Source organism: Lygodium microphyllum, chromosome 23 (assembly GCF_053477565.2).
Source record: "Lygodium microphyllum isolate KBCC chromosome 23, Lygodium_microphyllum_v1.1.10, whole genome shotgun sequence".
Classification (NCBI taxonomy): Eukaryota; Viridiplantae; Streptophyta; class Polypodiopsida; order Schizaeales; family Lygodiaceae; genus Lygodium; species Lygodium microphyllum.
The window spans coordinates 65,763,914-65,908,092 of record NC_141157.1 but is presented as its reverse complement, the minus strand read 5'-3'; the positions used below and the strand labels follow the sequence as shown (position 1 = coordinate 65,908,092).

Below are 144,179 nucleotides of genomic sequence, written 5' to 3'. Positions count from 1 at the left end.
CTAGGGTCTTGGAAGAATTTGTCCACATGTTTGAATTCCTACTCTAGGTTGCTCAATGCCCAATCTGTAATACTTCCACGCAATTAAAAGTTAGTTGGTTAGTTCAAAAGCTAATTAGTCAATTAGTAAGTTAGTAAGTCTAGTAAATAAATACTAACTAAAGTAAAAAAAAATTAACTAACGTTAATAACTAACTAACAATTTATTTTTTAAACGAGGACTGTAACTCGATATTTTTTCTCAGATTGACAAGGACTGTAGCCTTCTTTATCTCTCGAATCCACTTGCAGACGATGGCTCCAAAGCAATGAGGTGGAAGGACCATAGGAACCACCACAAATGGGTATTACCAGAGATACAGGAGTGCCCAAGGTTGCCAAAGTTGCCACTACCAAATGAAACATCGGGTGTGGCAAATGCAAGTGCGAGCAAAGAATAAATTTCCAATGTTGTCATGCCAAACCAGGTTATTCATTACTAGGGTATTATTTCACCACATAAAATAATTACAAAAATAATTAGCTTCTATACTTACATGAATTGACATTTTCATCTAGAGAGCATACTAGTACACACAAATAAGTAATCACTATGATTTGTAGTTAGATTAAGTGAGATTCTAAATCATGGAATCATGATGGAAATAGTTACAAGAGGTTATTGCACATATGAATTTATGCGCACTCAAGATTAGTAAAATAACTCGATATAATTATTGTCAAATGTGACAAGGTTAAGTGTTGACTAATGCTCAAAAAGTGAAACTCTATTTAAAGGGAGCTGTAAGTCATCTCGTTAAGTTATTGGCACAATATATTTCTTTAAGGAATTTCTCTTGTGTTGGGTAAGATAGCCCAAGTGGAAAATTCATGCCTTGCTTAACATGTTGTAAGAGATGTACTCAACACTTCTTTATGGGGAGGAGAATCCTTATTAGAATGTAAGCTTGACTCTAGTGGAAGCAGTGGTGCCAAGATCAAGGTGTCACTGAAAATACCATTACTTGGGATTTGTTGAAAGAAGCTGTAAGAGGAAGATATTTACCTCCAGCTTATCGCACCCAGAAGATGAATGAGTTCTTTAATTTGAAGTAAATGGGACTGACCCTGGAAGCATATTACTTTGTTCACTTCTTAAATATGCACCCTCCATGGATATTGCTCAACAAGTGTCTAAGTTCTGTAATGGGCTAAATTCTCCTCTAAACACTCATTTGGAATCAATGTGCCCAATAGACCTCCAAGATGCTTTAATTCGAGCTGCTCCTATTGTGCAGGAAGTACAATCAAAGCCTAAAAATAATAAGTTCTAGAGATACAATAATCAGAACAAAGGAGGATTCAAAGCCTAAAAATAATAAGTTCTAGAGCTACAATAATCAGAACAAAGGAGGATTCAAAGGTCAAGCAAAAAGAACCCAAGGCCAATTTTACCAAGGATAGAATAAAAAACAAAAATCCAATGGAGTTGAAAATTTTGTTCCTACCTAGGGAAACAGGGATGGTCTTAGGTGCTTTCACTGTAATGAGCCAAGACATTTTAGGAGAGATTGTCCAAAGCCTGGTGGAAACCATCGCCAAGGCCAATTTTGACGTCAAGGGAGAGCTGCCCAAGGCCATGGTCAAGTAGCTATGGCAAGAGGAAGAATGTCAAATGTTAGCCTAAAAGAGATTAATAGGGAGGAAGACCCTACTATGGAAGAAGATATTGAAAGAGCAACTGTTTATGCTGCATTCCCCACAAAAAGGTCCAAATTGTCAATATTCGGTAATACAAACACCAGCTAGTCATCAAGGTAAATCATTTAAAGTTTTGATTGACTGTGGAAGTACATGCTCATTTATTTTACCCAAGTGTGCTAAGAAGTTAAGAATAGATACAATAAATGCATCAAAACTACTTATGGAATCAGCAAATGGAAAGGAAGTACTTTCTACACAGCAAACTACCAAGGTAGAGTTTAACATAGGAGAAAACCTTTCAAGTATGAGGTTCAGAGTAATGAACTTAGGAGCTTATGAATGTTTACTGGGAGCAGATTGGCAGATTCCCAATTATGCTCATATCCATTGTGGAAAAGGTCAAGTCACATTTCAGGATTTGAATGGTGAAATAGCAACTACACAAGGTAAAACAAGGAAACCTAAAGTTCAATTAGCAAAAGCTTCTCGAATTGTGAAAGGCTTGAAGAAAGGATTACCTATTTATTTGATCAAGCTTAACAAGGTAAATCAAGATGGTCAGCCAAAAGAAGAACCATCCTAGTTAAAAAAGTACACCGACATATTTCTTGAAGAGCTAATTAAGTCACCTTTAGGAAGAGAAGTCGATCATGAGATCAAACTTGTTCCAGGACCCACTCCGGTGGCAAAGAGACCTTACAAAATTTCTATTCCTGAAGCCATCAAACTAAAAGAGCAAATCAAACAACTACTAAAACAAGGATATATTCGGCCAACTAGTTCACCATGGGGAGCCTCAGTATTATTCCAAAAGAAAAAAGATGGAACTGTCCACGTCTTTGTATTGACTACCGAGGACTAAACCAAGTAACAATAAAGAATTTGTACTTGATCCTGAGGATAGACGAGCTTCTTGATCATTTACAAGGAGCAAGGATCTTTTCTAAGATCGATCTTCGGTCAGGATATTACCGGATCAAAGTCAAGAATGAAGATATTTCAAAGGCCACCTTCAACACAAGTTACAGTCATTTTGAATTCATCATGATGTCATTTGGGCTGACAAATGCTCCAACTACCTTCAACAAGTTAATGCAAGACATTTTCAGGCCTCATCTCGATGATTTTGTTATTGTATTCTTTGATAACGTCCTAACTTATTCTAAGGAAGAAGAAGATCATGAACCACATCTTTGCATTGTCTTGGAGACAATAAGAACACACAAATTGTATGTCAAGAAGAAGAAGTGTGCCTTCTTCAAAAGGAAGATTGAGTACTTGGGATTCATAGTGTCTACTGAAAGTATATTAGTGGATCCTGCCAAGGTCAAAGATGTTCAAGATTGGCCACCCCCAACCACTATCAAGGAAGCGAGAAGTTTTCTAGGTCTAATAGGATAGTATAGGATATTCATCAGCAAACTATGCTTAAATTGCAGCACCTCTTACAGACCTACTAAAAAAGCAAGTTGCCATTATTTGGACACTAAATTAAGCAATCTAGATTTGAGCAACTAAAGCACAATTTGGTAAGTGCTCCTATTTTAAGGCTACATGACTTAAGCAAAGAATTTGAAGTTGTCACTGATGCCAACTCTCTTGCATTGGGATGCGTACTAATGTAGGAAGGTCATCCTGTAGCTTCCTCCTCGAGAAATTTGAAAGCCCATGAAAAGATACATGCTACTCACGACCTAGAGTTGTTAGCAGGGATTCATGCTCTCAAATTATGGAGACATTACTTGCTTAGAAATAAGTTTTCCTTAGTTACGAATCATAAAATTCTTAAGTGGATTTTTACTCAGCCGGAGCAACGATAGTGGATTGAAATTCGGCAAGAGTATAACTTTGAAATTAAGTTCAAACCTGGTAAAGAAAATGTAGTAGCAGATATCCTTAGCTGTAAAGCCTTCCTTAAATCTCTTATCGCCCCATTGAAGAACCATCTAGGGTAGAAACTCTAGCTACAATGGTATCAATGCCAACTAATCCTATCATCGAGTTGACCAAGGATGAAACAAATAAGGACCCAAACTATCAACAATTGTTTTGGAAAGTTTAGAATAAAGAACAAGTTTTCAAAGTCAAGACTAAGTATCAAGAATTCTCCATAGATAAAGACGAAGGACTTGTTTATTTCAGAACGAGACTATGCATTTCTTGAAGCCAGACTCTCAAGAGAAGGATACTCTGGGAAGCACATGATTCTCCTTTTTTAGGACACCCGGGATATGTAAAAACTCTTAATGTTGTCATGAAAAGCTATTATTCACAAAGACTCAAGGGCAATGTACTTAAGTATGACACTGAGTGTCTAAATTGCCAAAGGGTAAAATTTGAATGTGTCAAGTTACCAAGAAAATTCCAACCACTTGACAGTCCCCAGATGAAATGGAAGTTTATTAGCATGGGCTTTTTAGTTGGGTTACCTTCTATGCAAGGAGGATATAACTCAATAATGGTAATAGTAGACATGCTAACAAAGGTCACTCATCTTATTCCAACAAAAACCAATTACAAAGCTTCAGATATTACAAGATTTTTTGTAAAAGAGGATTTTATGTTACATGGGTTACCTAAAAGGATCATCAGTATTCGTAATTATCTTTTCACATCACATTTTTGGAAGAGTTTATTTGAAGCCATTGGAACCCAACTTTTGTTTTAGTACTGCTTATCATCCACAAACTAATGGGCAGACAGAATGATTTAATCAAGTAATTGAGGATATTATGTGCGCATATTGCAGCAACGAACCTAAAAGGTGGATTTAGTATCTACCCTTAGCAGAATTTGCTTATGTCGTATGCCACTTAATTTTTCCAATCCTACTCTAAGGGTAGAAGCTTCGAGAAAAATAGTGAAGAAATGCATCAAATCAAGATTATCAGACAAGATATTCAACCTAGCAAGGACCGACAAAAGGCATATGCTTATCTGAAAAGGCAAGAACGAATCTTCAAAGGAGATTTGATCTTCATCCGTGTCCATCCAAAGAAGAGTTCTTTATCTTTAGGAGAATTTAAGAAGCTAAGTTTGATATATTGTGGACCCTATAAGGTTCTCAAGTGCTTAGGACCAAGTGCTTACAAGATACAACTCCCCGAGAATATGAAAATCCACATTGTATTTCATGTTAGCTTATTGAAAGCATACATAGCTAACCCTAACCATATCCTTAATGATTAACAAGTTGTAATACCTAGCCAAGGAGTCCTTGAGCTACAACCCTGACATAGTAATTGATTTAAGGGAGAGAAAATTCAGGAGTAGAACCCTTAGAGAATACTTTGTCCAGTGGAAGGATTATCCTGAAGAAGAAGCGACATGGATAGATGAGAATGTTCTTTATCAACAATACCCATGGTTTCTCTCGAGATGAGGACATCTTGATTTCTCTAAGAGGAGGATGATGTAATACTTCTACGCAATTAAAAGTTAGTTGGTTAGTTCAAAAGTTAGTCAATTAGTAACTTAGTAAGTTTACTAACTAAAGACTAACTAAAGTAAAAAAATAACTAATATTAATAACTAACTAAAATTTATTTTATTTTATTTTAACAAGGATCGTAACCCGATATTTTTTTTAGGATTGACAAGGACTGTAGCTACCCATCACGGAATTTACCACGTGAACGAGAGTTATGAGCCATATTAGTCACTAGCGTTAATGTGTATAGTATGGATGGTCCAAAAATACTAGATTTTTGGATAAAACTAGCATATTTTTTATATTTTTGGATATTATTTATTGTAAATATCTTAAAAATATATGGAAATTTCTAGAATAGGGTGTCATGTAAAAAAAATTAAGTGGTTTTTTAAACTAGTTTTGGAGATTTAAAGAAAAAAAGAAGGATTGGCAAAATCGTGCCCATTGCGATCATAGTTTACGGGCAACAAATAACACTTCAAATAAGGAGAAGAAGAATGAGTGATTTGGGAGATTTCTAATCAAGTGTCTTAGGGTTTTACCTCCCTTTCAAAGCCAACGAAACTATCAAATTTGTGATTTGAGCATCAAATTGTTGATTTTTCCAAGATCCCCTCCACCATAAAGAGCTCTTCTTCTCAGTCACAACCCTTCTTCTCTAATTTAGCTATAAATATGAGGCATGGGGAGCAGTTTAGAGAAGCACAAGGAGACTCCAAGAGGCTACGAGAGAGAGGTAGAGAGAGGGAGCTAGAAGGATACCCGTCCAAGAGGCTACGAGATAGAGCTATTGAGAGAGAGAGAGAGAGAGAGAGAGAGATAAGTTATCCCGAGAGGCTGCGAAAAAGAGAGAGTTAGCTCAATCCCCCTATCTCAGTCTTTCGACTAAGATATCTTCTCTTACGCTCTCCCATCTCAAATTCATTCCTCCTTCTTTAGCTCTCGAATCCACTTGCGGACGATGGCTTCAAAGCAATGAGGTGGAAGAATCCAGGGAACCACCACAACCGGTCAAGGAACAGGTATTACCAGAGATACAGGAGTGCCCGAGGTTGCTGGAGTTGCCACTACCAATGGAACATCGGGTGTGGCGAACATAAGTGTGAGCAAAGACAAAATTCCCAATGTCGTCGTGCCAAGCCAAGTTATTCATTACTAGGTTATTATTTCACCACATAAAATAATTATAAAAAATACATGCATATATAATTAATCACTATGATTTGTAGTTAGATTAAGTGAGATTCTAAATCACGGAATCATGATGGAAATAGTTACAAGAGGTTATTGCACATATGACTTTATGTGCACTCATGATCAGTAAAATAACTCCATATAATTATTGTCAAACGTGACAAGGTTAAGTATTGACTAACACTTAAAAATGAAATTCTATTTAAAGGGATCTATAAGTCATCTTGTTAAGTTATTGGCACAATATATTTCTTTAAGGAATTTCTCTTATGTTGGGTCAGATAGCCCAAATGCTAAATTCATGCCTTGCTTAACATGTTGTAAGAGATGTACTCAACACTTCTTTATGGAGAGGAGAATCTTTATTAGAATGTAAGGTTACCTTAGGATAAGGTCTACCTTGGCTATGAAAGTTGTGAGCTGCACGATGGTATGATTATCATTGCATCATTTGATATACGTTTGAAAGGAGTGTTTGTGTTTGCTAGAATCTAGATCTCTGATTGAAAACATTGACAAACAAGATAAAAGGAAAGGTCACACTAGGCTACCCCCAAGATAGTTTCTACGAGACCCTACTCCAAGGGGGTCATGGTTATCGCTTCGAGAGTCTTAAATCAGCTCCATAGTAGCGAAAGGTCTGTTTGTAGGGATAGTCTCAGGCAATAGGAAATGTGGATTCTAGAAGGGCTCTGGCCGTAAATTTCGCATTATTCCTAGAATCTGACGAGCTCCTTCATGACCCAGGATGGGATCCTAGAACCCTAAATACTAGTTATAAGGGTGGAATCTTGGTGGGTAGAATACCCTTGTGGAATTATATATATCTTCGTCGGAAAGATGAAAATTTCAATATAATTAAAAAAACAGCTTTACTCAAGGGTTATTTGAATTGTATGCGTGTTCGTGAGATAAATTACATTAAGGAACTTGTGATTTAACAGACTAATTAAGAAAGCTGGTTGTATATGTTCCAATAAATATGTTGTAGGTAATTAAAAAACTAAAGATGATTCCATCCTCAAAGGAAAGCAGGTGGACATAATCCCCGACAAGTCCGTCCAATGGTAGGGTGGTCTTGGTTAGTTAGGAGCCTTTCTAAATAAACAATAGCAATAGGAAGACAATAAATTGACCAACTAGTTGTTAGGTAGAACCCCCTTGCATTATTTTAGGGGACCAAAATGGGATTTTTCCTAATGGGAGATGGAGGGTTGACGTACAGCACTCCCCTCCATCTCCCATTCTTTTTGAGCCAAGTGCAATGGCAAGTCCGCTTTAGATTGAGTAATCCTGTAGAAGTGGGAACTCGAAATTACCAACGCTAGTAGTTGGCTATTAGGAGAATCTTGTCTGATTTTAGGAACCCAAAAATTCAGGTCGATCCTAATGGGTTGGCTGACCCATTGCGATGTAGACTCAGTGGGGTCTAAGTGGCAAACCCCATGATATTCCAAGGGAGCGCCGAGTAACGTCATTAATTGGAAAACCTACTGATGGACTACATAAAGGTGCGCCTTGGAATGAGCCTGGAATGAGCATGGCGGACATCTCACACAATCAAAAGATGCATCCATGTGACTTATTACACATTTTTGTTGGTAACCTGGCTTTTATGCACAAACATTCACATGTGAATACTTGGAATTCTATCCCTCCTCTGATTATCACTCCTAATGATGACATTATTGTAACTCAGATGGATGTATTGTACTATTTTTCCTAGGCATTTACCACTCCCTTCATTATCTTGATGGAGATTCTATCCCTCCTCTGATTATCACTCCTAATGATGACGTTATTGTAGCTCAGATGGATGTATTGTACTATTTTTCCTAGGCATTTACCACTGCCTTCATTATCTTGATGGAGAAGTTGTGTTGTCTATTATTTCTTAAAGATGATCCCAACTATTTTGTGAATGAGAGTAAAGCCATGGATAAATTCAAGCTTAGCCTAATGTTTAAGAAGAAACATTTACATCTTGGTAAGTCAGTGGACTAGCTTTTTTGTATCTTACATTTTAATGGCACTATCTTTTTGCTCTCCATTTTTAGGAGCTCTTGCCATTTAGACTACAGTATTGTCTTGTGTATATGTGAGTTTTAGTGTTTATGTGCATGTTTTGTATGGGTGTGAGTATGTGTATTATTGTTATCACGTGGATGAAGATGATGTATTGAGGACGATGCTATTGAATCTCATTTGACTGGCTAGTGGTTCAAACTAAAGCTGACTTTACTCTTTAAAAAATGGATGTATAGACATGAGAAAACTCTTATATAATTTTTAAGTTTTTAAATTTTATTTTATTAATTAATGAAATAGTTTATAGCTTTTTTGGTTTTCCTTCCATTTATGGTTTTAGATTCAAGTTATTGGATGGGGTCACAGTTGTGTCAAGAAGTTTATTAATTACAAAAAGATGATTAGCTCTTTGAGTTACTTAGTGACCCCATGCACATATGTTCTAATACTTTCATATTAGTTTTTCATCATATTGTAGAGACTAAGTACTTTTATGTGGAAGAAGAAGAAAGAATAAGAAGAAGATTTCAGCCTTACTTATGTGTGTTTCAAGTCTACATTGTGTTTTATTCTCTTTTTCCAAGGTCATGGGGTCACTTCCTAGTTTAAGTATGGAGATATGTTGAGGGTTGAAGAGACTATATTTTTGGCTATTTTTATTTGGTTTTTGGGTGTTGATTCATTGTTTAGTGCATGAATGATTGATTTTGAATGATTTTAGAAGTGTTTTGAAGAGTTTTGATTGTGATTGAATATGTTTGATTAGTTTTTTATTGATTTTGATGTGTTGGTAGGTTTTGTTGATGGTTTGATTGGTTTTGATGTTTTTTGTTTGAATATGTTTTATGTTCTATTGAATGGGTGAGGTTGTGAATGATTGAGTTTGAGTGTGATTGAATATGCTTTGAATGGTTTTTGATGAGCTGGGATGGTTTTAGTTGAAGCTAAGTGGCTTTGATGTGTTATATTGACCTTTTGTGGTATCACAGTTAAGCTTTTCTATGTCTCTATGACTATTTTGTATGCTTTTGTATGTGTTCTATTGTATGGGTGTGTAGCTTGGGAAAGTTTTCTTGCTTTGGAAAGAGAAGAATACAAGCTCAAAGTAGCCGGTTTGAAGAAAGAAGAAGCAGTTGAAGAGTAAAGTGAAAGACTTGGAGTGACAATGTCAATAATGAGATGTGAAAAGACATTATAGTGGCTCTAGTGACCTTTCAGATCTGACATACCCTTAGGAGGGTGTCTCCATGACCAAGAGAGGATATTGATAATTGATTCTATTGTATTCTATTTTATTCCCATGTATGAGTGATTGACAATATGTATGAGAGAGATATTGAGAAAGATATAGCCATTTTAGAGGCTGAAACAATAAATCTATGACTAAGATTGTGAGAGGTTGAGAGAATAAGACTATAGATTCAATTGTTAAAGAGATGAATGAAGACTGTGTGATCATTTCCATTCCATCTTGAGTATTCATTTGTGTTCATTGCATTGTTGGTTCATTGTTGCAATGAAAAATAGGTTGTGCTGAAATAAAGAAGTCCGTTTGGGAGAATATGTCTATGATGCTATGTGAAGTTCTTATTGTTCTTGTTGTTTCCTTTGTTTGGTGCTATCAAGAGATGAGAAAGATGCTTCTAATTGATGTATTTTATTTGGTTTTTTTATTTTTATTTTTATTTTTTTAATTTAAAATAGAGTATCATTTCAAAAAGATGTGTGAACTAAAGGACAAATGGTGGCTACCCAGACTCATGACTGTGCATGAACAATAGCATCGTGACAAGGTCAAGCCCCACACTCATCCCGCATGTGAACAATAGTCAAAAATCCATGCAAATGATCATAAAGGAAAATTAGCATGAGAACAATAGCTACCACGACTACCAATCCCACACACGAACTCATAAACAAGGCCTAGGAAGGATACACAGAAATGTATAGCAACCAATGTGTGAACATTCGTGAGTACTTGTGGCACTCCTACTAGGGAACAAGGATGAAGGTGCACTCTTCGGGTTTTTAGTTGGGTTCATCATTCCATGCTTTGTTGGTAGGAAAGGGGGCTTGTGGGACCTGTAGAGGGGGTGTTCCTACAAGGATTCAAGTTTTTTGTTCTTCTTCTTTTTTGTTTTGTCTTTTAGGGGGTGGGAAGGGGGGCTTGGATGGAGGGGGATGGTTTTATGGAAAGAGGGTTTTGGAAATGGGTAGTGGTTTTGGGTTTTTTTTGGGGGGGTGGGCAAGTGGCTGAGGAGACATGGTGAGGAGGGAAGGAGGAGGAGTTAGGGGTGGGGAGGAGGAGGACAAGGGTGATATAGGGGAGGAGAAGAGGAGGAGGTGGATGTGCTACAAAGGGAGCAATGAGGAGGGCAAAGCAAGAGGTAGGGGAGGAGAGGAATGGGGTGGGGGAGGAAAGGAGAGGAGGTGAGGAGGAAGGTGGAGGCACTAGAGTTGCAAGGCATTGACTACAAGGGGCAACGATGTTTATACAAAGTGGCTGAGGGACCGAGTGGCAATGTCATTCAAGGGCAATGACCAAGGCATCGACAGTGGCCAGTGGTGGCTCTAGAGCTAGAGGAGAAGGGGAAGAGAATTATTGGAGAGAAGGGGAGGGGTTGGAAGGAGAGAAGGAGAAGTGGAAGGAGGGAAAGGTGATAAATGAGGAGAAAGCAAAAGGAGAAGAAGAGACAGAAGAAGAGGAAAAAGAAGGAGAAAATGTGCATAGACATGTACCATTTTTTGGGTGAAATCACATTTTTTTCTATCTTTTTTATTTGTTTTGTGTTTATTTTCTTTTTGTTTTGTTCATTGTTGGGTTTTTTTTTGTTTGAGTTTATTGGTGTGTCTATGTGTTGTGGTTTTTCCCTTTGTGTGGTTTTGGAAAATAAAAAGGGAAAAAAAACATAGCTCCCCGCATGTAAGGTAGGGATAAAAAAATTTGTGGTGCCGAGAGCAAAAATGATGCTGAGGGCACAGGTCTGGACCTCGAAGGAGGCACGGCATGTCCAGATGTGAAAAAATAAGAAATAACAACATTCACATGGGAACACATTAGAATGAAAACTTGTAAAAATATTTAAAAATTAATGGCAAAAAAATCGCAAGTTAGATGAGAGTACCAAAATAAGGAAACTCAACCACAATGACAAGGCAAACAAGATGGGCACCTCAAATTCTACTTATAGCATCAAAAGGTACATTCACATGGAAAACAAACAAAAAACACACCAAAAAATACTCAAAAAGTAGTTAAAAATTAAAAATTGAAATTTTTAAAGGTAAAATAAAGTGTAGTTAAAAGAAAAAATATCAAAGGTGATAAACTGAATAGGATTAGCTAATCAAACGTAGTTTTGATGCCAAAAAGGGACATTCACATTGAAAACCATCAAAAAATAAGAATAAAAATATATGAGAACATTCAAAAATTAATAATGAACAATCTATATGTCAAAATGATGGGTAGTAAAAAGCACAAATTTCCAATTCGATGGAACAACATTATCCAAGTATATTTCAAGCAATTGTAATGATACTTGCCTCGTTGAACTCTTGGCTTTTTTAGCAAGTCATATATATGTAAGTAATTGGCATTCTGTTGATCCATGGTTGAAATGTAATATCAGACATGGCAAGGACCATCACACAACTTCTAACTAGATATGTTATTCACTACAAGATATAGGCCTTATACCGACATTAAAAGCGACGAAAATATAAATAAAGAAATTTGCCCTCGTCGTCGCAAAAAGCATCGTTATTGGCGATGCCATACAACAGTCATATTAGCATCGTTATCAGCATCGCTATTTGCATCAGTATCGGCGTCGCATTTACGATGCTGATACCGACACAAACAACGACGCTGATAACAGTGCTCTGTAATGCTAATAACGACGCCAATAACGACGCGTGCAGGTAATTTTGTGATGCTAATAGCGACGGTAACAAGGGAAAAAAAATTTGTGGCAAGGTACAAAATAGTTTCTGCATTGTGTACAATGCTTGTATAAATAAAGACAAAGTGTACTTAAATCATAACTCTGATACATGAAATAAATACATGATCACATAATGAAAGTGACTAATACAATCATGGCAAGATATCACTACTACATAGAAAATGTCTACACAGATTAGGTGACCAAAAAATAAGGGTGTGTGAGCTCCAAGGATCCAAGGGCGAGCTATATATCCTTGCCATCTAAAAGCTCGTCCCGTCGCAAAGGAGCATCGAACGGACTCTGCAAAAAAAGAAGCAACTACACATCAGTCCACCATACAATAATGCATTCTAATTAAACATGGTAACTACGGACAAGAAAGATGAGTGACTTACAAGGCCACCGCATCTCTGCAATCGGTCGATCAATGCAGTGAGGCCGTGCCTATCTGCATATCGAGTCTCAAGGCCGGTCGGATCACGATTTGTAATGGAGTGCTGCAAAGAAAACAAAATACTAACTGTTAGAAGCACGATTGTCAATACAAAGGATATTGCAAAAAAATAAGCAAGCAAAACAAAAGAAAAACTTACAAAGTCCTCCAGATATGTCCTGTGGTCGCCACTCCCAAGATGATTGACCACTCTGGCCTCTAGTCGTGCCCTCACCGACTCACGCTGCTGACTCCAACGTCCTGGAGAATCTGTAGCCTCCTCCCTCAATCGGCGCCAGTCATCCACGTCTAGCCACTCGGGCTTTGCAGCCCCGCTTTTGAGTGCCTTGCGTGCGTCCGATCGTCTGTGTGACATATATGCACGCATGCACTCCATCATCCAGCCCGTAGAAAATCTATATGTTGTGGCTGGAATCGGAAACTTCTCATGCAAGGATGCTACTGTGTAGTCCTTACTTCCCTCCGGTATGTTTTTCCAATGATCTAAGACGTTGTGTCGAAAAACTTATTGGCACAACTCTCTCACGTGAGCCATCGCCCTCCTCCCCTCATCATTCATGATGATGGCTCCTGACCTATCATCGACAAGATAGGCATATCCCTCTAGGGTATGCCTAAGATGGATCCTCTCCCACCTACGACCACGCTCCTAGGCATATCCAAGAGACCCCTATACATTTGGTGTACCAACCGGGGTAGTATCTATCAGTGTAGCACCCATAGAGGTGCCACCTGCAGACGGCTGAGCAAAAACCAGAGTAACTGGAGTAGAAGTCCCCATAGGTGTGACAAATCCTAGAGGTGACACAACTCAAGTAGAACGATGAGGACGGAGATACCGCGTCCGTGCCTCCATAGCAACAAGCTGAGCCACACTCCCTGGAACCGCCACGAGAGTGAGGGGTAGCACCTGTATCCCGTGGTGACTGCGAGCTCATTGCCTCCGTATCTCTGCAGCATCCCCGTGACCCTAAAGCACTCTCTCCCTCTGGCCCAAGTTTGGAGCGTCAACCTCATCTGCTCGAAGCTGAAGCATCTGATCGCGCCGAAATAGATCTAATAGAGCAGTCTGACAATGTCTGAGACAACTCCTGGTCCGCCATGTCTCTAAATCTCTCCATCTAATCTGGAGATATGCATGTGAAGATATCATGCAACTCCTCATCGCTCATCCCTCGACTCATCCTGATGATCTAAGTATCCAAAAATGTCACCTATACAGACAAAAAATGATGTTAGCATAATCAATTTAAATCATGCAAAGCACGGTAATATAAATCCTTAAAAAATTATCTCACTTAAAATGCATATCTTATATATCCTTATAAGCGATTACTCAACGAATTGAGTAAGTGGATGCTCCAAGTATGAAGTATCCTATGGTCCCATGTCAATCTCCTGACACAACTCTGCATACACGGGAAGGTCGACAGACATGTAAGCACAAAAGGATGAGTCCACCTCATTCTCAAAGAATTCTTGGACCCCTGTATTTCCATCATTGTTACCCAATGTTGGCTCCTCTACATGCTCCAAGCTTTCGGTGGCCTCCACCCCTTGCAATATTGACCCCACTATTTGCATATTGTCCTTATCTATGCTCGAAACATCGCTTTGATCATATACTCTCGCACTTCGGGAAGCTGAAGATATAACATATAACCATCGAGGTTGTTGGGGGTTTGGATAGAAGATCACATGTTCACAAACACATACAAGAGAGATTAAACTATTGTGACATGTACCATGTTGTTATACAATTAACAAACAAATGAGTTCATGCACCTGTTCACAATGGGCCGGCAACACAAAGGTGTTGCACAAATCCGTCCATTTTTTTCAGAATCTATTTCGAGAAATCCAAATGGACCTCGTCGAACTATTGCTCCAGCTCCTTCAAGTACCACTTTGAACCACTGCACATCGAATAGTATCATGGAGAAGTTATGGTAATCAACCGTAACAATACTTTGCAAGTTCCCAAAATACTCCATCTCATCTATAACTGTGTTTGGATCTGTTGCTCGTCGTCGACTCTCTTGCTCAAACCTTGCCATGATACCACAGTCTGTTGTGGAGCGCATTTTGTCAATACGTTCCATGCAAAAATACCATCCGCATGACCACGCTGCACTATATATTTTGTATTGTACATTGAAATACTCAAATTAGTTGTCACATATAAAATATAGATACGACAAATCCTAAACACGTCATCACCTTTGGACTACATCCCCTCGAGAATTCCCACTCCTCGATTGAAACCTCCGCCCCTTTGCGAGACGCTGCGGTCAAAGCTCCATGCAACCATCGCGTTGACATGAACCGCTACATCTCCTCCATGCCCTCGGGATATCGAATCGGTTGATGGCACATACTACGTCAAAATTCAAATCGTGCTTCCTCTCAATCTTGCCTAGCTTGTTGGTATCTGACGAGCCACGTCTCCATAGAGGCATGGTGCAACATACAAAAGCGATTCACCTTCTCCTCCATTGCAGCATCCATTATTTTTTCTATCCCATTTCCAACCACTACATCTCCGGTCAGTCTATCATCATCCTTGAACGACCATAGCATTTTGTTGACTGGATCCACCGTTGGTAGCCATTGTAAAATATGCACTAGCGCCCCAGACACCAACCAACCTTTAGCCATGCCACCTTCTGGTCGAGCTCCTTGTCACACAAAGCCTTTCAGGGTTTTCATGAAGTGCTCCAAGAAGAACATCCATCACATATGGACATGTTCAGCAATCTCCACTTCATCTACAAGATGCACAAGAATGTGGATTTGTATTGTGAGCATGCTGGTAGGTACGTATTTCTCAAAGAGACAAAACGTCTCCACTACTCCCCGCCTCACGGATTCAATAGAGGACATCTTAATCTCCTTCTATGAGATCCATTGCACTAAAGTCAACAACCTGTAAATGGCCCCATGTATTTCTGAAGTAAGGTATCCTGCGATCGCAATCGGTAGTACAAACTGCCATAAATGAGAAAGCATTATGAACAATGGCTACACTCCAAATAGAAAAATGCGCACACCAATTACAATCCATTCGTAGTACAAACCTGACATATCTTATGCTAGTCATGGGATTTTAGCCCTGATAATTGGTTTTCTTTATAAAATGCAGACCTGAGAGAACGCATCATACCCATCGGAGTGCAGATAGACTTGACTATTTGCTTCACATTGCGCTCTTCTTTAGTAGACAAAATCCAAGGAGCACGAGGTAGCTGCACGCGACCATCAGCAGTCAAATCCGGCGAAAGCATCTCCATCTTGCCTACCTCCTTCAAATCCATTCATGCCCCTATAGTGTCTCTCTTTCCTGTGATGTGGTCCTATAGCAAGCTGCCCACATTCTTGAAAATATGCATGGGATCCAATAAGTGGTTGATCTGTAAGTGGGTCCAATATGGCAACTCGTAGAAAACTGAGAACCGTCACATTCCGTTTGGATGTGACTCCGCATGGACCATTTTCAGCTCGTACCAGCTTGCGGCGTTCATACATGTTGGAGGTCGTCCAAGAAAACCTTCCCTGAGTTCATGACCCTCTAGCAAGAAAGCGGTGTGCCCTTGATATACCATCTTCTTCATGGTTTGTGACCTTCGGGAGTCTAACTGTGGTCCGCACAATGGACATGCATGATAACCTAAGGTAACCAGACCTGTTCCAACACCTCTATCTAGTGAATACAAACTTGAACGAGCTATGATAGATATTACCAACGAGAACGGAAGCCTATTTACCTGAGCACTCTCCGAATCTCGGAAAGTCATGCATCATCCACATGAGAATGGCTCGAATATTGGCGGACCGTCGACCATCACGCTTGCTCATATCTTGCACGGTGACCCCCTCCTCCCACAAAATCTTAAGCTCATCGACTAATGGATAAAGATACACGTCCATATTTTTGACTTTATAGCGGCCGAGGATGAGTAAGCTAAGGATGAGATGTCCTTTCTTTGTAGAAATCCATAGAGGGATATTGTAGTTGACAAGGACTATAGGCCACACATTGTAAGAAGTTGAGTGCAGACCAAATGGGTTCATGCCATCCATTGCAAGACTAAGCCGAAGATTTCTTGGCTCTTGGGCAAAGCCTGGGAAGGTAGATTCAATGTGGCTCCATGAGCGTGAATCCGCTGATATTCGTTGAAGTCCATCTGTGGACCTATTCTACGCATGTCATGTTTTCAAGCTCGCCATGCCGGACGTACAAAACATGTGGTTTATGTGGGGGATAAGTGGAAAGTGTCTAAGAACTTTTTGAGGGATGGTTTGCCCTTGCAAGTCATGTTGATACTTGTGAGTACCACACTTTGGACATGTCTCCATAGTCTCATATTCTCCTCAAAACAGTATGCAATTGTTGATACATGCATGTATGCTGTTGTAGTCCATGCCAAGCTTTCATAAAACATGTCGTGCATCATCACGAGACTCGGGCATGGTATTTGCAGGTGGTAATATATGATATTTCAGTAACCTAAAAAAAAAATCATAAAACACCTTGAAAAAGCACAAATATTTTTAATGATAGTGCCAAAAAGCAATCAACTCAGCGTACGTACAAGGTACCTGAACAACTCGGTCACACTCACATCGCTCCACCTGTATATTGCTTGCACACTTAGGAGTGCAAGCATCCATCATATAATGGTATGGATGCTTCCTCTCTAAATGGATCAGAAGTCTTGACATCCATGGGAATCAATGTATTGATCATTGCCTCCATCTCAAGCTCCAAGATTGTAGGTAGGTCTAGAAGGCTGCTTGTCTCCTCTGGTATTGACGGTATAGATTGGGTAGTACCTTCCAAGTGGTGGATTGGCTCAGCACTCCATCCATCACACCCCCATGAACTCTTCTAATTGGCCACAAAGGGTGCACTTCTCCTTGGAACGAGACGTCACCTCCCTGGATAGAAAATTTGCCAGCCACACCCAATCTTCTTGTATATGGTATTCAATTAGCTTGCGAGTACAATGCATGATTGATATTAACTTTTCTTACCATTTGCTAAAAATCCAAGATCACCTGATCAATTATCTCAGATTGAAACTCGCCGAAGCATCGTACGTGTCCTATAGACAATCAACGTTTTCGTCTAATTGCCAGCTTGCATTGAGAGCAAGGACATGGGACACGCCGATTAAGATACACCTCGCAATCTTGAACAACAAGACCTTCATCGTTTTCCATTTTGTCTATGTTACGACAAACAATTTGTTTTTGTTATCATTCTTTTTTTCTTTCTTAAATTGTTTGATAAGGGATTTCTTCTCTTGTAACTCAGCAAAAATTAACGTATGTAAAGTCTCCACCCACCAACCCACAAATTAACGTATATATGTCGAAGTGTTTCCCGTCTCATGGTGTTGCACTAAACCTCACCGGACCTCGCCATCACTCTCTATTTCCATTCATTATCTCCTCTCCTTCCATCTCTCTCTCTTTTTCTCTTTCTTTATTATGTTGTATGTTTATTCCCTCTCTCTTGTTCCTTCTTCTTTTTTCTCTTCCTCCCCCTCTCTCATTTTCTTTAACGATCACGACCACAACCATGACTACGACCATAACCACGACCATGACTACGACTACGACCATGACCATGACTACGACCACGACCACGACCATGACCATGACTATGATGACGATTACAACCACGACCATGACCACGACTATGACCATGACCACGACCACCACTACGACCATGATCATGACCACCACTACGACCACGATCACAACCACAACCACGACACGACTACCACTACCACTATCACTACCACTATGACCACGACCACGACCACTACTACCACTACCACTGCCACTGCCACTGCCACTACCACTACCACTACCACTACCACTATAATAAACAAGAAAAGAAGAAAAAACAATGACTACGACCACAACCACGACTACCACTATCACTACCACTATAATAAACAAGAAAAGAAGAAGAAAAAAAAAACAACAATAACAACTACTACTACTACTACTACTACAATAAACAAGAAAAGAAGAAAAAACTCTTACTACTACTACTACAATAACAAAAAACAAGAAAACTAAACAACAATAAACAAGAAAAGAAAAAAAACTACTACTACTACTACAACAACAATTTCCTTTTCTCTCTTCCTCTCCCTCTCTTATTTCCTCTCCTTTCCTCACCCTCACCCTCTCTTTCTCTCTTTTCCTATTAGGTTTAATGTTTTTTCTCTCTTTTTCTCTCTCCTCTTCCTCTCTCATTTTTTTTCTCTCTTTCTCTCCTTCTCTCATTTCCTCTCCCTCCCTCACCCTCACCCTCTCTTTCTCTCTTTCCCTATTAGGTTTAATGTTTTTTCTCTCTTTTTCTCTCTCCTCTCCCTCCCTTACCCTCTCCCTCTCTTTCTCTCTTTCCCTATTATGTTTAATGTTTTTTCTCTCTCCTCTCCCTCTCTCATTTCCTTTTCTCTCTTCCTCTCCCTCTTTCATTTCCTCTCCCTCCCTCACCCTCTCCCTCTCTTTCTCTCTTTCCCTATTAGGTTTAATGTTTTTTCTCTCTTTTTCTCTCTCCTCTCCCTCTCTCATTTCCTTTTCTCTCTTCCTCTCCCTCTCTTATTTCCTCTCCCTCCCTCTCCCTCTCCCTCTCTTTCTCTCTTTCCCTATTATGTTTAATGTTTTTTCTTTCCTCTCCCTCTCTCATTTCCTCTCCCTCCCTTTCTCTCTTTCCCTATTATGTTTAATGTTTTTCTCTCTTCCTCTCCCTCTCTTTTTCCCTATTATGTTGAATGTTTCCCTCTCTTTCCTCTCCCTCCCTCTCCCTCTCTTTCTCCCTTTCCCTATTATGTTTAATGTTTTTTCTCTCTTCCTCTCCCTCTCTCATTCCCTCTCCCTCTCCCTCTCTTTCTCTCTCCCTCCCTCTCCCCCTCCCTCTCCCTCCCCCTCTCTTTCTCTCTCATTTCCTCTCCCTCTCAATACACACGAATTATACCAAAAAAAAGTAAAAGAGAGAGAGAAAATACAAAAGCAAAGCAAGAATGGACAATGCACTCACCGTAAAGGCTCGAAGAAGGGTTTGGCGGCTCCTCTTTGCGACGGTGGCTCCTCTTCGCCCTCCGTACACCTCCTCCTCTTCTTCGCGAACGGTGGCGGTGGTAGTGAGAAGCCTTCTTTCTCCCTCTTTCTCTCTTTCTCTCCCTCTCAAATGCAAGATGTTTGCTCTCCCTTTTGCTCTCTCTTTCGTGAATGCACGCAAAATAATGCGCTAGGGTTTTAGCCCGCGTTTTTTTCTTCTAAGTGCCATCGCTATTAGCGACACAAATAGCAACACCGCTATTTCACGTCGCATTTCAGCCCACGTTTTTTTCGTCTGAGTGATGTCGCTATTACTGTCGCATTTGCGACACAAATAGCAACACCGCTATTTTACGTCGCAAATCGCCGTCACTATACCCTCATATCCTTGTAGTGATTGTTGAAGACCGCCATGTTGGTGTCGAGCAAAAAATTCAACACTCAGACTTACCAAAATCCCTTAGAGTGAAATGATGGAACAAGCACTCCCCCCCACATATTCACATTCACTCGAGGAGAATGAGAAACCCTTGGTGCACACCCGATTTAGAAATTGACAAGATTTAGGGATTTAGATGGAGTATACCAGCATGTACATGTGATGGTGCATCAATGTATCCTAACCCGATTAGCATAGGTGCAAGCCTGAAGGACGAGAAGCCTTATAGTATAGTGGTCAAAATAGAAATGTTGTGTCATATGGTGGTTGTAGAACGTACTTGTTAGCATTGGTCATAACAAGAACATACATGTTAGCATTGGAAAGCCTCTCTTGTGTGTGCATTGGGAAACAAGAATATACTTGTTAGCATTGGTCATAACATCCCTAAATCTTCATCGGTCACTTATCAAAATGGAAGGGTATGTTAGATATGATCAATGCCCCACCCTCATAAGGTGTCACCAATGATCCATGGTGCTCAAAGTTGTAAGGCCCCCATTATGAGGAGAATGTGAGCCCGGACATTGGTTGAGTCCTGACTTGTATATCAGATGAGGTCTATGTGACCGGATGGCAAAAAGGTGACCGTTGTGGGTTTAATCTTTGGGTTAGATGGAGTGGTTAAGCTAGTAGCAACTCGAGGCGCATTGCATTGAGTTGCGGGGTAAGGGAGTTAAAAGGGGCCCCTATTTTGGGGTCCGAGGGCCGTAGAATATTCCCTGGAATATTCCTTGGCCGACTAGTGGAGGCTCATATGGTAGGTCGGTCAGGCCGACCTAACAGCCTTCGCGGGCTATAAAAGCTAAACCCCTTCACAGCCATCGATCATTCATCTTTCACCCAGTTAGAGTTGTTGTTCCAGCTAGCCTTAAGCTCTTCACTTATCTTCCGTCTAGATCGCCATCTAAGCTTCACACAGTGGAAGCGCACAGGTGGACAGAGCCATCTTTGTATCAGTTATTTGGAGCTAAAGAATTTACTGATTCTCCTCTTATCTATTGTGTACTCTCTATCTCTTTCTCAGATTCTATTCGCTGCGTCGTGTAATATTTTACATGGTATCAGAGCCCAGGGGGCTCTAGAGATCGGAGAGTGTGCAAGAGGCAAAGGCTTCAACAGCAAAGAGAAACTATGTCGACTTCCAGAAGCGGTTCTGGCACATCAGGAAGCGGTGCAGGAGGTGGTGCTGCTGTACCGGCTATTCAAACAGTGAGGACTCGTCCATCAACCTTCAGTGAAGGCAAGTTAGATGGTACAAACTACACCTTGTGGAAGTTCAAAATTACAACTATCCTTGATTCTTATGAGCTTCTGGAGACTGTGTTGGGGACTGACACAGAACCATAGCCTACCCCCGACCCATCAAATCCTAGTGTGATGATTCCTCCGAATGCAGATCTTCTACGAGCTTGGAAACGAAGGAATGCAGATGCATTGTGTGCCTTAGTTACAAGCTGTTCTGACAGTGTTCTGACTTTGATTCAGCATACAACCAAAGCGTCAGAGGCTTGGAATGTACTAAGGAGTCAGTATGAAACACGAAACCAAACAAGGATTCAAAACTTGGAGAATCAACTAGCAGCGGAGAAGTTTGCTGAAGGAGAGACGATTGAAGCATTCATCACTCGAATTAAGAATCTGTGCGACCAGATGGCTGGTGCTGGGATACAAAAGACAAGCGAAGAGCTAGCTCAAAGGTGTCTTCGGATTTGTCCACAAAAGTTTGATAGACTAGTAACTGCCCTTAATACTCAGGTGAGACCTCAAGCTTTGAATTTTGAGGAGTTTTGTGCATTATTAATGGAGGAGGAGTTGAGGCTGAAAGCCCGAGAAGGAAGCAACAATGGAGATGCTGCATTCTCTGCCAATGCAAAAGGCAAAGGTGGTTCCTCCACCAAAAATGATGGTGACAAAAAGAAGAAGGGCGGCAAGAAGAAGATTCAAGGAGAATGCTTCTACTGCAAGAAGAAAGGACATGCAATTGCAGATTGTCGTGTCAAGAAGGCAGATGAAAAGAATGGTACCCTTAAAAGTAAAGGGAAAGAGACAACCAATATGGCTGAAGCAGAGTTGGAATTATTCATGGCGACCATTGAGGAAGTGTGCTCCTCGGCGCAAGAAGAATCTACCACTGACTCATGGGTGTTGGATAGTGGGGCCTCCCGTCACATGACCAACAAGAAAGGTCTATACAGTTCTATGCAGCCTCTACAAGAATCCATCACTGTGATGATTGGAAATGATGCTAAATGCCCTACTGCAGGCACAGGTGCTATTTCTTTTGTTGATGCAAATGGTGAGTCAAAAAGCTTTCAAATGTGTTGTATGTTCCCAAAATCAGGAGAGATCTGTTATCAGTTGCTGCCATAACTGATCTTGGTCATTAAGTGAGGTTCAAGAAGACAGGTGCAGAAATTATTGATAGTGCTGGCACAATTGTTAGCAAAGGAGAAAGAAGGAACAACTTGTATGAGCTAAGTGCTCTTACAGCCACTGCTGGAGTGGGCACAAGTAAGCTTTGGCATGAAAGGTTTGGACACATTGGATTTGCAGTGTTGAAGGAGATGCAAAAGCAAGGTATGGTTGTTCACCTACCTACAATAATTGAATTGAAGGAACCATGTGAAGCTTGTATGATGGGCAAGCAACAGAGAAAGGCATTTCCACAAGAAAGCAAGAATAGAGCACAGGCTCCTCTAGAGTTGGTGCATGCTGACTTGTGTGGTAAGATTCCTACACAGGCCTTGGGGGGATCTTCTTATTTTATGTTGATTATCGACGACTACAATAGGAAGATGTGGGTGTACTTCCTTCATGATAAGGCTCAAGCTTTTGATAAGTTTAAAGAATAGCTAAAACTTTTTGAGAATGAAATAGGAAAAAGTGTGAAGAAATTTAGAACAGATGGTGGTGGTGAGTTCAACTCAAAGGAGTTTGAAGGCTTTTGCAAGAGCAAAGGGATCAAGCGTCAATTGACGACGCCTCACACACCTCAGCAAAACGGTGTTGTGGAATGCAGGAATCACACCATTGTGGAGATGGCAAGATGCATGCTAAAGGGCAAGGGATTGCCTAACCATTTTTGGGCTGAAGCTGTTAATACTGTAGTCTACATTCTAAATCGGAGCTACACAAAGGCTCTCAAGGGAAAAACACCTCATGAGGCTTACAATGGTAAGAAACCGTCTGTCTCACATTTCAGAATTTTTGGATGTGAATGTTATGCACATGTTCCAGATGAGAAGAGAAACAAGTTAAAACCAAAAATAAAAAAATGTATCTTCTTGGGTTATAGTGATGAGCAGAAGGCTTACAAATTATATGAGCAAGAGGCAAAGAAGATCATCGCGAGCCGTGATGTGGTGTTCAAGGAGGAGCCGCATACAGTGGAGGAGGAGAAGGCAAGTTCTTCCACTTTATCATCAAGCGAAGAAGTAGTCCACTATGAACCTATCCCGAGAGCTATCCCTATCCTTAAGGAGGAGGAAGCATCATCTTCAGATGATGAGGAAAAAGTTCACCAACCTGACATCACCCCACCGAAAAATCCATTGCCGCGCTGGGTGAAGCAGCTCTATGACCACAATAATCCTATGCCTGCATCTGTTGAGGAGAAGGCATATGGACCAAGGAGGTCTCAGAGAATAGAGGAGCAAAGGAGGGCTTCTGCTCACATAGTCAATATGGCCTTGATGGTTGAGATTATGAGAGAAGTAAAGGATCCAACTGACTTAGAAGAAGCACTTGCAGATCCATCATGGAAGGCTGCTATGCAAGCGCAGTATGACAGCATAATGAAGAATGACACTTGGGAGCTAGTGGATCGACCAGCAAAGCGAAAGGTTATTGGCACCAAGTGGATCTGGAAGGTAAAGTACAAGGCTGATGGTACCTTAGAAAAGTACAAAGCTAGACTGGTTGCCCAAGGATTTTCACAAGTTGAAGGGTTTGATTTTCAAGAGTCATTTGCCCCAACTGCCAGAATGACCACTATTCACACGGTACTTGCAGTGGATGCCCACAAGAAGTGGCCAGTGTACCAAATGGATGTTAAGTCAGCGTTCTCAAATGGTGACCTCAAGGAGGAGGTGTACGTGGCTAAGCCACCAGGGTTTGAGGCCTCCCATTCTGAGAACAAAGTGTGTAAGCTGAAGAAGGCATTGTATGGGCTGAAACAAGCCCCCAGAGTATGGTACCAGCGGATAGATAAGTTCTTTTTAAACCTAAACTTCAAAAGATGTGCCTCAGATGCTAACTTGTATGTGTACAGGGATGGTAAAAAGTCTGTAGTGATTGTCCTATATGTGGACGACCTTCTTATTACAGGTGACTATGAAGATATGATCAACCAAACTCAAAAGGCTTTGAGTTCTGAGTTTGAAATGACAGACTTGGGCTTGCTGCACTATTGTTTGGGGATTGAAGTCTGGCAAGAGCCAGGAAATATCTTCATCTCTCAGAAGAAGTATGCATGGGAGATCTTGAAGGCATTTGGCATGACCGAGTGCAAGGAGATAACTACATCTATGGAGGTGAATGCAAAGTTATCCGTCAAGGATACATCAGCACTAGCAGACATTGGGAGGTATAGGAGGTTGGTCGGCAATCTGATCTACTTGTGTAACACCAGACCAGATATCAGTTTTGTTGTTGGTGTTTTGAGCAGGTTGTCAAACAAACCTCATGAGAGTCATTGGAAGGCTGGGATGCGCGTGCTCAGATACTTGAAGGAAACTCTTGACTATGGTATCACATACAGTTTCGGAACTTCTTGTGGGGAACTGTGACTCAGATTGAGCAGGAGACAGTGATTCCAGGAAGTTAGTTTCTGGTTATTGTTTCTCTTTGGGTTCAGGAATTTTCTCTTGGATTAGTAAGAAGCAGCCCAACAGTGGCATTGTCTTCTACCAAACCAGAGTACAAGGCAGCTTGTTTTGCTGCATGTGAAGCAGTATGGTTGAGAAGGATTCTATGGCATATGGGAGTGCAGGATGAAGAACCAACTATGCTGAGATGTGACAATCAGAGTTGCATCGCCATTGCCAAAAATCCAGTGTTTCATGCACGCACCAAGCATATAGAGATCCAGTATCACTACGTGCGTGATTTGATAAAGGATGGGATAGTGGAACTGGTCTACTGTCCAACAGAGGAGAATGGAGTAGATATCTTCACCAAAGCACTTACGAAGGATCTGCTTCAAGTTCATGTTCAGAGACTCGGCATTGGGCCGAGGAGATAGTTCACCTATGGGTGGACATTGAGGGGGGGTGTTAGATATGATCAATGCCCCACCCTCATTAGGTGCCACCAATGATCCATGGTGCTCAAAGTTGTAAGGCCTCCATTATGAGGAGAAGCCAAATGTGAGCCCGGACATTGGTTGAGTCCTGACTTGTATATCAGATGAGGTCTATGTGACCGGATGGCAAAAAGGTGATTGTTGTGGGTCTAATCTTTGGGTTAGATGGAGTGGTTAAGCTAGTAGCAACTCGAGGCGCATTACATTGAGTTGCGAGGTAAGGGAGTTAAAAGAATCCCCTATTGTGGGGTCCGGGGGCCACGAAATATTCCTTGGAATATTCCCTGGCCGACTAGTGGAGGCTCATATGGTAGGTCGGCGGTCAGGCCGACCTAACAGCCTTCGCGGGCTATAAAAGCTAAACCCCTTCACAGCCATCGATCATTCATCTTTCACCCAATCAGAGTTGTTGTTCCAGCTAGCCTTAAGCTCTTCACCTATCTTCTGTCTACATCACCATCTAAGCTTCACACAGTGGAAGCGCATGGGTGGACAGAGCCATCTTTGTATCAGTTGTTTGGAGCTAAAGAATTTACTGATTCTCCTCTTATTTGTTGTGTACTCTCTATCTCTTTCTCAGATTCTGTTCGCTGCGCCGTGTAATATTTTACAGGGTAGTCATACTCAACCCCCATTTGTCTCATGGTCTATTGATAGATATGCACAATTGATGGTGGAATAGTGCATACCACTCTATTTTACCATACGGTGCAAAAAATAGAGGCTAAGGAGCCTTATACTATTGTGCACAGAGAACAAGTCGTGTTGTGTACATAGAGAGACCTAACCCATGTTGGGATGCTCCATTTCACACATCTCACCTCTTGTTGATTAAAAGGGGAAGGAATGGTCAATCATCTCATCCTCTATCTCATGCTTCGTTGATAGATATAAAGGGTAGCCCATACTCACATTTGTAACTTGTTAGGGTGAAATCTCACATCACTCTGTGGTTGTCGATGAAGATCTCCTTGTCGATAATTTCAAAGAATGAAAGAGGCATACTTAGGGACGTACCTAATAGATTAGGGACTTGTGTTGGCGTAAGTCAATCCAACTTCTATAGGAGCTGGAGGTTTTGTGAGATCACTGGACGCAACACACCAAGGCAACTTCTAAACTATATCTTAGAAGGATCCCCAAATGATTCAACTAGTTTGGTTTGTGTGGTGTCACCACCTTTTCCATAGCCAGGTTTCACCCAAGGATATTGCCACATTTTCTCAAAGCAAGGCCTATTATGATAGTGAATTTTCTTTCCTTTTTACCCATAACATTTTTATGCTTTCCTTTGTTTTTTGCGCCCTACTCTTGAGGGTATTTCCACCTTTTCTTGAAGAGTATGGCAATATGGCAAGGACCAAAGTCTTTTTCTCCCATAATTAATATGTTTTTTTAGAGGATCAGCCTTTATCAAAACCATCCACACCATGTTTATCAAACTAAAGGAGAAAACAATGGAGCAGTGGTGGGTGGATGTTGGAGATGAGGGGACATAAGAACTATGCCACCTTGTTAGAATAAGAAGGACAATTATCGTTCACATCATGGAAAGTAACTATAAGCAATATCCAAGGGGGAGAGGGACTAGCCATTGTGTCTGTTAGGATCCCTAGGGAGAGAAGTACTTCTTCAGGTAATAAGATCATCAGAAGCATTGATGACTTGCACTTGAATAGAGCCATTAGGGTTGATAGTGAGTATCTTATAAGGGCCCATTCAACACTATTAGAGCTTGCCAAGAAACTTGCCAAGGCGCAAATCATACACAAGAAGTAGATCACCTTTCTTGAATTCTTTATGCTTGATGAAGCTATCATGGTAAGCTTTACAACAGGCTTATGTAGCTTCCATGTACTGTAGGGCCATCTAAAAAATCTCATCTAGATATTCCAAGTGAAGGAGACTGTATTGCAATGATTCGTCATCTCCTAAGAATTCCTTAATAGCCACTCATGGAGAGGGAATTTTGAGCTCTATAGGAAAGACAATTTCTATACTGTATAACAATTGGAAAGGCGTATGTCTTGCTTTGTCCTTATGGGAGGTTTTATACAACCAAAGGTCCTCTCTAAGTCGATCATCCAAATTACAACAATGTGCAACAATCACCCCTTAGTAGAATCGAGTAGAGGATGTGATTAGTGGCTTTGACTTGGCCATTGGCTTTAGGATAGTAGGGTGTGGATTTTTTATGGAAGATCTTGTATGTCTATATCAATTCTTCCATGATCTTATTCAAGGATTGGGTGCCTTGATCACCTACCAACTCTAGGGGACTGCCAAAGCGAGTGATCATGTTCTTGTACAAGAATAAGGCCTCTAATGTAGGAAAAAATAGCCTTGTAAATAACTTGCACTAGTGCAATCGTTATTATTGGGGGGAAGCATATAAATAGGGGAGAAATTGCTATTATAGGGGTCTTTTATCAATTTGATCAATCAAACTTAGTGAGTTAGTTTCATTTATGGTTTCTCTTTCTTTTTCATAGATTAGCATAGTTTAAGATATGGCTTCCAACCATTTTCTTACAGTTAGATGAATTCCTTATTAGTTCATTGGATAGAGTTAGTCTAGTTAGGTTAAGCTAGGTTTCCCTTCATTACATTGGTATCAGAGAAGTAGTTTATATCCAACTAGTAAGTCAATTTGAATCTTCAAAATATGGTATTAGTTGTTAGGATAGGTCACTTAACAAAATGAGTGCTACAAGAGGTTGGAGGACACTAAAACACTCCCTACCTTTTCAAGATAGGGTTTCTTCTTCTCTTTTGAAGTGCATCTTTTAGCTTTCATGGTGGGTTTTAACTTCTGTTTCTCATCGTGAGTTCCCATGGATTCAAAGACTACTCCATCTTGATTCTTCAAAGCTTGAAGATTCTATTGATGACCATTAAGTCATGCTTTCATCCCCAAAATTCACACAATATAGCATCATGTTTCAGCTCTCATGGTGCTTGTTTATGTAGTCCTCAATCCATGAAAATCAAGACATTTGTGATTAGAATGACTCATATGCTTCCATAAGGGCTATGTCATGTTTGATTCAATCACAATCAAGGTTATTCATCCTCCATTGAGCAATATACTTTATTTTTACTATTATAACAAACAAGACAATACTAGTTCTACTTGATCCTACATGAGATCTTCAATCTTCAATCCATTCTATCAAGCTCTCTTGGATGCCTGAAGCCTCTACAATTATCATTGATGGACATTTTTCATATTTCGAACTATAGCATGTCATTTATGGATGTTTTGTTAATAGGGACAAAAATATTTATGGTTTGATTTACTCACTCTTCACTACATTTTGAGGTCTAATCCCTTGTGAATGATCGATGGAAGCTTCTAGGTTCAACGTTGAAGCCTACTTTCTCTCTTGAAGCAAGATGGAGGCATCATTCATTAATGTACAAACAAGGACAACACTTGATTAGAGAAAATCCTTAGAGAGATTTCAAAAAAAATTTAGAGATTTCAAGAGGATTTTGTACATTGAACTCCTCGAGTTGTCTTGATGTTCAACCAATATTGAACCTTCTTTTATCTTTTAAACCAATATTTCATGGGAAAGCTAGACAACAAGGTATTCTCTTAAAGTTTTCCTTGAGAGAAGAGGCCTTTGGTCTTATTATGATTTTGGGAGTAATACTCACAATCAATAGTGATTTGATGATCAACGTTGAATTGTCTTTTCAAAGATTCGGTGCTTCTCACCACTTCAACCTACATTGGATCTATCTTCTTCATCTACCCTCTTTGGATATCAAGGGTTCTTCAAGGTTGCTTCAATGCGGGTGAAATCTTAAAGAGGAGTGATCTATTTTACCTCGAGAAGCTTTCTTAAGAAGTGACTTGATCAAATGCTTAGTTGTTTTATGACATTCGATGAATTTTAGTTCTATGGGGTAGCTTGATTGAAGTTGAGGTTAACCACAGTGGATTTTTTCATTTTTGGGTGCTATTGCAAGATATCTTCGGTGGAATTTGAGTTCCCACATGCTTGTTGCAAGCCTCTCAAGTGTGGAAATAATTGCAATAGTCCTTTAAGTGTTTCCCAAGGTTCTTTGGGTGGAAAATAGTACCTACAAGTCAAGTCAAGGCTAAAACATGGCCTAGACAAGGTGTTGTTTTGCTGTGGATGGATTTGGAAAATTTGCTACAGAATTTTGCAAGTGAATTCTGATGTAAATTTGAAGCATTTACCTTGTGGGGAACATCATGTACTTCGTCTAGCACTAAGAATCATGTCATTTGGACACATATTTCTCAAGTTATTGTTGAAATAGTGGTTTTGGATCACTTGGACAACATGATTAACAGGGACAAAAAGGATTATTTTATGCACATGAGTGAAGTGTTTGATCATTTCAACTGCATAGTGAAGTCAAATATTGAAAAATGATTGTTTTGGCTAGTTTCCATTATCATTTTAGTCACAAGGTGGAGTCACAACTTGACAGTTTGATTGCTTTGGCTACTTCATTTTATGACCAGTCCATTCAAATATCAAACCCTCATTCAACTTCCAATGAGTTCCCTACTCATGACTATTAACAACACTATTATGGGCAGCAATAACCCTATAGTGGTACATCATATGGGCCATCTTATGATGGATTTTTTTGTGCACCATCTTCCTTTGTGCAACAACATGGTGATTATGCCCATGATGGCTATGGTTTTGGGCAACATGCATGCTATGTACCCCTGTCAAGAATGTAGGTAGCACTCTTGTGGATTTGGGCAGCAACATAGCTACTATGAGCATCATATTAATGATCATGCTTATGAGGATGTATTTACTTAGCAACATAGTTCCTATGGATAGCAAGTTAGTGGTTATGCACATGGGGATTCATTTGGTTTTGACTAGCATCAAGTTGATAACCATGATTGTTTCTATGAGCACTTCTATTTGAATGTAGATCATGCTACTTCCTTTGCGCCATATTTCAATGAGTTTGAGTAGCATGCTTATAGGGGAAACACCAATGCAATGGTGAATATTTTGATTGTTGATGTGAGAAATGCAGAAGATGATGATGATGATGATGATTATGAGAGGAAGAGGAGGAGGAGGAGGAGGAGGAAGAGCAAGAAGCTAAGGAAGAGGAAAATAAAGAGGAATTTGAAGAGCAAGAAGCTGAGGAAGAGAATAGTGAAGAGGAATTTGAACAAGAGAGTGCCATGCTCGACCATTAAGTAGAAGTTGGACAGTAAGGTAAAGAACCACATGAGGTTTTGAAGACTTTGTACAAGCTCATGATGAGCCTATGGATGGATGCTTTGATTTTGATACTTATGATGCATATGACTTGGATGCATATAACGATGATGGTGGCGTTTTATTTCCTTTTTATTCACTACTTATGCAGATGATGAGCCTATGGGCGGATGCTTATGGTGGCATTTTATTTCCTTTTTATTCGCTGCTTATGCAAATGATGAGCCTATGGATGGATGCTTTGATTTGGATACTTATGATGCATATGAATTGGATGCATATAATGATTATGGTGGCATTTTATTTCCTTTTTATTCATTGCTTATGCAGATGTTTCTTCACACTCATTCGATCTAGATGGTACAAACCACACAATTGGTGATAATTTTCCTTTTCTCAATAACTATTATGTTGAGTTTCCCTTTAATCTAGAGGGCTTCTTTCTAAGAGGACTTAGCTATACAGCAAGGCATTCTACTTCCAAGATTTTGTGTTGCTTTGTCTTCATGGCTTATGAATATCTTCCATGGAAAGAAGGTTGAAAAAGATTGGGTTTCCTTTACAATACAACTTGTTGTATTAAAAATATTGTTCTTAAATAAATTCCCTTAATGTCATCACTATTAGATTTTCATGGTCGGGTGATACCCCTCAATGTATACTTCAATATGACACCTCATTTTCTCAATTTGGGGTTGTTTATTAAGAATTATGACTATTTTTCCATGTCAGCCCTATTATGATAGCATGCAAGAAACTGATTGCAGTCATTTCCTTTGTACTTCTCACCTATAGGATCTTCTAGAGCACTTGGGCTCTATGGTTTCCAAATTCTATCCATTGCATTCTTTCCCATCTTTCAAGCTTTGAGAACAAAGCTTCTTGATGCCAAGATGGTTTGTAATGTAGGAGAAAAGATCCTTGTAAATAACTTGCACTAGTGTGCTAGTTAGTCTTGAGAGCAAAGAACTATAAATAGGGGACAAAGTGCTATTGTAGGGTAACATTTTAATCAATCAAACTTGATGTGTTAGTTTCATTTCTAGTTTCTCTTTCTTTTCAATAGGTTAGTGCAATTTAGTCTATGGCTTCCAGCCATTTTCTTGCAATTAGAGTAATCCCTTTCAATTCATTAGATAGAGTTAGCCTAGTTGGGTTAAGCTAGGTTTTCCTTCATTACACAACCATGCTATTTCCATAAACTCACTTGAGGGCTTTGACTTCACATAACTTCATCATGTAGCTCACCAAATGTCGATGAGAAGTTCAGTCTTCTTCTAATGGGAGGGTCAATGGGTTTGACAAAGTTATTACCCCATTTCTTGAATGGCTTGAGCAGCATGATAGGTTGCAATAGCATGGTGCTAGTATTGGTAGGCTTCCCCATCTATTGCCAAGCATCACAACACTTGCAATAGCCATAAGTATCCTTATGTAAGATCGGCCACTAGTGTCCTACAACAAGCAGTGCCTTCCTGGCTATCATTTCTCCTGCAAAATGTCCAGCGTAGGGCTCACCATGGCATGCTTTCAAGACAACCTCAATTTTTTCTGCTACAACACATCTTTGTAGCAAGTCATCTTTTCCTTTCTTGTACAGTGCATTGCCTAGCAGGGTGTAAGGGGTTGATTGTAGCATAATATTTTTCTTTTTGCAGCTAGAGATATCAAGAGGGAACTGTTGTGTAGCCAAGAGATTGGCGATGTTTGCATACCATGGGGTTATGGTCTCCACTAGAAACAGAGAAGCATCTTGGCGGTCCAGACCATCATGCTTCTCCTCTTTGCCTTGATGGATTCATGATAGATTATCGGCTAGAACATGGGAACAACGGGCTTCATAACCACTTCAAAATCAAACTCGTGAAATAGGAGGAGCTTTCGCATCAACCTTATTTATCACGAAGGACAGGGCTTCATGGTCCACATAAAACTTAAAACAAGTTGACAAGTGCTAGTGTTGAAACTTCTCCAAGGCATACACCATCACTTAGCACTCCAATTATGTCACTTTGTAGTTTCTTTCACTATCAGTGACTTTATAGCTTGCATAGTAAATAGGTTGATTGAGTTTTTAGGAAACCTTTTTGGAAAAGGAATACACCTAAGCCTTATATTGAGACATCAATGTGCACATGGAATTCTTTCATCTAATCAAGAGGCTACATAATGGGTGCTTCAACCAAGCACTACTTCAAAGTATTACAAGCTTCTTCACAGTCAGCCATCCAAATGAACTCTTCATATTTTCTCAAGAGTTTGTGCAAAGGGACTGTCTTTATTGTGCAAAATGCACAATGAACCTCCTGTAGGAGTCCATATGGCTAAGAAAGCCTCCTAGTTGTTTGAGATTAGTTGGTGCAATTAGGGCTACAATCTTCTCGATCTTTGCTAGAATAGTTGGTTGCAATCCCTTGTGCGGAGACAATGTGGCCCAATAGAAAATGTGAAGAAATCCCAAAGATGGATTTGGCAAGGTTGAGGGAGATTCCATACTCCCAACAGTGATCAAAGCACTACTTTATGTGTCCCCAATGCTTGCAAAAGGGTAAATACATTGAAATCATATAGCTATACCTCAATGAAATCATCTAGCTGGTTTTAAAATATAGCCATCATAACTCACTAGAAGGTAGCTAGGGTGTTGTAGAGTCCAAATGACATCATCTATAGGCATAGGTACTCCATTCTATAGTAAAGCTTATCTTTCACTAGTCTTCTTCTACAATCTACACTTGGTTGTATCTACTAAAGCCATCCAGGAAAGAATAGAGCTCATATCCTACAACTATATCTGGAAATTGATTTGTGAAATGGATAGGAAAATTATATGTCTTTTTCTTGGAGCTCAATTTTTAGAAGTCCACACAGATGTGAAGCTTCCCATTCTTCTTGGGTACAACCCCACAATGGACAAGACCCATTCACCATTGGCCACTAGGTAGATGAATTGAACTTCCAAGAGTTTCAAAAACTCTGTCTTGACAAAGGATGAATAGTCAGGATTCATACACCTCTCATGTTGTCATACAAGCTTGGCATCATGCTCCAAATTGATGTGATGCTGGCCTATAGTGGGATCAACCCCTTTCAAGTCCTTGTATAACCAAGAAAATACGTCCAAGCTCTCTTTCAATAGGTCACAGAGGTCCAATAACTCTTTCTCAAGAAGGCTACTACCCACTTTGAGATTACGTTCAATCCCATGTGCATCAATAAAAGTCACTTGTTTTTCACCTTTCACTTCTCTAATGAAGGTCTGGTGGACAAGTTTTGTGTACAAGTTAGACTCCTTCAAGGGAGTTGTCTCTTCTTCTGATGCTCCACTCGAACCACTTTCTTTTTTATTCAGCTATGACACCTTTGATATTCTTGGATGCTCAAAGGAAATAATGAATGGTTTTGATTTGGTATTAGGATAGTCACCTCATGACTTGAGAATTCGTCATTTAAGAAAGCATCTAGGAATGTCACATAACAAGGTCTCATTGGATTGATTTTCCTCTGTGGAACTAGCGCTTGTTGGCATGGTGCATCATCATCATCTTTTCTTGGAAATTGTGGATCAGGGTGACAAGAGCCACTAGTGAAGAAAATATTCATTTTCCTAATCTAATTTGTATACATCTTTTGTATGCTTCTGGACCATTAAGGAGCCCGAAAGGGACCCTTATCATTCCATCTAGCAAAAAGGGATCTTCAGCCTCTAAAGCCTCTATGGATATATTTTCATTGGTATTCTCTTCTTATAGAGAGATTCTTTCTCTGCACTTTCATAATCCTGCTCTTCACATTCATCATCTTCCTCTTTAGACTCTATTTCTACTTCAAGAGGGGATCTCTAGGAGAATAAAAGCCTTTCTACTTCACATTCTTCTTCTGTCTCTAGCTCTACTCTGACCATATAGTAAGGAGAGTAGTATGTCCATGCTTCTAACTTAGTGTCAAAACTCATTTTAGAAATTACTTTAGACTCAGGTTGATGGCTTCTTCATCGATCGATGTTCCATGTGTAGCTTTATTAGAAGAGTCAAAGGAGACTTCAATGAAAGAGTCATAGGAGACTTCAATGAAAGTGGATCCTTTCCCTTTTTGCACCATATAGCTTTAGTTTATTGGGTCATGTGCCTAGGGTAAGGGTTACTTTGGACCAATCAATCCTTGCTTATGCTTCAAACAGCTAGGGTCTTCCTTGTATAGCAAGGGGTAAGAAGTCCCACAAGAACTTGGCTTCATCACCAAATAAGTTTAGTAATCTCTTCGAGCCATGGTAGTCTTGATATAGGGGAGAATGCCTAGAGACTTGCTTTTTCTTTGGCCTGCCAAGATCCAAGAAGGCATTGGTCACATCCACTTCTTTCACAAGCTCTAGAGTTGTGTTGGCCTTTGATATAGAGGCTGGGTTGGCAATCCTTAGACCACATCTTCATGTCAATATGCTTTCAAATCTTTTAGGATGATTGGGAGACAGCATCAACAGTTGTTGGAATGTGAGGTTAGGATGAAATGTATCCAAGTCCTTCATCAAATCATACTCTTTTATGGGGATACACTAGCTTCTCCAATCGACTACGAAATGGGGCAACACCCACATTGATCTTTCCTCTTTCTTCAAGAAGCTACTACATTCTACTTCTTCTCCCAGTAGAGGTACATCCACCTCTTCTTTCTCTTGGACATACCATCCTACTTCCTGGATTGTCTCTACATCCTTCTCTGGCTCTGACATATATTGTTCTATATTGTACTGCTTTGGGGCTCTATTGGAAGCTTAAATTTCATAGTTCTAGAAGGGGTATTATTTTCTTTTAGAGTTATTACTTATTTCTTTTTAATACACATAATCATAACAACATCCAATTCTACCAAATTGGATGCAGGTTCTTGAGCCTCAACTAATTATTAGTGGCATTAGCCTTTGCAAGGGTTAGACTAGGATAGTCTTTGTTATTGTGGCCTTCTCCTTTGCATTTATTGCATAGGGGCTTGTAATCCATAGACCTTCTAGGGTTTGGGTTGTTTGAGGAGATATTAACTTTTCTCTCCACATTGGTAATATTCCACTTCTAACCTTTGGCCACCTCTTGATTGTCTTTCTTTGTGGCTTTGAGAGGGAAGCCTCCTTGGGTTGAAGTTAGATTCAAATACTGTGGATTTAGCTTTGATATCTTGGGTTGTCATCTTGGACTCCAAAAGATTCAATTTTGTTTTTTCATCTTTCTTCCATTGTCCATGTATCTCTTTCAAAGAGCAAATGTCTTCTATATGGTTCCTCCTTAAATAATATGAACAAAAACCTCAAGGAATGGTGGGCTTTTTTAGTACATTAGGTGGCTAAATGTGGTATCTCGAGCTGCTCCTATAGTATTAGAGACACTAGCAGTATTCAATTTTAGCATATGCAATTGCTCTATTATCATGTCCATTAACTTCTTTTTAATATTTGCAACTGAGTTGGATAGTAATCATTCAAACTTTCTCCTCCTAATATATTTATAGTGGAATTTTGGGGTATTTTAGTAATCACAACATATATCAGGTGAGTTGATGTGTAAGAGCCGTTGTTTTGATTCTAATTCAGGGCTCGTGTTTAGACAATTAGATATTGATTCTAGTTAGTAGATTGTTGTTGTAGTTGGACCATCATAGAAGGTATAGTTTGCAGCCCCTATGGAGTTTGTGCACTGTATTGAAGCACTGTAAAAATCTATGGATAGGGATAAGGGACGGTTCTTAGAATTGCATTAGGTGGATATGTCATTCCTAGCATTAAGGGAGGTAGGACTCCTCTTCATGGGGTCATCGAAAATCTAGCTTTCACCTCATCATACAATCTGGCATCTTCCACTGCAGCAACTTACAAATTAGCCAATCTTCTCAATTCCATAAACATGTGAACTTCTAGTTGCAACCCTTTGAGAAAGACTTCCTTCTAACTTCTTTCATCTAGATTATGGTTGGGTCCATCTTTTTTCCATATGGATTTCATTTTTGAGACATAAACTTCAACTCGTTCTCCAAGGGACTAGCTCAAATTTATTAATTCCTCTTGCATCCCCTCTTCAATTCCTTCATATTTGAATTTGGTGAGAAAATCCAAGTTCAATTTTTTCCACGATACCAAAATTTCATGTTGCCTACCTTTCATATCATTGAAATGTCGCACCCTTTAAAGTGGTAGAGAATATCGCCAACCAATGCTCCAAGGTTCTCGTATTGTTGGGCCACACATGCTGCCATAAACTCTACTACATGAAGATAGGGTTTTCATTTTATTCTCCTTTAAAGATGGGTAATGGAACTACATTTGCTAGTCTGTCTCATCAATATTTCCACATCGTATCTAACTAGGAAGAGGACCTTGGGTTCACTGTGCCATTGGGACTTCTGTAAAGTAAAGAGTGCCACAAGGGCATTAAAGGATTCTTCTCTTACTTTGTCATTCTCTACTCTAGCCTTCACATACTGCCTTTACATGTACTCTATAGATGTACCACAATGTCATCTACGTAAAGAAATATTTGCACCAACACTTTAGCTAAGTTGACTCTAATCCCTCCTTCTATCTCAATATAATATGAGACCTCATTTGTATAGAGCTCAAACAAACTAGGTGAGAGTGGGCATGTCTATTTCACTCCAATAGTGATGTTGACTAAATCTGAGATACCCCTCAGGACCCATACTTTGCTTGTCACAATCTCATATAGTGCATATATACTCCATTGTATATCCTTGGGGACACTAGTATCATGTAGTCTCCTCAAGATTCTAGCATGTGGCATTGTGTCAAATACCTTATGTCAATCCACAAAATAGCAATATATCTTTTTCTTTATGCTCGATCTTCCTCAATAATAGCCCTTATAATTTAAATATAATCAAGTGTAGTACATCCCTATCTAAAACCAACATGACCTATCAATCTCATGCCATGCATCTCAGTCCAATCACTCATTGTTTTCTCCACAATAGATTCATATATCTTAGCCATCATGTGGCCAATCATAATGGTTCTAAATTACTAGGCAGCATAGGATCTCTCCTCTTAAATAGCAATACAATTGTATGGTCTGCTGACTAGCTAGCTAGAAATCCCTCACAAACTCCTCTATTGAAAATATGAGCCAACATTGTTGCCAATATATCACAAGAATATGCAAAGGTGTTCACCTACTATGCCATCATCATCATGGGATGTCCCATCCTTTAATCTTGATATGGCATGTTTCACTCTCTTTTCTATGAAAAAACCACGATATATTGGCCTAGAGACTAAGGGAAGGGGCATAAGGTCTTGGCCTAAAACATCATAAAGCATGCAAGCACATCAATGCAAACAAGTCTAATGATTTGTATAGGTGGCCAACTCTCACAGAGTCTCCTTCATGCTCTTTTTTTATCTTGTACCAAGAACATAGCATATATCTGTCTCCGATCTAGATGTGTGTGTGCGTGCGTGCGCATGCACCGTAAATTACTAGATATATTTTATGTATCTATGTATGTATGCATGCATGCATGATTCCTGAGCCCAAATTTAAGAGCACTAGGGTTCAAATGGTAAAATATAAAACATGGAAATTTGGGGAAAATTGATGAGTCCCATGTTTAGGATATCCACTTCCCACATGAGGGTTCATCACCCTCCTTCCTTGAAAGAGTACCTAGATCTATCTTCACAAGCCAATGAAGAAGTTATAGCATGACTCACCAATCCAACTCTCATGTACAAAACTACTTTTGGGCTTCTAATCTTCAAAATCGACAATAAAGGCAACAAAATGATTTGTATAAGGGAGTGCAACAAACCATCTATTGAGATTCTCTTCCAAGAGATTATGTACCTCAAACAATAGGAATACCAACTTTAGACAAGTACCCTTAGTAGATAGCCACCCTCCCCACAATGTGTCATCACAACATGAAGGCTTGAATAGACTAGTGCATGGTTAAAGGACCATGGCCTCCAATGTGAGTTACATGAAGCCAGCAAAGATAAACAATAAGAGGACATGGATTTAACTAGATGTATCAATTTTCATTAATCAATACCATGAGCCTCATTTAACCATTCCCTTCTTAATAAAATTGAAGAGATAGAAGAAAAAGATTGAAGACATCTAATAAGGATTCTTTTATCTAGCCTTTGAAGGACACCTTTGTCATTAGGAAAACATATATGGATGTGAATACTCGTTTGGAATGCAAGGTGTTATCAGCCACACATGTGGATCTTCACCAACTCAAACCTACGTTCTAAATATATTCTAAGATTCATAACATAATAGAGATGGGACACTACACATTAAGTTTCCATGGATACTATAAGATATGAGGTGACTGTTATGCCTTTCCTAGGAGGGATTGGCCCCCTAAGTTGGGTTATAATATTTCCTACCAAAGATTCTTGAAACTCTACCTTCTTGGTATTCACAAATTCACTAATCCATCCAAATGCAATATTTATTTTTCTAGAAGATAAAAGATACAAAGTTCCATAGCCACCAACATTGGGGCTACCCATCACCCATGTACTACTAAAACAAATCCACTAAGGTACATGGAGCTAAGCAATAGTGTCCCCTAAATACCAGGATTGTTGGCAACTATTTGAGGATCCAAACTATGAGCTCCTATTATCCTTAGACATTTTGAAGTGTCACCTTAAAATATACAAATACAAATGTATTGGAATCCCTCTCCTCCCTCGCTAACCCACTAGATCTTTCAAGATATATGAGAATTGAGATCTCTTCTATGCATGAATTATCTATGTTAATAACACTATTGGTTTTTCTTATCCATAACAAGATTCTAAAGCCATAGAGATATATGGAGCTAGGAAACCTTATTCCCTTAGTGCTAAAAAGGCTAGATACTATTTGATGGTGGTCCAAACTATTACTTTCTATTATCATCAAATGTTATATACATTTTGGAACATCAAAGATGCACATATGCAACATTGATCACAACCTTCAATTGTGAATAAGTCTTTGAATGCACTAAGGGCACTTTAGGATTAGGGTGTTAGAGTACTATAAATAGGACTCAAGCCTCTATCATGCATATTCATTTCCATTTCTACTCTTAGACTCTAGCCCAATGGCCATCACATCTAAACGGGCATGTGTGTAGGCTGAATACCAAGGAGATGTTTCATTTTGAAGACTCAACTTAGAAGATACAACCACAAATATATTGAGATCCTTAAATGAGTGACCATATGCTTGATCTTGTAGGATAGTATGAGAATCAAGATCTCTTACATGCATCAATAATATGTGTCAATGATACCATTTGTTTGGAATAGTTTGTTTATCAATGATAAGCTATGATGATGAAGAATTATGTTTGAACTTCTAATCTCCCTCCCTCCCTCCCTCCCTCCCTCCCTCCCTCCCTCCCCCCCTCTCTCTCTCTCTCTCTCTCTCTCTCTCTCTCTCTCTCTCTCTCTCTCTCTCTCTCTCTCTCTCTCTCTCTCTCTCTCTCTCTCTCTCTCTCTCTCTCTCTCTCTCTCTCTCTCTCTCTCTCTCTCTCTCTCTCTCTCTCTCTCTCTCTCTCTCTCTCTCTCTCTCTCTCTCTCTCTCTCTCTCTCTCTCTCTCTCTCTCTCCTCCACAAACACACACAGACACAAGGTACAAAGATGGCTCATTACTAGAATCATTTTCAACATCTTTTCCCATGTCTTTGTCATGCACCTCACATGGATACACATCTTACACAAGGTGTTTGGAATAAACCTATAATTTCTCACACTAGCTTAGGACAAATAGCTCGATAGAGGGACCATAGTTTTTTCATACACCAATCATATGTCATACACAAACATGTATGAAAGTATTATTGGAGTATAATTCACACCCTAGGGGGGTGAATCATAAATTGCCCTAATTTCAATTTTGAAAAACTAAAAAAATCTATCTAAATCTTCTAATTTATACTAAATTATGTATCTAAGATAACAAGCTCAATGAAAACTAGAATTTCATTGTTTCAAGTTCAACAACTTTAGTCTATCAATAAAGCATTCAATGATCAAGAAATAACATTGATCTGCCAAAAAAAAAACAACAACAACAACAAAATCTCATTTACAATCATTTAGTCTAAACATTAAAGCATTACCTACACCTACAAGTTAGATTCTAAACTATAGTAGGAAGTTGAAGCAAACTATATGGAAAAAATATTACAAATATCGATCATGGATAAGATGCAACCTCCTCATCCTCCTCAATGTCCTCATCATCATCATCATCTTCTTCTTCCTTATCACCATTATCTTCATCTTCTCCATGTTCAAGGAAAGAAGCATTGCTTGTTATTGGACATGCAATGTCCAACTCTTCCACTTCCTCTTGCAATTATTGAAATGCAAGAAGCATATCATTATCATTCTCTTTATTAATCATTTCCAAATTGACCTCAACCTTCTCCCATCCTCTTTGTTTGATACTAGGGACAAGGTGAAGATTCATATGAATATAATCAAGTTTCTCCAAATGCTTTGGAAGTGACTTGTTTCTCCACTATTATATGTGTATCAAAGAGAAGGTACTCCAATTCCTCTCACATGGAGATGCACAAGTTCCTTGAGAAAGTACCCTAATAGCTAACTACTGCAAATGAGGTGTGCAAGCTCAAAATGTTTCCCACCACTTCACCCCCGTGGTGCATCCTTGCCACATCCTTTACAACACAACATCCACTTGCCTCATATTTATACACATCTAACTAATCACATAAAATACCATGCTTTCTAGCATCATGAAGAGTATACCTCTCAATCACATTCATCCACCTTCATGCACTTCACTATCACCACTTGGATTCTTTTCTCTCCATATTGGATGCAAAACATAAGCAGTTGCATGTAAAGAGAAATACAACACATCCCATCTATGAACACGTAAGTCCTTAACATACTACAATTTGCTAGCATCCACACTCTCAATGCCCTCTATCTTCTTAATTATAAAATCTATCAACTCATAAATAAGCTCCACTCTACACCATCCCTATCTGCAAGGTGATGGATCTTTAGAATAAGCACATGTCTTCAAAATAATCTTTGCATCCTGCCAAAAAGTGACCCCCAAATTAATACTAGCCACTTGCATTGCTTTATCAATGCGAAACACTCTCTTCTTGGTCCAACCTTCACTCACAACCATGCATCATAAGCCATTATAGCACCTTTCATCTAGTAAGTTTGCTAACATAATAAACACATAAGAAAAGCCTATTTGAGCTAGCTTCAGTAGCTTCTCTTTGCTCAATTTGCAATACAATGCTAAAATTGCATACTTGCAAATTACGAATGTGACAATCGTTGTAGCATTAGCCAATATAAGAGCAATCCAAGACAATTTGCGAATATCCTCAAATAGGAGATCCAAGTAATGACAAGTGCACCTAGCAAAGAAAATATTAGGCCATTCCAACTATCCAACAAGCACACAATTTATTACATTACCCATACACACATGCACCACGTTTTGTGGCTCAATATCCAAGATTACATATTTCAAAATCTCATAAATATACTCTCCAGACTTATACTGTCCATTTGTGTTTACTGCCTTCATAGACACAAAACCATATATGGAAGACACCATGACTTTAATGATGGATCTACGACAAGGATCCAACCATCCATCACATAAAACATTGCATCCATATTTCTTCCACTTATCTTGAATGCCAAGCAACTCTCTATCAATGTATTTGACTTCGTCATTACATTCCTTTGTGTGAATGATGTGATAAGATGGAGGCTTATAGCTTGGTCAAACTTTTCTAATTGCTTTGGCCACATCCAAAAAGTATGGACTCCTCACTTTCTAGTTAGGAATGTCCTCAATATAAAATAACGTACGAAGGGCAACATGAGCATTATGCCTTGCTTGCATGTTCTAAGACTTCTCTCAAGGTCCTTAAGATCTACCCATTTTTGCTTCTTTGAGCTTGGTAGCTACACACTACATAAAGTGAAAACACTTGCACCTATATCTCCAACATTAGGAGTGTTTGCACAATCACATGCAATGCTCGCCTCACTATGTGAACCGTCTCCCAAGTCAACTGCTCTACAAACTCATCAATAACTGTATATAATGGTCCTTGCAAATCCTGCTTCCACATGCAATCACCAGCATGTCTCTTTCACATGTGTACGTGTCTACGAGTTTTTATCCACACAATAAACCTTTGGTGCAAGAAATTGAGCTCTTATGCGAGATGGGCCATGACTTGCAATTGCACGTAAATTGCCCTCACCCACATTGCCTCACAATCATTGCAAATTCTTATTCCACTTTTTTTCGTCCTTTCCATTTGTGTCAGCCTAAAGCAAAAGAATGGGGATGAAGCTTTGTCATCAGATGAACACATTACAACTAATTTAGATTGCTAAAATGGCAATTTCAATTGTAAATCAAAATTTTCAAAAACTTTGAAGCCAATGTTAAATGGCAAAAGATTCTTCTTAATCAATTTGAGTGTTGAGTGGTTGATAATGTCTGAAACCTCTAAAAATTTTTGAAATTTCTTACTTTACCCTAAGAAATTTACAATCATAATCAACCATTTAGACTTGAGAGTCAAGGCACAAGATAGAGAGAGAGAGAGAGAGAGAGAGAGAGAGAGAGAGAGAGAGAGAGAGAGAGCACATGGAAAAGATGGGAGAAAAAAACAATTAGAAAAAACATACTCTTCAACTTCAGGACTGTCAGTATCAAGGTCGAAGGCTGAATTGGCCTATTGCACAATCCAAGAGTAGGTTTTCCACATTTTCACGTAGGGAGAAGGCGGGTCACAACCAAGTGAGACGTTCCAAGAGTAAGATTGTCAAGTATTTTTTATGCATTTTGCTATGTGACATCCTCTTTGGAAAAATCGTCATGTTTTTTGTTTTTACCAACCTGTTTTTTTACCAAAATTATGTCAAGTATGAAACAAGATTCATAGTCATGTTTTTATACAATTTTTATTGGCTAATTAGATGCATCTGATAAAAACTATGGAGGGGACAAACCCAAAGAACATATGTTGATTATGCCATTAGGTTCGTGAGCTAGAGCAATATCTGTACCAATGCTGTTATTGAATGTACGAGAGATCCCATTAGCTATTTCAAGAAGACTCTGGACCTACATGTCTAGGCACAATTGAAAATGAAGGCATTCTAAGTGACCCAATTGTACCAACCCCAGAATCTAAGAAAAACTCTCTCTCTCTCTCTCTCTCTCTCTCTCTCTCTCTCTCTCTCTCTCTCTCTCTCTCTCTCTCTCTCTCTCTCTCTCTCTCTCTCTCTCTCTCTCTCTCTCTCTCTACACACATACACACACCCACACCCACACCCACACACACACACACCATTTTATACCTACTCAATTAGTTTATCATAACATTAGATGGTAGCTTTACTGGGACCTGGAAAGTTTCCCAAACATTTTGTATGTAACGTTTTGGTCTTATAGGCCAACTTGGCCTTTCCTAGGCGTTTATATATATATATATATATATATATATATATACATATATATATATATATATATATATATATATATATATATCTCTCTCTCTCTCTCTCTCTCTCTCTCTCTCTCTCTCTCTCTCTCTCTCTACACACATACACACACCCACACCCACACCCACACACACACACACCATTTTATACCTACTCAATTAGTTTATCATAACATTAGATGGTAGCTTTACTGGGACCTGGAAAGTTTCCCAAACATTTTGTATGTAACGTTTTGGTCTTATAGGCCAACTTGGCCTTTCCTAGGCGTTTATATATATATATATATATATATATATATATATATATATATATATATATATCTCTCTCTCTCTCTCTCTCTCTCTCTCTCTCTCTCTCTCTCTCTCTCTCTCTCTCTCTCTCTCTCTCTCTCTCTCTCTCTCTCTCTCTCTCTCTCTCTCTCTCTCTCTCTCTCTCTTGAAGATAGTAGAATTAAGTAGTAAATATTTACATCAAACCATCAGGTCAACCTGGAAAATAACAGACATAAATGAAAGTCTACCAAAACTCTCACACAAAAATTTCACACAGAAAGAACGGTTGGAGTGGAGTGAACAATATCCAACCAGGGAGCAGCAATGTAAGGAAGAACCAGATCAGCAGACACCATAGAGGAGATCTGCCACAACGCTAAACCATGAACACGGGCCACATGACCATGGATGCCCAATACTAAATTAAAAATGAAGGCATTTCGAACATGCCAAATATGTCACATGGCTATCCATCTAAGGAAATGGAAAACGCAGGAATAATCTGAATGCAAATAGGTCATAGAGGTCATCTTTCCCATAATCCACGAACGAGCTGATTTCCGGTGCTGAGTCACCAAGGACAACACATGAGAAACAAAACTCCAAATTTTTCTCACAACAGGGCAAGAGACAAAGAGATGAAGCATTGTCTCATCGCTTGTAGTGCAGAACACACCGACCAGCAGAGATCTTGCAAGCATGCAACACATTTCCAGTAGGAAGGGCCCCAATAAGCAACCTCCACATGAACACTTTGCCCTGATACGGAACCTTGGATTTTCAAAGCTGGATGGATCTTTCTTGCCACTTCATTTTGCTATCCCAAATATGCAATACTTTCTTAGCCTTACATGTGACCCATCTCTTAGCCTCCACCATCTGATGATATATCTAGTTAGCTGACCTTTTCTCAAAATCATCAAGAATCACAAACATCCAATGATGCCAAGGAGACAATGGCTATAATGCAAGCAAAAGAGAGAACCTCAAAAGTTTATCCTGTATGGACGACCAAATATCATGATATCCTCTAGGCATCCAAAAGTATTGACAAATACACCAAAAATAATACAAACGGGCTTGCCCAGGAATGACACCATCAAGCATTGTCTGCAAGCCCAAACAAGCCATCCGATTGAACTTGTCACTGTGCAAATCTTTATCAAGCCAATCCAACAACCTACTTCACCTTGCAAGCAATTCACCTCCTTACGAGAATCAAGAGGACACCAAACTGCAAAACGTAGCAGCGCCTACCAAGATGCGATCAAATGAGAAAGGAGAAAAGACTGTGGGAGACCTTAATAGATCTTGTGGAGTTAAGCACATGCCACCAAGAAGCATGAATAACCGTGCTACCATGAGAAATACCAGTCTTTTCTATACAAAAATTTGCAATCTCTCTCCAAGGATGACTTTCTACACATAGTGCATGCAGAAGAGCTAGCCTTCAAGCAACCATATGAAATTTAACATCCAATAGAGTTGCTCCCCCCATCCTTTTAGGATTAGTCACATGCAGCCATAAAATCCACACATGGCCCAGGCAATTCCCTTTCTTTTTCCATAACATGAATCGAATAGGCTGAAAACCAATTCCAAAAGAGACTTCTTGGTCCAAGGAAGCAATGGCAAGAAGAACGAAATCATGCTAATCATAATGCATTGAGCAACTTTAAGTCTCACATCAAGAGGCCACCCTTGAGATTTCCAGTACATACACCGATCATGAATACGGGATGACATCCAATCCAACAAGGCACGAGGAGTGACCTCCACACCAATAGGATAACCCAAGTGTCTGATTATATTTCCCTTAGAAATCACAATTTGATGCCAGCCCAAGGCCTGCAAATCATTCTCCGTACAAGAGAGCAATGTAGATTTCTGAGCATTAATATGAAGTCTCGATGCCATAACAAAAAGGTTTCTCGCAACCATTGCCTAATTAACATTCGAGTGATCAGCCTTAAGGAACATAAATGAATCATTTGCCAAAGATTGACCCACAAGTTGGACCCCACTAGGAAGAGTCAAACCAATTATCTCACCTTGATCAACCAACTTATCCAACAATGAGAGCATCAGGTGAGTGACTAAAACAAGCGGCAAAGGGCTAAGAGGGCATTCTTGCTGAAGAAACTGAAATAAGGTAATTTCATCAATGATCCCTCCATTAAGTGCAATATGGGCCACTGCGCCCTGACTAATAATATCAACAAGAGAAATCATATGTGACCCAAAACCCATGGTGGACATTAGCTGCCTCAAAAAAGACCAGCTTACAATATCAAACGCATTTTCAATATCAAGCTGAAGCATAACAACCTACTAGCCTGAAGCTTTAGCATAGTCAATCCCCAGTTGAACATTCAAAATGTTATGCATTATATTCTGACCCTTCATGAAACTGTATTGGCGTGGATGAACCAAATGTGGAAATACTTTGTGCAATCTGTTGGCAATCATTTTAGAGAAGATTTTGTATAAATAACCCATAACAGAAATGGGTCTCCGTTGTTTCAAAGAGGTTGGAGAGGAAACCTTAGGCAATAACCAAATAACTGCAATCTTCAAGTTTCAAGGCATGATACTAGAATTCCACACTTGCTGACATAGACAAGTAAACGGATCCTTAAGTTGTTCAACATGGACTAAAAAGAACTCATTAGGAAGCCCATCTCAAACAAGGCTTTTCCTTGGAGGCAAATGGGACAACACCTCTTCCACTTCATCATCCGAAATCAACCTCCATCAAATCAACTCATTCTGCCTGAACATGGTTACTAACCAAATCACAAATGTATCCACGAAGAGCAGAGTGAACAGCATCAGAAAGAATCTTTTGCAAGCCCCAACAGTGATTTATAAAATTCAACACACATCTAAATGATGGATGCAAGATCTGTCACCATAACACCTTGCTCATTCTTTAAACACTATTTTCCTGAGCATATTTTTGATATAATCAAGCAAAGAATTGATGAGATTAACAGCTATTGTCATGTAAAGCTTCCGCTCTGGCCAGCAGTTTATATTTAGTATATTCCTCTTCTTGTAGAGATTGAACTCTGCCTTTCGACCATTCAATGCATATGAGCAAGTCATCAGTGGTATCCCCCGATTGACATAGAGACAATGAATGAGCCAACAAAGATTGTGCATGCTGCAATTCAACGCGTAAAGAGGAAGCATGCTAAATACCATACTGTTGAGATAACGATCATGCATTATCCCTAAAAACAACCCATGCTTTCATCCCTTCAGATAGGACCCCAGAGCAAAACGAAGCAATTATTTACTAAATACATTCCAAAAACTAATTTTGCAGCAGAAAAAGGATTGACTGAAACGAAGAGGCAAACATGCCAAGAGATCCTTAAAGGCATGAACAGGTCAGTGTGTCAATTCCAAGATCAAAGGATAGTGATCAGACAAGACATGTTGTTGCTCCATCCACATATCAATGATTGCAAGAAGAAAAGAATCGCTCTAAGAAATATAGATCCTATCCATTCTGGCCCAAGTATTCGAATGCTGACTGAGAAGTATGCATCCAAGACCACATGACTAAGAATGACAAGTATATCCTGACTAAGAAGCATGCATCCAAGACCACATGTCATGTTTCAAAGACACAGCTGCTAGACCATCCCAAGCCTATCGTTGAAGACGGAGCGCTATGAAGTCACCTGATCCACAGATATACATGCATTAATCCCAAAGTTAACAACATTCACGAGCAGTAGGAGCATACACATCCACTAGCCACAAAACCTCTCCCTCATATAGGATTTCTAGTATCATAAATCTACTACGATAGTCCTGAGAGACCAAAGATGGTTGCAATGAAGATCGTAGGGCCAAAATAACTCCAAATTCATGTGGAACACGACCACTAAAAAAGACTGTATAATCCTTATATAGATAAGAAGATCCTACAAAGCATGTTGTTTATGCTCCACAACACAAAAAACGTCCCAATTGCCAACTAACACAACTTTCCAAAACCGATACTGGTTAATACCTGAACAAATACCTTTAACATTCCATAAAGCAATTCTCATGAAGGACCACAGAAAAGAAAAACTATTGAACCATCACTTTCCCTTTTCCTTTAACATCAACTACTTTGACTGCCTAGAATCTCTCCATCTCACTTTGGATCACATCTACCAGATCTGCCCATTGCAAACTAGCAATCGAAGCACAAGAAGGAAGGAAGTTGTTGCTCGGAACGAAAAACATCCCAAGGAGGCACTAGCCTCCCACGTGCATCAAAGCGCAGAGTTGAATCAGAAGCCCTTTTTTCATCCGCACCAATTGTAGGAACACATGAAGGTTGAGGTTACATATAGAACCCCCTACGTCTATGTTGAAAGGTCTAAGTAATAGGCTGCAAAGATGGGTGGACAAGAGTTGACTGAGGCTCCTGCCTGGCATTACGACGAACCATAGTAACCCAAGAATTATCTTGAAGAGGCAAGTTTCGACCCACGAAAAGCGAGACACGCTCAATACCAACTTGGGAAGCAACCCTCTTTCCATCATCTTGTCCATGCTAAACAATCAGCTCAGGATCAGCTTTTGCCTACTAAACCATCTACTCGAAATGATGGTCTTGCATGTCCATGCCAAGATCCATAGAACATTGCAATACCTCATGGCTTCTATCACATTCTGAAATGAAAATTCCAGACACACAAAGCTGGTTCATCAACTGACATCCTACAACGTTTAGCCATCTCATCCCCATCCATTAACTGCCCAGAATCTTCAGCTGACGAATCACCATCTGATTTTGCCAAATCTTTATCATCCCCATTCCCAAGATGTTGATCCAGAAAGGCCATATCAATACCATTAGACGCCTGCAAATTCGCCATATCCAAGCTTTATGCTTATTACACACTTTATTCCCTGATTGTCTGTCACAGATCAAAACTGAAACTATCACCTCTGACAAGCCATTGTGCTTCAGGCTCCCTATGCAGATCTGGAATCTACTATATGGTTTGCACAAGCCTTCACACACACACACACACACTCTCTCTCTCTCTCTCTCTCTCTCTCTCTCTCTCTCTCTCTCTCTCTCTCTCTCTCTCTCTCTCTCTCTCTCTCTCTCTCTCTCTCTCTTGTAAAAGGTAATTGTATTAATTACGAAAAAAAGGTACAAGTTTACATGATTACAAGATACACAATGGCTCTAAGCCAACGTGTGAAAACTGTTAGTACAAAACCAGGAAAGAGTTGCACAAGTCATGGCAAAGACGCAGAGGAAATTGCCATATGCCAGGGATGTAAGTCTTCCCGAGGGAGCAAGTCAGAGTGCCGAATGAGATCTATTTGCCAAAGCAAGAGGCCTTTAAGCCTGGCAATGTGTGCCGGAACATTAGAGGCCGAATCAAAAAGAAAGGCATTCCAAATGGTCCAATTGTGCCAGCATCCCCAATATCTAAGAAAGTGGAACAAGATCTTCATATGCAACTGAGCCGGTGTGGGGTATTTTGGGCGTACAAAAACCCAATCGAAAGGGCTTAGTGAGAAACCAACCACAGCTCGCCAAACCGCTGACAAAAGCGACCAGATCTTTGCGAGAGGGCAAGAAATAAATCGATGATGGGCCAATTCCACAATAGTGGTGCAGAAGAAACAATTGTCGTTAGAGATTCGACGCTTGGAAAGGGTCGAGGCAAGAGTAAGACCACCAATCATTACCCTCCAAAGAAAGACCTTGCATTTGAAAGGTGTCTTGTTCAACCAGCCCTCCATCACAGTTGCCTTCCACCATGACTAAGATTTCCGCAACCCCCATACAATATTAGCTTTAGTAACCAGCCATTGATGATCTTTAATCAGAAGATGATACACCTGGTTAGCTGAGGCCTTTTCCAAATTCAACCGACCTGCAAGGACCCAGTCTTGCCAAGGACAATCCACAGCAAGGACAGGAAAGGGTTGCCTGCTCTGGAGCACTGACCAAAGTTGTTCCCACAAATCACAATATCCACGAGGGATTCTGAAAAGCCTCCTAGCAATACGAAACGATATAAAGACATTAGCCTATGGGACTTACCCAGACACAGATATGCACGGTAGGCCCTTGAGTCCTCCAGGCAGCTTGCCAGAGAGGGTGTTACTTCATGTTGGTATACATAGATGTCGGTCTGGTTTGAGCCGCATGGCTTTAGCATGGACAAGTTAACCCCCTTCCACTACTCCCTTGATGCACCATCTCTTGATCTGAGCAAGTTAGAGATCCGCAAGATCATCAGGATGGATCTTAACCAGTTGGATATCAGGCGGACATGGTTGATGCCAGGGCAAGAGCTAGGGACAAAGATGGCTTTCTACCGCGTGCATTTCCTTCATACTACAGATGATGGATTTATTGTTCGCCCGAGATACATGGACACCCACCTTTCCCATGGGATCAGATGTACTATTGGCCAGTAGCGCACCTCCTCACATCAGCTAGAGATTGAGATTGGTAGATATAGATCCATCCCACCAGAGGAGTGCATATGCTAGATATGCCAATTAGAGCCAGAGACACAGGAGCATTATATTTACAGCTGCCCAGCGTATTATGAGGTCCGTGGTCGTTTCCACTGTCTCTTTAGAGACGGACTTGGACCACTATCCAGAGTCATGGATTTTACCAGTCAGCGATGCCTTGGCCTCTTTCTTCTTGAGATACGACGGCTTTGTGACATGCGCCTCAGGAGACAACTGCTCCAGGACATTGAGGCCCTTCACAGGGGCAGCTCACAGACTTCTTTGCAAAGGAGACTCAGAAGACTTCAATACAGTTACAGCCACAATCCACACGAGAGCCTCTCTCACCACCACAGTCCCACACAGACAAGGAGTACTAATTGATCGAGCCATTCAGCTTGGCCGATCCAAACGTCCTAGGCCTCGGCATAGACACCGACGACACCTTCATAGGCGGATACAAGGGATTATTGCTCGGCTAGAGCTAGGTCCTCCATACCCACATGAGATTGTACCATTCGGAGCTCATTGTTACTAGATAGAGCTCTATGTTTTACACATAGCTATAGTTAGTTTCCTTTCTTATTTTGCTTTGTGCTACATACATATTTTGCCTAGACAATTGTACCATCATACACATGATTGTAACTCATGGTCTCATAGGTCATTTTGACCTTTTGTAGACGTTAATATATCATTTCATTTCTCTCTGTTCCTGCTGTTGCAATCGCAGCCAACTCCTGCACGACACAGGCATAGGGCAACAGGGGTGTGTCACAGAAGGCTGGCAAGCAGGTGAGCGCTCTCTCTCTCTCTCTCTCTCTCTCTCTCTCAAATGAGGAAATGATATTAAGTAGATCACTTAAAATGGCAGACTTAGATGAAAACCTCAATGACCAGGAGAACTTGAATGATATTAATAAACAACGCACCACTTTTTAAGAACCATCTGTTACATCTCTCATCACATGAAAAATATTTCAGGATTAATGTTGTCACTAAAACAAAGTGAACAACCAAAAGAAAACTGTACAAACTATACAATTTGGGAAATCTTGATTTAATAGAGCATACAAAAATTCCTTTCTTGTGATGTGTGGTCTGCTCAGATTAGTGCTTGATGCCTTATTTCAGACTAGGTGTGACAATGTCCTGGCAAAATCAAACAAGGGCTTGAAACCTCAAGCTTGATTACAAGGGCAGTTATATCTTTCAATGTTTAAGAAGCATCTCTCTGAAATCTTTATTTGATTTCAGTGGCTCTTCCTGTCCTGCATCCTTCACCTGACCCCCGCTGAATCCCAAAGGTCTGACAACTGATCTGGGCAATGCAAAAGTATTCTTCCCTGTAATTTGAACATGGCCACCACGACGATGCAAGGCAGAAACAGGATTCAGCCTCCCTCCAGGTCCACTACTGGTTTTCAAGGGTTTTGACCACACATTTTCAGCAGTTCTTTTTTCAGAAACGTTCACTTCTTTCTGCTCAGGTTGCTGGCCATCTTTTGAGTCGATCATACCTTCACCTGCTTTGCCATCAGTTTTCCTTTTATTTGGATACTGATCTGCAACCACAATAATTGCATTAGATGCAAATGTTACAGGATTTAGTAAAAACGTCCATAGTTTTTTTTTTGAAAAACCAGAAGTCTGTCCTCTTTTCACCATTTCTATCAGAAGTTTTTGACATCTTACCATGTGGGGAAAGGGGTTCTTTTCCCCTTGCTTTTCCCTGTAGTGTTCAGAATCATGACCTTCTGCTCATGACACACCAGATAAATAGCTAGGTGCAGTTGGGGGCAACAGGCTACCAGCCCCCCAACACAGGCCAACAGCCCCTTGTCCCCAACTGAACCTAGGTAGGTATGCATAGTCATGAGGCTACTACCACAAAAATTACAGTGGACATTCTTTAACAAGGCTATCACCACAGGAATTAGAATGGACCTTTTTAAACAAGCCTATGATGTTAAACATTTTTCCATTGTCTCTCATTTCTCTCTTTCAACACCTTTGATGAGTCTAAAGTCTCAAACACACTGACTTTGAGAGCAAGCCAACTCTAAGGCACTTCTCTTGAAGGCAATTGTGCCACTTTGTTTCACCTAATAATGAACCAAGTGCCTACATAACCCATTTGCTACATGCGTAAATCTTTCCACCTGATCACTAACTTCCAGACCATTAAGTGTGAAGCTCAAAAAGATGCATTACATATTAAATCTTCAATAGATGAGTTCTAATTATTAATCACTCGTGAGCAGTGTAATGCATATTTTGGAAAAAAAGCTCCCTGCCATCGCGTTGCGTCGCTGCCCCCCATCTCCGACTGAACTGCCACCTGCACTAGTCCTCCCCCCGCCCTGCGCCCTCTCGTCAGTCTTCCCCCTTCCTGCTTGACAGTTCTCTTCCCCCCCCCCCCCCCCCCCAGTAGCACAGCACTGTGATAGGTAGGTTCCCAGCATGGACGCGCAATGGAAACCCCTGGTCAAGAAGCCGGCGCATTCTGCGAGTGCCCCCCAATCACACCCCTTGCGCATCATCCTCTCTAAGGAACAGCTCTTAGCAGTCCGTGCCACAGAGCTGGAGTTGGAGGAAATAGCAATCTTTGGTCAGGTCATTGGACACTCCCCATCGAGGGCCCAGCTGCGGGACTGGCTCCACTCCACGGTGCACATTGGTACAACGCAAATCGTTGAGGCACTCCTCATGGGCCAAGGGATCTTCATGGTTCGACTCACCTCTGCGGATGCAGCTCGTGAGTTAGTGGAGAGCTTGCCCTATGCCTCCACGAAGGGGGTCATTCACATGGTTCCCTGGTATAGAGGTTTCACAATGGAGACATTTACACTCCATGCTCCACAACAGATTTCTCAAACATCCAGTCACCTTAATTTTCCCCGGACTGGCGGTGGAGTACAGCCAATTAGTGGAGGATTTGGACAGCTCTTTGGCACAATTCTTCCTGCCCCTTTCGCAGATGCAGCGACAGCTGCAGGAGTCTCAAAGGTACGAGTGGCAGTGAAAGACACAAAGAGTATACCCGAGTTCCAAGAGATTGAGGCAGGAGGTCACTCCTTTAGGCGTGGCAGGTCATCGTCAGGGCACTGTCTGCACTGCTATGACTTCGGGCATCAGGCAGCAGTTTGCACACGTTTCGGAGCCAAGGCAACTTTGCCGACAGGCCCGCAGGTGGACACTGACGGCTTCACATGGGTCCAAAGACGACAGAGAGGGAGATGGTAGGGGTGGGCCGTGGCCAGCTTCTTAGACACAGCCTCGTCAGCAGGGATCAGAAGGGAGAGTGACCCCCCCCCCCCCCCCCTCCACAGAGCACTCCACAGCCCGCCCCACCTGGCAAGGCAGCAATCCCCCACATCCACCACCCGTGCCGCAGACTACCTCACCTGAGATCCCATAGGTCCCACACCCACCCCCACTAACCCTGACCCACAGCCCCCCCCCCTTCCAAGGCCATTAGCCCTCCCCCACACTCGCTACGTGCCTCTGACCACCCCACCATCCCTCGATCCTCTTCCCCCCCACCACCTCCCCTGCCGAGCACCCCCCTAATCCACACCCGGTACAAGTGATCCCCCCCCAGACCCACCCCCCCCCCCTCCCACAGGAGGTGATGAGCCACACACGCCCACATCCTCCTCGCACCAGCAATCCTGCCCCCCCCCCCCCCCACAGCCACCAGCTCATCTGCCCCTGCCGCCCATCACACCTTCCTGAGACAAGCACAGCTGTTACCACAGGAGTTCTTCCGTAGTGGCCCGTGGTCTTACCTGAGAGCTGTGGAGCGCAAAGAATTCCCACTATCTCTAGAGGTGGGGATCTTCATAGTGCGTAAGTCAAGGAGGAGCAAGGTCCATCTACTAGCACCACCAAATGGACCAAACTACGCCTTTTTCCTTCAGTCCTCTCACTCAGAGGATTAAACGATGACAGATAGAGGAGGAGGTGAAGAGTCAGGTGGCAAACCACATCTCCCAGTGGATGGAAGAAGGACTAGCTCTGTTTGCACAACACTGGCCAGGTTGCATGATGGACATTAACTGGTGGGCTGGTGCCGAGGTCCCACACTTGAGCATTATCTCGCGTGCCCCTCCGCAGTGGAGAGCTCCGATGGACGTGATCGAGTGGCCCCTCGCACAGACGGCTCCTTTCTACCAGTGTACAAAGTCACAACTCTCAGCTTGGCTAAAAATGCATTGGTAGTACCAATTGGAGAATCTATCACCTCCATGCTCTGCCACCGAGGGCCACCATGGGGGACTGGAGTTCGCCACCCAGACCTGTGGCAAAGTGTATTTGTATGCCCCATAGTTCTTCTTCCTCATCAGCAGCTTCCACACCGAACAGATGCTTGTTTGGTCAATCACAAGTTTCCCCATGAGCCTAAACCTGGCATCCTGAAATGTGAATAGTCTCCACTACAGTGAGGCACGTGGTTCCAGGAAGTTGATTGTTCGGCAGGAGTTGCAGCTGGCCCTTGCAGGACGAATAGACATCCTGCTTTTGTAGGAGCACAAGCTCACCCTCGCCCAGGCCCATCAGGTAGGGAAGGTTCTCCCAAGCAAGTCATACATCTACTGGAAATACGCCATCGGTGCCCACGGCAGGAGTGGAGGCATATGCACCTCTATTGGCCCGAGCCTTACCACCTACGTACGGGATCATGGGGCAATTGTGGCAAGGAGGGTTCTATGGGTCAAGTTGGATATTGGGGACTCGTACATCAGAGTCCTCAATATCTATGCTCCCGCTGAGGTCAGGGCACACATCAGGTTCTCAGTGGAGATTGCGGTAGGACTCCCAAAGGTGGACTCGTGGATTGTTGGAGGAGACTTCAACAAGCTGGAGGCCTTAGAGGACCAGCAGGGTAGAGGCAGAAACTACCAGGGCATGGCTAGGGAGGAGCAGAAGGCATGGGAGGTCTTCCTATTGGCAGTAGGAGCTCGCAATGCTTGGAGAGACCCAACGTTCCACAGGAGGGAAAGGTCGTTGGACTTCTGGTGGGGATACAGGCGGCTAGGCAGAGCCTTGCTAGAGCGGTTGCATAGGTTCTATGAGGGAGAGTGGGGATGCTCTCGCAGAGGTCAAATAGGGCAGTTGGCTGGCACCACTCTGTCCGATCACTACCCGGTCCTCCTGACACTTGATCCCCCGGCATCTTCCCTAGATACACGATCTTGTCGAATCCCTGACTCGATCTACAGGAAAGAGGAGGTGAAGAGGCAGATTGAGCAAATTTGGACGAGGAAGTGGAGTAGGAGGGCCCAGATCGCAAAGAAGGTTGCAAAGGTTCTAGCCGCGTTGAGCAGTATCTGCCAGGAGGCAACCCTACAAGCCAAGCAGCAGTGCTGGGAGAAGGAGAGAGCACTCCGGCGAGACCTAGCAGCTACGCAGAGATTACTACAGGAGGCACCATGGGATCCTATCCTCCACGCATAGGAGGTGTGCACACAAGCAACCATCGCCGGCCTAGAGGACAAGTGCTCGGAGTTCTCATTCCATGCCTCAACAGCCTTTAGGGGATGGAAGGGGGACACGATGTGTAGAGAGTTCTTTCAGGCACACCAGCCCCGCACCTCAGGAGAGCAGATACGCAGCCTTCAGAATCAATATGGGAGGATTCGCTCTAGCCCAGACGAGGTGATGGAGATTGCCACCGACTATTACAGACGCCTCTTCTAGCAAGAAACGGCCTCAGCCAAAGAACAGTGTTGCAGACAACAGGTCTGGGATCACATCTCGTCCCTCGTCACAGAGGAGATGGGACGCTCCCTCCTAGCCCCCTTCACAGAGAAGGAGCTAGAGGAGGCTTTCCACACACAAGACGGGCAGAAATGCTCACGAGAGGATGGCCTCTCTAAGGCCTTCTTCAGCATGTACTAGGAGGTGGTGAAGGACCCCTTACTAATGGCCTTCCAAGAGATTTTCACCTCAGCACAGATGCCAGGGAGTCTCTCGGCAGGCCTTATAAGTCTTCTCCCCAAAAGGGGAGACCAGTTGGAGCTTTCCTAGTGGAGACCGATCACCTTATTATCGATGGTCTATAAGGCACTAGCAAAGATGATTGGTAGACGACTACACCCCGTGCTTCCAGACATCATTCAGACAGGCTTTGTCCAGGATAGGAGCATCCTAGACAATGTATTCACCTTCTTTGAGGCAACAAAGTGGGCTCAGCACAGTGGGCAGAGACTGGCCATACTACTCTTGGACTTCAAGAAATCTTATGACAAGGTGGACTGGGATTTCCTAGAGGGCACGATGGTGAGGTTGGGTTTCCCCCAAGCTTGGATCCGTGGGGTCTCCACACTTTACAGATCGGCCACCAGCAGGATTCTCATAGGCGGTAGGTGAGAGAAGGAGTTTCAGTTGGAGAGATCAGTCCGGCAAGATTGCCCCCTGGCCTTGTACCTATTCCTACTCTTTGCAGAGGCGATATCTCACTTCCTCAAGTCACGTGTGAGCAGATTACGCGGCCTCTGACTTCCAGTGACAAAGAAGACTGAGTCACTAGACTCATAGTATGTAGATGATGCAGCACTCTACATAGAGGACAATGAGTTGATGCTGGAGAGAGTGAGGCTGGGTCTTGAGGTCTTATGTTCTGCAGCGGGAGCGAAAATCAACTAGCGAAAGTCGGTTGGTTTCCTCAAAGACCCGAACTCTAGCACAGAGTGGGGCGTCCACCTGGAATTTAGATGGGTGAGCAGAGGACAGACCGTCCGTTACCTAGGGTTCCAAGTGGGACTCGACATCACTCTCGCCCAACAGTTTCTTCTAGTTCTCGATTCTATTAGAAGAAAGCTGACCTACTGGAGCACAACTCGCCTCTCACTAGCAGGCCAGGCCTTGGTGGTTAACCGGGTCCTCCTAGCGACGGCCTAGTGCATCACCTCGTGTTGGTGCTTCTCCTCATCCTACATAGTGCAGCTTCGCCGCCTAGTGCAGAATTTCCTTTGGTCCAGGTCGTCAGACGGTTCTAGGGATTCGAGGGCTAAGGTGGTGTGGGTGACCATCATCGGTCAGAGAGAGGGCTTGGGATCATAGACCCAAAGTATCAGAGTATGGCCCTCTTGGGTAAGCTAGTTGTCCGCGGCCTCACACCAAGAGGGCAAACCTAGAAGGTCCTATTGCAGGAGGGTCTTCAGGATTGTAGACCGAGGATTGGAGGTGAGTGGAGGCCATCCCTGATATGGATCTTCACGTCAGCCTAGATCAACCTCCCCCCCCAAATCACCTTTCCTACACAGCTTGCTCCGCGTGTGGCAAGGCCTCCGTAAGGCCCTTATCCAAAGCTCCCCAAGCTGCCAGGAGAAGATAAACCATCAAACGGTGGTTTGGAGAACCCCCACGTCAGAGATCAAGAAGCAACACAGATTGGCGAGCACCCCCACATCCAGTGGGTTGGTTGGGAGGCCGGCCCGGCTCGTACCATCAAGACATGGCAGGAGGTGTACAGGACTATGGACGAGGAGGTGCTGCAATGAGTATCAAGCTGCCAGAGAGGAGCGGAGTTGAGGAGAAGGGAGATAGATGCAGCAATATCTCAGGAGTGGCTCGCTCCCCCCATTACGAGAGCCGATAAAGCCCGAGGAGGTATGGGCCGCTAGGTTTCACCAGCAAGCATCTCCCTACAGGTGGCAAGTAGACTGGGCACAGCGCTCCACATGGGACTTTATTCACCGTACAGGAAGGGGGGCATCTGGCTCTTGACAGAGGGCAGCAGGATGAGGGGATAGTTGTCCTTTCATAGAGGAGGATCCAGGTGATTGGCCTACAGGGGAAGACATGGTGGTTGGACCGTTTTGTCTTCTAGATAGAGCTCAGGGAGTGGCGCCTCTGGATCTGGGAGAGTAGGCCACTTGATAAACTGGAATGGAATCCGGGAGAGTGGCTATGGCCAGCCACTGCAGTCGCCAAGAAGCCACCAAGGTTCCTGGAGTACACTGTCAGGATTGGCAGACACGTACTAATGCAGAAGGATATGGAGTGGGTGCCATCACGTAACAAGCACTGGGCGGAGCACATCATCACGGAGCCTTTTCGACGGACCTTTTGGCACCGCCTATGGGATAGCTGGAGGCCGATGAGGGTATCGTATTTCTTATGGCTGGTGGCACATGGAGGCTTAGTGATGGGAAGTTGGCTTGCCCAGATACAGGAGGGACGTTGTAAGCGCTGCACACAACAGCCTCTGGAAACCCCAAAGCACTGCCTTTGGTCGTGTGAGGTGGCACAGCTCGTGTGGAGAGGAGGGAACGGGGACGGGGACGGGAACGCCAAACCTAGGGAACGGGGATGTGGGAATGGGAACGGCATTTTAAAAATCAAAATTCATGAAGTAAGTAGGAACGGGAACGCCAAACCTAGAGAAGGAAGAGAAGAAAGAGAAAGAAGAGAAAGAAGAAGAAGGAAGAGAAGGAAGACGTTGGAGGTGGGAGGAGAAAGAAGAGAAAGAAGAAGAAGGAAGAGAGGGAAGAGAAGGAAGAGAAGAAAGAAGAAGAAGGAAGAGAATGAAGGTGGTTGGGGGCAGGATGCAGGTGGAAGCAAGATGCAGGCGGGAGCAGGATGCAGGCGGGAGCAGGTAAGTTTTGCCACATGGAGTTCCCTGTCCCATTTCAGACAGGGAATGCAACAGGGAACGTGTTCCCTGTCTGAAACGGGACAGGGAACGTTCCATCATTTGGAAACGCGGTCCATGACGGATACATTCGGAGGACGGCGATTCCACGTGCCGGGGGGCCGTTCCGGCCGTTTCCTGTCACTATGACAGGCAACCTTAGCAAAGCTCTGGACCTCCATCATCCACTCCCTCCCCGGCCAATGGGATCAAGTGCAGGGCGAATCCAGGGCTCGTCAGGAGCTTCGAGGTCATTTCATGCGCACTTGGGGCGGCCAGGACCTGTTTTTCGTGATGCACGCAAGCAACCCCAGATGGCGATATATCCCCCCCCCCCCCCCACTCCATGGCTTCTTGCTCCCATTCCCCCCAGAAAGCCTTGAGAGGCTTGTATACATGATGTGTTTTTTACTTTCATCAGCTCCAGCTAGTCTGTCGAGCATGAGCACTCCGTTGTAATTAGTTTTTTTGAGTAATATAATCAGCCACATTTTGCTTGCAATATATTTATTTATTTATTTATTTATTTATTTATTTATTTATTGAAACAGCCCCAAAACTCACTAATTACCAAAGTTTATTTGTCCCATAAACCAAAACCCTAATTTTGGGAGGACCAATATCTATAAATAGGAGGCTGCCCAGCCACTTTGTTCATCCCTTGTTTTGCAGCTTACCCTAATTCTTCCATCAGCTGGCTCCCTCCATCCATCAAGCGCTTCCTCCAGCTGCTGCCATGGTGATCCTCAGCTAGTGCCCATCAGCCTCACAACTCAGTCAACATGTGTTTCACTCCACTTCGCTGCCATCTTCTTCTCCAGCTACTACTGAGGTCATCTACCAATTGTCACCTTCATCTTAGAGGTGTCCACAGTCTAAGCTTGCTACCCAGTTTGCTGAGATCATCAAACACCTGTTTCAGCCTGCATTTTGCAGCCGATCAGGCCACCTTCCATTAGTTACTTCTCTTACAATTGCCACCTAGCTCTAGATTGATGCAGGTGATCATGTGGTTATATTGCTGCATTTACCAGTTCCATCCCAAAAACTGCTGCATTTTGGTTTCCAACCTGCCTCCTTTCCATTTCCAGCATCATTTCAGCTCTAACAAGTGGTTACAACACTCCAGACCTGTCTTTGGTGGACGTCAATCTACAGCTACTCCCTCAACCTGCTCCCACAAGCTTTTGTGTTTGAGTTATACCTATGTTTCAATTGTGGTCATACACTAGGTGTTTTCTTTTGCAAACCCTAGCTTATCTCTACATGATATCAAAGCCGATGCTCTTCTAGAGAGTCACTTGAGGCAATCTTGGCTTGCTTGGTTTGTTCTTGATTACACTATTCATCACATACTAATTCACGATGGCTCAAACCACTCCATCTTGGGATACTTTGATATTTTCTCAGGCTACTCCTGCAACAGAGGCTTCATTAAGGCACTATGATCTTGATTTGAAGGACAATGCTCCATCTACAAACCTTTCTACTAGGTATCATTGATAGAGGTCCAACTCTTCTTGGTCTCATATCCCTTCACAAGGTGCATCTCAATTGGAGTACTCGATTGACAAGATTGATCACCTCCCAATTGAGGAAAGACTATCCCCTCAAGACACATCCAAAGGTTGAAGTTCTTCACAATTAAGCCCAATGGTAGGTTTGTACACTCCATTTTTGTGTGATTCTGATTACGCCAATATTACTCCCTCAGTTATGAGGAGACTGAATGTAAGACACTCTATGATCAAAGATGCTTTAGAGAGTAATCCTTTGTCTTCTATTTCATTTAAGTTTGAATTTGGTGCTTCACATTCACCTTCGCATTTCTTGCCCTTCCCTCCCACTATCCTTTCACACTTTGGTTCATCTACATTCAATCTAGAACCCTACTTTAGACCTACCATCAGTTACAAATTTTAGGCTATCACTCTACACTCAAGGTGTACCACTTTGCACCCTAGTGCTTGTGAAGAAAACTGCTAGGGTTTGTACTAAGGAAACACACAGTGTACGACCATGACAAAAACACAAAGAGACAAACACAAACACAGAAAGTAAAACTCAAACCCTAAACACAAAACTCAAAACTCAAACACAAACAAAAGAAGGGAGAGAAGAACACAACTCTAAAGTGAATGAATATTGTAAATGAATGTAAGAGTGTACAGATACTCAAAGGTAGAGCAGAGTGTCGGAGAGTGATGTCCACCGGAGACGAATCCCAAGTCTGTGACCACCAGTAGGAGTGTGGAGTGAGGAATCTACAAAACACTGATGCCAGGAGGCTGAAGAGACTAAGGCGACAACTGCAAAAGAGAGAGATGATGCCAAGCAGCTCCAAAAGGGTGCAAACACAAGCTAAAGGATGTCGCCTGATGGAGAGAGAAGCAGCCACACTATGGCCAAGCAAAGGGAACCCAAACACAGGTAGTTGGAGGGTGTGGAGACTGACGCCTAGCTGATGTGGGTCAAACGCAGGCACCAGGAGCTGGTGGAAATGTTGGTGATGGCAGGTGGATGCCAAACGCAGCCCAGAAGATGGCGCCAGAGAGTGGGCGACAACCAGGAGGAAGGAACCAAGGCATTGCAAGGGCTGATGGAGAGGTTTTAACAGTCTCGAAGGCTGGACAGCCACGTGGAGGTAGATTGATGGCTGAAATCTGCACACAAGGGTGAGAAACCTACAAAAGGGATGAGGCTAAATGGGGGCAGCTTGTCTATTTGTAGATGTTGAAGGATGCCCCAAAGAATTAGGGTTTTGGGGGGACCACTGAAACTCTCTCGGACCGCTCCCCTTTTTAGGGTTTTTCACTAATTAACTGTGTTTTGGGGCTGTTTAAGAATGCTAATCAGCTAAAAAACATGTTTTAGCTCAACGGTGCTTTGTCGCCAAGAATACCACATGTGCACTATGAACCTTCCCTGTATCCACAAGTCACTCTTTGTCCTTTGGTCCCATTGTGTGGGGAACCCCCCTCCTAAACACTATACCACCCTTCCCAAATGCTCAAATGCACAAATCCCTTTCCTGTGCTACTGAGTCATCCCCTTCTTAATGGAAATAGGGAGTGAAAAGGAATCACCTACACACTTAGACCTTATACCATCCTTCCCAATTGATCCTCACCACAAACAATGTTCAAATGCTGATGCTCAATCTCCTTTGAAGGAAAAAGGGACAAGTAAAGTCCAATCATCACAAAAGACCCTTCTAGCATTACTTGCCTTAAAAATAGGTTTTGTACCTTTTGCCAGAAACCCAACCATGTAGATGACCATACTTACTCAAAGGCCAAGGGTATTAGATCCACACCAAAAATCACACCATCCATAGCTAAGGATATTCTACCCATGTCAAAGTTGAATCCATTACCAATTCCCAAACCAACCTCAACGCCTTCTAGAAGTGTTAGTGCCACTCCAAGGAGGTTGAGAGAGGGTCTTCCCCAAGGAGGTAGTGTCGTTTCTTCACCTCTTGGTATCCGTGTTCATTAGTGGTTCGCTACTGGTACGATGGATGTTAGTGGATTCCCGCTCACTTGATGCCTCATGGCATCTATGATTGATTCGGTCATTATCTTCCTCTAGGCTAGTTTCTTAGGTTTCCTATGTCATCCTTAAAAAACCTGGGCTCATTAGACTCCATTTCCTTTAGGCTTAGTTGTACTTTAAGTCTCCTCCATCACGCTTACTTTTTTCTTTTTTAAACTTCTGCTACCATGTGGAAAAATGCTAGGGTTTATTTCTTAAAACAATCAGCTCTGTCGAAAGCTCCCTGCCATCGTGTGCACTGTGCTCCACCCCCGCCATCGTACCAGATCTCCCCTCCCCCCCCCCCCCCCCCGCCTAGTGCCTCATGGCGCATTGTTTCCTCCGCCTTCCCCCCCTGCCTTCTCCTCTGCCACTGCCCTACCTATTCCCCCCTGCCTTCTGTTCCACCTACTCCCCCCCTATGGAGCACTCCCCATCTAGGGCCCAACTTCAGGATTGGCTTCACTCCACGGTGCACATTGGCACAACGTAGATTGCGGAGGCAGTTCTCATGGGTCAAGGGATCTTCATGGTTCGACTCACCTCTGCAAATGCAGCCCGTAAGCTAGTGGATAGCTCACCCTATGCTTCCACGAAGGGGGTCATTTACATGGTCCCCTGGTACAGTGGCTTCACAGTGGAGGCATTTGCGCTCCATAATAGGTTTCTTAAACATCCGGTCACCTTACTCTTCCCCGAATTGGTGGTAGAGTATCGCCAGTTAGTGGAGGACTTTGGACGGCTCTTCGGCATAGTTCTTCCCGCCTCCTTCGCAGATGCAATGACAACTGCAGGAGTCCCAAAGGTATGGGTGGCAATGAAAGACACAAAGAATATACCAAAGTTTCTGGAGATTGAGGCAGGCGGACACTCTTTCAGGGAGCAGGTTATTGCAACTGGGCAGCCAGGGCAGTGCCTGCGTTACCATGACTTTGGGCACCAAGCAGCAGATTGCACGCGCTTCGGCACCACCAATGGAGGCATTACAGGCTACCTCACCCAAGATCCTACAACCCCCACACCCACCCCCCTCTCTCCCCACAGCTCCCCCCCCCCCCCCGGACCCTACCTTACAACCCCCCCTCTCCAGAGCCACAGCCCCCCACACCCACCTCGTACCTCTAACCACCCCACCATCCCTCGATCTTCCTCCTCCCCACTATCTCAGCCGCCGATCAGTCCCTCCCTAATCCCCATCCAATACATGTGACCTCCCCCCCCCCCCCCCGCCCATCTCCCCCCTTTCCACAGGTGGTAAGGAGCCCCATACACCGACGTCCTCCACTCACCAGCAACCTACCCCCCCTCCACCCATCCCTCCCCTTTCCATAGGTGGTAAGGAGCCCCATACACTGACATCCTCCACTCACCAGCAACCTAGCCCCCCCCCCCCAACACACAGCCACCAGCTCATCTGTCCCTACCACTCGTCACACTTTCCCAACACAGGCAAAGTTGCTACCACAGAAGTTCTTACGCAATGGTCCGTGGTCCTACCTGAGAGTTGCAGAGCGCGGAGAGTTTCCACTACCTCTAGAGGTGGAGATCTTCATGGTACGCAAGTCAAGGAGCGGCAAGGTCCATTTACTAGTACCATCGGATGGACCAAACTATGCTTTCTTCCTTCAGACCTCTCACACAAAAGACTGGACAATGACACAGATAGAGGAGAAGGTGAAGAGTCAAGTGGCAGACCACATCTCCCAATGGATGGGAGAAGGAGGACTAGCACTCTTTTCCCAGCATTGGCCAGGTTGCATGATGGACATTAACTGGTGGGCTGGTGCCGAGGTCCACATCTGAGCATCATCTTTCGAGCCCCTCCACAATGGAGAGCACCGATGGATGTGATTGAGTGGCCCCTAGCATAGGTAGCCTGTTTCTGCCAGTGTACAGAGTCACACCTCTCAGCCTAGCTGATAGATGCCCTTGTGGTACCACCTGGAGCATCTATCATCCCCATGGTCCCCACCCAAGGGCCACCATGGGGAATTGGAGTTCACCATCCGGGCCTGCAGTAAAGCATATCTGCATGCCCCATAGCTCTTCTTCTTCTTCAACAGCTTCCACACCGAACAGATCCCTGCAGCAAAGCATATCTACATGCCCCATAGCTCTTCTTCTTCTTCAATAGCTTCCACACTAAACAGATCCCTGTTCGATCAGTCACAGGTTTCCCTATGAGTTTACATCCAGAGTCCTGAAATGTGAATAGCCTCCACTACAATGGAGCACATGGTTCCAGGAAGTTGATTGTTCAGCAAGAGTTGCAACCTGCCCTCGCCGGACGAATCGACATCTTACTTCTGCTCGAGCACAAGCTCACCCCCGCCCAGGCCCATCGGGTAGGGAAGGTACTCCCACACAGTTCACACACTTGCTAGGAGTACGTCATCGTTGCCTACGGCAAGAGTGGAGGCGTATACACCTCTATTGGCCCGAGCCTCACCGCCTATGTATGTGACCACGGGACGATTGTGGCAAGGAGGATTCTACGGATCAGATTGGATATTGGGGACTTGTGCCTTGGAGTCCTCAATGTCTATGCCCCTACTGAGGTTAGGGCATGCAGCAGGTTCTGGGTGGACATCACAGCAGTACTCCCAAGGGTGGACTCCTAGATTGTTGGAGGAGACTTCAACAACCTAGAGGCCTTAGAGAACCAGTAGGGCAAAGGGAGGAACTACTAGGGTATGCCTCGGGAGGAGCAGGAGGCATGGGAGGTCTTCCTCCTCGCAGTAGGAGCACATGATACTTGGAGAGACCCAGCTTTTCACAAGAGGGAGAGGTTGGTGGACTTCTCTTGGGGATACAGGCAGCTTGGCAAAGTTTTGCTGGAGCGGCTAGACAGGTTTTATCTGGGAGAGTGGGGATGCTCTCGCGAAGGCCAGGTAGGGCAGTTGGCCAGCACCAGTTGTCTGATCACTGCCTGGTTCTCCTAACACTTGATGCCCTAGCATCAGCCCTGGACACACGATCCTGTCGGATCCCTGACTTGGGCTACAAGGAGGAGGAGGTGAAGAGACAGATTGAGCAACTCTGGACTAGGGAGTGGAATAGGAGGGACCGGATCGTAGAGGAGGTTGTTGAGGTCCTAGCCAAGTCGAGCAAGATCTGCTAGGAGGCAGCCCTACAAGCCAGGCAGAGCTGGGAGAAGAAGAGAGCACTCTGGCGAGAACTAGCAGCCACACAGAGACTATTCCAGGAGGCACCAAGGGATCCCACTCTCCATGCACAGGAGATGAGCAATGGGCAGCCCTCGTCGGCCTCGAGGACAGGCGCTCGAAGTTTTCCTTCCACACCTCATCAGCCTTTTGGGCGCGAAAGGGGGACACAATGTGCAAGGATTTCTTCCAAGTGCATCAGCCCCGCACCTCAGAAGAGCAGATACTCAACCTCCGGGATCAGTATGGGAGGATTCGCTCTAGCCCAAATGAGGTGATGCAAATTGCCACTTACTACTACATACACCTTTTCCAGTAGGAGACAGTCTCAACCAGAGGACAACGTTGTAGATAGCAGGTCTGGGACCACATCCCATCCCTCATCAGAGAGGAGATGGAATGCTCCCTCCTAGACCCCTTCATAGAGAAGGAATCAGAGGAGGCTTTCCATGCACAGGATGGACAGAAATGCCCAGGAGAGGACAGCTAATTGTACTTCTCCTGGACTTCGAGAAAGCCTCTGACAGGGTTGACTGTGACTTCTTGGAGGCCACCATGGTGAGGTTGGGCTTCCCCTAGGCATGGATCCGTGGGGTCTCTGCACTTTACAGATCGGCTACTGACAGGGTTCTCATAGGTGGCAGGAGGGGGGAGGAGTTTCAGTTGGAGAGATCGGTCCGATGTCCTCTGGCCCCATATCTGTTCCTACTCTTTGCAAAGGCCATGTCTTACTTCCTTAGGTCACGTGTGAGCGGGCTACGTGGCCTTCAACTTCCGATGAGAGAGAAAATGGAGTTGTTAGATTGAGGTGTTTGGCACAGGAGCAAAAATCAACAGGCGAAAGTCGGTTGCGGACCTAGACTCTAGCACGGAGTGGGGCGTCCACTTGGGATTCAGATAGGTGAGCAGAGGGCAAACCGTCCGATACCTAGGGTTCCAAGTGGGACTCGAAATCACTCCTGCCCAACAGTTTCTTCTAGTCCTTGACTCTATCAGGTGGAAGCTGACCTACTGGAGTACTACACGCCTTTCCTTAGCCGGCCGAGCCCTGGTGGTCAACCAAGTCCTCCTAGCGACGGCTTGGTACATCGCCTCGTGTTGGTGCTTTTCCTCATCTTATGTAGTTCAGCTTCGCTGCCTAGTGTGGAATTTTCTCTGGGCTGGGTCAGACGGCTCCAAGGATTCTTAGGCCAAGGTGGCATGGGCGACCATCATCCGGCATGGGTCTGAGGGAGGGCTTGGGATCATAGTTCCAGAGCCTGGCACTTTTGGGCAAGCTAGTAGTCCGCAGGCTCACACCAAGAAGGCAGACCTGGAAGGTCCTATTGAAGGAGAGTCTCCAAGAGTACAGACCGAGGCTTAAACCGAGGCTTGGTCGCGACTGGAGGCTGTCCTTGAGATGGATCTTCATGACGGCCCAAATCACAACCCCCAGATCTCCCTTCTTTTGCGGCCTACTTCATGTGTGTGGCAGGGCCTCCGCAAGGCCCTAATTCAGAGCCCCCTAGGTTGCTAGGAGAAGATAGATTATCAACCAGTGATCTGGAACCCCCAGGTCAAAGATCGAGACGGGATACAGATTGGCGAGTGTCCCCACATCCAGTGGGCTGGTTGGGAGACCGGCCTTGCTCGTACCATCAGGACATGGCAGGAGGTGTACAGGGTGGTGGACGAGGAGGTGTTGTAGCAAGCATCAAGTTGTCAGAGCTAAGGAGAAGGGAGATTGACACAACAATATCTCAGGAGTGGCTTGACCCCCCGATACGAGAGCCGATAGAGCCTGGCGAGGTATGGGGCGCTAGATTTTCACCATCAAGTATCCCCTAATCAGGTGACAGGTAGAGTGGGTGGCGCCCCCTACAAGACTTTCATCACCGTATAGGAGGGGAAGCATCTGGTCCTTGACAGAGGGCAACACAATGAGGAGATCTTTGTCCTTTCGTGGAGGAGGATTCGTGTGGTTGGTCTTCAGGGGAAGACCTGGTGTCTGGACCCTTATGTGTTCTGGGAGAAGTTCCAAGAGTGGCAACTCTGGATATGGGAGAGCAAGCCATTTGATGAGCTGGAGTGGGACCCTGGAGAGTGGCTATGGCCGGCCATTGCGGTCACCAAGAAGCCACTGAGGTTCTTGGAGTATATAGCCAAGATTGGCAAACATGTATTGATGTAGAAGGACATGGATTGGGTGATTTCGCGTAGCAGATACTGGGCGGAAAACTACATCGTGAATACCTTCCGTCGGACTTTCTAGTGCCGCCTATGGGATAGCTGGAGGCCGAGGAGGGTATCGTATTTCTTATGGCTTTTGGCACATGGAGGTCTGGTGATGGGGAGTTAGCTAGCCTAGATGCAGCAAGATGATGTAAACGCTGCACACAATAGCTTTTGGAAACTCCAAAGCACTGCCTTTGGTCATACGAGGCAACACAGCTCGTGTGGAGAGGAGCATGCTGCATTCTCCGTTGTTTGGCGCCTAGCCTTGGATGCATCTCGTGGGGAGCTTTCCGCCTAACAGATAGTCAACCAGGGCTATGACCTTTTGTATGAGGCCGGGATGCAGGACACGATTTTCATCATTGAGGTTGGGTCTTGAGCAGTGGTCAGCTTGGAGGCTTTACCCACCCGCCAGGTACTAGAGCCCACAGCAGACCGCTCTAAGGTATGGGAGATCGTAGGGAGTCTTATTGGATGGCACATCTAGAAGGCACGCTACCATGAGGTTTTTGGCGGGGAGAGCCTTTCAATACAAGCGACTTTGGCAGAGCTCTGGACCTCCATCATCCACTCCCTCCACGGCCGGTGGGACCAGGTGCAAGGTGAGTCTCGAGCTCATCAAGAGCTCCATTTTCATTTTTTGCGCACCTGGGGAGGCCAGGACCTGTTCTTCATGATGCAGTCAGGCAGCCCCAGATGGTGATACACCCCCTCTCCATGGCTTCTTGCCCCCATTCTCCCCAAACCACCTTGAGAGGCTTACATACATGATGTTTTTGTGACTACGCATCAGCTCCAACTAGTCTGTCGGCTCCGTTGTAATCACTTTTTTTTAGTAATATAATCAACCACATTTTACTTGCAAAAAATATGCTGAGTTTTGCAAAAGACAACACGAAGTGTGTGACCAAATTGAAACACAAAGAACTCAAACGCAAATACAAAAACATAAAACACAAGAAAGAAGAGATGTGAATAAATAAAAAATGAATCAATAATGATGGGAAGTGTACAAAGTACTCAATGGAAGAGCTATCCAACAATCGATGACTCTCGTAGGAGAGAGCTGAGGGAGGTGTCAATGTGTCTTGTCCACTAAGGACGGATCTTGAGTGCAACAACCATCAATTGGGGTGGAGGCTGATGAAGTAAAATGTTGAAAATGCAAAAAAACCCTATTGCAGCTCCCAACATAGATCACGCCAATGCTGAAAAGTGCTCTAGACGACGAACAACAAAGCAGCCTATGGGGATGAAAATGCAACAGCCCACCAAGTCCTAATGATCGGAGCAACAACTGGGGACACTTAAAAGCAGGCTGGAGCACTTGAATAGAGAGTTGGAGTAATGGTGATAGCAACTAGAACCAAACGCAAGTGTAGGCAGTTTGCAGTTGATCATAACAACACCTAGAGATGATGAGGAATGAGTGGTCCGTAGCAAAAGGAGAAGCTAGCATCCACATAATGATGAATTGGGGATAGACTAGGATAACCTACAAAACAACAGACAGAGCAAGTGGTTGGATTAGCCTCCTATTCATAGATATGGACACTCCAAAAGTTTGGATGTTTGCTTATGGGACATAAAAAATTTAGTAATTTTTTAGTTAGGACTGTTTTGATGAGCTACTTAAGTTTTAATGTGTACTCACCTTTAGCTTAACACCCCCTCTCACACCCAAAACTAGAACCAGAGTTGGAACTACAAGCATGGTTCACCTTGTACTTACCTCCAGGCGTCCCACCCCAAAGCAACCAAGGCATCAATCAATGGGTGCACAAGCTACCTATATTTCATATTAAATCTTCATTAGCTCATTAAAACAAGGATTACCAAATTTTCTCTGCCCCATAAGCCAAAACCCTAATTTTGGGAGGATCCACATCTATAAATAGGAGGCGCCTAGCCACTTTTTTCATTCCTATTTTGCAAATTTCAGCCATAGCCCCCTTCCTCCAATGATTGTCTAGCCATCGACGACTGCTACAACACCTCGCAACCTAATACCAGCTTCCTCCAGCCAACTGGTGCCCAATTCTCTACTACATTTGCAGCCTTCACTTGAGTTTATCAACAACCACCTATTTGCTGCTTTTGTTGCCTACATTTACTATTGAAGCAGGCCACTTTGCATTAGATTTGTCTCCCCCAATTGTCACCCAGCTCCATGCTACTGCGCATAACTATGTGCGCACTCCTCCAAGCAATACATTGCTGTGTTTATCAGCTTCAACCCTCTAAGCTGCTGCATTTTGTTCTTCAGCTTGTTGCCCTTCCATTTTCATCATCATCTCAGCTCTAATTGGTGGTTACAACCCTTGGGATCCATCTTTGGTAGACGTCACTCTCTAACTACTCCCTCAACCTGCTCCCATGAAAGTCATCAGTTGCTGGACAGTTCTGCCTTTGAGCATCTTGCACACTCTTTCCTTCATTTACAGCATTCATTCATTCACTTCAAAGCTATCTTTTTTTTCTTTGGTTGTGCTTTGTATTTTTACATTTTTATATTAGTTATTGGGTTCTAGTTGTGTTTGTACATTCTATGTTTCTCCATGCAAACTCTAACAAAAGAGCATCTTGTGGCCATCATGGACACTTGATTTATGCAAGATACCTTGGGATCCTGTAGTGTCTTTTCAAGCTTCTCTGTCACTGGAGGCCTTGAGCACTCAATGAGGGGGACAACGCATCATCTCTTTCTCTTCTTGGCCAAATGTAAGGCTTAGGATGAAGGTGGGGTTCAGTGAATTCTTGTGTATCAAATAGTCCTGCCAGTCTTGAGACACTCTTGGGAGCCTTGCACATCAACCAGGTTCAATTGTTGAGGCCATCCAACTCTCCACTCAGGAAGGCCCAAGGGTATGCTACATTTGAGACGATTGGTGACCCATCTTCATCACAAACAGACCCGGTATTAGATTTGTATAAACTTGAGTCAAATGAAATGAAACCATTCCCTATTTCTTCGCTGGCATGCAGGATCCGGATCATGAAATGTTTGATTACGCTAACTTCAATAGAGAAGGTTCTAAACACGGACATACATTCACAGCTATACCTATACCCTCTGTTCATTTGAGCATGGAGTTGGTATTGATTATTCACAATTCCCTCCCATCCATGATCCCGGCCCTCTTCTACAGATTCTCTTTCATTTGCTTTCAATAGCTTAGGATTACATTTCACATCTAGATCCAACACAATAGGATTAGGATCATCTATTTCCATTCCTGGCACTTTTTCTTTTTCAGCACATGTTAGCTATCAACAAGTGAATGCCACTGTGCACCTTGGTACATCGTTATCAGAAATCCCACCCATGGTTCTCAGCACCAGTTCTTCCATCATCTGGGTTCTCCATCCATCAGGCACCTCCAGCTGCTGCCATGGTGATCCTTAGCCAGTGCCCATCAACCTAGCAGCTCATTTAGCCAGTGTTTCACCCAGTTTGCTGCCATCTTCTTCTCCAACTACTACCAAGTTTATCTGCCAGCTGTTGCCTTCATCTTGGAGGTACCCACAGTTTACATTTGCTGCCCCAGTTTGCTGACATTGTCAGACACCTGTTTCAGTCTGCATTTTACAGCTGACCAGGCTGCCCTGCATCAGATCCTCCTCTTCCAACTGCTGCCTGGCTCTAGGTAGTTGCAGGTGATCAGCTGCAATAGTCTTCAGGTGGTTACATTTTGCTGGGTTTATTAGTTCCATCCCCAGAGACTGCTGCATTTTGATTTCCAACCTGCTGCCCTTCCATTTCCAACATCATTTCAGCTCCAACCAGTGGTTACAACACTCAAGATCCATCAACACTTTGTACACTTGCATTCATTTTAATTCATTTTTCATTCATTTAATTATCTTCTTTCTTGTGTTTTGTGTTTCTGCCTTTGAGTCTAAGTTCTGTGTGTTTCAGTCATGGTCCGACTGTACCTAGTATGCATAGCCGTTGTAAATTGAGTTTCATTACTGAAATGTTTCACTCCTGACCTGAAATGGTTAGACATTTCATGTTTAAGAAAATGCTTCTTTTCCAAAGACATATCAAATATATATATGAATAAATTAGTTAGTTGCATTTGGTGTTTCACTAGGGACCTCTCTGGTACTGAAATGCTATAGGAAGCTAAGGCATTCTAAGATGACACTGCTAGCAAGTAAACCGACCAACCTCATGCAAGTCCCGCTTTTAGCAAACACTATGTCTGCATGGAAGTGGTGTATTATGAGCTAAAATTTTCATAAAATAGCCAGCACTCGAACAGGAAAGCTAAAAACCAGAATGCAAAAGTTAAATCCAAAATGCAAGGATTTTCTGCACATTCATCATTGTCAACTGGAGTTCTATGTGGTGATAGGAACAGCATTTGGAACAGTGGGAATGGCAGCAAGACATCTTGCTGTCCTTGTTTTCAGGTCAAGTAGATCCAAAGGGCATGTGATCGGTGCTCCTGTGATGGATGATTGACTTGAAAATACCATCACTTGTATGATTGATTTAGGAGTGCTGAGAGTGAAATTGTTGGAAAACTTTTCAGGTTAGGTTACAAGATCTAGGCCAGAGAGAACCTGAGGTAGACATGAATGCAGAATTCAGAATAATTTATCAAAACTCTCTAGTTGGCATCTTTATTTGTATAAGGACTTGTTCGAATAGGACTACTTTTTGCACAATCCAGATGCCCAGCTAAGTGTGGTAACTTATTGGTGGTGGTGGATCAAAGAGACTGATCTGATAGATTGAGAAACACACTTGCACTTTATAATGAATTCTTGTATTAAGATGCACTGACTTTTTCTTTTTAATATGTGTAAGGGCATTCCAAGTTACCATTCAGGACCCAGGACTGAAGTACTGATAACTGGCATGCACAGCCATTGTAAAATGTGTTATATCACTGAAACATGGCCTCAAATCCCTACACATTTCATGTTTATAAATGTAGCATTTTGGTGTTTCAGTAGGACCCTGGCACTCAGTTCAGGCTGAAACTTCTAGGATGACGCTGCTAGCATCCTAGGAGTCCAAACTTATGCAGATCCTGAAGACTACAAAAACACCTGAATTATACAAAAACACCTGAATTATACTCTTGGCATCACAATAAATCTATACACAATACACATTTTAACTAAACTGGACATGCTACATGTACAGGCTGCTCAACTACATGTCTTCCAGACAACAATCAGAAAAATAAGAAATGGAAGAAAAACACCGTAACAAAAGCACAATGATACTCATCACATCTCGTGTTTGTCGAAAGGAGCAAGCAGATCATACCATCATCTCTATATCTCTGTTGTATGGCACCCTTCTTGAGTCCAAGGGCTGGATCAGACCTCAAAATCTTAAGCTTGTCTCCCTTCAATTTTTGGTTATGTTTTGCAATTGCTGCACTAAGCGCTTCCTCATTTTCAAAGTCAATATAAGCAAATCCCTGTAAATCAAGATTAGTAACAACTTGTCAACTTATCTGCACCAGACTGAATACAGCTAGCTACCTTTGATAAGCAAATTGATTCTTACCCTTGACTGACCGGTTTTTCTGTCTTTCATCAGACGGACCTCCTTCAGACCACCACAGGAGCTGAAGAAGTTTTGAAGGTCTTCTTCAGTGACCTGGATTGTTTTCCAGACAGGCGAAGATTGTGAGCAGTTATTACCTTGGCCTTGTCAGCACTCCAAACAGAGATTCAATAGATTTGGGGCTTACCTCAGAAGCTAATCGAGAAACAAAAGCTGTGCACTCATCCCTATGATACTTCAGAGTGTTAGAAACTAATGATGTTTCGTGTTTAGGATCCTCCAAAGGGGGTGCAGACTTGTTATGGTCCCCAGATCCTCCAACATCTACACCACTTTCATCAGTAGCTGTGACCTTAACTCTCTTTGTAGATTTTCCGTCCACGTCATTGCTTTCAAAGCTTCGCTTTTTGGGCTCAGCAACTGCCTTTTTTTTTGAGTCAGGTGTTTGTTTTGTTTTCTTCAGACTTCTGTGTTTCTCTTGAGAAGATCCCTTCAGATCGCGAGCCACTGTCATTGCAGCTTTTACATCCTGTTGTTGCTGTAAGTGCTTTACTTCTTCCAACCTAGGTATTACCTACACATTTATACCCTCAGATAGAGCACCTTCAACAGGCTTTACAACCATCATGTTCCATATAGTCTCAATTCATACACTTACCTTTGAAATGGCCCGATCATAGTCCTCCAAAGTGCCATACTCCCTTTCAAACTGTAGCCACAACTGACATATTACCTAATACATGCATACACAAAATAAGTTTGTGCAGTGACTGATAATGATCGTTGTGTGATGTGAAAGTACGTACACACACACACACACACATTAGTACTGACCTACAAACCTATTTATACATTCAAAACAACAATTATATTTAATTATGAAACTGTGAACAATAATATTTAGTCACCTCAGAGCCATTCCCTTCAAGCCTTCTGCTGTAGCATCTCTTGTAAAGAGTGCGAACTTCTGCATAATTTTTAAGACTCAGTTCGAAGGCAATGTACTCTTTCCATGATTCAACCATCCATCCACTGCATAAGTCAAAAATCAAATGTTTGTCTCAACTTATCTCTTTTGTTGAAGGCTAAAGGTCTATCACAAAGTCAAATCAAAGCTCACATTCCTACAAAAGAGCGTTTTTTGGTGCAGTACAAAAATTGTAACACACTGATTTTTCTAAGAGGGTAGCTACACCGTCCTGTCTCCCCAACAAGCCAATGAAGATCCTTCTGCCTAGCGAAATGGCTTCCCAAACATGGCAATTCCAAACACACTGACAATCCAAAAAACAAGCAGTAAGGGAGGGCCTGTAGATGAGCATGGTGATTGTACACAACAGCTTTATCAAGCTTAAGCTGCAACAAGTGGCTGTAATCCGAATTTACCAAATAAACAAAAAGCACACTGAACAAGCTCAACCTGACCAAAAAGCTAACACGATGCCTTCACATCTGCAAGAAAAGACAATGCTAAAAGGACGGTAATGGAGAAATTACGGTGTTTCTCGGCAAGATACTTCAATGTGCACCAGGTCTTCCAGCATCCAATCTCATGTCTCTACGTTTGGCCTTGGAATGAGACAAGTCATCATTAGCAATGCATGCTCAAATTGACTCTTGGTCGTGAGCCCTATCATTGAATCGGTAAGGAATGTTGTGGAGCTCTGACACTTTTATCAGTTTATGAGCAGTCTGGTCCTTCTAATCCATACTTAGAATGTTTGCTATGGCGGAACACAATTCAGTCCATAATTAGCATTTTATATAATTAGACTCTAGCTCTATTCCTATTAGCCTCTTTTCACCACATGCTGGGTCTAGACTACAGCCCCTCTCTCAGCAGCACCCTCGCTGATTATGTATAATTAACATGCTCAGTGCTGCCATCATGTAGCATTTTTTTGGCACCTATGCAGTTGCTTGATTTCGTCCCATTCTGTTACATCCTTGGACATCTGGATGGGCACTAGTAGCATTCGTCACAGTGGTCATGAAGTGCCTTGATTCGCACTAAGGGAACTTCAGGGTTATGGCAACAGAGTCCTATGTATAGCACTCAAGGCCCCAGTGTGCATACTCAAGGCCCTAGTATGGGCTGGTGGTATGAGACACCATGGTTCTAACCCAAAGTGTCACTAGCTCCAACGCTCGGGGGTGAGCCCATTTGGCTCTATGTCTGGGAGGTGAGTCTAGTGTCCTATCCCTTTATATTCATGGATATAGCTTGTGTCGTGTCTCATGTGCATGTTGAACTCTAAGAGGGCGTAACATTGGTATCAAAGCGTCAATCTGCTATGTGGCACAGTATTTGGTGATGTGCACAAAACCACTTTTGCTCATGGAAATATGATGGTTCACAATTGAGAGGTGCACTCTTATCTTGTTTAGGGTGGTATGGGACAGTGCTAGCAAGAGGGGCATACACAGGGGGCACATGTTGCACCTGGCCCATGTGACAAGGCAAGTTTCTCGACTAGTACTCGTCCTTGGCTTTTTCTGTTGAGGAGATGCTTGCCCGCAAGAGTTTTCTGGTGGTACTCGTGATCAGAATCTCAGGAACTACCACTCCTGGGCTATGGCAATCAGCAGCTGAGTGACATTGGCACCTAACAGAAAGAATCTAAGATGCCCAAAGAGTCAATGAATAAAAGTCCAGGTTACCTCAAATGGACCTCTATCATTAAAAACGAAATTCTAATATTTTCACTTGCTTAACCAAATTCCAGTAACATGGCCACATTTTGAATACCAGCAACATGGCCATGTTTTGAACCATATAATATTTGCATATACATGGCCATTTCAATCTTTCTGCATTCATTGTCAAGATATTTGCTCCATGTCCAGACATCCTTATCTATTACAAGCCTAAAGAGCACAACATCCAACTGAAAGAATTTGCAGAATATGCAGAAATGTGCAGTCACATGAATTGGGTCTTCAGGATGCAAATTTGTATGAACCCTCTGCGTGTCATATTTTTCTCTGTAGATATCATTAAACAGAATCATGTTGGTTCCTCTGCAGTATTTTCTTTTGGATGAAAATCAAACACAATTACAAATTCCTTGTTTGTGCCTGTCTATGAAGCATTAGAAATCATTCACACCTTGATTTGATAATATTTTCCCAGATTCCTCGGGCAGCTACAACATTGTTCCCCAACTTAGCTTCCAGCCTCGCCCAATAGGAATGGAGCCTGAAAGACCGATCTGTGAAATCTGGAAAGTAGGCTGAAAGAAATTGGGCACCTTGCTGCATAAAAGTTGAAGTCAATTTGGAGAGACAAATGTGTATCACAGAATTTTCAGTTCATGTAAATAACTTACAGAAAAAACTTCACGTAATACTGAAAGCAGGCTCTGTTTCTCAGGATCGGAACTTAATGAGCAAATCCGTCGTCTAATGCCATCTACCCGAATAAGGTAATGTTCCAGATACTATGGAAAAACTAAAAAAGTTATCAGTCCGAAGCAAGAGAACTGTTGAGAATTTTGATATATAAAAAGATATATGTGTAGAGTTCTTACCTCTTCAGGTGATAAAAATGGAAATCCTGATTGCAAAGACTGGTTAAATATCTGCAAACAAGCTCTGTCAACAAAATCAGAAGCCAACAAGAACTTTTGTGATATGTTCTGAACCTATTTATAGTACAACTATAAACTATTGCAGCAATTCCAAACTTACTGCCAGAGTAAAACCCTTGATAAGCAGGTTCAAAGAGAAAATAAGCAACATTAGATGAAGACACATAAGGCTAATATCCTATCAATGACGTCACCTGATCCACGTGTGTGATGGGCTGCATCTGCTGCAAGGAAACCTACCCTGATGCTAAGAGAACTGCCAAAAGGACCAAGCATGATGCAAGGATACCTGCCATATTGATTTGGACCTGAAGACAATGGTGATGGCGAGGACGATAGCTGCACATGATGCTTTCTTAGCACAGGACAATAGTCAACACGTATGACAATCAGAAAGGGCCTACTTGGTTTTTCCTCTCCTCGTTCTTCTCTTCACTCTTCATATCTTCTTTTTCTCTCTTGTCCTGCTGTAGTTCAAGACAGCATGTCAAAGGGTGACGCTGCAACAGCAGATCTCTATGAGCTTCAACGCATGATACGGGATGGCTAGGTAGGTGCCCTAATGCCATTGTTGGGTTTGGTGCAAAGCTCACACACAGTACACACACAAAGTTGTGTGTGTGTGAGAGAGAGAGAGACAGAGAGAGAGAGAGGGGGAGGGAGGAAAGTTAGATCTGGTTCTTCCAGACATTGCTGCTCCCTGGCTGGATATTGTTCACTCCACTCCAATTGTCCTTTCTATGCGATATTTGAGAGTTAGAGTCTTGGTGATTTGTGTTTGCTCTTTTTTCTTAGCCGACCTGATGGTTTGATGTAAATATTGTTACTTAATTCAATTATCTTCACGGAAAAAAGAGAAAAAAAAAGGAAGGAAAGTTAAATTAACATCTACAAAAGACAAAATTGGCCTATGACACCAAAATGTTACATCTAAAAGTCATGGAATTTTCCCAATACCCAAAATAGTTATCTAATGCTATGACTAACTAAATGGAGAGTAAACAATACATAGCTAATGAATATAGAATAATGCCAAAACCAGATACAATGTGGAACTGCTCTGGGGTAACTCTCATCCCAAGATATCCTTCATGCATCTATCTAACATAAAGAGACTGAAATGACGAGGTAGGGTTTGCCGATGACGATGTAGTATCTCCTGTATATTTGCAAATGATGCCTCCCGCAAGCACGTGAACCAGCTAGGCGTGGATGACGAGCTCTGCATCTCTCAGTGGTTGTGTCTAGGATGACTCCCTGGGCTGGGTCTCCTCCTGAATCTGTAAGAGGATCTCTCTATATTGTCATAGCTCTAGTAAGAATAGCCCAAGACATCTCTAATTTGGAAATCCATGACCTTGGATAATGTCCTGAATCCCTCTCTACATAGGCATTGGAAGCATCCTCTAATCTCATAATATGCTCGACATCTACATTTGTGGTGCTCCTCCGTCTCTGGCTCAAGGTGACAGAGCTGGCAAATCGTGTCCTTTGACGAGAGGGAGTCTACGCAGTACCTACTTGTCTAGATCTGTAGTTGGTATGAGGATGTACAGAGTGTCCAATGGCGTATTGTAAACCATGAGACAAGTGTGCATCCATGTATCTCAAACAGGTAACAAAGCCATCAAAAGATATGTGTAAAAGATGTTATGATGCAGTTCAGCCCCTCTCGGCTAAGCTCGAGGTGAGGACAATCCAATCTATATTGCAAGGGTGGGAGATGATTGACGTGTAATCCATGTAGCCATAACCATGCCTCTATCCAAGCATACCAGGACTCAGTATTCTCTTATAACACTTAGACACTAGCTAGCTAGATGACACTTGTGCGAGCCAGGAGTATCTTTGTCTCAGCAACCTCTAGAGCCTATGCAAGAAAGTCACACTCTAGAAAAGGACCTCTACCACTAGGGGTGGTGCTCCCATCTTTGCTATGATGATCTCATGTGGTACAGGGGGCTACCAAATGATTCAACCACATAGAAGACTTAAGATGGATAGGTTGTTTGGCATTAACCACATGCCACCATGAGGCAGAAATCCTGGTGTTCATATGCTTAATACCCTGAGTCTCAAGGAAGAACCTGGTAATCAAAGACCAGGCTTGCCTACCCTCGCATAAGGCCTCGAATAGTGACCAATGAAGAGCAATCATGTGTCTCCAAGTCCAGAACAACCCCACTGCCCATTCTTTTGGGACTACAACACGGTGCCAACTTCCAAGAGATCCATGAAATATCCATCTATGAAAAATCCAAAGCAAAAACCGAACAGGTTGAGTAATTTAAAATAAATGAGACTTTGGCCAAGGGACCAAGGAAAGGTAATATGAAACCATCGGTATCACGATTGTCTAAACTATCTTTAATCTCACATGAAAAGGCCAAACTTGTGATTTCGAATACACAAACTTATCCATAATACTCGAGAAGATCCAATTCACTAACACTTTAGGTCAAACCTGCACTCATAAAGGCTAGCCCACACGTCTAAAACTAGAACCTTTAAGTACCACCTCGCCTTGCCAGCCGATCACTCTCAGTGCAATTGATAAGGGCTAATTTAGATGCATTAATGTATGGTCCCAAGGCAAGGGTAAATAAGTCCCATGTCGCTATCACTCTTTATATATTATCCGGATCAGCCTTAAGAAACATGAATGTGTCGTCCACCAAGGCTTGCCCCACCAACTATTACTATGAAGGGAGAGAGAGTCTGACCACCTCAACATTGGCCGCTAGGCGAGACATCATCAAAATGGGGTGCGTGGCCAAGGCAAAGAACAAAGGACTCAGCAGGCAACCTTGCCTAACCGATGAACGGAGGAGGAAGGGTGTCATGACACCACCATTGAGCAGAACTCTTGAAGAGGAATCCGTGCTGCTAGTATTGATAAGTCTAGATCAAAACTCATGGCTTGCATCAACTAACCCAAGAAGGACCATTCCAAATTATCAAAGGCTTTGACCAAACCAGCACCATTTCCTGTTTTCTATATAGAGCATAATCTATCCCCATCTGGACATGCAAGATATTGTGCAGAATATTGCACCCTTCGATAAATCCATATTGGGCGGGGTGAATAATGTCCAAAAGGTATCCATGCAATCAACTAGCCAAGACTTTGGTAAACATCTTATACACATCACCCGTCGCCAATGCTTCAAGGTTGACGGGGACTGCACTTTAGGCATCAATTTAATCAGACCCTCGTTCCAAGAGGGTGGCATGTGTCTAGTTGTCCAAATCAGCTAGTATATGGCTGTTAAAGGTGCGGCCAAGTGAGTGGTATTGGTCTCAAAAAACTCATTGGTGATACAGTCCCACTCCGAGCTCGTCTTTAGGCATATGCAAGAGGACATTCATGACCTCATCTTATGTAACATCCATATCAAAGCAATTGGCAACATCTAAAGGGACTTGATCTTTAACTAGATCACAAAATGATGAATGGGCCGCATAAACTCCAAGAGAAGTAGAAAACTGTGATCCTAGCAAATCCATGAAATAGATTCTACACATTTGCATAGTTGCTCATGGATTTATAAACATTTCATCGTCGGAGATACTCAAACAGAACACATTTTCCCTAGCAAAGAAAGCATGCAAGCTGCGATAAAACTTGTGCGACTAACAATTATTGTCTTGCAATCCCTCGGATAGTGCAACAAGTTTGGCCTGCTAGTATGATCTCTTTTGAAAAGTATTAATAGGCTATGCCAATCTTGTGGAGATGGAAAGTAGAAGGGGATCTTGTAGCAAATCCATCAAAACAAAGTGTGTCAAAGCCAAGTGTTGCTTGGTAACTTGCAACCATTGCATACGCAGAGTAGCATGATGTATTCCATATTGTCTAGCAACCGTTTACACAATGTGTCTCACCTGATCAAGGGAAGCTACCTCTTGGGATGGAAGGTCCAATGAAAATTGATGTAGCAACAGTTGCATATAGCCATCAAGTATCTCATGCCTGAGGAGGGAGGAGTTGAAACGCAAGGGAAGCTTGCTCAAAAGGACTCAAAAGAATCAATAGGATGCACATGCACTCAAATACCATGGGGAAGTGATTAGAGAAAAGCTCGCCTTGCAAAACCCCCATTTCCAAAACAACTCCAGATTTCCAAGTGTTGCACCAAATGAAAGGTGTAGCCATGGTCTAGGGGAGATGACCAAGACCACATATCCTCTCTCTCTTTCTTTTTCTTTCGTAATGGATGTTATATTTATAAAGTACTAAGCATCAAAAGAGTTACAAAAGTCATGGCAAAGACGCGGAGGAAATTGCCATATGCCAGGGAAGTAAGTACTCCCGAGGGAGTAAGTCAGAGTGCCGAATGAGATCTATCTGCCAATGCAAGAGACCTTTAAGCCTAGCAATATGTCCCTGTACATTAGAGGCTGAATCAAAAAGAAAAGCATTCCGAATGGTCCAATTGTGCCAATAGCCCCAATATCTAAGAAAGTGAAACAAGATCTTCATATGCGCCTGTGCCGGTGTGGGGAATTTGGGCCGCGCAAAAACCCAATCAAAAGGGCTTAGTGCGAAACCAACCACCCCTCGCCAAACCGCTGACAAGAGTGACCAGATTTTCTTAGCGAGAGGGCAAGAAATAAATCGATGACGAACCAATTCCAGACTGGTGATGCAAAAGAAACAATTGCCGTTGGAGATTCAACGCTTGGAAAGGGCTGAAGCAAAAGGAAGACCCCCAATCATCACCCTCCAAAGAAAGACCTTGCATTTGAATGGTGTCTTGTTCAACCAACCCTTCATCACAGTTACCTTCCACCATGACTGAGATTTATGCAATCCCCATACAGTATTAGCTTTAGTAGCCAGCCATTGATGATCTTTAATCAGAAGATGATACACCTGATTAGCTGAGGCCCTTTCCAAATTCAGGCGGCCTACAAGGTCCCAAACTTGCCAAGGACGATCCGAAGCAAGGGCAGGAAAGGGTTGTCTGCTCTAGAGCGCCATCAAAAGCTGTCCCCATAAATCACTGTATCCACGAGGGATCCTGAAAAGCCTCCTGACTGTACGAAAGGAGATCAACACATTACGACTGGCAAGGGTGGCATCTGCAACTGAAATCAAGCCCAAGCGTGCCATCCGGTTGAATTTTGGTCTGAGTTTATGTTTGCCTTCCCAAGGAAGTAATCGTGAGGCTGCCAACAATTCCAGTTGAAAAGAGTTAGCAGCTAAGCAGTCCTCCGCTGGATGCCACTGAGCCTTCTCGAGAACCAATTTCCAGGAACATACCAAATGAGCAAGCAAGGATGATGAAGGACTAGAAAACCGAGAATCTGCATTAAGAACATGCCACCAAGAGCTCCGAATTTGGGTATTACCATGCACAAGCCCATGATCCTCAAGAAAATAACGGCCTATAAAGACCCACGGGTGATGATCCAAGCACATGGCACGAAAAAGAGACCAACCAAGTGCCAACATATGAGTTTCGGCATCCAAAATAGCCCCACCACCCATGCGTTTGGGAGTACATGCATACGACCAAGAGATCTATGAAATGCCTGCATGCAAGGAGTCCTTCCATAACATGAAACGAATGTACTGAGTAAGAGCATTCAATGTAGTAGTGGTCCAAGGCAGCAATGGCAAGAAATATGTGAGCATTGGCAACATAATTGTCTGAGCCACTTTGAGGCAAACATGGAAGGGCCAAGCCTGTGACTTCCAATACAGAAACTTAGCTGCCAGTTTCTGTGAAATCCACTCTAGTAGTTGCTTCGGCCGAACATCAACACCCAAAGGGTACCCAAGATGCCTGACAATGGAACCACGGGGAACAACAATTCCCTGCCAGTCCAATGACTGCAAATCTGACTCCGTGCAACTGAGAAAGGCTGATTTCAAAGCATTGATATAAAGACCAAATGCATGACCAAAGAGAGTCCAAACATCTAATGCTTTGCGAAGATTATCCTTGTCCGCACGCAAAATCATAAAGCTGTCATTAGCCAAGGATTGACTAATGAAGTGCTGTCCAAAAGGAAGAGACAATCCAGGCAACTGAGTAGAAGCTGCCATATGGGATAACATCGAAAGAACCGGATGAGTCGCAGGAGCAAAAAAGAGAGGACTCAAAGGGCAACCCTGTCTCACAGAGTGTGCAAGGACAAAAGGCTTGGTAACACCACCATTCAGCATAACTCGCGAAGAAGCCGCAGCACTAATGGTGTAGATCAAATGAGACATCCGAGTGCCAAAGCCCATAGTAGACATAAGTTCTGCAATGAAAGACTAGTCTAAATAATCAAAAGCCTTTTCCAAGTCCAATTGGATCAATACCACCTCCTGATGAGAGTGCCTTGCATAGTCAATAGCCATTTGCACATTTAAGACATTATGCAGAATGTTTTGGCCCTTGATGAAACCATATTGAAGAGGATGCACAATGGCGGGAAGATGCTTGTGGAGCCGATTCGCCATCACTTTGGAAAAGATTTTATACATAAAACCCATCAACAGAATTGGACGCCAATGTTTCAACATAGACGGCGAATGAACTTTTGGAAGCAATTTGATAAGTCCTTCTTTCCATGAGGAAGGCATGAACCCCGTTTCCCAAACCTGCTGAAACATAGCCGTCAATGGTTTCACCAAGCGCTTAGCAAAGACCTCAAAGAATTCATTGGTGAGACCATCCCAACCGGGAATTTTATCCTTGGGCAAGTGTAACAAAACATCCAAACCTCCTCCTCATGAATATCTGTCTCCAATGTAGTATGCATGTCATGCAGAACCTGATTGCGGACCAAATCATAGAAAACTGAGTGGGCATGAGTAATTTGGTCAGAAGATAGAGAAGTAGAACCAAGAAGGTCTAGAAAATAATTCCTGCACATATTCACAATAGTCTGAGGATCAATGAACCATTTAACCGTCTGGATCCTGGAGCCTTGTCATATTCTCTCGAGCAAGTGATGCATGGACAGCTCGAAAGAACTTATGAGTCTGACAAGCACTATCTTATAAATTCTCAGTCCACTTTTGCAATTTGGCCTGCTGATAAGATTTCAACTGAAACTCTTTAATAAGATCGGCCAAGCGCATAGCCAATGGCAGCAGAAATGCATCATCTGGAGTCTCCACCAATAGGGAACAAACCAAAGCCAGTAATTCCTCCGCTACTTGTCGACGCCGCCGACAAAGGGAGGCATGATGGATCCCATACTATCGAACAACCCGCTGCACATTAGAGAGCAATCGTTCAAAAGAAGCATTGCCCTCAGAGGAGAAATCCAATAAAAATCTATCAATCAATTGCTGCATATAACCCTGAAAGATTGAATGCTTCAAATAAGACGAGTTGAAACGCAAAGGAAGTCTATCCAAAAATTGTTGGTGCAATGGGTTGTGCAATCATCTCCAGTTGTAGAGGAAAATGGTCCGACAACGCATATTGCTGCAACACTTTCATTTCCAACATCTCAGGAAGAAAAGCATCATCTTGCATGATGTACAAGCGATCTAACCGCGACCATGTAGTAGTATACTGCACAGAATGAAAAGTAAACCCTGTAGAAGAAGGGTGTAGCCATGACCAGAGATCTTACTTGAGTACGGCAAGAGCAAATGCATTCCACGTACGGCGTTCCGGAGCGTCCATCACCGAATGCTGTGATGTGGACTGTGAAGGATCATCACACATATTAAAATCCCCCATCAAAAAACCCCGTCTGCCAAGTGACAAGGAGGTCTGCAAAGTATTCCAAAGCTCCCGACGGGATAAAGGATCATTCGGAGCATAGAGGCCCAGTAACCATAAGATCTCTCCCTCAAATAAGACTTCAATCACCACAAAACGGCCATGCACATCATTTTTAATAAGAATAGGCTGATATTTCTCATGTACAATTATAAGCACACCAGAATAATGCATGGCATGTGTCCCTGCATGAAACAAGCGAAACCCATGGCAATCCACAACTTTTTCTGCTTTACCGTGACTCTTGTGCTCAACCGCACACAAGACATCCCACTGATTCTCATGCAATACAGTCCACATGGCATGTTGCTTATGGCGAGAACAAATGCCTCGCACATTCCACATGGCTATCTTTATGTGTATTCAAAAAAGAAAATCAGGTACGAGGCACAGCTTGCCTCGATTTAACCTTTTCTGCTAGAATGTCAAGGATTCCCTCATCCAAAAAATCAGCTAACACGGCAAAAGAGTTCTGACGGCCAGATTTAAGGTAGACGGTATATCCACTGTCTTGGGGATGGAACGGGAATAATGACAATCCCATGGGGTAATCACATTACCTCTAGTATCAAAAGCCAACTTAGCAGGTGGACCCTTTGGACCGTCCGTATATACTTTCCTAGTAGACTGATTACAGGGAGCAAAAGAAACCATAGCATGAGCAGTGTGCTCTGAAGACAACATTTCTTTCATGCGCATGTAAGTGCGCATGGAATCTTGTGAAGCAGTAGGCACAATATCCGCCATGCCAGCATCAAACCTTTTACCTTTTTTTGCACGTACATCTACCCAATCATTGCCACGGAAATCCAAACCGGAAACATGTTGTTTACCTTTATCCAAAACTTTAGGTGCCTGGGTTGCATCCTGGGACGGAGCATCAAGCACCATATCTTCCATGGGCAACACAACATGCTCAGCATCTAAAGTCGGTTGCTTCTCTTGGCATTCGGCCATAAAATGTCCCAATTTTCCACACGAAAAGCAATGCCCTGCAAAGTTACCCCATTTCAAACGAAACTGCAAAGGATGCATGCCAGAGCAATTTAGACGTAGCCACGCAGGCGTTTTCCTAGCAGTGTCCCATAACATACACAAACGGTTACGATTCATGGCCCTGAGGCTCGGGGGGACCAGAACAGTGTCCACAACGGCCGTGGCATCCTTTGACAGTGGCCAATAGACAGCCGGACAATTTTCCACTTCAACCCATACCGGGCATTCACGTTGAATCAGGCGCTGAAAAATCTGCCATTGGGCTCCATGGCACAACATGGACCAAACGGCGATCAAAGAACAATGGCAGTTTAAACAGGAGATCCGCACGATGCTTCTCAGATTTCAACAGCGCCTCATAAAAGCCTCGGGGCCCAACAAAAATCTCTTCAACACACTTCCCTTGTAGCAGACTGTGCAGCCACTGGCGAATACGGGAAAGCACTGGGATCCTACCAGTGAAGAAGAGTATAACAGCACGTTCATAAAACACTGAAAATGAGCGCAAGACATTTGTCGGGTCCACAGTGGCTTCCAGAACATCTTCAGTTCTTCCAGAGCCAGAAAATGCTTCATGATTATGTTGAACATAATCACCAAGCAGAGTGTTGGCAAATTCCAGCAAATGCTCCCAGTCAACATCCTGAGACTCCACAGAATCCGAGGCAACCTGAGCATAAGAACGTTCCTAATGATCCATTTTCTCTTTCGAAGTATGCTTGGTGCGTTTGCCCGCAGGCTAGAAATCAGGACCAGGGGGCATCTCCTCTGTGCAAGGAACCATCTCCTCCGGTTCCTTTGTATCAGAATCCGGACCAAGGGCTGCCACCGTTTGGTTTATAAAAGCCATATCCAAACCAGTCATATTATATCACCACTTGTGCAGGTCAGATGCCGAGCCAGGAGCTCACGGGAGGCAGGAACGGCGCAGGCCTCTCTCTCTCTCTCTCTCTCTCTCTCTCTCTCTCTCTCTCTCTGTGTGTGTACAGAGGCGGATCTGCTTTCTTTGTCTGTGCGTAGGTGTCTACAGCCTATGTTCGTCAGTAAGCTGCTGCCTCTTGGGAACAGATCTGTCCTTGTAGGTCTATCTGGCTGCCCCTGATACTGTCGTTGCCCGGTCTGTGCAGGGACGTATTCACCAAGCACACCCATTGAACCTGGCAATTCTGCAATAGGCTCGACAGGGCTTCCACGCTGCAGCACAGGACGATTTGAGATAGGCAATATGCAGGGCACGAAAAACTTGGCAGGCCAGGACAGCAGAGGGCAGGTCGCGATGGTAGGCGCCAGGGGCCAGCACAGGCGACAGCGCCCAGGACTCCCTCTCTCGCTCTCGCACTGTCTTCTCTGTCGCGATCTGTGCAAGCCTCTCTCTCTCTCTCTCTCTCTCTCTCTCTCTCTCTCTCTCTGTGTGTGTGCACGTTCTGCATGACTGCAGATCCAGGCTATCACAGGTCTGCCACCACACAACCGCCTGTAGAATCACACAGAATACACAGCGTGGAGGGGCAGGATCCGAATCCGGGTCGACGCACTGCCCTAGACGAGCAGGAGGTGCAGGGAAAATCGCCGCAATAGGAACGTCCCGTCATAAGCAGATTCGCATCTCTCTTTTTTTTTCGTAAAAGGTAATTGTATTAATTACGAAAAAAGTACAAGTTTACTTGATTACAAGATACATGATGGCACTAAGCCATCGCTCCTCTCCATCGTTCTCTCTCTCTCTCTCTCTCTCTCTCTCTCTCTCTCTCTCTCTCTCTCTCTCTCCGTAAAAGGTAATTGTATTAATTACGGAAAAAAAAGGTACAAGTTTACATGAGTACAAGATACACGATGGCTCTAAGCCAACATGTGTAAACTGTCAGTACAAAACCAAGAAAGACTTACAAAAATCATGGCAAAGCCACAGAGGAAATTGCCATATGCTAGGGAAGTAAGTCTTCCCGAGGGAGGAACTCTCTCTCTCTCTCTCTCTCTCTCTCTCTCTCTCTCTCTCTCTCTCTCTTTTTTTCGTAAAAGGTAATTGTGTTAATCACGAAAAAGTTTTCATGATTACAAGATACACGATGGCTCTACCCCATGGTGTGTACAAACTGACTCTTTACAAGAACCAGAGGGCCAAATAGTTACAAAATCATAGCAAAGACGCGGAGGAAATTGCCATGTGCCAAGGGTGTAAGTCCTCCCGAGAGAGGATGTCAGAGTGCTGGAGAAGATCTATCTGCCAATACAAGAAACCTTTAAGCCTAGCAATATGCCGCTGAACATTATAAGCAAAATCAAAAAGGAAAGCATTCCGAATGGTCCAGTTGTGCCAACAGCCCCAATATCGAAGAAAGTGAAACAAGATCTTCATATGTGGTTGTGTCGGTGTGGGATATTTGGGCTGCGCGAAAACCCAATCAAACGGGCGAAGCGAGAAACCAACCACCGCTCGCCAGACGGCTGACAAGAATGACCAGATTTTCTGAGCAAGGGGGCAAGAAATAAAACGATGACGGGCGGATTCCACAGTGGTGGTGCAAAAGAAACAGTTGCCATTGGAGATTCGGCGCTTTGAAAGAGCTGAAGCAAGCGGAAGAGCACAAATCATCACCCTCCAAAGAAAGACCTTATATTTGAATGGTGTCTTATTTAACTAGCCCTCCATCACAGTTACCCTCCACCATGACCAAGATTTATGCAATCCCCATAGAATATTAGCTTTATTAACCAACCATTGATGATCTTTAATCAGAAGATGATACACCTGGTTAGCTGAAGCCTTTTCTAAATTCAACCGGCCTGCAAAGTCCCAATCCTGCCAGGGACGATCCATAGCAAGGGCGGGAAAGGGTTGTCTGCTCTGAAGCACCCTCAAAAGCTGTTCCCATAAATACCTGTATCCACGAGGGATCCTGAAAAGCCTCCTGACTATATGAAACGACATGAACACATTGCGACTGGCAAGAGTAGCATCCGCGACCGAAGTTAAGCCCAAACGTGCCATACGGTTGAATTGTGGTCAAAGCTCATGTTTACCGTCCCACGAAATTAACCGTGAGACTGCCAACAGTTCCAATTGAAACGAATTAGTGGCTAAACAATCCTCCGTTGGATGCCACTGAGACTTCCGGAGGACTAGTCTCCAGGAACACACCAAATGGGCAAGCAGAGATGAGGAAGAACTGGAGAACCGAGAATCTGCATTAAGAGCATGCCACCACGAACTGCGGATGTGGGTATTACTCTCTCTTTTTTCGTAAAAGGTAATTGTATTAATTACGAAAAATACAAGATTACTTGATTACAAGATAGTTGATGACACTAAGCCATCAGGAGAAGAAGTTCTCTCGCTCTCTCTCTTTCTGATTACAAAAGGCACGAGGGCCCTAGGCCAACGTGGGGAAAATCCCAGTAGTAGTGTACTAAAAAGTTACACGAATCATGGCATCGACCCAGAGGCAATTGCCATATGCCAAGGAAGCAAATCCTCCCGAGGGAGCAAGTTAGCATGTCGGATGAGATCTAACTGCCAGTGCAAGAGGCCTTTAAGCCTGGCAACATGGCGCGGTACATTAGAGGCCGAATCAAAGAGAAAAGCATTGCGCGTGGTCCAAATGTGCCAGCATCCCCAGTATCTGAAGAAGTGAAATAGTATCTTCATATGCAACTGTGGCAGTGTGGGATACTTCGGGCGCCCAAAAACCCAGTCGAAAGGAGTTAGCGAGGAGCCCACCACAGTGCGCCACATGTGCGACAAGAGTAACCAGATATTCTTGGCGAGCGGGCAAGAAAGAAAACGATGTCGAGCTGATTCCGCCGTTGTGGTACAGAAGAAGCAAGTGCCATTGGAGATGCGACGCTTGGCAAGGGCCGAGGCAAGAGGAAGACCACCAATCATTACCCGCCAAAGAAAGACCTTGCATTTGAAAGGTGCCTTATTCAGCCAGCCCTCCATCAGCGTTGTCTGCCACCATGTCAGCGATTTCCGCAGTCCCCAAACAGTATTAGCTTTGTCACCCAGCCATTGGCGATCCTGAATAAGAAGATGGTAGACCTGATTAGTAGAGGCCTTTTCCAGACTCAATCGGCCTGCAAGGTCCCAGTCCTGCCAAGGGCGATCCATAGCCAGGGCAGGAAAGGGTTGCCTGCCCTGAAGCTCCGCCGACAGCTTTCCCCATAAATCACGGTATCCGCGCGGGATCTTGAAAAGTCGCCTAGCAGTCCGAAAGGATATGAGGACATTGCGCGTGGCAAGGGTAGCATCCGCAACCGACGTCACACCTAAACGGGCCATGCGGTTAAATCGCAGTCTGAGCTGATGTTTGTCTTCCCATGAAAGGAGTCTCGATACTGCCAACAATTCCAGCTGAAAGGAGTTAGTCTGCAAGCGGTCCCCTACCGGGTGCCACCGGGCCTTTTTGGGTATTACTCTCTCTCTCTCTCTCTCTCTCTCTCTCTCTCTCTCTCTCTCTCTCTCTCTCTCTCTCTCTCTCATATCCCAAAAACGTATTTCCCACTTACATGGGTAAGTTTTGCCAATTGGCAGCCTTCTAATCCCATTTTTTCGCATTATCCAACTTATTAATTTAATTTTCAAAATATTGATTTTAAAAATTGATTTAATAATTATTCTAGTGCTCAAAAATTTAATTTCGCTGGCCAATAATTAAATTGGCTAGGCCAACTTATCTCCTAAGTTCCTTGGGCAGTTATTGACCTTTAGATTGGCATTAATCAATTAATTAATGCCTAACCTCTAATCTCACTACACTAACATTAGTGACCAATAAATTGGTCTAAGCCCAAATCTGACACCAGGTACCGCCTAGTACCTGTCAAGCATAAATTATTACAACTTTTACTTTTGGCACCAACTAATAGGGTCTTGGATCCCACACTCTGAAATAATTGACTTGCACCTCATGTGTGCAAGTCACATTTGCACATTTGATTAAATTTTAATGAAACGCTGAGCAAAGCGATAAATTTTGCATCCTCATGACATAAACAACCATGCATAGCACAAAAACCGACAGTCAAACTCGTAGAAAGTAGGCATAATAGTGTGTAAGAATACTTGTTGAATGAAACTAAAATATTTACACGTGGGTGGGTAACCTTTGTAAATAAATCCCCAAAGGTGTGTGTTTTGGGAGAGATACCCCTATCACCAATGCACCTCCACCATCTAAATGCAAATAGACATAGGCTCCTACATGATGTGTGTCTAAGGAGTATGTTTTTATTAATGTGGTAAATTGTGTCAAAAGACAAATTCCTTGATGTGTATGTAGTGGATATTGGAATCAGAGGTTAGGATGGGTGGAATTTGAGTATAAGAAGTGGGTCAGATGGGTGGGATTTGTGTGTACTTTGACGAAAATAACATCTTCTGAATATGTAAATGAGCCATTCGTGTTACCACATCTTTTTTTTCTTTAGCTACTACTATTAACCTTGGCATACTACTACAAATTAATTGGTCAAGGTTAACATGAATAGTTGTGGCCATAGCCTGCACATCAACTAAGGTAAATAAGGAAGACTAGAAAATACAACTTGTTTAACTTTACCGATTCTGATGCATTCAAATTGATGGATGATACATATTCCATAATCCGCATCCTTGTCAAGGTTATATTGAAGTTGTTGTGCATCTCCCTAGACTTTGAAGATGGGATCATCTAGATGGTATGCCGAACATTGAGGAGTAAAAGATGAGCTCCAAGGCACACTCATGTTTTGATGGTCTCTCACTTCTCTCCAATTTAAGATTGTAGCGTATACATCACAAGTGATTGAATACATCTTCTAAGTGCTGAAGTGGTCCCTTCGCATACTAAGGTAGAAAAAGGTCAATTATCAATGAAGCAATGATTACGAATTAGACCTTCATTAGTTCTTCTAAAACATCCCCAAAACTCAATTTATACCAATGATTTTGTGTCCCATAAACAACCATCCAAACTTTTGGGAGCGGAGGATCCACATCTATAAATAGAGAGGCTGCCTAGCCACTTGCTCAATCCTTGTTTTGCAGGTACTCCCACCAGCTAGCACCCTCATCCACTGCTGTCTACAACCCTCCACCAACAAATACCTCAGTTCATGGTGTAAGCAGCCATCACCCAGTTCAAGGCAACCTGTCCAAACAGCTGCTACTGCTACATTTGCTGCATCTGCTTCATCACAGCCTGTCCACATCATTCTGCAGCTATTGCCAGCCTTACATTCCACTTGATTGGACAGCCATACTGCTGACATTAGCATCTGTAAGTTATCAGCATCTTTTGAGGCAGGAGGAGGCTGTTTTCCTGCATACTGCAGCCACCTGCATCACACAAAGCATCTTCAGCCTCTGCCCTTCTTCCAAAGCTGTCCAGTTGCATTTTCCAGCTGCCACCTGGCATCTTCACAAGTGCAGGCTGCCCTGCTGCCACATCCATTGATCATCTTGGTGCAGACAGTTTCCTCACTCCAATCTGTGTTTTCATGTTCCTCCCACAGCTCTAGTGTGAATGCTCCCTTATCCACGGGCACTTCTAGCTTCTAGATAGAGAAGGGATTTTCCCTGTGTCAACACCCATCAATGGGCTCAATAGCACATTTAGCAAGCTCAGACAATCTTATGCTTTTGTTATGCATTGTTCATATGATCCTTCTTTTCATGTATATAGCTTATCAGCGGTGGCTAGAGACAACAAATCATGGTATTTTGACAGTGGTGCCTCCAAGCACATAATATCCTTTATGGCTCGTTTCTATGCAAATGTACAAAAGGGGAGTCGAGTTGTATGTGCAAATAATACTTCATATGCAATCCAAGGCATTGGAGAAATGCCCATTGTTGAAATAGATGGGAAAATTATCATGCTTGAAAAGGTTTTGTATGTGCTTAGTATAAAGAAAAACTTGCTTTTAATTTTAGGAATTGCATATACTAGTTTTACAGTTAGATTCCACATGGATCAATACAATGTCTATCACTATAGTGATGGGGATGCCCTCACTGTCAGTGGCACATTCTACAATGGCCTGTATCAGATTGATTTATATGAGAACAAAGCATCAAAGGATGCATTACAAGTTGATGCCACTATTATGGATGATACTCAATCATGGCATGCTTGATTTGAAGAGTGCGAGCGAAAGCAATCAAAATATGTGCATCGATCGAGGTGCAACAGTATTGATTGATGAGGGTGAGAGTCAACAAATAGGTATATACCAGTGTGGTACACACAAAGAATAAACAAGTGTATTTATACTTAGGGTACGGTACACTTACACCTGCAAGGGTGTGTTCACATGTGTAAAGTAATATACACGCAAGAGAGCGTAAGGGCCTTTACACCCAACAACCTCCCACTTAAAGGTCCTAAGCGAACCTTTAACCAACTCCCACTAGTTGAATGCAATGCTCATGTTGAGCCTCTGTAACATTTGCAAGGTTATCCTGTGATTTGATCTTAGTCGGTGTGACTAGACCATCATCCAGAACCTATCCGATAAAATGATACCGCACATCAATATGTTTGGTACATGCATGAAACATGGCATTCTTAGCCAAGCATACAGCACTCTGGCTATCACATCCAAGTACATGTCTTTTGGTGGGCAGCCCAAAATCCTTGACCAAATGACCAAGCCAAGCAGTTTCTTCCAAAGCTTCAATGGCTGAAATATATTCAGCCTTGGTGGTAGAAAGTGCTACTATCTTTTGTAATCTAGAGCACTAAGAAATGGCCCCAACAGTCAAGGTAAATATGTACCCACTAGTAGACTTGCGAGTATCCAAGTCACCTGCCATGTCTGCATCACAATATCCTTGCAAATCTAATGTACCCTTTCCATAGCAAATACGTTTTTGTTTGTGTGTCTTTTAAGGTACCAAATGATGCATTTCATTGCCTCCTAATGTGCTTTCCCAAGATTTGACATAAACATGCTCACAACTCCCACTACATGAGCAATGTCAGGTCTAGTGGTAACCATAGCATACATGAGTGACCCGCAAGTTGAAGCATAAGGAATACCCTTCATAGAACTGGCTGCCTTATCATCTTTTGGGCAATCTTCTTTGCTAAGCTTAAGGTATGGTGGTAAAGAAGCACCAAGTGGCTTAGCATTTGCAGTAGAAAAATGACCAACTTTGCTAATGTACTTTTCTTGTGAGAGAAAGAAGAGTTGTTGCTCTCTATCTCTCGTCACACGCATACGCAAAATGTGTTCAGCTGCATCCAAGTCCTTCATGGAAAAGGCTGAATTCAATTGCCTTTTTACTGCATTAACCTGGCTTTTATGCTTACCAACAATAAGCATATCATCCACATAAAGCACAAGGATTATAAGGCTTCCATCATCAACCTTCTTTATATATAAGCAGTGATATGCATTGCTTCTTTTAAACCCATGTGAGAGCATGAAGGCATCAAACTTTTTATACCACTGTCTAGAAGCCTGTTTCAAACCATACAAGCTTCTCTTAAGCTCCTCTTATGGTATAACAAAGCCTTATGGCTGCTTCATGTACAACTCTTCTTCCAAATCACCATGCAAGAATGCAGTTCTAACATCCATCTGATCAAGTGTCAGAGTGCAGCGATGCGGAAGCATGGGACCAAGACTGAGAGAGAGAGTGAACGCAGAGAGAAGAGAGAGAAAAAGAGACTGTGGAAGATGAAGACCTACTGTATAAAGTGTGCTGTATACAAAGATATGCAGATATGTACACGGGCACAGTGCACGCGACTGCGTGTCTCCACCTCGACGATGCAACTTGCTGTCCACCTCGAAGTACGCTGCAGTCTGCACGATCTCCAGCCTGTAATCTACACAAATCTCCAGCCTGAGATCTGTAATCAATAGTGTGGGAGGATGTGCAGAACGTCGGCTATAAATAGCCAGAAAGAATGCGCCCAGAAACAGCAGGTCGGCTGCATTAAATGCAGCCGACTGATCAGTCCGACTGGACTGCCACGTGCAGCGATGCGGAAGCGTGGGACCAAGACTGAGAGAGAGAGTGAACACAGAGAGAAGAGAGAGAGAGAGAAAGAGACAGTGGAAGATGAAGATCTGCTGTATAAAGTGTATTGTATACAAAGATATGCAGATATGTACACGGGCACAGTGCGCGCGACTACGTGTCTCCACCTCGACGATGCAACCTACTGTCCACCTCGAAGTACGCTACAGTCTGCACGATCTCCAGCCTGTAATCTGCACAAATCTCCAGCCTGAGATCTGTAGTCAGAAGTGTGTACATAAAGCTGCGGATCGGCCTTGGAACGCCAATATCCCAACTGTGACTGAAGGAACGAGTCAATCTTCTCGTTCCATGCACGCGGAGCCTGCTTGAGACCATACAAGGCCTTCTTTAACCTGTAGACTTGCCCATCTGAAGATCCAAAGCGAGGAGGTTGCTCGACATAGATCTCCTCCTTCAAATCACCATTAAGGAAGGCCGACTTCAAATCCAACTAGTAGACAGGCCATCTCCTATGGCCAGCCAAGGCAAGAACAGCTCGAATAGTTGCCATATGAGCAGTGGGGACAAAAGTATCATGACAATCAATCCCTAGGCGCTGTGCAAAACCTTTAGGAACAAGGCGAGCCTTTTGCTTGTCCAAAGAACCATCGCTAAGGTACTTGGTCTTGAAGACCCATTTGACGCCAATCACCTTCTTATGAGAGGGGCAAGGCACGAGGTACCAAGTGTCATTCCTCTCAATAGCCTCCAACTCGGCTTCCATAGCTTTCTTGCATGGTGCGGACTGTAAATCCTCCTTCACGGAGGTGGGCTTGATCCTGCATAACACGGATCATCAAACAATAGTTAGAGTAAACAAGATCCGTAGAATGTGCCTGGTGCCTCCGTGACCGCCGCGGACCATCGTGCGATCCCCACTCCTCAAGGACCCCCTCGATCCCTGAATCTTGGAGTGTGTCACGGGCCCAACGAGGAGGAGGTCGGACCTCTCCTCGTCGCTCTCCATCAGTTGAAGACTCTCGGATATCCACCGGTGGTAACTCCTGGAGGGTGACCGGTGGAACAGTAGACTCTGTATCGGAAACAGAATCAGAATCAGAAGGCGCGGGCTCCAAAGGAACTGTCTCGAGAGCCCAACTCTCCCCTGGATCTCCAAGAACGGGATGCTCCTCACCCGCTGCTATGGCCGGAACCTCCACGAACCGCACATCTCGACTGGTGTACACATCCCGCTTTACGGGATCATACAAGCGATAGCCTTGGGACTAAGAGCTGTAGCCAACCAACACCTGTCTTCGGGAAGCCGCTTCAAATTTATCACGATGAGTCTTGGAAATGTGAACATAGACATCACACCCAAAAACCCTGAAATAAGAAACATCGGGCTTAGTCCCAAAGTAAGCCTCAAAAGGTGTCATCCCATCAACGGCCAAAGTGGGGGATCGATTAAGGATGTGGACTACAATAGCCACAGCCTCGGCCCACAAAAACTGAGGTGTCTGTCAGTGCTCCATCATGGTGCGCGCCATCTCGATCACACTTCGGTTCTTCCGTTCAAGAATGCCATTTTCTTGAGGAGTGTTGGTGTTAGCAAACTCCTGGTAAATGCCTTTATCTACACAAAAACGAGCAAACTCATTAGAAACAAATTCACCACCCTTGTCCGATCGCAAGGTCTTCAATCGCCGACCCGATCGGTTCTCCTCAAAGAGAAGCCAATCCTTGAAGTGGGAGAAAGCCTCCGACTTCAACGCCAAGAAATAGGCCCAAGTCATCCTACTGTAGTCATCTACGATCAACATGAAGTAGAGCTCCCTTTCAAGGACCTGTTTCTCATAGGGCCACAAAGATCCGTAGATACAAGCTCCATCGGTGAAGTAGACCGCCGCGAAGCTTTGTTGGGAATCGCATCCCTATGCTGCTTCCCATGAATGCAGGAGACACATGGCTACTGGCTCACCATTATGTCCGGCAACCCTCGAACAAGCTATCCACGTGACGCCCTCCGAAGATAATCATAGTTGAGGTGACCGCTAGATGAAGAAACGCAGCTGATGAGGGTGCAGCCATCGCTCCAGAATCCTTCGATTCCTTCTTGTTGGTGTCCTTCTTATCTTTGTCAGGGCAATCCTTCTTCCAATGGCCGCTCTTACTGTATAAAGTGTGTTGTAGTCATCTACGATCAACATGAAGTACAAGCTCCCTTTCAAGGACCCGTTCCTCATAGGGCCACAAAGATCCGTAGATACAAGCTCCATCGGTGAAGTAGACCACCGCGAAGCTTTGTTGAGAATCGCATCCCTATGCTGCTTCCCACGAATGCAGGAGACGCATGGTTGCTGGCTCACCATTATGTCCGGCAACCCTCGAACAAGCTGTCCACGTGACGCCCTCTGAAGATAATCATAGTTGAGGTGACCAAACCGAGCATGCCATAGCTCTAACTGTGTCTGAGAGGTAAGAAGAAGAGTAGGAAGAGCGGTAGAAGACGTCAATTTGTAGATGCCGTTCTCCTCATATCCTGATGAGAGAACCTTCCATGACCTACGATTAAGGACGCGCACCGAATCAATGTCAAACTCCACCAAACGTCCGAGTGAACAAATCTTATGAACCGAAAGTAGATGATACCCTAAACCTGGCACATGCAAGACCTCTGAGGTATGAGTACCACCACGTCCATCTGGAATAAGCTGCATCTCACCCCGTCCTGCAATAGACACCGAAGAGCTATCTCCGATGAGAATCTACCCACGCGAAGGTCGCAACTGGGCAACACCAACTGATGAAGGAGTCATGTGCCAGGAGGCACCACTGTCAACGATCCACTCTCGAGCCTGGGGGGTTGTCATCACAGCATCAGAAGCCTTCGGTGTAGAGTCCTCAATGACTGCTAGATGAAGAAACGCAGCTGATGAGGGTGCAGCCACCGCTCTAGAATCCTTCGAGTCCTTCTTGTTGGTGTCCTTCTTGTCTTTGTCGGGGCAATCCTTCTTCCAATGGCAAGTCTTACCACAAATATGACATGTGGATTCTTTTTCCTTATCCTTCTTTGACTTGGTGTCCTCCTTCTTCTTTTGGTCCTTCCCCTTCTTCTGAGAGGCTTCACCTGTCAAAGCTTCCGACTTGGAAGCATGCTGTCCCTTCAGTTGTTTCTCTTGGTCCAAGACCATAGGAACCAACTCTTCCCACCGAAGAGTAGACTCACGCCTCGAAGCAATAAGAGCGGAGTAAAAAGCACCGAATCGTGGCGGCAACTGGGACAAGAGTGTGATCGCCATGTCTTCGAAGGAAATCGGCTTCCCCGCATTCTGAACTTGCATCTGAAGCTGTCTAAGCTTGTTGATGTGCTCCCGCAACGAAGAAGACTTGTTCACGGACAAGGTCCGCATCTACACCTCCAAAGAAACCCTCTTCATAAGGGTCATCCAGTTATACATCTGGTCAAGCTCCAGCCATATCTCCCAAGCCACCGTCAAGTGCTCAATGTGGGCTATCACGGCTGTAGTACAAGACAGAAAAAGAAAAGAACGAATCCGGGCATTCAGTTTGTCCCAGTGAGACTGTGCCTTGGCCAACTCCGCACGAGCATCAGAAGAGAGTTTGGACTCATCTCTCACCGAGGGCCGGTCGATCTCCTCCTGTACAAGCTCCGCCAAATCGTAAGACTCAAGGATGGCCAACATCATCACGTGCCAGATGCGGTAATTGTCGCCATCGAGCTTTTGATCTGAGGGAAGAGCCAGTAAGACAGGCACCTTCCGATCCATGATCGTCTGGAACTCCAAGTCAATCTCTGTAGACATCTTCACCTGTAATGTCTTCACAAACGCAAAAGCAACCCCCTCTGACTATGAAAACGCAGCCTGCTAGGGCTCTTTCTTCCGCGTCCTGAACCTTCTTCACTCGCCGGAGGCGATGAAAAAGTAAAACCTGCACTTGAAAGCTGAAAACACAGCCTTCCTCCTCTTCAGACAGCAGTAAACAGTAGCAAATCCACCAACTGGAATCCTTTCCCGCGCGCCCGCGCTCGCTGCAGCCTTGTTCCGATGCGCAGCCCTCCCACTCGCCCTCGAACGCTGGAAACGTAGCCTTGTGTCGCGATGAAATCTCCTCTCCAGGAAGGTTTTTCACTCAGTCAGCCCTTCTTCACTGCTCTGATACCATGTCAGAGTGCAGCGATGCGGAAGCGTAGGACCAAGACTGAGAGAGAGAGTGAACGCAGAGAGAAGAGAGAGAGAGAGAGAAAGAGACACTGGAAGATGAAGATCTGCTGTATAAAGTGTGATGTATACAAAGATATGCAGATATGTACATGGGCGCAGTGCGCGGGACTGCGTGTCTCCACCTCGACGATGCAACCTGCTGTCCACCTCGAAGTACGCTGCAGTCTGCACGATCTCTAGCCTGTAATCTGCACGAATTTCCAGCCTGAGATCTGTAATCAGAAGTGTGGGAGGATGTGCAAAACGTCGACTATAAATAGCCAGAAAGAATGCGCCCAGAAAAAGCAGTTCGGCTGCATTAAATGCAGCCCACTGATCAGTCCGACTGGTCAGTCCAACTGGACTGCCACGTGACTAGCAGACTGGTCAGTCCGACCAGACTGCCACGTGGCTGTCTGCGCCGCCAGGACTTGATAATTGCTAACATCAAGTTCGAGATCCATGGATGCTACGATAGCAAACAATACCCGAAGAGTGGTCATTTTGACAACAAGTGAAAAAACTTCCTGAAAGTCAATCCAATCTTTTTGTGTATAGCCCTTGGCCACAAGCCTAGCTTTGTATTTGGGTTTGCCATCCACACACTTGATTTTATTAGGAATAGCTTTCCTATCTTTGGGTAATGGAACCAAATCCTAAACATCATTCTAATACAATGACTTCATTTCTTCCTGCATAGCTAGCTTCCAATTTTTCTATAACTCACATGATAATGCCTCTTTATATGTAAGAGGCTCACCTTTGTCTATGAGCAAAATGCAGTCCAAAGAGGGGTCAAACCTTTGTATAGGTCTTCTGACACGTATAGATCTTCTTACCCAATGATCTATATTATCAAGCAATGGATCCACATCCAAAGGAATGTCAATGACCTCATTATTTGGCTGCTAAACTCCATGTTCAGGTTGCTAATACATTTTCAGGCTGCTGTAATTCATTTTTAACATGCTGATTTTGTTGTCCACGCTAGTTTTCAGCATCCCTTTGCTGCCCATTTTCATTTGGCTCAATGATGATACGTTGGTTATCATAACCAGCATCACATGGAGCTGAATTTTCAGTGGGTAGCTGATGGCTGTTCAAGTGGCTGATCATGCTGAAATTTTACTTTCTTTTTGTCCAACTCATTAGACGTGACATTTTTCAGCAGCTTTGACTCATTAAATACCGCATCCCTGTTGCATAACACCTTTTTCATGCTTAGACCCAAACTCTATAGCCCATTTTACCTTCATCTCCATAACCCATGAAGACACCTCTATGGGATTTCATGTCAAGTTTGGTTCTGCTGTCAACAGGTAGATGCACATAGCATTCACATCCAAAGACCCTTAAGTGGTCATATGAAGCATGTTTGCCAGACCAAACCTCTTCAGGGACGCCACTTTCAAGTGCATGATGTGGAGATCGGTTGCAAATATTCACCGTGGTTTTAAGTGCCTCTCCCAAAAACAATTGCGAGAGATTAGTTGTGGATAGCATGCACTAAATCTTCTCACATAACATGCGATTCATTTGCTCAATCGTCACACCATTAGAGGACGGATTATAAGAAGCTATAAGCTCCCGTTTAATCCCATTGACATCACAAAACTTATTGAATTCTTCAGATTCATCCTCTCCCCCATTGTCTGTTCTTATGTATTTTAATTTTAAATCCTTTTGAGTACTAACAAATACATAAAACTTTTTAAAGCGTTCAATACCTCACTTTTCTGGTTGAGCAAGTAGACCTGTAGCTTTCTAGAATGGTCATCAATAAAAGATGCAAAATAGCGAAAACCACTATGAGTTTTTATTGACATGATACATGCATCAAAATGGACTAAATCCAAGATACATGCCTTCCTAGAGGCTCCATGAGAATATGAACTCTTTACATGTTTCCCCAAAACACAGTCATCACAGAAATCAAGCTTTGAGTTTTTCACATCAACTCTTCCAAGTGAAGGAAGTGCCTACACACCCCTTTGGCTCATGAGTCCAAGACGCTTGTGCCATAACTCTATGTGTGACTGCACTTCAGCAACTACAACAACTTTCCAAGAAGTGCCTTGCAGTAGAGATAATATAGAGTTTTCTTTTTACCACCTCTAATGACTAGCATAGACCCTTTCTATATCTTTCACATTCCACCACCAAAGGTAGTGAAGTAACCCCGGTTGTCTAGCTGCACAACAGAAAGCAAACTCTTCTTAATGCTAGGTGTATACCTAACATCATGAAGGATCAATTCCTGACCATTTTCAAGAGCCAGGTGTATGGTGCCCATTCCTTCAATGTCACATGCATGGTCATTACCTAGATAGACTTTCCCAAGGTTACCTTCTGCATAAGAAGAAAAACACTCCAAAGATGGAGTTACATGAAATGAAACCATAGTTGTCAGGTACGAAAAGTACAGTACGGTACGGTACGATAAAATATGATACTAAATGGTACCTTAAGATTTTATAAGGTACGGTACGATATTAGTACGAAAAAAATTAACTTCATTATTTTGAACTATAGATGATAGAACAAATATTAAGAGTCTAAATAGCAATGCTATTGGAGTATATAAGATGAATACTTGAGGGTAACACGCCAAAACCTCTATGACATATGCCGCGTGCGCAACATGCGCTACAACTTACAAGTACATACATAGGAGTGAATACATCATACATGAATGATCATACAAATAAGAGGCATGTATGCTTGAGAGAGAGAGAGAGAGAGAGAGAGAGAGAGAGAGAGAGAGAGAGATGAAATGACATGAGATGCTTTATTAACATCTACAAGAGGCTAAAATGACCTGTGAGACCAACAATTACCAAACAAACCACCAAAGGTTTTGGTAAAAGATTTATGAATTTTGTTATGGTTTTGTTTGGCATTGCTAAGGCTAAAGCAGCTACCGATGGTACATTCACTAATTCGTGTACTCTCAGAAGGTACATTAGGCCAAGCTATCCTCTGGTCTAGTTTTATTAGCAATGTGTACTAATGCTGTGGGTTGGGTGGTACAAAATGAGCTGTGAACAAAGGTAAAATCAATAGGATTAAGCTACTTGATGATTCTCAAATGGTGCTGAATTTATTTATTGATGACACTAACATATTGTGAAAAATGATGGGACATCAATTAGAAACGTTTGGAACTGCTTGAATACCTTATGTATGGCCTTTGGCTCTAGGATAAATCATAACAAAACATTAATGAGGAGTCTAATCAAGCTTTCACCCCCTTTCTTGGTTGATTGATCAAGGCTACAAAATCACCACCAGCACAACAACAACATACCTAGCAGATGGGTAGAGCCTCCAAACCGACTACTGCGCACAATCTTGCCTCAATAATGAATATTGTGTCCTGAATCCTGGCCTCATACAAAAGGTGACGGCCCTGTGGCTAACTACCTACCAGCAGAAAGCTCCCCATGACATACATCCAAGGCTAGGTGCAATACGGCGAAGGATGCGGCATGCTCCTCTCCACACGAGTTGCGCCACCTCACACGACTTAAGGCTTTGGGGTTTCTAGAGGCCAACCCCTATTCGTGGAGGCATAGGGTGAGCTCTCCAGTAACTCACGAGCTACGTCCGCAGAGGTGAGTCGAACCATGAAGATCCCTTGGCCCATGAGGACTACCTTTGCAATTTGCATTGTGTCAATGCATAGCGTGGAGTGCATCCAATCCCGAAGTTGGGCCCTCGATGGGAAGTGTCCAATGACGTGACCAAAGATCGTTGTTTCTTTCAGCTCCAGCTTTGTTGCACAGACGGCTAAGAGCTGTTCCTTAGAGAGGATGATGCGCAAGGTGTTTGATTGGGGGGCACTCACAGAATGCGCCGATGTCTGACCAGAGGTTTCCATTGTGCATCCCTACTAAGAAACGTGCCAATCACACTACCGAAACTGCCGGAAGTTCTATTTTCTGATGGTGATGGAAGCACTGGGTGCCACAAGAGATGTTTCCAGACTGGAGTCAAGGCAGAGGGGGGTGACACGGAGAGGTTTTACTGGCAGAGCCAGAGCGAGAGGGGTGATGGGCATGGGCAGTACTTTGGGAGGCAGCTCGATGGCGCGACAGGCTGGTGGGGGGAGAGGTACAGCACGTCGCAGGAGGGGAACAAGCGGGCGAAACAGTTGGGGTCACGGGGGGGTGCTGCGACAAGTCGACGGAAGAGACGGGGGGTAGCGGGGGACGCGGTGGCAGTCAGCGATGATGGGCGACGGAGTCTAATAGCATGTATTATAGGTGTACATAGTTGATGTTTGGAAGTTTCACTGTATAGACAAGGTTAAGGATTACAAGGACAGTGGGGCAGCAGCGAAGTTTGAAACCTTCAATTGTCTATATAATAGGTTGAATCAACTGCTTGACCTCTATACAGCAGTTTGATCATCAACTGTTCCATAAGTGTCATCAGCAGAATGTGTGGCAACCTCAAGTGGAACTTGAGCTTGATCATTCATGTGGAAAATGCTTGTAACTCCAGTCGAACAAGAAGCTTTACACATATACAAATCCCATTATGCCCAAATCAAAGAAAGATTGAGAAAGAACCCTCTCCAAGCTTGCTGTGTGTCCTGTGTATGTTGAGAACCTGTCAATGTTGATGTCCTTGCAAGGTGACATCTCCTATTGAAGAAGTTGTGAACAGCAAGCTCAATCCCTGGCAACCTATAACACTATCATGTCTTTTGACACCAAAATGAGCTGAAGTGCAGGTGCAGACCATCAACCGGATCTGATCCCAAGTGGCCACTTGGCAGTCCAAATGGTGCTGGTTGGCCACATGATTATCCTACTTCAGCTATCCACAACTTAAATGAGGAAAAAACATGGCTGATTTCTCCTGATAGATGAGAGGAGGACTGGAAAATGCAGGACTGAGCTGAAATTAGCTTGATGAAGACAGCTGCATGCTCTTTCTACGCTCAATCTTGGCTATGGCAGAAAGGAAGAAGACTACTTCCATAGAAGGCCTATTTTGCTTTGAAACCAGCATTGAAGACTTGTCTGAACATAGAATGATACAACTTCCAATGTTTCCCTATTTGGGCCAAACTGGACCTTTGTACTCTAAATTGCACCGCACCACTCAGGACGACAAATGACTGGATTGTGTGGATCCATCTAGTGTCGAAAGCCTTGTCCCACCAGCTGGATACCATTTATATGTCTAGTTATCTGACTAACATTCATGAGAATGGCATACATACAAGGCATCTAAGAAGAATTCAGTATAACTTTTCATATTTGGAAGGCTGTGTCTCAAAAATGTTTAGCATATATTCTTCACTCCCATGTTCATTATGAGAATTTTTTTCCTCAGATGAGATCCCATGTGTATGCCACTTCCACCAAAAGAGCTACCTCCCAACATGCCATATTCCAGGGCCTCCCAGTAAAGTAACACAATACCCCTGCCAGCTAAGCTTGTATGCTCATAAAACATGTACTGAACCTTCCAAATACTACTAACAATAAATCTGCCTGTCTATGCTAGTCTAAAAATTTGAGGTTTCTTTAACATTTTGTTGATGTAAAAACTTTGGTGTTTCGCTTGCACTTATGAATGCAGGCATCAGATTTCTTGTTTTTATGACCCTTTCTGCAAACAAGTGCTTACAAGTTATCAGCCACACCTTCACCAACGTACTGACACTTCACAGCACCTAATGCGTGATGTTGCATCCATTAACTTAAAAGGTAACACACACATGAGCACTAACCTTTTCAAGATCAGGTTCAGAGGCATTGGATCGCTCCATAGCCAGTAAATATCTACCCCATAATGTTTGCACCCAGGGACAGTTACGGACAGCTCGGCCATATACAGAAATTATGATTGGTAAGACCTGCATGTGACAAGGGAATGAGTTTTGAATGCAAGATTTTGCATAGTCTTGGTATGTTGCAAAAGCAATCAAAATAATTAAGAAGTCTGTTGAAAAAGCAAGTGATCTCGTGTGACTTCTAAAATGTAAGCCCTCCTGCTTAACGCATTACCTTCAGATTCTTTTCAAGGTAATCAACATATTTCAGCCAAACATCAGGTGTGATTGGGAAGTCCACAATAGCTCGCTCGTACAGCACCTGAACTCGAGCTGGATCTCCAGTTCCCTCTTCTAAACTGATATAATCCTGCAGTTGATACTTATATACATCAACCCCACAATTCCAACTAGTGTTGCTTTCTTCTCTATTGCAACTCTATTACAAATGTTTGCTCAGAAAACCACTTTTTTAAAGTTTACCAAGTAGTTTTGGAGAAGCTCAGCATCCTTAGGCTTTTCTTTAGATATTTTTCTTTCATAAGGCTCGCGAGTAGTGGACATTTGCTCTGCCTTTCTGTATGCTGAAGCCACATTTATAGGTATACCAGCCAAGTCATCTGTCTCACTGCCAATATGGAATCCTTGCTTGGCCTCCCACTCCACATACTCCTTCATTGTAATGGAACTATTGCATAATGGTACACAAAGCTGCCTTCGATACAGGCTTCTGATACAATTAACTTGCTTTGCCTTAGCCTACAAAATAACAGCCTATATTCAAGTCCCAAAACAAATTCTTTACAAAACAACCACTTGAGATTAGGAAACAAACATGTAATTGCTGCTTCTACAGTACTGGTCAACAAAATAAAGCCTTAGAACACAGCTTGTTTATCAATAATCTTACCTCCTCAGTGGTGTCATTTAATGAATTTTGCACATCAACTTCAAACAGGCGGTATGCCGTCCATATCTTCTCACCCTCAGTGTAATGCAAGCTCACAGAAGTAAGAGCTCTCTCATAAAGGCTTCGCATTTTGGATATTCCTAACTCATTATATTGCATCACATCTGGATGCTGTCTCTCAAACTCCAAATATTCCAGCCACAGTTGTACAGACTGCAAGAACAAGATTCATATCGGTGCCCACAGCAAACAATATCAAAGTCCAAAGGATTATGAGTTTGCAAGAGATGTACCAGGTATTCAGCCAGACCCCTTTCATAAAGAGCCTCAACAGCAGGAACATCTTTAACACTACATGGTTAATCAAAATAGGATCGAGTTCAATGATGTTTTAAAATAAACAGATGGAGATATCCAGGAACCAACTCTCAAACATATGTTGAAATGCAATTACCTTACAAGAACAACCATCTTACAACTTCCTTGTAACACGAAAAAGCAAAAGACAAAATAAAATTGACCTTCCTAAAGAATTGACAACCTAAAGCAACTCACTAGATTCCCTTATTTTTTTTCATTCATTGAAGGGATCTTCTTCAGCATGAAGTCTTTTGTTTCTACATGGACTTATACTTCAGCAACATGAGTTGACATGCCAACAAGCTATCCTTGAACTATTCATTGTAAATTCTTTCAAATTCTGTAAGCTTTGATGACAAAGCTTCTTTAGGAGGAGATGGTTTGTGATAGAGTGAAATAAAGGTTTAGCATAGGGTTATGGTGGAGTATAAAAAGGCTGAGAATGTAATTGTGCACATATCTTTTTTCTTTTAATCAAATTCCCAATTAAGGACTCCTATACTTGGACCTCCCACCATAGCTAAGGGGTAAGTACCTTGCTCCACCATTGCAAGAGCTCTTTGGTGCTTGTTTGTGTAACAATTGTAAAGAATGAAATAGCACGAGAAAAATAGGAAAAAATGCGACACAATGTCGTGGCGCCTGCACTTTCATGCATGAAAAACCAAAGATAGTTTGATTTTGTGGGTTTCATATGTTGTTCAATTATTTGTGTGTTTTTCACAATTTGTTTGCTTTGGGATTTGCAATCTATTTTCACAATTTCAAGATTTTGATAAGACTCCAGTGGATGCAAGATGTCGGAATACCAAAGAGTGCCATGTGACAAATGGCTTTTTATAAATCTTGGATAAATTGATTTGCAGGTTGAGAGAGAGAGAGAGAGAGAGAGAGAGAGAGAGTACTCTTGCACATACACAAACTAAAAGAAACAGATTGATAATGATAGATGAGATATGCAAGATGATAGTACAAGTGATAGGGCCTAAATATATAGACTAAGATATCCACCTACACCTTTGACCCTTATTTAATGCTAAGTGGTGTAACAGGTGTTCACACTAAGCACGCACTTTTACACAATAATGTGTGTTCACACACGAGGATAAATAACGCTAATAAACCCCCCTTCGGGTCATGGGTGATTGAATCCATGACACAAAATATATGAAAAAGGAAAATGGAAGGTCTTGCCTCAAGAGGCAGTGTCTAATCCCATACAATGATTCTAGAAAAGGGGATACATAAGTAAGAGAGATACAACATGAGGTAGGTCATGACATGGTCAACCAACAAGCTCAAGGACCCAATGTAAGACATGGTTCACGGGTGCGTGTGCATGGCTTAGAAGCTGATCGAATGCCAACATAGCACAGAGAAACTAGGCACATGACCAAAGGTCAAATACGTGAGTACACCTTGGTTACAATCCCCCCTTAAATATAGCTCCTTTTTTAGAATTGGAAGAAAATGAAATCAACAGAAATACAACTCATTTTGGACTAAAATTCGGAGAGAGGACCCCACAAAATTATTTATAAGTGATGGAAAGGTCTCAACATATGCACGAGCATGGCCAATGTCTAATTCCAATCACTTTTTTTTAAATAAACTTTATGTCTTTTTTATTTTTTATTTTTTTTATTTTTAAAACAAATTATCAGGATAAAAATCCCCCCTCGATGTTGATGTGGGTTGATCGCTTGCGATGGTGTCACCAAGCATTGGACGCTTGGCGGGTCTTTTTGTTTCTCGATGTCAAATGCAAGCATCCGGGTTGTCTTCAATGTGTCCTCAAAGGTCTTATGATGGCAAAGGCTTCCAACATGAAAAGCCCCAAGGTTCAAAGAAGAAATTTTGAGAAATTGACTCGGAAGTGAAAAAGCCTGAATTTCTCATACAAATCGTCCCTTGAAAAAGAATAACTTTAATTATATTAAGGTTTAAACACCTTAAGAAACTTATTTATTTATTTGATAAGCATTAAACAAATTAACGAGGACAATCGACAAAGGCCTTGATCACATGGCTGGAAATGGACAGATCAAGACGTGGCTGCAAACGGGTTTGCTAGAGAAGGTGCCGAAAAGACGGACACAAACTGATGTGGCAGCAAAATAGGAGACATTGCCAATCTATCGGCAATCAGGGAGGCGCCTAGAGAGGAACAATGGTGCAAGACAGATGTGTTGGGCTGTATGCATGGCTGGAGATGAGACGACCTTGCTAGCATCTGATGGACAAGTCAATAGGGCACTCAAGCAACTGCAACAGATCAAGCATATGGCAAGTCAATGGCATGAGGCCACGGCAAACATCTCCTCTTTCTTCTTCTCCTTCTTTTTATTCTTCCTATGCAAAAGGCAACATCCAGAAGTGCGTAGAAACAGGGCAGAGGGCCTGGGCTGCACAAGAACCAAACAGCACCTCTCACAGCTGACAATGCTGGCCAGATTTTGGGGGGTTTGTGCTGTTTGGGGGGGGCCCACTAGTTGGTAGACTATTCTTCTCTCTTCCTTCGCAGATGCACACTCTAACTTGGTGATTCTCCTCCATCTTCAGTGCTGCCTTCATCTTCAGCCTAATTCAATGCCCTCCCTAACACCTTGGGCTCCATGCAAGGACAGATCGGTCCTCTTGTTGTAATCAGCTTTCTTCCAGTGTTCAATGCAGATTTTCTTTGTTCACTCTCTTCTTTTCTTGCAGTCTTTCTCTTCCGTTCTCTCTCCTTGTTTGTGTTTCCTCTTCTGTTACACACTCTCACAGTTTGATGCTTGTATGAAGCACATAGCAAAAGTTGCAATGGGTCATTGAATTTGTCGGTCACATCCATGATTAGTTGCTTCTTTAAAAGTGACTTTAATCTGCCTTCAGTTCCTTCAAACAATTTTCATTATAGCTATAAAGCACACCTGTTATTTTTTCATTAACTGAAACACCACAAATCAAGTTCTTACACAAAAGATACATCGATGAATTCAATAGTTTGGAATATTAAGGAAACAAGTGTGATAGTCACCAGCAAGACAGTTAGATCCTGTTCTTATAATGAAGGTGCATTAATGTACATACTCAAAATATGACCAGAAGCCTTTAAGATTAGCTTTATAAAGTTTGCAGACATGTTAAGAAAATCCAAAAAAAGCACATGCTCTCCCAATCACAAATGAAATGTTCTACCTGGAAATAAGACGAGCCTCATCGTGGGTCCATTCCTGCCACATGGAAGGACTGAGAGGAAATACGGCACTCATTGCCTCTCTTGCACTTCGAAGTTTATCCAAAAGACCACATTTTCGTAAAAGAGCTATAAGCTGTAAGAGAAAACAGACAAAATATCGATGCATAAGCATGAATTGTGGACTTGTCACCCCCATAATCACGGATTCTTAAACCTAATTGTCTAAATTCAAATTTTCTTAGTTCATGCCTAAGCCTTTATCTCACATAAAACTTTTCTGACACTGCTGGAGTTGTGAGGCCAATGATTAAATAAGCGGTACAAACAAATGGTTTGTCATTTATTTCAGCAAAAGACAAGCAGAAATAATATAACCTCATGTATGGAGAAACTAATACAAATGGTTTGTCATTTATTTCAGCAAAAGACAAGCAGAAATAATATAACCTCATGTATGAAGAAACTAATAATTCATGATCATATCCAAAGTTCCTGCATATTTGAAAGGAACCTTTTGGGAATCCTTAGGGGAGACACAATTAGATCAGGTTGGGGGTACACACGCTGTGACCATAAGAATTAGTTTATGCAAAACATTAGCACACCCTGCAGGTATATCATCTGACAACATGCTGCCCATAGGAAAGTTTCAAAAAATGCTGAATATCAAACATTGTCTATCACCTTAACACAACATGATATCACAGCAAATCATGCACATTGCAGGTTTCCAGAGAAAAGACAAAACATCATACACTGGAAGTCACCACTTTTCCATGTATCAGCAAGCCACTGAGCAGGACTATCCCACTGAATAGTTGGTATGAGTCATGACAATGCCATGACTGAAATATTGGATATTGGAGTTCTGAGGCTAGAACTGATTGTGATAGAATTGCAAAACTGAAGAGCCACAAGCTGAGAATATAGGGAGATGAGAGATGGAGCTGATAGGAGAGCCCGAAAATGTCAAGCCAAGACTAGTGAACTCAGAGCTGTCCCGTTTTGTTTTCCCAGCTAAAAATAGCTATTTTTATTAACTTCCCCCATGTTTTTGGTCTTGTGTGCAAGTCACAATTTTTCTGTGAACAATGCATTTTCTGACCTGAATAAAAAATGAGAAAAACCATTTTTTAAAATGTAATACGGTGTCCACATACCAAATTTTTGTCAGGTCATCAGTTCTGGCCTAGCACAACATGTAAATCCAAAAAAGAAATGTGATGAATTAATTTACTCAAAATTTGACTGATTGTTTTATGAACTTGGCTGAGAAACGTTGTGGCAGGCCAACAAAGAAAATACAAGGCTCTTCAGCCACCTATGAGCAATCAACTTACTCCAACCCCTGATCAAATCAAACTTGCTCTGATACCACTGCAATAGACAAGAATAGTTCCACTTTTTCTCTAATGGTCATATTCTAGCCAAACCCTAACTCACTACAAGACAAACTCTCTCTTTTATTCCGGAATGTAAGATGCTTCGCCTTGGCAATGGGCATTCCAATTATAGTTATTAGTAAATACTAATAACTTACTAAGAAATCATCAATAACCTTTAATTTAGTACAAATAGCCAATTTAAAGTTCTAGCTATTGTCAAAAAGCATTGTAGTGTAGATTCAATAGGTAGCCGAGAATACATAATATGTGGCATCTAGAGTCGTCGTTCATATTTTCTTTGTCTTCGATAAAACGCGTCCTTCACTCTCCCACTCATTATGGCCTTAGCACATAGTCTTGATGGCTGATGGTAGACATAGTGTTCTATATGTTCTTGTTTTCTTGCATATACTAGACACATGTTGTTTTGGAAGTGACTTTAATTTGCCTATCTAGGCTCAACTCGCTTGGCATTAGCAGACTTGCTTGATTTGATTAAACAATTTGAAAACATATCCAGCAATCTTTGCAGCTAATATTTTCTATTGTCTAGCTATGTTGATTCAAAAGATTGACCCATGAAATGATGCCAAGGAAAAGGCATTTTTGACATAAGTTCTAATAGAAAAGCCAAGAAAGCATTAATTAATAGATACTGCCTACCTACTAATGTAGTGAATGGAGAAATTATCGTTTGGTTCGATCATACATTTGCATTCTGCCACTTGCTCTATACCTCTATGCCAATTGTCTTGGCAAATGTTAAGTATTGTGCTAAAATATACAAAATTTCATTAAGGACATAGCTAGGATAGTGGCAAATTGAAAGTTTAACATTAAACATGAATATGGTATAAGTTTGCCTTTTGTTCCTTAATTTAGGCCACCTACCTTATTTCATCTCAATGATAGTTTTGTTTGAGGTAGTTTATCCCTTGTTTGAGGCATTTTATAGGCATTTTAATGTTGATTGAGAATTTTGTTGACAAATAATTTATTTGTAGCCATCAATTACATGTTAGAAAATAGCTCAATAGGTTAGAATGCTTGTTTCTCATATCAGAAGCTACAGATTCACCCATTTTTCTCGAATTAGTAAGGCATGAGCAGTTTGTCTTCCATATGAAATTTTCAACTTAGAAATTCAACAATTAATAGCACATTTGTAGATCAATAGAATCGCCACCAACGTTTCAGATTAAAGAATGACCCCCACCCCAATCATTGGGTTGTATCTATGAAGAAATCTCAGTACAAATGATTCAAGCACAGCATACAAAGCAGGACCGTCTCCTTTCTTTTTTTGCCCTTTGTACTATTGGCCCTTTAAAAAGGTTTCCCACTTCCCAAAGATAGAAACTTCCTAGCTTTCCATCCCTTTCCCTTTTTTTCTATTTGTGTACTAGGTCATTTACATAGGTTTCCTATTGCCTAAAGCTAGAAATTTTCATCTTTTTTTCTATGTTATGAAACTTTTCATTTTCCAACCATTCCCTTTTTTGTTAAAAGAAACACAATAGTTATTGTTTAAAAGGAAGGGTAAGATCATAAAGGGTAGTTCATATATCCACAAGGCTTGGGCATTGCATTCTCACATAGCCCATTTACAGTTAATTACTCCCTAATCAAACTATCTTCGATCTTAAATCTTCAAATTTCCTTCTTCCTTCCTCGATTGCTCCTGGCCTTCAGAGTGTTTCTTTCAACCACATTTTCTCAAGGCCATGATCATCAAGCAAAACTTGTGTCAAAAACACACACACATAGCATGGGTGGGACCCTAGGCCCCTCTCCCCACAAAGACATAGCATTGCAGAGGCCTTTTCATGAGCCTCACTCAGGATGGGTTCATTATTAGACCATTGTACATGGATTGCTGCATGCCACACAGGCCATGTGAGTTGCCATAGGCCAGCTCACCTCATTAAGCACTTAATCACAAAAATGAATAAATGAGCATAAACTGAAATGCACACTTTATCTTAATAATCTTGGACAGTAGACACCCTGTTAACTCCAAAACTAATGCCCCTTGCCGTATTTCTTTAACTTATATTGCCATGGATTGTGTACAAGCTGAGATTTCACAACCTCTGTCACAAGGATGTGAAATTTTGACATGCTTTGATCTTGCTAATAACATTTGATTAAGTTACTAATCCAATGTGCAAGGTTGTTTAGCACATGTGATGCACATGGCAATTATTTCATGGTAACAAGCCAAGGACTCGAGAATGCAATGGATATCAAAGGCAAAAGTTATGATAAGTTATGCTAGTTGGGCTTTGGGGGTCAGTTGGTATCACTTTCGACCCTAGGACACTTATCTAGCCAATAAGTGTCAGTGGTGATACAAGGGACTAGAATTAATTAATTAATTAATGCCAGTCATCGAGTCAACAAAAGTTGGAGATTGCTCCAGGTTGCAAATGGCCTGGCCAATCTAATTATGAATGGGCACATTTAATTTTGGGCCAGGTCAGACGGGCTGAAATTAATTTTCAAGATTATTTAATTTTGAAAATTACTTAAATGGCTGCTAAATGCTGAAAAATGGGTTAAGAAGGCTACCTCTTAGCAAAAATGCCCATGCAAACTAAATAAACGTTTTTGGGGGCTCGATCTCGACCATTTAGTTAGTTTACAATCTAGGAGAGAGAGAGAGAGAGAGAGAGAGAGCTGCTAGTCAATTTTCTAATCGGAGAACACCTATTTGTTGCAAAAGACATCCATCTAGGGGACTCAGCAGGCAAGGGACAGCAAGGAGAAACCTTCCAAGGGCTGGCAACAGCATTGCTGATCAAGTGTGCCAGCATTTTGGAGGTACCTAGTAGTAGGTGACTGCATTAAATGCGGTCTCAAGCAAGCAGCAAGCAGATTTTAGGGTTTTCTCGCAAAGAAAGTCAGATTTCTCTCTCATCTTGGCTTTTTCTCACCTTCTCCAATAATTTCTCAAAAGATCTCAACATTTCTCAACCATTTGGAGTAGATATCAACCATATTTGGTGGACAGTAATAGAATTTTTGCTATAAATCCTAAATTTTTGTAGAAATTAGCATTAAGGCATCATACATTGAATTCAGCACCTAAAATTTGTGTAATTGTCAAGGGATTGAGATACATTCTAAATTGGGGCAACATTTGGCCAATTTGTGGTTCCAATTGTGCAAATCCTGGGTGAAAAGAGTTGAATTTGGCCAATTTGTGGTTCCAATTTATGCAGCATTTGGCTAATTTGTGGTTCCAATTGAGAGAGAAAAGAGTCAACACCATGTTGAGAGGGGAACCAGCCCCTCCCTCTTTTCATGAATTTATTGAAACAAAACCATGGGCACCAAGTGCCTAAACCATGTACAAAAGGGTTGATTTGCTGCAATCCTGAAAATTAGGGTTTTGAAACCCTAATTTCTATAAACTCCGGGCAGCAAGTTGGTTTTCTTCTTTAATGCTTGGATTAGATCAAACTTGAAAGTGTTTCTTCGATGAGAGATAGATAGGAGAGTATAAGGCATACGGCTAAAATTTCAGTACAAGAGCTTGTTTCAAATGAACAGAGAGACCTCCAATATATAGGTGTGCCGCTTGGGTGCTCAAAATTGGAAAGTAGAGGCTACAAATAACAAGTGTTTGTTAAAAATGACAAGTGTAGGGACACTTGTCACTTCAAAATGACACATGTCCTCTTCTAGATGCCGCATGTCACTTTTCTAGAGAAAAACTTTCAAATATTCTACTCTAAAAATCTCTCAAATGGTTAAGAATTTGAGATAGCTGCTGAAGACAAAATTGTTTCTTGCGAAATTCCAGAGCCTTTAACACAAACACAATTTCCATCTAAGCAAGTTCCAAAAATAGTAATCTCCTAAATTTAAGGAGTTGCCAAATTTAGCTTTTGAAGAGTTTTATTATATAGGTTCACCAATTAATGGTTTGTTTCTTCGATCATGAGCATCTGGTTTCACTTTTTGAAACCACTCTTTATATAGGCTTCTAGTCAATGTGACTATCTAAGTGTAAAAGTCTTAGTCATCTGAGCTTTCTGGTCAATCTAACCGCCCGACTAAAACTTTTAATTTCTCTTGGGTATCTCGTCAATGACAACCCAAGTATAATTATAGGGTGTTTTGGCCATTGGCCACCCTTAATTAGAAAGATGAACATTTCATCATATTTTAAATTACTTAAATAATACAAATCACCTTTCAAAGTACATGAGCATCAAATTAATTTGTAATCATTGAGCCAGTATATCTTGGTAATAATTGATATACAAAAGGTTTGTTACATTCCTCCCTCTTGAAATCTATCTTGTTCTCAAGACGTTGCTTGAAGTATTTCTGATCCTACAGCTTCTTTATAAACTACAAGTATTTCTAGATAGTCTTTAAAACACTCTTCTAGCATCCATTTAGAATCTAAATGAGAGTAATTTTTAAATTTCAAAATGATTTTTTCAAAAATATTTCTTTTTCGTTTTTTGATTATATAAAAGACTATTTGCTCTGGTTGAAGTATCTCCTCCTATTCATCTACTTCAAGTGAATCCTCTATTACATGTTCCAATCGTGAAGGCCCTTTAGTAGTAGCATTTCTTTCTGATTTTACAACCTTCTGCTTGCATAAGCAACTGCATGCACTTCTTGGTTTAAAACTACACCAATGCAGTCTCTTAAAGCATCACATTTCACAAAGAAAGATCTCAAGAAATTAGGTATAATCAAAACAGATCCTTTGCTGATATAGAACTTCAGAGCTTCAAAAGCTTCCTTCTCTAGTTTGGTCCATCGAAATGTCATTGCTTCCTTGGTTAAATCATGCAATGGTCCAGCAACCAATGCAAACCATTTAATGAATCTCTTGTAATAAGAGCATAATCCCAAGAAACTTCGAACTTCATGGACACTAGTCAATTCTGGCCATCCTAGAATAGCCTTGACTTTTTTTATCCATCCGAATTTCATATTTGGATACAATATGGGCCAACTAGTGAATCTTCTCTAGAAAAAATTCACTCTTTTTCCCATTGACATAAAGTTTGTGTTTGCGGAATTCTTGACACACTATTTTCAAGTGTTGCTTATGCCCTTCTTCATCTTTTGAATTAACCAATATATCATCAAAGAAAGTACCTGTAAACTTCCAATGTGCGCTAAAGATTCTTTCCATCATTCTATTAAAGGTTACAGAAGCGTTGGTGAGACCAAATGGTAGCACAAGAAACTCCTACAAACCATTGTTTTGAATGTTGTTTTATGAATATCTTAAGGAGCAATCCTTATCTAATGGTGGCCACACTCCAAGTCAATCCGACTAAATGCTTTGAATCTATCCAAGATATCATCAATTCTTAGAATGGGAAACCTATTCCGAATTGTAATTTTGTGGAGGACCCTATAGTCCACACACATGCGCCAAGATCCATCTTTCTTCTGTACTAAGAGGACTGGAGAGCAAAAAGGTGAGAAACTGGGTCTTATTAGACCCTTTTCCAAGAGCTCTTTCACTTGCTTCATGATCTCCTCTTGTTCTGTTGGACTCGCACGATAGGGTGGCCTATTTGAAGGTGAGCTCCCAGGAATGAGATCGATGTGATGATCTTCTGGCCGCTCTAGTGGTAACTCGTCAGGTAAAGTGTTTGCAAAACAATCTTCATACTCCTTTAAGAAACTCATTTGATCCTCATTCATATCTGAGATAGACTCTTCAATTCTAGACTCTTTGTTAGAATCTTTAAGAAAAATCAAGTACAAAAAATAGACTTTTTCATTGCTTTACAAATTTGTACATGGGATAAGATAGGAATAGAGTTTCCTTCCACTCCCACATCAAAAGATACATTTCTATCCTTGAAAGGTAATCTAAACTTATTTTGATTCCAATCAATGGTTAATAGGATCTAATCTTCTATGGCAAGGTGTTCCTAATACAACATCACAATGACCAAGATCTCCTATGACAAAACTCTCATGATCTGTATAATCTCCTTTCTCAATTCATAGTTTCCCAAGAATGGGAATAACTTCAAACTCCGTTTTTTGAAAAGCAGTACCTAACATTTCTTGTGATCCAAACCTCTCCTTTGGTAGATATAGAGCTTCAACAATTTGAGGATGGATATAATGATATGTAGCCCCTGTATCAAAATGAATGAGAATAGGTTGATTAGCAATCTTACCCCAAGCCGTAAAAAGCTTTCTTTTCTCTGACAGAGTTTCATCCTGTTGTAAGGATTCCTTAGATACAACATTTGCATGAGGTATCTTTTGGGGCTGGTTTTCCTTCTTTGCCTTATTAGGGCATTGACCAGCCATGTGTCCTTTTTCTCCACAAGAGAGAAAAACATCGTCTTTCTCTTGTATATTCTGCTAATTGTTGATATGTTAACTTCTTTTTGAATAGCAAAGGTAGTCTTCCTCTATCCTTATGCTTTGGTTCTTGTTTATCTGTCTCCTTTTGATCAAGCACATTGATCTTCTTCCTTTGTGGTTCTTCTTTTGAGGCTTTACCAAGCATCCATGGCATATACAGTCCTTCAGCTTCTAAGGTTGTATCTTGGGCTGCTTCCAAAGTATCAGGCTTTGTCTTCTTGATAGCTCGTTGTACCTCAGATGTAATCCATGGATAAAATTTCTCATCTCCATATTGAAAGGAGCTTTATTAAGAAATGTAAACTTAAGAGACGGTTACAAACCTGTTGATATATGTTTCAACATTGTCTCCATGCCTTTGCTTTAGCTCATCCTATTCTTGTTGCAAATCAACTTCGAAAGATAAAAGGCAAAAACTTCTTGTTGAACATCTCCTTAAACTCTTTCCAAGACTTGGGTTCCTTTCCCTCTTGAACAACTTTGAGCCAACAATTCAAAGCAGCATCCTTTAGATGCATTTTAACTTTTCTTTTTTTTTAATGTATAATCTTCACCACCAAAAGTAGCATCAAATTGTCTAGTAAAAGAGACAACTTTCTGAGAATCTCTCTTACCATAGAAAACGTTAAACTTAATGCTCTTCTCTCCAAGCTTGAAGCCTCTTTTAGCATCGTTTTCCTTTGCTAAAAGCATCTTTTGAGATTCAGCTACCATGGAAATAGACGGTTCTTTGACTTTCTCCATGCTCTTCTCCATGGAGGAATTCTTAGGACAAGAGGAGGCACCTTGTGTATGATGAGACTTTGAAGTCACCGCTTGGGTGGCTCCTCGAACGATAGGTGATATGTTACCTTTCATAGACTTAGTTGCATCAATAACATTGATACCTTTTATATTGAGGTAGGCCTTCATAGCCATAATACCATTTGTCTCAAGAGCCTTCTCAGTAAGGAAATCTTCAAAGACCTTCGCTTCAGCCCGTGCTTTAGCCCTTCTCTCCATCAAAGCTTGAATTGCTAGATCGGTTTCCAGCTCCTTGTATCTTTATATCTTCTCATAATCAAAGAAGCATACAGATACAGAGTGCCGAAAGCCTTCCAGTCGCTTACCAAAATTCTCCTCTTCGCCTATCCACATGGTGAGAAATTTGGCTCCAAAGATCTTGTCACCCAAAAAAGTTCTTGCAAAGAAAAAGTCCTTCCTCTAATACCAATGTAAGTGTGGGAAAGAACGTGAGAATGACAATACTTTGAGCTTAACCAACTTGATCAATTTATCACCATGAAAATAAAAAGATAGAGAGAGAGATATAAAAGAGTCGACACCACGTTGAGAGGAAAACCAGCCCCTTCCCCTTTTCACGAATTTATTGAAACAAAACCATTGGCACCAAATGCCTAAACCATATACAAAAGGATTGATTTGCTGCAATTCTGAAAAATTAGGGTTTTGAAACCCTAATTTCTGCAAACTCTGGGCAGCAAGTTGATTTTCTTCTTCAGTGCTTGGATTAGATCAAGCTAAGTAGAAAGTGTTTCTTTGATGAGAGATAGATAGGAGAGTATAAGGCATACAGCTAAAATTTCAGCACGAGAGCTTGTTTCAAATGAACAGAGAGACCTCCAATATATAGGTGTGCCGCTTGGGTGCTCAAAATTGGAAAGTAGAGGCTACAAATAACAAGTGTTTGTTGAAAATGACAAGTATAGGGACACTTGTCACTTTAAAATGACACATGTCCTCTTCTAGATGGCACATGTCACTTTTCTATAGAGAAACTTTCAAACCTTCTACTCTAAATGTCTCTCAAATGGTTAAGAATTTGAGATAGCTGCTGAAGACAAAATTGTTCCTTACAAAATTCCAGAGCCTTTAACGCAAATACAATTTTCATCTAAGCAAGTTCTAAAAATAGTAACCTCCTAAATTTTAGAAGTTGTCAAATTTAGCTTTTGGAGAGCTTCATTATACAGGTTCACCAATTCATGGTTTGTTTCTTCAATCATGAGCATTCGGTTTTACTTTTTGAAACCACTCTTTATATAGGCTTCTAGTCAATGTGACTATTTGAGTGTAAAAGTCTCAATCATTTGAGCTTTCTAGTCAATCTAACCGCTCGACTAAAACTTTTAATTTCTCTTGGGTATCTCGTCAATGACGACCCAAGTATAATTATAGGGCATTCTGGCCATTGGCCACCCTTGAATAGAAAGATGAACATTTAATCATATTTTGAAGCACTTAAAAAATACAAATCGCCTTTCAAAGTACATGAGCATCAAGTTAATTTGGAATCATTGAGCCAATATGTCTTGGTAATAATTGATATACAAAAGGTTTGTTACATCCAATGTCTATTATTAAGGTAAATTGTGCAGTTCAATTTATGTTTATTTGTTGAATTATGTAATTAAGTGCTTAATCACAGAATTACCACCCTCTCCAAGAAGGAAGGCTGATTTCAACCTCCTTGGTCGATTTCAAAGTCCCTTGCTATACAGACAATCAGTAAGCAATTTGAGCCAATTGCCCCTTGATTTTCACCCAAGACTTGCTCTAATGGATGAGCCAACATCTAAAATCCCTAACAATTCCTTGAATTTCAAGTGTTGATTTCAATGTACAATGCCTTGAACTTATGGCACGGGTTCCGAGGGAGCTGCTAAACCCTAACTTCTACAATGGCTATGATCTTCTCTGAATGGCTAAGAAATATTGAGATGACCTAAGAATGGATTGGAGAAGATGAGAGATTACCAAAGAGAGAATTCCTTGATTTTCCATTTGGAAAAGAGATCAAATCTAATTCTTGCTTGTACCCCATTGCATTTAATGCAGTGGCCTACTGGCAAGAGAGCAATAAATACTATCGTCAACCCTTGGCTACTATCACCTACACCTAAAAGGCCTGGAACTACCATTGTCTGCTTCTCAATGGTCTTCTCCTACTGTTGGTTACCCCAGAAGGTCATCTAATGGCTGCAAATCAAAGTAGCAACTACTCCTTTCTCTCTCTCACTAGCTCAATAGACTAAATGGCTCAAACCAGTCCCAAAAAAAACGTTTTTCTCAATTACATAGGTATTTGTGCCAAGTGGCAACCTTCTAAACCCATTTTTCTCAACTGCATAAGTATTTGTGTCAAGCTGAATAGACTAAATGCCTCAAACCTCCCCCTTTAGCATCAAGCACTGCTCTGGACCCCGGCTCTGCTAAACCTAACTAGGCTCTCCTGCTCAAACCTTGCCATGATACCACAGTCCATTGTGGAGCGCATTTTGTCAATACACTCCGCGCGAAAATGTCGTCCACGCGACCAAGCTGCACTATATATTTTGTACTGTATATTGAAACACTCAAATTAGATGTCCCATATAAAATATAGATACGACAAATCCTAAACACCTCATCACCTTTGGACTACATCCCCTCGAGAATTCCCACTCCTCCATTGAGACCTTTGTCCCTTCGCGAGATGTTGCGGTCAAAGCTCCATGCAACCATCGCGTTGACATGAACCGCACAATCAAAAGTCAACTCTAATTGAAAGACATCTAGGTAAAGCTGCAACAACTAAGGATGGTCTACCAAGTCATCCTCTTCCATCCATTTTGCATCCACTGGTGAATAGTTCTAAAACTTCACCAAATATCTCCTACAAACTTTATCCCTAAGCTTTCTTTGCTTATGTGCCAAAATTTGCTCAAGCACCAAGATCTCATCCAACTTCTCAACCTTAGTCTGAATTTCTACAGATACATCCTCTAGCATATCACCACGAAAAGGCCTCAACAAACTGCCACATCGCTTATCTTTTTTAATACTTAGAAGGGCCCATAATATCTCATACTTAACTTTGGATACAATCTCTCTCTTCCTTTCATCTTTTTCAGCCAAGCCTTTTCACAACGCAATAATAAATAATCGCCCTCTACAAACTGCAAAGCACGTCTATGGTGATCAGCTGCCTTCTTTTGCTTCTCTATGATATCGAAAGTGCATACTTTATCTTTGTATAGGCTGCATCCAAGTTTTTTACATAGCAATCAGCCTCAAAGATCTTATCCTTAGTCTGCAAGATAGATGGTACCTTCTTGCCACTTTCAACCGCTTCAAATGGAGCCTTGCCAATGGAACTATACGTTGTATTATCGTATGTAAACTCAACCAATGGCAAATACTGCTCCCACTGTTAGCAATTGTCATCCCCTGGCGGAGCAGGCAGCCACGTCACGTGCCACGTCAGATGCCACGTGGCAGTCTGGTACAGGTCGGACAGATCTGTACCAGTCGGCTGCCTTTAATGCAGCCAACCTGCCATATTTTATCGCATTATTCCTGGCTATTTATAGCCGGCAGCCAGCACATTGTTTCCACTTGTAATTGCAGATTTCAGGCTGGAGATTCGTGCAGACTGCAGCGTACTTCAAGGTGGACAGCAGGTTGCATCGTCGAGGTGGAGACACGCAGTCACGCGCACTACGCCCGTGTATATATCTACATATCTTTGTATACAGCACACCTTATACAGCAAATCTTCATCTTCCACTATCTCTCTCTCTCTCTTCTCTCTGTGTTCACTCTCTCTCTCAGTCTTGGTCCCACGCTTCCGCATCACTGCACTCTGACACCCACTATGTCCTATTGTCACGGGGACGTGAGATTTTGAGATGCTTTAGACTTGTTAATAACATTTCATTAAGTTACTAATCAAATGTGCAAGGTTGTTTAGCACATGTGATGCAGATGGCAATTATTTCATGATAATAAGCAAAGGACCCTAACAATGCAGTGGGCATCGAAGGCAAAAGTTGTAACAAGTTATGCCAGCTGGGCTTTGGTGGTCAATTGGTGTCAGTTTTGATATTAGGACCGTTGTTTGGCCAATAAGTGTCAATGATGACACTAGGGACTAGCATTTATTGATTAATTAATGCCAGCTTAAGTGTCAACAAAGGCTTTTCTTGCTAGTTGAAATAGACAGTAAGTAGTTTGGAGGGTTTCTAAGTGAGAAATCTCTAAATTTTCACCCTCTGTCATTCTCTCATCTCCTTCAATCATGGTGGAAGCATGGAAAATTCTGTTGTAAACCCTAAATTTCTACAAAAAGTAGGGTTTAGGAGTCACCTCGAGACTCGTCCTATCAATAGAAGGCATCATACGCTAAATTCAGCACCTAAAACTTGTGGGATTATCCGAAAATTCAAATGCTAGCCATCCATTGTGAATTTGGGGCAGCATTGAGCCAATTGGGGTCCAATTAAAGCAAGTCTTGGGTGAAATTCAAGGGTTAATTGGCCCATTGTGTGCTAATTGCATTTACAGCAAGGGGCTTTTAGATTAGCCAAGGAAACTCTGGAACCTCAACTTGTACACAATCCATTAGTCAATAAAGTTAAAGAAATGCCGAAAGGGGTGCTAGTTTTGGGGCCAATACGATATCTATTGTCCAAGAATTTTAAGATAATTTGTGCACTTTCAAATTATCTTTATTTACTAATTGTTGTAATTAAGTGTTTGATCAAGAACTTCCACCCTATCCAAGAGGGTTTACTTATGGCCTGATACATAGTACCTCAAAAGATCCAACACTGTGGAATTAGCGTCTTCGAACTGACCATCTATCGACAGATGGAAGGATGATAACAATTTCAACATAGTATCCATATTCTCAAACAATCCCTTTCAAAATAAATTGGTCATCTAAGGATCTCAATTACTAACAATCAACTCTAGCATACCATGATATTTACAGGTGTGCTGCAAAGACAATCATGCCATATGATCAACCTTTATTTTCTTCCTCACCGGAATGAAATGGACCTATTTGCTAAACCTGCAAATGATAGTCCATATCCCATCATTTCCTATAGGTATCCTAGAAAGCTCAAAAATAAAATCCATAGCAATGCACTACCAAGGACTATCCAGAATAGGCAAGGGCTACACTAGACCCAGCATCTTTTGCCTATCATACTTTACCTTCTAACATACAATGTATGTCCTAATAAATTGCTCTATATCATGCCTCAAAGCTGGCCAATAAAAAAAATACTCCATTGGTGTTACTGTGGCATCAACACCTCTATGCCGTGTATATGGAGTAGCATGAATTTTAGTCATCACTCTAGGCCTCAACTACCTTGTGACAAAATCATCCATGCACCATTAGAAATCCATCTCTTAGCACGAAGTGCTCATGCCTCTGGCCATTGCAAAGCTAATCATAAACATAAACAAATTCTGAATCAGCTGCATATTGCTCTTTCATGGCATCCAACTCAATGTGATAAACCATGTTGACAGCTGAAATTTGTGGCTTACATGACAATGCATCAGCCACAACATTCTTTTCACCATCAATGTGTACAATTTGAAAATGAAACATAGAAAGAAAATTCACCCATCTCATATGCTTCTCTGACAACTTTGTCTGCATTTGAAAGTACCTCAATGTCTAATGTTCTGTCTACACTATAAGATCAGCCTCTAACAAATAATGTTTCCACGTAGACAATGCATGAATTACAATCAAGAGCTCTTTTTCATAGACCTGCAAAATTTTCTTTGCACTGTGGAGAAGTTAACTCTCATAAGGCACAACTTGGCCATCTTGCATTAGAACTGCCCCGATGTTATTTCCACATGCATTAAACTGAGCCACAAATGACTTTCTTAGATCAAGCAACACAAACACAAGATCTGTAGTCATCTTTTCTTTTTAACTTCTCAAATGTTGAAATTTCCACTACTATCTATCTAAATAGCACATTTTTCTTCTGCAAGGCATACAATGGAGATGCAATTTCCACTACTATCCACCTAAATAGCATATTTTTCTTCTGCAAGGCATGCAATGGAGATGCAAAGCATGCAATTCTCAATGAGGAGATCAAAAGAAAGCCCAGTGGAGAAAGTAGTGGTTCAGTCTATTATCTTAGAGACAGGTCAAAAAATAGGGGTAATGCACGAAATAAAGGCAAAAGTAAGGGAAAACAGCAAGATGTTACTTGCTATCAAAGTGGGAGTAAAGGGCATAAAAAGCATGATTGTTGGTACTACAAGAAAGAGTAAGAAAGAAAGAAACAGCAAGGAAAGAGAAAGAAGAATGACAAGAAAGATGATGGCAGCTCTCCCTCAAAAGAAGTTGCAAAGGAAAATGTTGCATCTACTATGGTCATTGAACAGCTCTCTGCACTCGAGAGATACTTGTTGCAGCCTCATGCAAAGATGTAGATGTTATGGCAGCAGCATGTGATATGCACATCACCAAAAAGGAGGTGATTGATGCCTTACTTTCAGTCCATGATGGGCTGTCCCAATCATGGATAGTGGACAGCAGTGCCTCTTTTCATGTTACTCCTTTGGAGTCATTTTCTAAATACACTGCAAGTTACCTAGGCAAGGTTTACTTGGGCAACAATTATGCATGTGAGATAGAGAGTATAGGTGCTATTCACTTGGTCCTTGAAAATGGCAAAGAGCTGACTTTATAGGATGTTAGATCTGTACCTGGCATAAAGAAAAGTCTATTGTCAATTGGACAACTTGATGCAAGAGGATATTTTACTACCTTTGGTGGTGGATCTTGGAAGGTCCACAAGGGCTCTATGCTGATTGTTAAAGGCAGCAAAAAGGGGACTTTGTACTACTTGCGTTGTAAAGCATTACGTACTACTTGCGTTGTAAAGCATTACCAGGCAAGTTTTTGGCTGTGGCTGAAGTTCATTCACATATGGAACTTTGGCACAAAAGACTCCGCCATATGAGCCAGAAAGGCCTTCAGGTTCTCTCCTCTTTAGGGAGATTTAATGTAAAAAGCTCTCGTCTCGACTTTTGTAATGATTGCATATATGGAAAACATGTGAAGTCTCCTTATTACTTTGATGTCATTAAGAAGTTTAATGCTCTTGATTTAGTACACTCTGGTGTCGTTAAAAAGTTCAATGCTCTTGATTTAGTACACTCTGATGTATGCACTATGCCTGTTAATTCACATGGGGATGCACAGTACTTTGTCACTTTTATTGATGATGTTAGTAGAAAGTCATAGGTGTATATGTTAAAGAGCAAAAAGCAAGTATTGGATGCCTTCAAAAGGTTTCGTGCTTTTGTTACCACACAGAAAGGGTTTAAGTTAAAAGCTATAAGAAAGGATAATGGGGGTGAGTATGTTTCTAATGAGTTTAAAAAGTTTTGTGAGATGCATGGCATTAAGAGGAAGTTGACAGCCCCTTACAATCCTACATCAAATGGCGTGGCTAAAAGATATAATTGCACACTTTCTAAGAGAGTCAAATGCATGCTGTCCACAACTAATCTCCTATAACAATTCTGGGGAGAGGCTCTTAAAACTGTAGTTCATATAGGCAATCACTCTCCCAATCGTGCATTGGAAAATGGCATTCCTGAAGAGGTTTGGTCTGGCAAACTTGCTTCATATGACTATTTGCGTATCTTTGGTTGTGATGCCTTTGTGCATGTTCCTGTTAATCAGAGGACTAAACTAGGCATGAAATCCATCAAGGGCATCTTCATGGGATATGGAGATGACGAAGAGATGAGTTATAGAGTTTGGCTTCCTCAGGACAGGAAAGTATGCAGCCGAGACGTAGTATTTAATGAGGCAAAGCTGCTGAAAAATGCTACACATGGTGACCTAGACAAAAAGAAGGTCAAATTTCAGCATGAACAGCCAGCCATTAGCTGAAGATTATGTTTCCTTTGATGGTGAAAATGAGCATCAACCTACTATGCTACAGCCAGAAGATAATGGACAGCAAATAGATGCATAGAATAGAATAGGACAACAAGAAGAACATGCTGAAAACAAGTTACAGCAGCAAGAAAATGCTGAAAATCAGCCACCAAGTAATGGTGTGCACATACCTAAGGATGTAGGCCCATTGCCTAATAGATCATTGGGTGTTCTGAGATAGAGGGCAGCACTTGTTTCTCTCACACACAAGTTTATCAGCAAAGTACTTGATAGATTTAATATGGTTGACACTAAGCCTCTTGGTGTACCTTTGCCACCACATACAAAGCTTAGCAAAGCTGATTGCCCAAAGAATGATGCAGTGGCTATTTCTATGAAGGGCATGCCTTATGCATCAGCTTGTGGTTCTTTGATGTATGCCATGGTTGCAACTCGCTCTAACATTGCTCATGCAGTGGGAGTTGTTAGTAGATTCATGTTTAACCTGTTAGAGATCATAGCCTGTCCGGACTGCACAATCCAGTCGGACTGCCACGTGGTGGTCCGACTGACTGCAGTCCAGTCGGCTGCATTAAGCCGACCTGCCTGTTTTTTCACCCAGATTCTGTCTACTTATAGCCGAGTTCTTCAGCAGTCTCCCGCACTTTTCTGCTCGCAGATTACAGACTGGTGGCACGCGTAGATTCCGTCTCTGTTCGCAGATTTCTGACAGGAGACAGTGCAGATTGCAGCGGACTTCGAGGTGAACAGCAGGTTGCATCATCGAGGTGGAGACACGCAGTCCAGCGCACTGCGCCCGTGTATATATCTGCATATCATTGTATACAGCACACTTTATACAGCAGATCTTCATCTTCCACTGTCTCTTTCTCTCTCTTCTCTCTCTGCGTTCTCTCTCTCTCAGTCCTACGCTTCCGCACCGCTGCACTCTGACATGGTATCAGAGTAGTGTTGAAGGGCTAACTGAGTGCAGAACCAACCTGAAGAGGAGTTTCTATCGCGACACAAGGCTGCGTTTTCAGCGTTTGAGGGCAGCCAGGAGGGCTGCGCCTCGGAACAAGGCTGAAGCGAGCGTGGGTGCGCGGGAAAGGAGTCCAGGTGGTGGATTTGCTGCTGTTTACTGCTGTTTGACGAGGAGGAAGTTTGAGTTTTCAGCTTTCAAGTGCAGGTTTTGTTTTTTCATCGCCTCCGGCGGGTGAAGAAGTTTCAGGACGCGGAAGAGCCCTAGCAGGCTGAGTTTTCACAATCAGAGGGGGCTGCTTTTGCGTTTGTGAAGGCATTACAGGTGAAGATGTCTACAGAGATTGACTTGGAGTTCCAAACGATTATGGACCGGAAGGTGCCTGTCTTACCGGCTCTTCCCGCAGATCAGAAGCTCGATGGCGACAACTACCGCATCTGGCGCATCATGATGTTAGCCATCCTTGAGTCCTATGATTTGGCGGAGCTTGTACAAGAGAAGATCGACCAGCCCTCGGTAAGAGATGAATCCAAACTCTCTTCCGATGCTCGTGCGGAGTTGGCCAAGGCTCAGTCTCACTGGGACAAACTGAATGCCAGGATTCGTTCCTTTCTTTTTCTATCTTGTACTACAGCTGTGATAGCTCACATCGAGCACTTGACGATGGCTCGGGAGATATGGCTGGAGCTTGATCAGATGTATAACCGGATGACCCTAATGAAGCGGGTTTCCTTGGAGATTCAGATGCGGACCTTGTCCGTGAACAAGTCTTCTTCGTTGCGGGAGCACATCAACAAGCTAAGACAGCTTCAAATGCAAGTTCAGAATGCGGAAAGCCGATTTCCTCCGAAGACATGGCGATCACACTATTGTCCCAGTTACCGCCACGATTCGGTACTTTCTACTCCGCTCCTATTGCTTCGGGGCGAGAGTCCACTCTTCGGTGGGAAGAGTTGGTTCCTATGGTCTTGGACCAAGAGGAACAACTAAAGGGACAGAATGCTTCCAAATCGGAGGCACTGACAGGTCAAGCCTCTCAGAAGAAGGGGAAGGACCAAAAGAAGAAGAAGGGGGATAACAAGTCAAAGAATGACAAGGACAAGGACAAAGAATCCACATGCCATATTTCTGGAAAGACTGGCCATTGGAAGAAGGATTGCCCTGACAAAGACAAGAAGGACACGAAGGATTCTGGAGTGGTGGCTGCACCCTCATCAGCTGCATTTCTTCATCTAGCTGTCATTGAGGACTCTTCACCGAATGCTTCTGATGCTGCAATGACGGCTCCCCAGGCTCGAGAGTGGATCGTTGACAATGGTGCCTCCCGGCACATGACTCCATCAGATGGTGTTGCCCAGTTGCGACCTTCGCGTGGGCAAATTCTCACTGGAGATAGCTCTTCCATGTCTATTGCAGGACGGGGTGAGATGCAGCTTATTCCAGATGGCCGTGGTGGTACCCATACCTCAGAGGTCTTGCATGTACCAGGTTTAGGGTATCATCTACTGTCAGTTCATAAGATTTGCTCCCTTGGACTTTTGGTGGAGTTTGACAGTGATTCGGTGCGAGTCCTTGATCGTGGGTCAAGAAAGGTTCTATCATCCGGATATGAGGAGAACGGCATCTATAAATTGAAGTCTTCCACCGCCCTCTCTACTCTTCTTACCTCTCAGACACAGTCAGAGTTATGGTATGCTCGGTTTGGTCACCTCAACTATGATTATCTTCGGAGGGCGTCAGGTGGACAGCTTGTTCGAGGGTTGCCGGATATAGTGGTAAGCCAGCAGCCATGTGTCTCCTGCATTCGTGGGAAGTAGCATAGGGATGCCATTCCCCACAAAGCTTCACGGCAGTCTACTTCACCGATGGAGCTTGTATCTACGAATCTTTGTGGCCCTATGAGGAACGAGTCCTTGCGAGGGAGCTCGTACTTCATGCTGATCGTAGATGACCCCACGCCCCCCGAATAAGAAGGTGATTGGCGTCAAATGGGTCTTCAAGACCAAATACCTTAGCGATGGTTCTTTGGACAAGCACAAGGCTCGCCTTGTTGCTAAAGGTTTTGCACAGCGCCCAGGGATTGATTGTCATGATACTTTTGCCCCCACTGCTTGTATGGCGACTATTCGAGCTGTTCTTGCCTTGGCTGGCCATAGGAGATGGCATGTCTATCAGTTGGATGTGAAGTCGGCCTTCCTCAATGGTGATTTGAAGGAGGAGATCTATGTCGAGCAGCCTCCTGGCTTTGGATCTTCAGATGGGAAAGTCTACACGTTGAAGAAGGCCTTGTATGGCCTCAAGCAGGCTCCGGGTGCATGGAACGAGAAGATTGATCCGTTCCTTCAGTGACAGTTGGGATATCAGCGTTCTAAGGCCGATCCACAGCTTTATGTTCACACTTCCGCGGATGGTTGTGTGCTTTTTGTATTGTATGTTGATGATTTGATTGTCGCAGGTGATCATGCACAGAAGGTCCAAGAGACGAAGGCAGCTTTACATCGGACGTTCGAGATGACGGACTTGGGTCTACTCCATTTCTTTTTGGGCCATGAGATTTATCAGTCTCAGAGGGGGATCTTCATCTCTCAGCAGAGATATGTACAGGAGCTCTTGGTTTCTTTTGCGATGGAGGATTGTCGGACCCTTTCTACTCCTATGGATCCGAACTGGAAGGCCACTTCCCATTCAGCTTCTCCCCTGGCGGATGCTTCCCGCTATCGTCAGTTGATTGGATCGTTGATTTGGCTCAACACTCGTGTTGATCTTTGTTTTGCTGTTGGGCTCTTGGCAGGGTTCATGAGTAAACCTCAGACGATGCATTGGCGAGCTGCTCAGAGGATACTTCGGTATTTGAGGGGGACGTCTGATTTAGGGATTCATTACCCCGCAGGGACAGATGGTTCAGATCTTGTACTTACAGGTTGGAGCAACTCGGATTGGGCCGGTGATGTGGACCACAGGCGGTCTACTACAGACTGTTGTTTTACCTTGGGTGCAGGTGTTATCTAATGGAGTAGCAAGAAGCAGCCCACGGTAGCCCTTTCGTCTACTGAGGCGGAGTATCAGGCCGCGTCTTCCACCACATGTGAGGCTGTGTGGCTTCGGAGATTGTTGGAGGAGCTTGGCTGCCCCCAGACTCGTCCTACTTTGCTGCAATGTGACAATGAGAGTTGCATTGCCTTGACACGGAATCCTGTTTTTCATGCCCGGATGAAGCACATAGAGATCCAGTACCACTTCATCAGAGAGAAGCTTCTGGATGAGACCATCACTGTGGAGTACTACAAGACGGAAGACAATCTTGCAGATTTGTTTACGAAGGCACTTCCCCAGGCTCTACTTCGGAGACATTCCAGATCCCTCAGGCTTCTGCCCCGCCCAGGCTCTGAGAGGGGGTGTTAGAGATCATAGCCTGTCCAGACTGCACAGTCCAGTCGGACTGTACAGTCGGACTGCCACGTGGCAGTCCGACTGACTGCAGTCCAGTCGGCTAAATGTAGCCGACCTGCCTGTTTTTTCGCCCAGATTCTGGCTATTTATAGCTGAGTTCTTCAGCAGTCTCCCGCACTTTTCTGCTCGCAGATTACAGACTGGTGGCACACGCAGATTCCGTCTCTGTTCGCAGATTTCTGACAGGAGACAGTGCAGACTGCAGCGGACTTCGAGGTGAACAGCAGGTTGCATCGTCGAGGTGGAGACACGCAGTCCAGCGCACTGCGCCCGTGTATATATCTGCATATCTTTGTATACAACACACTTTATACAGCAGATCTTCATCTTCCACTGTCTCTTTCTCTCTCTTCTCTCTCTGCGTTCTCTCTCTCAGTCCTACGCTTCCGGACCGCTGCACTCTGACATAACCCTGGCAAGCCACATTGGGAAGCAATGAAATGTATCTTTAGATACTTAAAAGGTACACAAGAAAAGTGTATATGCTATGGAAAGGGTACACTAGAGTTGTAGGGATTCTGTGATTTGGACATGGAAAGAGATCTTGACACTAGAAAATCTACCACTGGGTATGTCTTTACCTTGGCTGGTGGGGCTATTTCTTGATGTTTAAGGTTGCAAAAAATCGTGGCATTGAGTACTACAACGACTGAATATATTTCAACCACAGAAGCTTCTAAGGAAGCTATTTGGCTTGGCCACTTGGTCAACGATTTTGGTCTCTCCACGTACTCCAGTGCTTGGTTGTGATAGCCAAAGTGTCGTATGTCTGGCTAAGAATGTCATGTTTCATGCACATACCAAACACATAGATGTTCAGTACCACTTTATTTGACAGGTCTTGGATGATGGTCTTGACTAAGGTCAAAACCCAAGACAACCCTGCAAATGTTCTCACCAAGAGTCTTGCAAAGGCTCAACATGAGCATTGCATCCGATTAGTGGGAGTTGGCTAGGCTTAAAGCTACCACTTCGTGCCTTTAAGTGGGAGGTTCTTGGGTGTAAAGTCCCCTAATAACTTATATGAGTGTGAACACACCCTTATTTGTACCCAACATATAAATACATTTTATTCTTTGTGTACCATGACTTTTCTAGTACACTCATCTTGGGATTCTCTCTCTCTCACTCTCAACACTGCTCTTGCTCCATTTCTGCCTCGCATTCATTGCACGCTCTTCTCAACACAGTACCCAACATATAAATACATTTTATTCTTTGTGTACCATGACTTTTCTAGTACACTCATCTTGGGATTCTCTCTCTCTCACTCTCAACACTGCTCTTGCTCCATTTCTGCCTCGCATTCATTGCACGCTCTTCTCAACACAGTTCCCGTAGCGATCGGCCCCAAAATATGCAAATGTTACTAAACTTTCATTAAAAAAGCAAGCGGTCCTGGAGAGTGTCAGTGTCCCATAAGCCAAGCCCTAATTTGGGAGGATCCACTCATTATAAATGGGCAAGCTGCCCACCATTCAATCTCATCCCTTGTCCGTAGGTTTCAGCCATCAACTCTCCCTCCAATGGCTGTACAGCCCATTGCGACTACTGCCACATCATCACGAACCCCTAGCGCCCTGTCCAATACTACTGCCCTATTGTCCAACCTCTTCCCAAGAATCATACAACCTGTGTTTACTACAGCACACGCTCATTCTGCATCAAATCTTCCTCCTACAATTGTTGCCCAGCCTCCCATTGCTGTTTGTGATCAACTGCCATCATCTTTAAGTGGTTACAATGCTACATTTACCAATTCCAACCCCAGAGACTACCACGTTTTGGTTTCCAACCCACTGTCCTTCCACTTTAAGTATTATCTCAACTCCAACTGGTGGTTATAGCAACTAGGATCTATCTCTGATGTACATCACACTCCAACCACTCCCTCAACTTGCTCCCATAAGAACCATCAGCTATTGGACAGCTCTCCTCTTGAGCATCTTGTACACTCTTTCCTTCATTTACAACATTCATTCATTCACTTCCGAGTTATCTTTCTTCTCTATTTGTGCTTGTGTTTGTGTTTTGTGTTTTGTGTTTTGTGCTTTTACGTTTTTGCATTTGTGTTTGAGCTCTCTATGTTTTAGTTATGGTCATACACTCTTTGCAAAACCAAAGTCAATGCTCTTCGAAGGAGTTACCTAAGGCTGGATAGTCTCCAACAGCCTTCTTCCCACTTGCATGGGCAAGTTTTGCCAAGTGGCAGTCCTATAATCCCATTTTTTAGCATTATTAAGCTTATTACATTATTTTTCAAAATACTAATTCTGAAATTACCTGAGCAATTACTAGCCCTTAGACCAACATTAGTTAATCCCTCAAAGGGGGTCTTGTTGCTCATTCTCAAAAGAGGCAGCATCTCAACTCAACACTTTTGACGATGAGTATCGAGCAAAGGCAAAAGGCACAGCACCAAAACCCAAGTCATAGAACCCTGCCCCTCAATCGAGCAACCCCCCCTCACAGGAGCCAAGGTGATGGCAAGGGCCAATGGAAAGGTCAAACTCACACTGCCACCGATCAACCATCTCAATCGACAGTGTTCTCAACTCCAAAGGGCTTGTCCGACTGGTCTGCAAAGCCCCACATCATCTCCATAGAGACATCTGATGCAAGCCGCCTCCACATCTATGAGTTGCCTCCCGACAAGGTTACCGCATAGACCCACTCGTCACAGCCGAGCACATCAGCACCTATTTGGATTATGGAGAGTGGAGCTACACATCACACGACTTTTATAGAGAACATCTTCTGTACCCGAGCCCCTGCAAAACTGGGCGGGTCCGCATAAGAAACAACTCCTCGGTCAAGATCCAGGCTCAAGGTTGCATCAGTTTTGCCACTGACAAGGGTATACTATGTCCCTCAGCTTGGGATGAACTTGTTATCTGCTCAACAGCTTTGTCGGTTGGGGCGAGCAATTTTCTTTACGACAACCATAGTCGAGATCCTTGACTCTCATACTAGTTTAGTGATTGCTCATGGTGAGATACAAGCTAATGGCCTATACCACATGACCCATTTTCTTTCCAAGTCGACAACCAAGGGCTCCGTGTTCCATAGCTTCCAGACATTAGCTACATCTCAGGAGCCCACAAACAATGAGCGTCTTTGGCATTCCCGCCTAGGGCATCTTGGCTATGACTCTCTTTATGAGTTGTCTCATCGTGAGATGGTTGAGGGACATCCTTGCCTGAAGCTAACTTGAGATGTCCGTAAAGCATGTCAACTCGGGAAGCAGCACCGTAACCCATTCCCTCAGCAGCCTACACATAAAACTGAGGCACCTCTTAGATTGATTCGCGTTGATCTTTGTGGGCCAACATCCACTGTTGCCTTGAACGGCACACTATACTTCTTTTTGATAGTGGATGATCATTCGAGATACATGTGGGTGTACTTCCTCAAGCATAAGTCCGATGCTCTCACATATTTCTCTGCTTGGGTATTGTTGGGTCATAACCAGATGGGTTGTCATGTTGATTACGCAAGGAGTGATAGCCGTGGTGAGTTCATCTCCCACAAGTTTTCCGAGTTCTACAGCAACATGGCATCTCTCACCAGCTCGCCTCTACCAACTCCCCCTCTCAGAATGGAGTCGTAAAGCGTAGAAACCGGATAGTCATGGAAATGGCACGCTCTATGCTGTTTGCATCAAAGCTCCCTAAGTGCCTTTGGGTTGAGGCTACTAACACTGTGGTGTACATCCTCAACCGGTGCTCTCAATCTAGGGGTTGCATTTTTGTGTCACAATAGAAGTACGTACTTCAGCTCGTTGAACAATTCACTACGGACTAGACACAGCCAGTGGCCACACCTCTCGATCCTACTATTTACTTGTCGAAGGATACCCTAGGTCAGCCCTTCGATGTACATACCTATAGGTTTGTTGTAGGAAAACTTCTTTGGTTAATTCATACTAGGCCAAACTTAGCTTACTCGGTCAGTATTCTCAATCAATATTTCACAACGCCTAGGATATCACATTGGTTTGTATGTCTTCGTGTGTTGCGTTATTTATGATATACTTATTCTTATGGCCTCACTTATGGTTCTGGTTTAGTTTGCAGGGTAACACAAATTCGATTGGGTAGGAGATCCTGACACCCGACGTTCCCATGGCGGCTACCTCTTCACCTTGGGCACGGCTCCCATTTCTTAGTCCAATCGTAAGCAACAGACGGTGGCGGCTTCCACGACTGAGGCTGAGTATGGAGCTCTCTTCCATGGCACCACCGGGGCCATCAACCTAAGGAGCTTACTGGTGGCACTTCACTTCCTTTGTGACTCTCCCACCGTTGTCTACTGCGACAACCAGAGTGCCATTGCCCTTGCAAGCAACCCGATCGTCACACCACGGATGCAGCATGTGGGAGTCCACTTCTACTTTTCCAAAGAGCAAGTTGAGCTAGGCACTATCCGCCTAGAGTTTGTGCCTTCATCAGACCATTTTACAGAGATTTGTTGCCCTCCATTCAACCTTAATCTTGTTGCTACCCGCACCCCGTTCATGGAGGACATCACAGTCCAAGCTGTCCATTGCAATCTTCACTCATCTAGCGCCTATTTCCAGCCCTTTGTCATTAGTTTGCTATTGTTTCCAGCTAGGTGGCTGCTGTTGTTCATCATCTAGCTGTCGTTCGGCCTGCCACGTCAGCATACTGCTACATTTGCAGGCCCTAGCTGCCACCCTGCAGATTTTCTCTCGCCTCCAGTTGTCGCCATCACCTTCTCAGCTTGTCGCTGTTGTTTTCTCTCCTATAGCCTGCGTTTCCTAATTTCTCTCTCCTATAGCCTATGTTTATTGTTTTCTCTCTCCTCACCTACATTTTTAGTCTCTCTCTCTCCTCACCTACGTTTTTAGTCTCTCTCTCTCTTGTACTGCTATCTACATCAGATCCAACCTTCCTTGGCTATGTTTGCTAGTGTTCGACATCCATAGGCTGCCTTGCTGCGATTCGAAATCCGTTCAAAGTACGACACACTCTCCAGCTCACTATCCCTACCCTTATCCTTGAGATACAAGAGTTCAAGGTACAATATTCATTCACTGCATAGTGTCTTTGCTGCATGAGCATTGTATATTCAATAATCATATCACTTTATTCATTCTCTGTGTTCATTGTCTCTCAGTTACCCTAACCCTAACTGTGTTCTTTATCAGTCTGTGCTTTGTCATACAATGTTATTTGTGTTTCTGTGCTAGGGTAGTTTCTTCACAAGTCATGTCTTGTAATGCTGAAGTCAAGGAATGATTGGGGATGTGAACCGTAGTAGCCACCACCTCACCCCAAAGGTTATGAGGAAGACCTCGATGCTCCAACAACTAGGGCACAAAGTGTGAATAGGAGAAAAATTAGAAAGTCCCTCCACCATCTTCTTCCAAGAAGCCCGTCGTATAGCATCAAAATTTAGATGACCATAACAAGCATGTGAAAGTAGCCCAAGCTCATGGGAAGACCTCGCGGCTAAGGATGTGAGCATGTAAAGCCCACCCTCCTAGAATCTTGTCCAAAGAACGGCACTTGTAGAAGCATCCTCCAATGTCACCGCATCCTGTGTAAATATTAATTGTATACTAAGCCGTGTAAGACCATGAACAAACAATAGGTTAAACCTAAATCCGGTACATAGAGAACTTTAGCCAAAGAAGACTATCTGTTTGGCAATAAAGGAATAGCCCCCACTCCTTGAACAAGAACGATAGAGTTGTCACCAATGGTGACTATGCCCTCTTTGGTACTCGGATCCTGAAGTCAATCTTGTCTGCAGGTCATGTGAGAAGAGGCCCCACTATCAAAACAAGCCAAGGCTTCTCTTGAGCAGAAAAAGTAACGGTTGTGTCCTCTACTTTTGTCAACACTTCTCTTCAAGATGAGTGCCCTTCCCACAATGTGGGCACTTGGGCTTCTTCTAATCCTTCTTGTCCTCTTGCTTCTTGTCCTTGGCCTGCGCCTTCTTCTTCTTCCCTCCACTTGTACCTATAGTAAATGCCTTGGTGGAGCAAGAACCACTGGCCCCGACCTCTCCAAGTCATTCATCCTACTCCAAGACAAGCGGTGAAAGCTTCTTAGTGTGTCTTATGGGTCCTCAATGTGATAAAGCCAATGTAGAAGACATCGGAACCAAGGATTTGGCAAATGAGTCAGAAGAATCATAGCCATGTCTTTAAAAGATATCATCCAACCAAGAGAGGCAAGCTCACCTCTGATGTCCTCCATCTTTGTGATATGCTCCTTCATAGAGGAGGAATCATCAAGACTGAGCATCCGCAACTTCTTCTCAAGGGGAATCCTATGGGCAAACATATTGTGCTGATACAAAGACACAAGCTTCTTCCACACTTCTGTTACAGTCTTCAATCCGCGAACATACACAAGGAAAGAATCATGTAAACTCATAAAGAGAAAGGATCGGGCTCGAGAGTTGAGCTATCCCATAGGGCTACTCAATCCATAGAAATCCCATCTATTGGATCCTGCTTAGGACAAGGAATGGAATCTAAAACAAGAGCCCAAAGATCGAAGGTGTTGAGTATACACTCCACCTTACATAAGACAAGCACTTATACCGAGGGTATTAAGGATGGCATCTTCACTTCGGATGGAGCCTTCTGTGATAGATGAATAGAAGGGAGACGCGTGCGAACAAGGGCCTCCTCTTGCCAACTATAATCACATCTCCGCTTAAAAGAGTGTCAGGAAAAAAACTACTCCTCTAAGTCATCAAAGCTCATGAATTGATAAGACATCTTCTCCTAACGAAGTCATCTAGCTACCAAAAGGTCGAACCACCTGAACTAGTAGCGAATGCAACAAACATGTTTTGAAGATCTGGGCTGCTCCTCTCCAATGAAAACTTGCCCTTCTACAAGAAATCTCCAGACTGTATCCTTACTTAGGCAATGATACCATGTGAGAGTGTGCAACAAAAGAGAAACACAAACACAGAGAGAAGTAGAGAGAGAGAGAGAGAGAGAGAAAGCAGAAGATTCAGGAAGAATACTACACTGGTTGAAGAAAAATGTTGATACAATGATGACGGACTGATCAGTCCCTGCATGCGGCCCAAAGTGTCAATGAGGGCACTAGTTCAAGCTGATGACAATGGCAGCACCAAGAACATAGAATCGAAGTGTCCTAGTGTACACCTACAGAGGGAAGACCGAAGACTAAAGAGTGTTTATGTCTACCAAGTGGGGGGGCTAGCTATAAATAGCCATAAATGCCAAAATCTGACCGACTTGCACCAATAGGTGCCAAAAAACTTGGCCAACCAGCATTTAATACTTGTCACTGAAAAAAAAATGCTTTAAAAAATAGGGGGGACCCTGAAAAAATCCCAAATGACAATGACAATGTCTGGCACATGTAGACAGACTTTGGAAAGCAAAAATTGACCTAAGAATGCACACAAGAAGCTAACAAATAAAGAAAATGCACCTAAAATGCCAAAGCTCCTATGTCTCCGTCAAACTCCTATGCTAGAAAGAGGGAGACTAGGAGCACTCTACTAGTTGCCCACAACTTGCGCCTTCAAACACTTTCTTGTGCTTTGGTATATGGGTCAAGTAGAGTGGACAGCTTGCTTTTGTCTCGCAGTGCTACATATCTTCTTTGATAAACCACTTGGGCATATGACTCACCTCACCACTCTCTCATGCAATGCACTAATTCCCCCATATTATCTCTGACAATACCTTGAGGATCTATAATCTCTACAAAAGCCGATCTCATGGCATCATATTATTGGTTTGCAAAGATCCACAAAGCAATAATAAGATTTGTATCCCTATGCCTTTACGTACTCAATCAGGCTCCTAAAGTTGATAAGATGATCCCATGTGCTTGGAGACGTTCCCTATCATGCCACAATGTCGAAGTGGTGGTCTGCAATTCAATGGGGATCATAGCCCCCCCAAAAAAATTCCCCCCCCCCCCCCCCCCCTCAACACACACCACACCACACCACCCCTCCCCCCCCTCCAAAATTCGCCCCCCCCTCCAAAATTCGCCCCCCCCCCCCCCCCCAACACACACCACCCCTCCCCCCCCCCACAAAAATTCGCCCCCCCCCCCCCCCCCCCTCAATACACCCCTCCCCCCCCCTCAAAAATTCGGCCCCCCCCTCCAAAATTCGCCCCCCCCCCCCCCAACACACACCACCCCACCCCCCCCCCCCCAAAAAAATTCGCCCCCCCCCCCCCCTCAATACACACCTCCCCACCCTTCCCCCCCCCCCCCAACACACACCACACCACACCACCCCTCCCCTAGGATCAATGATGGGTGTATGATCATGGCTCACAAATCCGCCTCCAAGTTGATGATGTGCAACAATAGTTGGTATAGATTGCTTTGATCTCATGTTGTGGTAAGCTAGCAAAAGTTTTGTTTATTTACTAAATTCCATTGATTGGGTAGATGCTTCAAACGTTCAAACCTAGAATTCTGGATATTTTCCATTTGATGCTCTGAAATATGCTACTCCAAGATTAAATCCTCCAACTACACATGATGAATGTTTTTTGCTATAATCCAATACATATATAAATGTGTGTGCATGCATGCATGCACATGTGTGTAGTGTTGATTATTTATGTCATTGATATTTAGCAAGAATAATATTAAGGATCAGTGTCCAAAATTTCAAAGCTTCAGCATTACTCCCCTTCAGCCATAATGAGCTTTAGAAAGTTCAATGAATTCTCCGTACGTTTTCCATTTCCATATCCTGGACCAGTGATGGTGGATGGCTGTATCCGAAATGATGTATCACAATTTCTCTCTTAGTTGTACAAGCAAATAATGTATCACAATTTCTCTCTTAGTTGTACAAGCAAGTGAGATAGGCACTACCAACAAATGTGCAGGGGAAGCATTTACCTCGACGTGTGATTGGTAATGGCAAGGGTTTGCAGAGAGGGACGCCTCGAGCTTCTCAACAAGAGCCAGCTGGTCGGCTTCATCGCCGTCATCCGAAAGCGAGTCCTCTGAAGAGGAAGAAGAGGACGAGGTGGAGGAAGAGCCGTCGTCATCATTCTCGTCCATGTCGTGGTGAGGCTCGCTTCGATCCACCGTCGCTTGCTGCGCCTGTTCGACGTCGTCCATTTCCTCTCGTAACGAAGAACTAATTGAACTGCGTGCGTCGGGAAAATGGAGAAAACCAAGGTGCTAAGAGTAAAGATCGTGTTTCTGGACTGCGTATTGGAATTTTACAGTGGCTATCACTCTCAAATTTGGGTGTTTTCACCGCAACATTCTTACAAAAAAGAACCCGGGTCTCAATTTTTAGCCATGGGGAAGAAGCGTTAGTTCATCTACATGCTGCTGGAGTATTCCTACTGCGTGAGTTCAAACCCTGGGTTCTACTTCCCCAAGAAAAGACTACTCGCACCAAAAGGTCTCAATTTTCACCACAGATGTGTGAGTCCAAACCTTGGATTCTACTTCCCCAACTACACATGACTATTCACACTAAAGGTTTGAATTAGTGATGTGTCAAGTATGTATATACACAAGATGTATTGGGCAATTGGGGCATTGGGTTTGTAGTTGCCCAAGTTGAAGCCCTAAAGGCACGACTCCAAGGGGCTACTTCACCTTGCACACGTACCTTTATCTTTGGGTATCTTTGGTTGAAAAATATCATCAAAAATTCCCATTGTTACCTAATCATTAGCGCATTGTCATACATTTAGTGGCTCACCTACCAAATTCCCTTGTGCTTTCTACAATTAGCACACCTCATGAGATATATGGCCAAAACTTGACACTACTTTCTTAAAATGCTTGACAACACACTAGTGAGCCCAACTGCACATTGTTGGGTTTAAAACACCCACAACTTGCCAATTTTCCCTTTATCCCTACATTTCTTGTGTTTGCATACTCACACAATTAAATAACTTTACTATCTTTTACAATCCTTACAGCTATATATTAGGGATGCTTGTGTACTTGAGCCCCCAATATAAAACAAAAATAATGCATTACAATATTAATTTCCTAAACTTGGTGTGACATGTTGTAATAATATACGTTGCATTAGTATTTGTTGAAGGGAGTGAGCCCGGAGTGGAAAGAGGTGAGCGAAAGCAAGAGCTATGGTGGAAGGAGCTAGAGCAAGAGAGAAAGATATAAGATGTGGGAACTCCAACTTGTATACCCACTTGTGTGGCAATACCTTCTTGCCACTAGGCAAAGGAACCAAATCCCATGTATAGTTAGCCTATAAGGAATCAAACTCTGATTGCATAGCCCTATCCCATGAGTGATTATCATCTTTGTGCATAGCCTCATCATAAGAGAGAGACTTACTTGCATCTGTCAACATAAGATAATCCATGGAGGGCATAAAACGCACAGGTTGATGTCTAACTCTAGTAGAGCATCTCAAAGCAGGATGGTCCTGCACAATAGGTGGAGCCTAGGTCGCTGGAGCATCAACTGCTGCTACAGACTATCTAGCTAGCTGTATGGGAACATGAGACTCTCCTAAAATATCACCTTGCGTACTTCAACTACCTACTCAAGCTGCTTATGCATATTTTCCTCATGGAAAATAACATCGTGGCTGTAGATAACCTTGTGAGCTTGCAAATCCCATAGGCAATAGCCCATTTCTCTTACATCCCCATAACCAAGAAAGATGCATTTCATGGACTTAGGATCTATCTTATTGCTCTTGTCCTTGGAAACATGGCAGAATGCCTCACAACCAAAGATGCACAAATAAGCATAGGATGGAGGTTTCCTAATCCATATCTCCTCTACAACCCTGTAATCAATAGCAATGCAAGGGGACCTATATAATCAAGTGTACGATAGTAGTAACTGCCTTAGTCCAAACGTGTTGGGGTAAGCCTACCTGGCTAAGCATACTACGGACTCTCTACTAAATCATCATGTTCATATGTTCAACAATACCATTCTAGGGAGAAGTGTAGGTGCTAGTCAATAAACGCTTAATACCCTGCTTATCACAAAACTACTCAATAGCTTTTGAGACATACTCATCCCCGTTATTTGATCTTAGATATTTCAGTCTATACCCATACCGATTCTCAACAAGAGCAAGCCAACATTGAAAGGTAGACAAGACATCTGATTTCTGCTTAATAGGGTAAGCCTAGAGCTTATATGAGTAAAAATCAATGAATGTGACAAAGTACTTTGCACCACCTCTAGCGACGACTGACATGGCATGGGACTACATACATTTGAATGAACAAGAGTTGAAGGCTCACCCATGTGCTTCATGCCAAACTTCTTATACATACTACGTGTCTATCTACCATATAAACAATCATCATATGACTCAAAACACTTATAGTCTAAGGGTGGAAGATACTACAAATATGTAAACATTTTCATTCCTTTCAAAGATGTGTGTCCAAGGCCACAATACAAAGGAGATACATACGGAACTACAGCCACTGCCAAAGCATGATCAAATGACCCAAATACAAACAAGGGATAGAGGGTACTAGACTTAGTATCGTGTGCAATAACATGATTCCCACTGGTATTTTTAATGAAGAATCACCAAAGAGACAACATAACCTTCATCATCCAAGGTGCCAACAGAGATAAGATTGTTTGTGGGAGCCGGTACATAACACACATTGTGAAGAGAAACATGTTGCTTGAACTAAAATGGAGCTGAACATCACTAATACCAACTATCTCCAATTCTAGGTCATTATCCATCAAACGGACAAATCCAGTCAAACTGTGAAAGGAGTAAAACTACTCTCAATAAGGGGTCATATAAAAGGAAGCCCCTGAATCTATCAACCAACATTGAGTATATCCTGACAAAGCATCAATCAACTGTGAAGCATCCAAAGAAGAGACTACCAAGATAAAATCATCAGATACATCAAGTTGCACTATATTAATATCCTCAAACTTGACACTAGACTTGTGGACACAATGTTGCGATCATCATTATTGTCTTGCACTTTACCCTTTCCCTTTTCCTTGTGCCTATCTTCGTGCAGTTTATGGCACTGTGGCCGAATATAACATACTTTTCCACAATAATGACAAGTAAGATGACCAAACTTATGGCCATGAGACTTACTGTGAGATTGTCTATGTATCCTAGACTAAGACCTATTAGAGTCTCTATTGCGGCCATTTCTATCCTGCCGACCTCTCACACTCAATGCATGTGACATATAGAAATCATCCACATTCTTTCTATTCACCAATTATGTCAAGAGGGCACTCTTAACATCCTGCAATTTTAGCCCATCCTTAGCACATAGGGCCATACAAAAAGTATCCCATGACTTAGGTAGATGACCAAGAAGAAATAAAAGATACAAAGTATCCTTGAACTCAATCTCTTGCAAAGCTAAATGGTTGATGATGGAGTGAAACTCATTCAAGTGTGCAGACACAGAAGTCACTTCCTTCATGCAAAGGTCCATCAATTGTTTCAGCCAATACATTTGAGATGTAGAACTCTACTTATCATAAAGATTCTTAATTTGTGTCCAAAGTTCATATGCAAGTCAGATTTCCAATTAGAACATTGTAGTGGACTTGCATAGCTCATCTAATTCATCTCAATCCTCAGTCGTGATGTTCTCGGGTTTGGCACCCCCATTTTTGAGTGGTCTAACTTGTAATTTTTGCACTAAAACCTACCATATCTAGGTCTTCCAATAGTTCTAATTGGTCCGCCAGTTTCTCGATATTGAAGATAGCATTGTTGCGAGAACCACTAGCCATAATGAGACCAAGCAAGTCCATAGAAGGGTAAGACCAAGCAAGTCCATAGAAGGGTAAGATGATAAGTATTGTAATATCCTACAAATCAGTCCCAAAACCATTGCTAAATCAAGTTAGAGACAATAGATACTACCAAAGTAATGAGTTGTTTACAACTTGTAAGTAAAAGATTGTCAAATCCATGTGTTGCCCTCAAATAGAATGCATAAAACACAAATGAACCGTTGTTGTAATAAATTGTAGCGATATGCCAACAACCAACTGTGAGCAACCGAGAGTAAAAAAGTCAAGAACAACAGGCACTGAAGACTACCACAACTGCAATGTCTCAGAAACCATATATGCAATAGACATAGACGTCATGCACAGGGTAGGTCTCAAGGGTAAATGAAGAGAAATGCTAGATTCATAACCCACTAAGAAAAAGCTCAATACATAACCCAAAAGCATATAAATTCCATTGGTAATACCTTGACAGACATAAGTACTAGCTCCAAGCCAAGAGATCAAATCAACCCACAATAGGGTAACAACATCAAATAAATATCAAGAGAGCATGTATAGGTCACAATAAGTCTCACTGTCTCATTATAATAAGCTCGAGCTCAACTAC

At 42.7% G+C, this 144,179-nt stretch overlaps 1 protein-coding gene across 1 annotated transcript; it reads right to left on the bottom strand.

Annotated features, from left to right (window-relative positions):
* Positions 1-52,141: 52,141 nt before the first annotated feature.
* Positions 52,142-140,154, bottom strand: EMB140 (EMBRYO DEFECTIVE 140). Its single transcript, XM_087664345.1, has 16 exons — positions 139,709-140,154; positions 109,933-110,066; positions 106,686-106,743; positions 106,393-106,605; positions 105,966-106,241; positions 105,718-105,852; positions 105,441-105,566; positions 77,724-77,774; positions 77,523-77,633; positions 77,303-77,448; positions 75,102-75,225; positions 74,852-74,926; positions 74,381-74,767; positions 74,194-74,286; positions 73,948-74,104; positions 52,142-52,672 (listed from the first exon to the last, which is right to left on the bottom strand). The coding sequence occupies exons 1-16, from the start codon at positions 139,931-139,933 to the stop codon at positions 52,320-52,322; spliced, it is 2,664 nt and encodes an 887-aa protein (XP_087520471.1). The 5' UTR covers positions 139,934-140,154; the 3' UTR covers positions 52,142-52,319.
* Positions 140,155-144,179: the final 4,025 nt, after the last annotated feature.

Bases quoted from the DNA above. Each gene is read 5' to 3' on its own strand.
- EMB140 (XM_087664345.1), bottom strand. From the start codon at position 139,933: ATGGACGACGTCGAACAGGCGCAGCAAGCGACGGTGGATCGAAGCGAG. The intron at 106,744-109,932 runs GTAGAACATTTC...TTAACCATGTAG, and splicing joins GAGGCTCGTCTTATTTCCAG to TGTTAAAGATGTTCCTGCTG. The intron at 77,449-77,522 runs GTAAGTTATTTA...ACTTTTATGCAG, and splicing joins TATTACGTGAAGTTTTTTCT to CAAGGTGCCCAATTTCTTTC.